Source organism: Heloderma suspectum, chromosome 3 (assembly GCF_057233095.1).
Source record: "Heloderma suspectum isolate Gila_16-S chromosome 3, 16-S_ref, whole genome shotgun sequence".
In the NCBI taxonomy this organism is placed as follows: domain Eukaryota; kingdom Metazoa; phylum Chordata; class Lepidosauria; order Squamata; family Helodermatidae; genus Heloderma; species Heloderma suspectum.
The window spans coordinates 260790423-260933644 of record NC_139460.1 but is presented as its reverse complement, the minus strand read 5'-3'; the positions used below and the strand labels follow the sequence as shown (position 1 = coordinate 260933644).

Below are 143222 nucleotides of genomic sequence, written 5' to 3'. Positions count from 1 at the left end.
TGGGAAAAGGTGCTCTAGGTGATGTTGGACTCCAGCCCCCAGCAGCCCTAGCCACCATGGGCAGCAGTTGGGGATGTTCAGAGTTGTAGTCCAGCCACATTTGGAGAGCCACGTTCCCCATCCTTGCACTATCGAAATGCTGCTTGCTATTATTATTGCTCTGGCACTTTTGTGTGCTTTTTCATCATCTTGCTAAGTCACTTTCTTAGATTCTAGTGCCCCTGTGTGGTAGTTTTGTGTCTTCTCACTCTGTATCTTATATTCCGCACAGAGAGCCTTGGCTATTGGGCAGTATAGAAAAGAAATTAAATAAATAAATTATATTCACCTTAAAAAAAGCTCTGTCCTTTGGGTGATATGTTCTTGCCAAAATTCACTATTTCAGTGCCAGGTAGCCCATCTCAAAGCAGAATTATATAACTTGAAATCCAACTGATCTATGAACTATTTTTTCAATGGATTTAACCAACGGATGGTGCCTTCCTCTGATGGAACAAGCTGCAGTATATACGTGGTGGGTCGGGCTCGCAGGAAATGTTTTGGTTCTTCTTGAGGTCTAGAAGAGGGGCAGGGTATGTGTGTAAACATAAACCCCTTTGAGTTTCACAAAGACATTTTGAAAGCAGCTTCTCATAGCATTGACAAAGGACTGGAGCACAGCTAAACTCTGTCACATCAAGGACTCATTAATTAGCTTCTCATAGCAGCAGTCTCCATAGGGCTAGGACCCCCAATGTTTTTGGACCCATGGAGACATTCAGGAATTTGAGAAACTGCTGTGGGCATCACCACGTAACAAGACGAGACATGCTGGATCAGAGCAAGGATCCATCTAGTCCAGCATTCTGTTCACACAGTGGCCAACCAGCTGTCAACCAGGAACTCACAAGCAGGACACGAGCACAACAGCACCCTCCCACCCATGTTCCCCAGCAACAGGTGTACATAGGCATACTGCCTCTGATCCTGGAGGTAGCACATAGCCAACAGGACAAGTAGCCATTGATAGCATTCTCCTCCATGAATTTCATAGAATCATAGAATAGTAGGGTTGGAAGGGGCCTACAAAGCCATCGAGTCCAACCCCCTGCTCAGTGGAAGAATCCAAATCAGAGGATTTATCTAACCTCCTTTTAAAGCCATCCAAATTGGTGGTCATCACTACATCTTGTGGTAGTGAATTTCATCGTTTAACTATGTGCTGTGTGAAGAAGTCCTTCCTTTTATCTGTCCTAAATCTCCTACCAATCAGCTTAATAGGATGACCCCGAGTACTAATATTATGAGGGAGAAAAATGTCCACATTCTCCACACCATGCATAATTTTGTAGACCTCTATCATGTCTCCCCTTCCTTTCCTTTTTTCTGAGCTAAATAATCCCAGCTGTTGTAACCTTCCCTCGTAGGGGAGATGCTCCAGCCCCTTGATCATTTTAGTTGTCCTTTTCTGTACTTTTTCCAGCCCCACATCTTTTTTTTAGGTGTTGTGACCACAAAATGCCTAATCAGTGTATCACTGCTTTGACATCTATCTGATGCTTCTATGGATCTTAGACTGTGTCTTATTCAGCAAAAACATTGGTTTCGTGTGTATTGGAACTAATAAGGGATTGTCTAATTCAGCTAATTGCTGGTGGTGCAATACAGCAAATGTTTCTTTTAAGCATATATTTTGGCAATGTCCAGTAGTTGCTTGTTTTGGGGTGGGAGGTTATTACACAGATAAATTTTGTACAGGAATGGTCTTTAATATTCACTGATATACAATTTAAATTATTTACCTGCTTCATGGAAATTAACAAATGATCAGAGTAAATGGATTCTCTGCATCCTTTTGACAGCTAAAAGACTGATACTACAACACGGGAAGGACGAACACTCACCCCCTATAATGCAATGGATTGAGGACCTTACAGTGTTTTCAGTATTTGAACGGGTGGCATATGGACGTCACCTTCAAATGGATACTTATTTGGATTGGTCTGCTTTTCTTGAAGCCTATGTATGATTACTAGAAGTTGTATGCATTTTATACAAATCCATGTATGTATATTAAAAGGATGGCTTTTTTTTTTTTTAAAGGTTATTCAGGTGCCTGGAAGCACAACAGTGCAGACCCTTTTGCATGCGCCATTGGAGGTGTCCGTGGGCGCTGTGTTGCCCATGGGCGCTGTGTTGGGCCCCCCTGCCATAGGGCAAGCCATTCGTGCATGCCAGCTTCCCACACATACTGGATGGTTCCACACCACTGCAAACAAATTTGCAGGCAGGGGGGATGGGTACAGAGAGAATCCTCCACTTTACAGGTAAAGCCACTGTGGATGAATGGCTTGCCACATAGCGACACCAGACACAGGAAGTGATGTAGGGCCTATGATGTAATTGGAACGGCATGGCTCTGGCTTCCTGTGACTGGATCCCAGACCAGTCCGGTAATGTTCAGTTGACTGAAATCATGTTGGCGGATGGATGACATGGGAGATTTCTATAGCAGCTCTATGCTTCATTGAGGGCTGGCTGCCAGAGCTGTCTGGGATGAGACATTCTCACATGATCCCTCCCTCTCATGTGATTTCAGCCTTCAAAACATTACTGGAGTAGCACAGGACCCAGACTTGGGGAGCAGCAACTAACATGCCAGCAATATAGCCCTCCCCAAGCTGGTGCCCTCCAGATGTATTGGACTACAACTCCTATCATCCTAATATGACCAATGGCCAGGGATGATGGGAGTTGTGGTTCAAAATGTCGAGCGTACTGGGCTGTGGGAGTCTGCTGTAATCTAAGAGCTGGCCCTTAGAGTAAACTCCTCATGGCCACAGTACCATGTGTACCAAGCTAGAACCATTTCTCTTTCTCTCATAATATGTACCACTGACAAGTGTGAACACTGCTATTGTATGGAGAGGGGCAATTACAACTGTGAATAGCAAGTTAAATCTGTTGTAAAATTTTATTGCAAATGCAGCTTTAGATCCCTTTATATCTAGGAGTAATGGCTTGGGGGCATTGAAATATTAAACCACATACCCAGATGTTTTGCACACAGAATTGGGAATAGTTTATGTTAGATATTTTATCTTTGTAATTAAATAGTAGTTCTACGTATGAGTCAACCGAGGAACTCAAATAGGCTTGAAATGGCCCCCCAACCCTGTACACACTACCTGGGAAGAAGCCCCATTAAAGACAATGGGATTGTTTCATAAATAAACATGCATAGGGTTGTGCTGAGAGATTATAGAAGTGGCAGAACTGTGATACTCTGTCTGGGCCAATAAGGATTAGTAGAACAGGTACTGTGAGAGGGACCAGCCTCAGTGTGGCGTTGGAGAAATTGTACTAGTCATTTGAAATCTGGCGTCTAAGCATGAGAGTGAGCAGGTAGGCTGAGGATTTCTGCAGCAAGGCAGTGCTATCTTAAGGCTGGAAGCAAGGCAGAGCAGTCTTAGGGCTGAGTGTAAGAATTCCTGCAAATATCTGGAAAATCCGTATCTCAACTTTTGGCAGTTCTCATTGCATTGATATGGAGGGGAGAGGACTTGGCATTGGCAGCGCGTAACAGTTATGAGGTCTGAATACGGGGGTAACCAAGTGGCTGCTAGATAGTCTGCATTCCATTCTCCTACCCATACTATTAACCGCACCTGATTTAATCCATTTATTCTTTATCTTAAAAACTTATATCCCATCCTTCAGTATTTCTACTCTCAGGGCAATTAATAATAAATAGTTCAAAGGATAAGACAACATATTAAGACAGCAGACTGGAACATTAGCAGAAACAAGAAAAGCATTGTGGCAATTCAGATTATACTTTAAGGGCGCAATCCTGTGCATGTTTAGACAGAGAAAAGTCCTACAACTCCCAGCATGGCTGGCTGGGGCATGCTGAGAGTTGAGGGCTTTTTTCTTTCTAAACATGCACAGGATTGTACCCTAAACCAGGGATAGGCAGAAGGGAGATCTGGCTCCATTGGAGGTTCTCCTGGTGATTTGCAATAGATCCTTGGCAAGGATTTCTGACTCCCAGTTGTTTAATGATACAAGGAACAAAATGGCTCCCAGGCCCAGCTCTCAATTATACTGCTGACATTAGAGTAAACATTGGAGTAAACGGGAGTTGACTGTAGAGTGGCCATGTGTCCTCTTTCACAGAGGACAGTCCTTTGTTTGAAGGGCTGCCGGAGGACTGTCTCCTCTTTGAAGACGTCCTGTCCAAGGGCATCTCTACACCAGCCTAAAATCCTGCATTTAAAACAGGGCTTTCTGCTTCCGTTTTAAATGCAGGATCACAACGACCCCCTTTTTCACATGCTTCCTTTCCCCCCACCCCCTTCCCCCCGTGTATGTGTCTTCCATTATCTTTCATTGATCTCGCACCTCTTCTTGCCACTTTAACTCTTTTCACGGAGGAAACTGAAGCAGAACAGAATGGGGTAATTTGATAGCTCATTATCTGCGACCTATTAAAAAACAGAACAAAGGTGCAAGGGTAGTGCAAGAGATGCCTTGTATGATCATGGCGTCATGTAAAGAGCCCTCAAACATCCGTGAAGGAGCCATCTCAATCGCAGAATGAAAGCTCAGTGTGGAGGAGCCCCAAGTCCAGTTTAAAGATAATGAACGATAAGGACTGTTTCCCATCAATGATTAGCAACTGAACCGCAGGCTGAGTATGCAGGCATGCAGGTCACCTGGTCACAGCCTTCCACACAATGATGAGATGTACTGTCTTTCTTTTTAACGTATAATAATTATTTCTTCATTTGTGTCTTTACATATAAATGATGCACATTTTATGTAAATCATGTCCTCTCTCGTCCTCTTTTTTGGTTATGCATTTCCTCTTTTGTTTTTATTTTGCACTTCATAAGTGGCCTCTCTGGTCTGTTCAGCTCTGCTACTCAAAACAAGTTCCTGGACTTGGAATTCTTTAATTCTAACTGCATGTCCTTTGCACCAGGCTCCAATTGGTAGATCTTAGGATTCTACTAAAAAAATCAAGGTCGATCGACGTCTGCCTGCCCCTGCTTTTAACAATGCAAATGATATCTTTAAAAGGCCCAGTGAAAAACAAAGGTCTTTGTATTGCACTGAAAAGACATCATAGTAGGTGCCAGATCAGCCTTCATGAGGAGAGAATTTCACCAACATGGTGCCACAACGGATGAGGCCCTCTCTCCATTCTCTCTCTGCCAAACTTCAGAAGGTGGGGGTGCCTAGGTCCAGATGGCCCACAATGTTCTGAAAGGCACCATTTGGAGATCTGTGCCTTGGATAGTATAGTGCCTGGTATGTGATTCAGTTCCTGCCAAGTCAGGGGAGGGGGGGAATGGAGGGAGGGGGCAAGGACTTGGGAGCAAGGCAGGACTTGGCAGTGGTGCATTTGTAATAAGGAACCAAAGAAAGGTCAAAGGGAGAGCTTGAGCAAGAAGCTTTGATTGAGTCCCGGCCTTATCACAGAATCATAGAATTGTAGGGTTGGAAGGGACCTATAGGACCATCGAGTCCATCCCCCTGCTCAGTGCAGGAATCCAAGTCAGAGCATCCCCTATCATAGGACTCCCTCTGTCCAACTGACATTCAAGAGGCTCCTTCTTTAGTATGGGTGGCTCTCTTTGTACCTCTCTTCCTACGTCTTTGGCCTGTGGTTTTGTGTGAGGTTCACACACAGGCTGAGTTCCTGCCTGATGATAAGACCTAAAGAGAAAAGAAATGTGTTCAGGATTTAGGGTGTAAAGAGTAATCCAAGCAAAAGACAAGTAGCATTGCTGGACTCTTATTGAAAGGAGAGTGATTTAAAGGAGATGGGAGCAATTGGGGCCCTTGGGAAGCACTGAGTGCTATACACAGTTGCCTGGGAATTAGTCCCGTTGAACTCAATGGGGCTTAGTTCTGAGTAGACATATATAGGATTGTACTATTAACCTCCCAAGGGAGTCTTTGTAAGCCCTGTTCCTGAATCCTAGCTCTATAGGGAGCTGGCTATGGATATTCAGTAGGGAGGGAGGCTGCAAGACTGAAAGCAACAGGGATAGTCTCACTCAGCCTAACCTACCCTCACAGGGTTGTTGTGAGATAAAACAGGGGTGAGGAAAACCATATATTCTGTCTTGAGTGCCTTGGACAAAAGATGGATATAAGTATAATTAAAAAATAAATCAGTAGGGTATAAATAAACATTCCAATGAGATACTCTGGTCCCATCTGATTCCAGCCATGCTTGTTCACTGAGCTTCCTTGACTCCTGCTTGGATTTCACAAGTTCTGTTTTCTTCCGCAGTAAGCAGCCATCACACAGCTGTAGTCCAGCCAGGAGCTCACCCAACTGGGTGGTTGTGCTTGAGATGCATCTATATCTGCCTTGGTCCAATATTATGGCCACGAGAGCGACGCCTTGGTTAAAGGGCTGTACCAACTTGTTCCACCAGATGTCCTCCTCCTCCAGCGCTTGCTTGACTGGAGGATTGAGGACCCTGTGCCAAGGCCGATTAAAGAGCCCCTTCCTGCACTTTCATGCACCATGTGTTCTAAGCTAAAATCACTCTCCTTACATTTTTTGAGCAAAGTCCTAGTAGCCCACCAAGTGCAAAACATGGAGCAAGACAGTAACTTCTTTTCCGACTAGCAAGTTTTGCTGCCGGTGGGCTTTTGAGTAGCATAGAACTGAGATTTTCAGCAAAAGAAAAAATATGTTGGTGGTTTTGCCAAGTTCTTGTCATTCAGTGAGGCCATCTCATACTTGCTGCCACTGTTCGTCTTGCTGGATACTAGTTGAACAACAAGGTACATAATGACTCAGACGTAAGATTGCATCCTTGTACTCTTTGCATTGCATCCTCTGGAATAACGACCGCCCCATGCTTCAACATTTACAAGCACTGTGATCCATTTCACACAGTCCCATCATGTATATACTCTGCACATGGAGTAGCCTTAGGCTGAGCCTCAGGCTTATATTTGCACATGCACACACACCACTGTGTGTATGGCATCATGTATATGTATTCATGTATATCCCGCCTAACTGATCCATCCACCTCTATTTTTGCATCAAACACTTCACCATTGGGGCATAGGTATGCTGAGATGTGTGTGTGTTGATCAGACATGACGTAATATACATGGTGTGTGTGGATGTGTGTGCACACGTGCGAGCAAGCGAGCCAGAGATTCACTCTCATGCCTCACTGCTTGTGAAGCCTGTGCACTATGGGGAAAGTATGACTGTGAATTGGCCTTAACATAGGTTAGAAGGATCCCCACTTCATCCAATAAGCATGCATTGAAATAGGAAAAGCCACACTTCATTACCACTCTTTGAGGGGGGGGGGAATCATGTGGTTCCCCCCCTTAAAGGGCAGTAATAAAGTGTCAGGGGGACGAGGACATAAAAGCATGCTGTGTTATGACTGCTAGCACATGAAAAGCCAGACATCTCTGGGTTTCACCTATGCTGCAAGCCAACCATTCCCATGCTTGGGAATTCAAGAGAGTGGGGCAGTGGGAAAGATGGTAATGCTTAGCTTATTTGGTGACTGGAGGCTACAGATGGCTGGATCCCTGTGCAGTCAGGGCTGCCAGCTACCTAGTGAGTTTTTAAACATACACTACACAGTATACCAGGGATGTTGAAGGCTTGGGAACAAATCCAGCCAGCCTGGGGTCCCAATCTGTCCCTCTATGATTCCTTAGATGACCATGCCCACTTTCCCTGGCTCCAATGCTCCCCCCCCAACCACCAATTGTTTGGTAGTTTCCTGACTTTTGTGCATTTTTTTCCCCATTCCAAAAGGTTGAAATGCCTTTGCTACAGCTTAGTTACTGGCAGTACACACTTTAGCTAAAATATGCTGGGTTTTTGGCTAGGTTTCTTTTGTCTTTGGCTCTGCCAACCACTGGAATGTGACCCTTGAAAGCTGCTCTGAAATGGAATCCATCTTTCGGGCTGAAAGAAGGGGGAGAGTGGCTTTAACACTTTGCCCCCGCTGTGATCCCAGTTGGAATCGCCCCCTGTGCCTGCTGTTTGCAGTGGGAGGAACGGCATAGCATTAACGCTCCTTCTCCTCATGCCATGGTCCCGATCCCGTTTGGCCATCCTCATGTGAGCTATTTTTTAGAACACCCTACAAGGGCTAAAGACATGGATAACATCACAACTAGTTTGGGCCTAAGTCCCACATGACACCCTCAGATGTGCCCAGGGTACTGGGCCTATTATGCTACTATTCAGGCATAGCATACATCTAGCAATATGCTGTATTAGTTGCTGTCAGGGTTCCCCTTATGATCTGGACCCCCTGAGCAACTCCTTAGATCTCTTGCCTCCTTAAGAGTCCCACCTTCCTTCTTTTAAACTTCCCCTTCCCATTAATGGGGGGTTTAGGCTGTAGACGTGGGGTGATCGATACACCAGACACTTGGGGTTTAACTGCAACAGTTTACTGGTAAATTTAAAACAAGCAATCACAACTATAGGTATTTACATAACAGAGCTGAGCGATACAAAAGGTCTTAAAAGACAAAAGTTGCAAAACGCAAAGTCCTTTACCCTAGCTGTACTTAATTTCCTCTGGGCTGCTTCTTCCTCCTCCCTCTTAGGCTCTGGTCTCCTGACTCTGCTCTCACTGCTCTGATCTTTCTCTCTCTTTTTATACCCTCCCCCCAAAACCAAAAGTACTGCTTCAAATCTAAAGAAATGAAACTTAGCTGGGGAAATGAAACTGAAACTTAGCTGGGGAAATGAAACTACTCCTCTCAGGGATACCCCCTCCCAACAAAAAACCCCCAGGCCTGACCTTTTCCCCTTTTGCCTCTGTAGGCCTGAAATCTTCACAGATGCACTTGATGTTTAGTTCATGCCCCAAGCTATTTCCATCTTGTCTGTCTGCCTCATCTGCTCTGGAAGGTGTCACTGCCTTTTGATCAATGTTCTCTTCAATTCAAGGTTTTCTGGCAGTCAGTGAGAAAGCCCTTCCCTCCAACTGATAACCAAAGCTCTCTACATACAGTATAGCAATTGGAGCACAGCTGCCTTATACTAGGTCATATTTTGTCTATCCAGCCCAGTATTGTCTCTGACTGGTAGTGGGTCTCTAGGGTCTCAGGCAGGGTTTTTTTCCCCTTCACCTGCTAACTGACCCTTCTAACTGGAGATGCTGGGAATTGAACCTGGGACCTTCTGCTTGCAAAGCAAGTACTCAACCACTGAGCTATGGCCTCATCCAAATTTAGTATGTGTTCCCAACATGACGGTACCTGAAACATGTTGTGATTGGCTCTGTGTCATTTGGGTTTCCGATATTCTTCCCAAATTCTCAGGAAGGCTTTTCCATAAAAGAGAACCATGCCTGGGTTTAGGAGGTTCCAATTTATTTGTCTGGGGGAATCTATGCTGTGGAGGAGAGATCTGCTTGCTCTCCCAGGATGTAGTCTTCTTTGGGATTGACCAAAGACTCTTGATGATATAACTACGAAAGTTCACGCTGTTTTTAATGTAGTTTTACATTGGTGATCAGTTGTGTTTTTCTGTTTTGTGTGGACTGCATTTATTTGTATTTGGGGGTTCAAGTGTTGTAAACTGCCTTGTGAATAGTTTTTAGTACTCTGCCTTCTGTAGGTTTCTTTTAACATCTAAACCATGAGTTGGCAACTTCCAGCCAGTGGGCCTACTCCAATCTGTGGAGGTCCCCAATCTTGCCCACAGACAGTTGGGTACCCTCTGTGGGCCCCACCCATTCCCTGGCCTGGAAGCTACCAGGGGCTTGGGGAAGAGGCAAGGAGAAGAATCTCCTTGTTATCTCCAGTGGTAAAGGTAGGCTGTGATCAGCTATCATATATGGTTGCTTTTATGTGGTTTTATCTTGTTTCCTCAACTAAACCCCTTTGCCTTTGTTTTAAGATGTATTTGCCCCAGGTTATTCAAGGAGCACATTTGCCTTTAGCTCATTTATGTCTCTGATCACTTGACTCTAAACCACTGGTTATAATAATCTTTAGGATTAGACTTTGGTAAACTCCAGGGTTAAGTAAGAAAGTGTATGTATAGACTTTTGCTCCAGTTCCAGATACTTTTGTTTTGTGTTTATCCACTCTCTTGCTACCGAGATCTAGACAGATACAGATACAGAGAGAGAGAGAGGTCAGGTAATGGCTGTGAAAGCCTGAGATTAGGTGCCTGTATGAAAGCGGATTAGCCTTCTCTCCAGTTCTTGTGTGTTTAAACCATTATTCTCAGTCTTGTCTCCTTGGTTTGTGACACATGCAATCATCGCTCCCACGCATCATATAACAAATCCCATTTCTATTGCATGTTATCTTCAGAAGCCCTTCACAAGCTTGGCCGAAGCATAAGAAGTGCAGACTTGAGCACCACTATGGGTGTGGCCAGCCCCCCCCCCCCCCCCGGTCTGGGTTGAAATTCTCCTGTCTTGTTAATCCATATCCTTTTCAGATCCAGAGACAGGTGGCTTTGTCATTCACAGCTGCTTCTCCCATCCCTTTATTTTCTCCCAGCTGCATCTTCTCCTTGTCACCCACTGATGTACAATCATGGTAGTCTGAGGGATTGTTTTGCATGTGCTTCTTTCTTGCACAGAGCAGCCAGTTTTGGAGCAATGCCTGGCGTGTGTATGACTGTGCCTATCCTCTCATGCTTTACCCACTGTGGAAGGAACCTCCGTGTTGCCTTCAGGAAAGGAGAAAGGAGGAGGCAGCGCCCCATTGGTCAGTGGGACCTGTGGAGTCAGACCATCGCCATGCCAACCGGCACTGCCTCTGGTTTCCTCGGAGCTGTGCTGTGAAGCGCTGGGTGTGGCAGAGGAAGATGCCAGGCAAAGCAGCAGGGATTCGAGGAGGCATCTGCCGGGCATCACCTGGAAGGGGACACTCCCCCGGAGTAGGGGAGTGCTGGCTGCCCCCTCCAAAGAACTATGTGACTGGCTGGGAGGGCCATTTAGTACTGCCTAATCTGTGGTTCTGGCTTCAGCGTCCATTCCTGGTTGCTTCTCCCAGCAACTTTGCTGCACGAGGGAGTGTCCGAGGAGGGAGCATCCACTGCCTTTCAGCAGAACAGCTCAAGGTGGAGACAGCAGCCAATCCTGCTCTGCCATCCTCCTAAGTTTTCAGAAGCCCTGGGAAGTGCTGGGACTTCCTGGATTTGCTGGGTGAGGGAGACAGCTCCGGGCGTGTTTCTTTGCTGGCAGTCGCTGCTCTCTCAGTGACCCAGGAGCAACTCCGCTCACACATTGCCTCTGCCACCACCAATCCCAGCAGGATTATCTCAGCACAAGCCTCCTCCTCCTCCCACCTAGCCTGCTGCCTATGTGAGATCAGGGGTTCTTTGGGCTTTGCTGGGGTGTCTGGCTTGGATGTCTGGGTGCTCTCAGAGCCAGGAACAGAAGGCACCATCCTCCCTAAGCACGCCTAGTTTTTATCCTACCTTGCAAGCCTAGAAGGGGGGCTGTTTCTCTGCTGGGAGGGGGCTCAGCTAAGAGCCACCCCACCACTGTGTTGTTGGTGACAACATGACTCACTGCCAGCAACGGTGCAAGAAGCAGCTGGGGCGGGCGATCCGGTTCTTCTACCAGTTTGTCACTGGGACCCTGTCTCAAGGTAGGTGTTTCCGGGGTTATAGAGGAGGGATGGGTTGGACACAAGTGGAGTTGGCATGGAAGGCAATCAGGATAGAGGGCTAGGTGGGGACTTTGTGCATTTTGTGGGGTGGGCTTTCTTTCAAGTCCTGGGCTCTGTGGGAAAACACAAGGAAGGAAGTAGCCTGCCCTCTTACCCCTTAGTTGTAGGGGGACAAATTTGTTTTGGGAAGCTTGGAGATGCTGTTTATGCATCACACCTTTTTCAGGCTCTCTGTTGCTTTCAACATGAAGTGTCTGATGTGTTGGCTCCCATGCCCCCACCCTCTACCGGCCTTCTCCCTGTTAGATGGGAGCTCTGGTCTGCAGACAGAATTATATCTCCCCCAATAGAAGCACAGTGAGAGTCAGGCAGGAGACCATGATTTTCGCTGGGAGCTCCTCCCTTCTGATTTGTTACATCCAAACTTTGTGCTGATTCCTGTGATCTGACCCAGAAAAAGCAAGCCTCAGGTGGCTGAGCTACAGCAGATGACAACCAATATGAAAACTCTGGGTTTTCCTGGTCATGAAGTGCGTGCTGAGCCCTTCTCTGTTCTTGCATTTTCCTGTCCCACCCCCCTCCCTGGGCATAGCCTCTGGGGAGAGACCATGCATTAAGGAAGTGTAGTGATAGTGAAATGCACAGTCCAGCCCTATATGTGTCCTCCCTTCCAAGTTATATCTCTAACACTGTGGTTCTCCCCTGACGTCATCCTTCCCTGATCTAGGAGTTCATTCATTTGAAGAAGAATCCCATCCCCACTCTCTCTCCCCTCTGCCTGTTGGTCCCCAGACTGTTCAGTGAATATTCAATGAATCTCTGTTGCAGGATCAAGCTTCCCAATGCTGCCAAAGCACAGCAGAAGGATAGACACCCCTCTTTCAGCTCTCCTGTACAGGGCTGGGCCCAATATTTCACGACTAGTCTCTTCCTGTGTCCATTGTCTATCCCAGCCTAATTCTGGACCAGTGGCAAGGTGTCCTGCAGCATGAAGCTGTCTGTGTCTGGTCCAGATCCAGGCACAATTGCTCTTTGCTGCACTTTCATACGATGCTGGAATTGTTCTTTGAAAAGTTGAGGAGCAGCCTTTTACAAATTTTCTCCTAACGGATGCAAAAACTGTCCATCAGCTGTGTTTGCTGCCTCCCAACTCTACCTTTTAGTGCAGGGGTGCAGAAGCTCAGACCAAGTCCACCCCCTGGCATCCCAATCCAGCCCTCCAGGACTCCCCCAAATGGCCAAGCCCCCTTCCCCCGGCCCCCCTTCCCCCCAACCACTGATTGTTTGGTGGTTTCCTGGCATTTGTGCAGTTTTTCTCCCCCATTCTAAAAGGTTGAAATGCCTCTCCTGAGGCTTCGTTACTGTCAGTAAGAGCTTTAAGCTACAATATGCTGGTATTTGTAGTATTTGGGGGTTCACGCCTTTTGACTTCAGCTCCTGCTGCCACTGGAATGCAGCTCCGAAGAGCATCTATGAAATGGAATTCAACCCTCGGGCTGAAAGAGGTTAAACACCCCTGCTTTAGTGTGCAACGCAGATTCTGTATTGGGCAAGTGTCAGGCTTAGTTTTGCACATTTCACTGTGACGGGGCATCTTCTTGAGCAGGGAACTGAAACAGTCTAGCTTGTTGATATGTTGGAATATGCTTGGAATTTATCTGACCTTTACCCAGGGGAGGTAATGATGATAACTTTGCCTGATCATGAGGACTGCTTGGAATTAAAACCTATGATCTGGAGAGTGAAGTGGAGAGTCTAAGTGATGCTGGAAAGTGTCTGTGCTGTGACACTGACACTGATCCAAGTATTCTTGTACACTGTTAATAAGCATCATATTACAATGTATTATTTACTTGCCTAATCTAGCTGGGACTCATGGCAGAGAAGGTAGGTAGCTCAACCCAAATCTCCCTGTTCCAAGTCCCATACCCTATCAGACATTACTAGGTAAGATAAGGGTGCCATGTGTCCTTCTGTCCTACTTTGCCAGCTTTTCCCTCCATTTGTCAGCAAAGTCCACATCACAGCTTGGCATGAGAATTCAGGTGTCAATATTGCACATTCAAAAGTATGCATTTTATCCTCTGTGGCATAAAATGTGACACCCAGGACATTGAGTCCCTGAGCTCCCAGAAGTGGGCATGTTAGAGTCATACCCATGTTTGCCTGAGGATCAACACTCACCCAAGCAACAAACAAATTCTTATTGGGCCCTGCCTCAGTTTCTCTGGATCAAGCAGTGGACATATTCTGAGCCATTTGAGAATAGCTAGACATATGTAACTTTGCTTACTCTTTGGACTCATTGAAGCACCCTGTGATAGCTGTCTTAACTTAGCTGAACCTGCAAGCAAAAAGGTATGGCCATGGTTTGGGTTGGGAGTAAACAAAGGCAAATAGCATTTCATGTTCTTTTCCAGACTAAAGGCCAATTGACACTTAATGAGGTAAGGGTGTTTAGTGCTGATGCACCAGGGTGGTGAACACCAAAAAGCGAGTTCTACTGTTCTGATTTGGTTTGTTCCAGATGTTCACATGTGAACACTTCTGGTTTAAAGGTGGAGCTTTCAAGCACTGAGATGACCCCTCCAAGCCCGCTTTGTTCACCTCTCGCTCTGCTGTTCACAGCCTTTTTGCTGCCCAATGGCTGATGCTTCCGTGTAATTTGTACAAAAAAAATAAAATAGAGAACATGTAGTCAGCGAGACGATGTCGCACAGCCGAATAAAACTGGACATATGACAGCATCACCAAGCCAGTTCTTAGTAAGGGCAACACTTTCTGCATTGTATTCTTCTCGCTCTGAATGGGCATTGGGTGTGGTAGGGAAGCAACGGTTTAAACATGGGAGTGCTTATCAGGGGAGCAGCATGGCTGTTGTGCTGTGAATACTGTCACCTTAAAAAAAAAAAACCTCAGCAAAAAGTGGGGACACTATTTACAGTGGAAGAAGACCTTTGTGAAAGCCCCCCTCCCAGCATTTTTGGCTCAGTGCCAATTGCATTACTCCAGCCTTCTACAATCTGGTGCCCTCCAGATGTGTTGGACTGCAACTCCGATCATTCCCAGCCAAATGTAGTCCAACACATCTGGAAGGCACTAGGTTGGGGTAGGCTGGAATAATGCACCCCATGAGTCATACACTGGAATGACCTGCATGGGTTGCTGCAGGAACAACAAATATACGTACATCTGCACAAAACTCTAAAACTAGCCAAATGAGCTACATCAAGACTTGATCAAGGGCAGCTAATTAATACTCATATTTTACAGGTGAGGAATTCTGAGGCTGACAAATGTGATTATAAATTTTGTTTTTGAAAGTTTATGAAACAGCAGGCAGTGACAACACTTTAGAACTGGGCAATGCTGATGCTCAGAGATATACAATTTGCCAATGGATCAGGCAAGTAAGTTTGCATAGGATTAGAGCCTTTTTGTGAAAAAAAATTGGGAGACAGAAACACTTGTTGATCTACTGGAAACCACCCAGAGATCTAGCAATAGATCCTGATCTGTGTTCTACCTACCCTTGAGTTAGTGTCATTAGCAAAGATGTCGTCTGGTAAGCCTAGTGATATGATGCTCTTTATTTTATATGCTGAAATTACTTTGCTTCTTTTAAAATAAATTTGTATTTGTTTAAACGTCAAGTTAATCCCTTTTTTGCCTTGGGATTCAGGGGGCTCAGGTCAGGCGCTAGGGGTAGGCCCCTGCCAAAGTCCTCACCCCTGCAGGGGACCCACTGCCACTCTCTGGAGCCTCTTGGTCCTACAGTTCCTTCTCTTTGCTGCCCTTTCCTGTTCTCCCCTCTCCAATCATGCAAGCAATGATAAAAGGGAAGTGATGGGGCAGCAATATCCACTTCCTTTTCACTCTCATTCTGGGCAGCTGTGCAAATTGGGCCCAGAGGAAGAGGTCAAGCAAGAGGAGTGGGTCCCACTGAGCTCCTTGCCCAAAGGCCTCCCCAAACCTGGAACCAGCGGTGATGGGATTGCACCTCATCTTATAATTGGGTCTTATAATTAGGTCTTATAACTGGGTCTTGTAATGCTTTGTTCCTGCTTCCAAGGAGCTTCAGGGATACTAAGGTTCAAGCTTGCTTAGAGCTTGGCTCTTTTTCCAGGAAGGCCATCTCAATTAATCCTAGATGTGTAGGAGCAGATCGTGGTTATTCAGCAGTGAGTGAAAGGCACTCTGCACGTTCCCAAGGGCACTCTCTTCTTTATTAACTGTTCACATGTTACAGAACTGAGCCCCAGTCCAAATGAAGCCCTGGCTCTCCTGCTAAAAGAGCCCTTGTGAGGCTGTAGGCTCCCTGGACTATGTGACCTTGGGCAAAGAGAAATTATTCTCAATCAATTAACCAGACTGGAGCAGTAGCATTGGTGGCTAAAAATAGTCTTTTGCCAATATTTGGCTGTGCTTTATTAACAATCAGCTCCCACTCTGATTAGCAGCACTGTAATAAGATTCAGCTGTGACCTAAATTTAACCGTCCTAATGGACAGATAAAGGGCGGTGGTGGGGAAACAATTAAAAAATTGGAAATATCCATCATTGCGTCAGCTTCGGCAGGCCAGGCCGCTCAGGTGACTGAGCCGCTATGGGGAAGGGGGCTCATGTCAGCAGAGGAGGACACTGCCTGTTTCTGTCACTGGGTAGTATGTGCAGAGCGCCCGATTCTTTCAGCCCCTGCATCCGTGCTTGCCCTGTTGCATTTTAAGGAATCCACTGCTGTTAGATAACTGTCAAATGGTCCATGTGATCCATTGTGCTACTTCAGATAGGATTGCATGAGGTAGCATGCAGACATGCTGCCCTGCCCTGCATGGTGTGGGTCACCTCTTTGGCTGTCTTCCTGGAGGGGGTCCTGCGACAGGCTATGGCGATGCAGGATACCCAGGGCCTTCCGCTGAATCCTTGAGGCATACCTCGCCAGCCTCCCTTGGACTTGCAGAAGAGGGAAGCAATCCCACCGGGCTCTTCTTATGTTGAATGCACATGGCATTTTGGGGAGCAGCCCACCTGAAAGACCTGTGCTGTCCTGTGTGGTGTTTGGGGACATGCGTTACCCCGGGCTCCATGGCCTTGGATCCCTGGGGGGTGCACTGACAGTGGCACGGAAGGCTGTCTGAGCTTGAAGCCTTGTCTATGAGCAGCTCCGGCTGCTATTTATACCCAGGCAGGTGGGTGACTGGTTAATTTTAGCTCTGTGCCAGTGCTGTCTCGCCAGGGAACTGGTGGGTGGCTGTGTGTGTCTCTGCGTGTGCGCGTGCATCTGCAGCTATATTTTAGAGATGCAGTGAGGAAAGTGGGACAACGGCGCCCAGCCTTTGGCCTCTGAGGACTGTGCAAAGGGGCACTTCTGGCCACACATGCTTCAGGGTGCAAGAAGAGGGCAGGGGCTGACCGGCTAGAGATGGCATTGTGGCCACTAGGCTATTGTAGCAGAAAGGGGGTGCTGTGGCTAAGAGGCCCAGCTACAAAATAAAAATAAAATACATACGTTTTTCTTTTTTCTTTGGTTTTGTTATGTTTTCAGTTTGTTTTGTTAACACTCACAATAAAAAATTGGAATATATAAGAGGCCCAGCTGCAAATCAAAGAGTCCCCAGCTGAAATTTCACCACTGGCATGAAGTGGATAGGTGGCCTTGGATGAGCCAGTCCGTCTCAGCCTCAGCCCCACCATCTGTAGTATGCAGGCTAATAATGCTGATTTACTGTGGCTTACAGCAGGGGTGGCAGTGGGGCAGTGAATTCACTCTGAGTTTCAGTCAGAACCAGGTCAGAATTCTAAAGGACCGATCCCAGGTGCTTCGCGAAGCGGGTCAGAGGTTCAACCTCCCTGGCTTACAGGGTTGTTGTAAGGATTACAACTAGATAACAAAAGTGAAGCAATTTGAACTCTTGAAAGCACAATACAAAGTTTAAGGATTATTATTAGGTCAAAGGGTGGTGCAACTGAGCACATAACCCTAGAGAGTGTCCTTATCTACTTCACATATAGATCACAAAAGGGTCGCCGTGAAGGCTTTGGGAGAAGGCTGCTTATGCATCTTGCGTTTTAAGGCATTTCTGCTTGGCTAATTGCCATATGTCCAGATGTTATGCTAAAAGTAGGCTGTAATAAGCTCTTGTGTACCTCTGATTACCTGTAGTTATTGCTTAGAAAGAGACTTACAGCTCCCTAAATACATACAGCAGTTTTGTCCCTGTGCAGCCTCTACAGAACAAAGGAAAGTGTGTGGTCCTCTCTGTCTGTGCCAGATAAATGTTATGACTTTGGGTGAGGGAGGAAGTCTCTCTCTTTCTAAAGTGAAGGGCTGGATGTGACTGATCTCGTCTGATCTCGTAAGCTAAGCAGGGTCAGCCCTGGTTAGCACTTGGATGGGAGACCGCCTGGGAATCAGGCTTCCTGCACTGAGCAGGGGGTTGGACTTGATGGTCTTGCAGACTCCTTCCAACCCTATGATTCTATGTTCTGTGTCTAAGGCAACACTGTTTCACTGTTTACCCACATGGATTGTCCCATGGTGACATGAGGTACCTGCAGGTCCGGTATCACGGGTAGGCATGGTTTGGCACCCACTGGTAAGAGCCCCCTAGAGTTGCTCCTCCTCTTCACCGGTGCAACGCATTTATTCACCTGCCTCTCGCTCTGGCCCAGACAATTGTGGTGGTGAGGAGGAGAAGGAGGAGCAGGAGATGCTGCCGCTGACTTGCTCCCTGGTGCTCTGCCTGCCAAGCAAGCAGAATCAACGATGACCACAGAGGTGAGCAGCAGGAGCCATTGGTGGCAACGTCAGTGAGAGGGTAGCTCGCTGAGGGAGGGGGGCCCATTGAGGGAGTCTTGCCCAAGGGCCCTCCAGAACCAGGCGCCAGCATTCTGTGTCTGCGTTGTTACTCTGAGATGCCCTCTTTGCAGAACAAAGATTGTGGTTAGGCCTGAAACGGGATTCTGCAAAGCACGTGAAGAGCTATCCCCTTTCCTTGTGCTGCTCTTCATCTATATCAGCCACACAGTTTTTATTTTATTTTATTTTTATGCTCTGAACATCTACACTGGAGGAAGAATTCTGTGTGACTTGAAAGCTTACTTCTGTAATTCTAAGCACTAGGCAGGACGTACTGGCTCACTGCTTTCGTGGAACCAATCCTGCTGCAGGAGCCCTCGATGCCTGTGTTCTCTGCCCTGCTGCTCTTTTCCATTGCTTCTACAATTTGAATGCAATGGAGGTAGGTGAAACTTAACTGATGGTGTGCATAAGTGTACTCACACACACACACACACACACACACATCCAGGTCTAACGCATTGCACGAGTTCTGGACGCGGTGGCCTTAATGCATCTCTATGGGCACTTCATGCCCCCAAGAGAGGAGCTGTAAACCAGTGGCAGAGCACCCGTGTGGCATGCGGGAGGCTCCAGGATCAATCCTCAGCATTTCCAGGTAGTGGGGCTGAAGAAGAGTCTTGTCTGAAACTCCAGAGGGCCATTGCCAGTCAGCGTAATGCTGAGCTAGATGGTCTGACTTGGTCTAAGGCGGCTTCCTATGACCTGCTTCTTGGAAGGGGCACAAGCAAACCTCCATACATATACAGTACGCTGACCTGGGCTTCAGGATGATGAACCCAGCTCCTCTGAGCAGTAAGCTGGGTGGGGAAGGGAAAGAATTAAATGTGCAAGTAGAGGAGGCAATGAAGCGATATCGGCGGGGTGAACGGCTTCTGACCTCCATGCCTTACCTCCGGGAGAGCTTTGAGCCGCGGAGAGAGTTATTGTCTCTTAGAGAAAGTACACACACACACACACACACCCTAGCCACTTCTCATTTGCATTAATTCAACGTGCAGTTTAATTAAATGCAATTTCATATCTTCCAGTTCACTATTATTAAAGTTCGGTAAGAAAAAGAGAACGCCTTTAGCGGCTAGGCGGAAACCCTTGCTGTGGGACAGAGAGAGTCTCCCACGTTAGGGATGTGAGACTGGTATCCCATTCACCTAGGAAGCACCAGTGAATCAGGGCCCAGTCCTGGCCCAGTAGCTGATCTTCTTTGTGCTCCATCTCTTCCATTCCCCCCCCACTGGGCTCCCCCCGGGCCAGCCAGTTATTTTTAGACCCGTGCCATGTGTTGGAGAAGAAGAATTAATGTAATTGGTTTGGGGAGCCTGGTTCATGCGCGTGGCCGAGAGCTCGAAATTCACCTTCAACAAAAGGCTAATACCAAGGTAAAATAAGACTGGGGAAGCCAAGGCTGAGTGGGGGGGGAGCACATCTGGCATGGAGAGGGAATCCCCACACAGCGACAGCCTCCTGTATGCCTCCCTTATTGTCCTCCTCCTCCTCACGTCCTACTGGTTCACTACCAAGTGCTTCAAGATCCTCAGCGGCATTGAAGGTGAGTGTGGGCTGGGAACAGCTGGCAGAGAGGGAGCGCTAAAGGCTGGGCCCAGGTGGAACCCCTGGTGCTGGGTGGAAGAGGATTTCTTCCTGCATCTGCATGGCAGGCAGGAAAATATATCAGGAAAGGGTCTCCCACTCCCTTTACAGCCTCGGAATCTTCCCTTTCCCTTTCCACTCCGAAGGATCGGTCAGTTTCTTCTGTAATTGCTTTTCTCTAACTGCATTTTTCTTCCTTTCTCGGGTCCCTGATCTCTAAGAAGTACCCCCTCCATGCAGGCCAGGGGTACACCACCTGTGGCCCAGGGGCCACATGCAGCCACCCAAGGCCTTTACTGCAATCCCCACTGGATATTATGACACTGCCACCGCCAATGAATTCCCCGTTGCCTGCATCCTCCACTGTCCCCGAGAGATCCTCATACAGATCACTCTTTCCTTGCCATTGCTAGAAGCAAGGAAAGAGCCATCTGAATCAGGATTTCTGGTGTGTGTGTGTGTGTGTGTGTGTGTGTGTGCATGTGTGTGTGTGAGAGAGAAAGAGAGGGGGAGAGAGAGAGAGAGAGAGAGAGAGAGAGAGAGAAACCCCCTAAGCCATCATCCGATCTGGCTCTTGGAGCCAAAAAAGTTGTGCACCCCTGTTGTAGACACTGAGCTTCCCATTCCCCTCTCCATTCCCCTTGAAGCTGTTTACCTGGGTTTATAATGACCTCAAATATTTTTTATGGAGGATAAGACTATCAGTGGGCACTAGTCATGTTGGCTATAGCTTACCTCCAGTATCAGACGCAGTATGCTGGGGAGCATGAGCAGGAGGGTGCTCTTGCTTTTATGTCCTATTGTGGGCTTCCCATGGCCATCTGCTTGGGCACAGAATGCTGGGCTAGAAAGGGCTTTGGTCTGATCCAGCATGACTCTTCATATGTTCCTGAGTTGCCCATGCCAGTACACTAATCCATGTTCCAAAACCAACACATCTGATAGCCATCCTCAGTGCTTAAATTCCTCAAATGAGAATTGGGGGGGGCCCCCCTCAGGTCCACATGAAGTCACAACTTCTGACCTGAGTCTTATATCTAATCTCAGTGATATCTGGGTTAGTTGCACTTACTTGATAGTAGAAAAAGCACTGTGCACATGGTCTCAGTTATTCTTAATGTTCATGTTCTTTGGACTCTTAAGCTTAGCTTCTTCAGGCAATGCTTTGTGTGTTCAGCTCAAATTAACTCCTGGCATTGCACAGACGGTATGGGATGCTGCCTGTATGATTGTCACTTTGTTTTGTTCTCTGAGCAATTTTCACATCGGACAGAGGCAGGGAAAGGAGAAGGGAGAGTGAGCCATGATTTTGCTTTCCGCAGTTCTGCTGTAATGTTTGAAGTGGGGCTTGTTATTTGAGAGAAGGGAGCATGGATATTACTGTCTCAGTTTTCCAGGGTTGCTTTAGCAGACATCTTAGGGCTGGATGTCCTATTACACCCTCTCCCATGTTGGAAATTTGGAGTGCTAGCACTGGGGTGGAGAGAGAGAGAGAGAAGAGAACAGAAGAGAAGAGAAATGGCACTTTGCATTGCTTTATCTGGGCACATCTATTGGCCTGGTGCTGCAATTCGAAGAAGCCTTGTCAGGATGTGTTTCCTCCTCCCATATACCAGTTTACAGATGGATGCATACACACACACACATATGCAGCCAACCACACATAAAATATAGTAGCATGGAACAGGTTGTGCAAAGTGATGCAAAAAGAGCTGTTCACAGGCAGGGTGTGGGATGGGCTGCAGCCAACAAGGTCTTTTGCCCTAGAGCAGGGTTGGGCAGCATGTTCAGCCTGGGCACTGAGTTCTCTCCATTGGGGCTGGACCTCAGCGATGACCAGCCTCCATCTCTCTCTCTCTCTCTCTCTCTCTCTCTCTCTCTCTCCCTCCCCCTCTCTCACTCACACACACACATAGACATTGCCCAGGGAAAGTCTTACCTGTGAGCAGTGGAGGCTGGTGGCTGCAATGTCAGTGGGGCAGTGAATCTGCTCCGGTTTTCAGTCAGAACCAGTCAGAACTCTAAAGGAGTTGTTCTAACTGGTTCTGACTGAAACCTGGAGTGGATTTACCACCCTACTGACATTGGAGACACCTGCCTCCACTGCCTGCTAGGCAAGCATTCCCCAAACTGGGCCCTCCAGATGTGTTGGACTACAACTCCCATGCTCCTGAGATTGCCTAGGCAATGTTCATGTTCTAAGGGGCAGGAGAGAGTGCTTGGGCTGTGCCTGAGGCCACCCTCCCTCTCAGCTGATCATCATCCCTGTGATAGCATTGCTCCTATGGCAGTGATGTCATGCTACCAATATGCTTGGATGAGCAGAGAAACAGATTTGGGAGTGGGGGGGGGGCAGGTAGAAGCAAGGCAGGGGGAGAGAGACAGACCTGGGAGGGAGTTGGTATTTTTGAAAGGCAAACATGGCAACCTTGGTTATAATAACAGGTCAACCTTGCATCAGTGGAGACCAGAAATGCATTCCAAAGGAGCAGCTCTGTGTGTTCTTAGGAGCACAGAGCTCAGTTTGTTCTCCCTCCACCCCTGACTCCAAAAGGATCCTCCTAGCATAGAGTCCTAGGGAAGGCTATGGACAAGCAATTCTATGCATCCATAGTCCTTTGCTAATTAACATTTGTTTGTTTGTTTGTTTGTTTATTACATTTATTGTTTATCTCTCCTCCAAGGAGGCATACACGGCTCTCCCCTATTTTGTTCTCACCACAACTCTGTGATGTAGGTTAGGCTAAGAGAAAGGGCCTGGCCCAACCTACATCACGTGGCTGGGTGGGGATTTGAACCTGAGTCCACCCACTCTTCACCCAGTGCCCTAACCTAGCCTTCCCCAACCTGATGCCTTCCAGATATGTTCAGTTCCCTCCCAGGAAGGATGGGAGTTGTAGCCTGCTCTAGTCACTACTCCAGCATGGGTCTCATTAAGAGCCAGTATTTTAATGTCAGATCAATGAATCAAGGTAAGCTGGAGGTGGTCAAACATGAGATGGCAAGATTGAACATTGACATCTTGGGAATCAGCGAACTAAAATGGACAGGCATGGGCGAATTTAATTCAGGTGACCATCATATCTACTATTGTGGGCAAGAATCCCTTAGAAGAAATGGAGTAGCACTCATAGTCAACAAAAGGGTGGGAAAAGCAGTACTGGGGTACAATCTTAAAAATGATAGAATGATCTCAGTACGAATCCAAGGCAAACCATTCAACATCACAGTAATTCAAGTCTATGCCCCAACCACTGAGGCCGAAGAAGCTGAGGTTGATCGGTTCTATGAAGACCTACAACACCTTCTAGAACTAACACCAAAAAAAGATGTACTCTTCATCATAGGGGATTGGAATGCTAAAGTAGGAAGTCAAGAAATCACCGGGATAACAGGCAGGCATGGCCTTGGTGTGAAGGCCAAGTGAATGAAGCAGGACAAAAGCTAATAGAGTTTTGCCAAGAGAACATGCTGATCATAGCAAACACTCTTTTCCAACAGCACAAGAGGCGACTCTACACATGGACGTCACCAGATGGTCAATATCGAAATCAGATTGATTATGTCCTTTGCAGCCAAAGATGGAGAAGCTCCATACAGTCAGTAAAAACAAGACCTGGAGCTGACTGTGGCTCAGATCATGAGCTGCTTCTTGCAAAATTTCGGCTTAAATTGAAGAACGGAGGGAAAACCACTAAACCGTTCAGGTATGACCTAAATCATATCCCTGATGAATATACAGTGGAGGTGAGGAATAGATTTCAGGGATTAGACCTGATAGACAGAGTGCCTGAGGAACTATGGACGGAGGTCCGTAACATTGTTCAGGAGGCAGCAACGAACTCCATCCCAAAGAAAAAGAAATGCAAGAAAGCCAAGTGGCTGTCTGAGGAGGCTTTACAAGTAGCTCACGAAAGAAGGGAAGCGAAAAGCAAAGGAGAAAGGGGAAGATATACCCAACTGAATGCAGAGTTCCAGAGAATAGCAAGGAGTGACAAGAAGGCCTTCTTAAATGAACAATGCAAAGAAATCGAGGAAAACAACAGAATGGGAAAGACTAGAGATCTCTTCAAGAAAATTGGAGATCTCAAGGGAACGTTTTGTGCAAAGACGGGCATGATAAAGGACAAAGAAGGCAGGGACCTAACAGAAGCAGATGAGATTAAGAAGAGGTGGCAAGAATACACAGAAGAACTATACAGGAAAGAACTGAATGTCCCTGATAGCCATGATAGTGCGGTCACTGAAACTGAGCCGGACATCCTGGAGAGTGAAGTCAAGTGGGCCTTAGGAAGCATTAGTAACAACAAAGCTAGCAGAGATGACAGTATTCCAGCCGAGCTATTTAAAATCCTAAAAGATGATGCTGTTAAAGTGCTGCATTCAATATGCCAACAAATCTGGAACACTCAACAGTGGCCACAAGACTGGAAAAGGTCAGTTTACATTCCAATTCCAAAGAAGGGCAACGCCAAAGAGTGTTCAAACTACCGCACAATTGCGCTCATTTCACATGCCAGCAAGGTGATGCTCAAAATCCTACAAGCTAGGCTTCATCAGTATGCGAACCAAGAACTACCAGAAGTACAAGCTGGGTTTTGAAGAGGCAGAGGAACTAGAGATCAAATCGCCAACATTCGCTGCATCATGGAGAAAGCAAGAGAATTCCAGAAAAACGTCTATTTCTGCTTCATTGACTACGCTAAAGCCTTTGATTGTGTGGATCACAACAAACTGTGGCAAATTCTTAAAGTGATGGGAGTACCAGACCACCTTACCTGTCTCCTGAGAAACCTGTACGAGGGTCAAGAAGCAACAGTAAGAACCAGAGATGGAACAACCGATTGGTTCAAAATTGGGAAAGGAGTACGACAAGGCTGCATATTGTCACCCTGCTTATTTAACTTATATGCAGAGTACATCATGAGAAATGCGGGGTTGGATGAATCAGAGGTCGGAATTAAGATTGCCGGGAGAATTATCAACAATCTCCGATATGCAGACGATACCACCCTAATGGCAGAAAGCGAAGAGGATCTCAAGAGCCTCTTGTTGAGGGTGAAAGAGGAGAGTGCAAAAGCTGGTTTGAAACTCAACATTAAAAAAACTAAGATCATGGCATCTGGCCCTATCACTTCCTGGCATATAGAAGGGGAAGAAATGGAAGCAGTGACAGATTTTACTTTCTTGGGCTCCAAGATCACCGCAGGTGGTGACTGTAGCCATGAAATTAAAAGACGCTTGCTCCTTGGGAGGAAAGCTATGGCAAACCTAGACAGCATAGTAAGAAGCAGAGACATCACCTTGCCGACAAGGTCCGTCTAATCAAAGCTATGGTTTTCCCAGTAGTAATGTATGGCTGTGAGAGCTGGACTATAAGGAAGGCTGAGCGCCGAAGAATTGATGCTTTCGAACTGTGGTGCTGGAGAAGACTCTTACGAGTCCCCTGGACTGCAAGGAGGTCCAATCAGTCCATCCTAAAGGAAATCAACCCTGACTGCTCATTGGAAGGACAGATAATGAAGCTGAAGCTCCAATATTTTCGCCACCTAATGCGAAGAGAAAACTCCCTGGAAAAGACCCTGATGCTGGGAAAGACTGAAGGCAAAAGGAGAAGGGGACGGCAGAGGATGAGATGGCTAGATAGCATCACCGATGCAATGAATATGAACTTGAGCACGCTCTGGGAGAGAGCGCAGGACAGGAAGGCCTGGCGTGCTATGGTCCATGGGGTCACGAAGAGTCGGACACGACTGAACGACTGAACAACAATTTTAGTGTGGGAATATTGAGAAAATTTTTGTGAACTGCCCAGAGAGCTTCGGCTATTGGATGTTGTAGAAATGAAATGAATAAATATATCAGCATCCACAGCCAACTGCTGTTGAGCATGAACTAGCTGGGAGTGTAATTTCCAGGCATCATCAGACCAATGGCATCCAATCCCTCCATGAAGATTGAGGTCTCTCCAGGGCTGTTCCTTTTGAACACCTTCAGACTCTGCTTTGTGCCAGTTTATTGGCAGGGACACTAGTTGTGATATCCACTTGGAACAGGAAATGGGGTTTCTGCAGCAGCTGTGTTTCAGACGACAGCAGCGTTTGAATGAAACATAGAATTCAAGTGTAGTTAATAGTACAGCTCTGTTCTCTGCCAGAGAAGGTACAAAGAGGAAGCTGGGGGTTGTGAGACCAAATGCATTAGGAGGGCACAGCCAGCAAAGGGAGTGTGGGAAGAGAAGTGCTGGCACTGTAAAAACCCAGAGCAAAATAAAAGCAGAACATTTAGAGTCTTACTACCCCCCCCACACACACACACCCCATGGCCAGGTTTATGGGGCTTGTATTCCTCGTTGATAGAGTCATTTGTTGGTTATTTATTCATGAATTTGCTATTAATGAATTCAGACTTATGTCACTTATTTGTTATAAATAATTCCTATAGCACTTTCAGTGTGTCAAATGCTTTACTATTCTCACTACTCTCAGAATCCCTGTGAAGTAGGTCATTATTATTTCCATTACAAGGGTGGGAAATTGAGACCGAAGATCAAAAAAGCGTGCTCCAACTGAATTTTCTTCTTCGTGTGATATACTTGCAAATCTAGATCCAGTGCCAACAGTGCACTCTCCTGTTTCCATGTAATGGATCTGAGGGTAACCTTGCTGCCCTTTTTCCTTTGTCCTTTTTGTGATAGTGCTGGTAATTGTGCAGTCCAGCACTAGCAGAGGAAGAGTGCACCGCCTCTAAATGATGAAAAGGAAACTGAAGGCAGCAATGGGAGCAAGTGGGTGGGTGGAATCTTGATGTTTTGCTGCTTGTTTCAGCTTTTTGGAGACAGGGGGTGATTCAGATGAGTTCACCAGTGCTAAGGTTTGTTACATTTCCACCAACACAGGAGCCGATGGGCTTGAAGGCATGGGCTTGTGAGTGAGGCGGAGGACCTGCCAGCAAGGGAAGGAAGACTAACAGCAGAGGCCAAGCTCTAGGTCAGGGGGTGGACAACTTGTGGCCCTCCAGATGTTTTGGCTTACAACTTCCATCAGTGCTAGCTAGAATAGCCAATGATGAGGGGTCATGGGAGTTGTAGGCCCTAGGACCAGTGGAGGCTGGTAGCTTTGATGTCAGTGGGATGGTGAATCTGCTCTCGTTTTCAGTCAGAACTCTAAAGGAGCTGTCCAAGGTGACAAGCTGATGGCTCCACTGTTGTGGGGTGGTGAATCTGCTCCAGGTTTCAGTCAGTTAGAACTCCAAAGGACCTTGCAAAGCACCTTGGATAATTGGAGTTCTGGCTGAAACCCGGAGTGGATGCACTGCCCCACTGACATCAGAGCCACCAGCCTCCACTGGTCCTACGGTCTAGGAAACAGCAGTTGGATCAATGGGAGAGCTGCCCACAAGGTAGATATAGCAAGGAACAAAGAGTTGAGTCATAGGTACAAAGGCTCTGATCTTGAAAGGACTTAAAACTGGGTCTTGGCTTCAGGAGCAGAGCATGAGAAAAGGAAGGGTTTGCTGCCAGGTGAGCACTCCCTCTTGTAATGATGGCTTCTTTCTGGGTGTCAGGAGCACCCTAGCTGCCTCTTACAGTCCCCTCCAATAGCCAACTCAAGACACAGACAATAAGGATTCTTTCCAAGGCTTTATTCCTTTTACAACTTAATGACTCTCAGATGCTAATCACCAATGACTAAGCAAGGAACTGCACTGGGGTAGTTAGCAGAGTAGCCTAAGCTCCAGGTAAGGCAGTTGGTCCCCATTTGAAGGAGGAGGGTGGGAAGACTCTGAACTTATGGGCTATGGAGAGGTCCTCCCTCTTACCCTTGGGTCCTCAGGACGCAACCGTTGTTTTAGCACCAAGCGAGCAGAGTGCCTCCTCTCGGCGCCCTCCATCTGGCGCTGCTCTCTGCGTCTGCGCCAAGCATCCAGCAAGGCTCCCTCCCCCGCTCTCTCATTGCCAGGGTCACTATCTCTCTCAAGAATGCCGGCAGGAGGAATCTCTCCCTGCCGCTGTGCCTGTGAGAGATGAGTGAACTCCTCTCCCACGGGTTGTTGCTCTTCCTCAGAATCAGAACTGTTCTGGGGCTCTATGGGCTCAGTTTCCACCCTGAGATCGGGTTCAGCACCATTTTTGTTTCCAGCACCCAGGGGTTCTTCTGGGAGATGTACTGTGCTTGGGGCGGGCAGGCTAAGATTGGAGCATGTGGAATATGTCACATGCTGTGGATTTGGTTGAATCCAAAGGCAAGGAATGCTCCATAGTGGCTGTCTCAGAGTTTACACCATTTTATTTGATGTTTAGGGGGCAGAGAGGGGGGACTATGCTGCCCTTCTGTGCAAGATTCCCAGGCCTGTGTACATACTAAAAACAGTAAAAATGAGCCAAAGCAACAAATACAAAAACTCAGTAAAAAGGCAAAAAAAAAAAAAATAACAAAGCAACCATCAAACAGATCAGTAAAAGTCAGCAGAGCAGATAAAACCCTGGTTAAAGCCATTTGATGTCACAATGCTGTATCACCCAGGCAATTCTCTTAAAAAGTCTTTGCCTGGAGTCAGGGTGACATCAAGGTGGGTGCCAGTGAGCTCTTCAGGGGTGGGGCGGGGGCAGAGAGGTGCTCTCAGAACTACAGCTGAGACACCATCTGCCTGTCATGGTCCTTTGTCCTTTCCCTTTGCAGTCAACACACTCTAGGAACAAAGCTTCAGGCCAACACTACTTTATTAGTAAACGCCTAGCTTCTATACCCCTTCATGGATCATATATAGGATTTAAAATCCTAAAAGATGATGCTGTTAAAGTGCTGCATTCAATATGCCAACAAATTTGGAACACTCAACAATGGCCGCAAGACTGGAAAAGGTCAGTTTACATTCCAATTCCAAAGAAGGGCAACGCCAAAGAGTGTTCAAACTACCGCACAATTGCGCTCATTTCACATGCCAGCAAGGTGATGCTCAAAATCCTACAAGCTAGGCTTCAGCAGTATGCGAACTGAGAACTACCGGAAGTACAAGCTGGGTTTCAAAGAGGCAGAGGAACTAGAGATCAAATCGCCAACATTCGCTGCATCACGGAGAAAGCAAGAGAATTCCAGAAAAACGTCTATTTCTGCTTCATTGACTACACTAAAGCCTTTGATGGTGTGGATCACAACAAACTGTGGCAAATTCTTAAAGTGATGGGAGTACCAGACCACCTTACCTGTCTCCTGAGAAACCTGTACCAGGGTCAAGAAGCAACAGTAAGAACCAGACATGGAACAACTGAGTGGTTCAAAATTGGGAAAGGAGTACGACAAGGCTGCATATTGTCACCCTGCTTATTTAACTTATATGCAGAGTACATCATGAGAAATGCGGGGTTGGATGAATCAGAGGTCGGAATTAAGATTGCTGGGAGAATTATCAACAACCTCTGATATGCAGACGATACCACCCAAATGGCAGAAAGCGAAGAGGATCTCAAGAGCCTCTTGTTGAGGGTGAAAGAGGAAAGTGCAAAAGCTGGTTTGAAACTCAACATTAAAAAAACTAAGATCATGGCATCTGGCCCTATCACTTCCTGGCATATAGAAGGGGAAGAAATGGAAGCAGTGACAGATTGTACTTTCTTGGGCTCCAAGATCACCGCAGACGGTGACTGTAGCCATGAAATTAAAAGACGCTTGCTCCTTGGGAGGAAAGCTATGGCAAACCTAGACAGCATAGTAAGAAGCAGAGACATCACCTTGCCAACAAAGGTCCGTCTAATCAAAGCTATGGTTTTCCCAGTAGTAATGTATGGCTGTGAGAGCTGGACTATAAGGAAGGCTGAGCGCCGAAGAATTGATGCTTTCGAACTGTGGTGCTGGAGAAGACTCTTACGAGTCCCCTGGACTGCAAGGAGGTCCAATCAGTCCATCCTAAAGGAAATCAACCCTGAGTGCTCATTGAAAGGACAGATACTGAAGCTGAAGCTCAAATATTTTGGCCACCTAATGCGAAGAGAAAACTCTCTGGAAAAGACCCTGATGCTGGGAAAGACTGAATGCAAAAGGAGAAGGGGATGGCAGAGGATGAGATGGCTAGATAGCATCACCGATGCAATGAATATGAACTTGAGCACGCTCCGGGAGAGTGCGCAGGACAGGAAGGCCTGGCATGCTATGGTCCATGGGGTCACGAAGAGTCGGACACAACTGAATGACTGAACAACAACAAAGCTTCTATACAAATGTAGATTCTAGGAAATTCTCAGGCTGCATAGAACCAGCTAATCCACACATCTACAAATATCAATAGAGGATACGAAGTGGAAGTTAGAGCAGTTGCCAGCAGTCTGGCCATGAACTTCACCGCCAGACTAGCTTCTCAGGGATGCCCCTCCTGTAGGGTGGCTCCCTCCTACGTTGGCTTCCATGATTGGCCAACGTGGCGGAGCATCTGAGCCCTGCCCCTAACTTTTCCCACTTCACTCTGTGATGGACCCTAGCATCTCCCAAGTCACATCCCTCCCCCTCCTCCTCCCCCTCCTCTGAAACTTGAGTTCTCATGGTGGAGGAATAGAGGGAGCAGTTCAGCCTGGACCATCTGTGTGTCAAGGTCTTGGGAAGAAAGTCTCACCATATCTAGACTTGCTAGGGAGGCTGCCTCTCTCTGTTCTTGCTGTTCCCATTCTGATTCTGAATCTGAGCTGCCAGACATCTCCACATGCTTAGATTCATTCCTGACACTGCCTCATCTCAGACAGCAGGGCAAGACAGAGACTTCTGACAAAGACCACGAGGTTTGCACAGTCTCATGTGGTAGAAGGTGGTCCTTTGGGAAACTGGATCCTAAGTCTGAGGTGCAGAACCTCTTTCAGCCTGAGGGCCAAATTCCATTCCGGGGGACCTCCCTGAGGCTGCATTCCAGTGCTGGGCATGGCCAAAGGCAAAAGAGGTGGGGACACAATACCAGCATTGCTAAGCTTGAAGTTCTGACTGCCAGTAAGTAAGCATTTACTTAGGAGCAGCATTTCAATAGGAAAAAACTGCACAAAGGACAGGAAACCAACTACATCATTGGTAGTTGGGGGAAAGGGGGTGGAGCAGGAGAAGGTGTATGGCCAACTGCAAGAGGGTGAAGGTCAGTCAAGCAGAGGCGATGAAACCAAGGTGTACAAGAACTAGAAGAGAAGAGTAGTAGTATTGGGAGATGCCTTGCTGCATGGGATCAAAACCCAAGTATGTTGCAAAGACTCATGGACTCGCCAGGTATGTTGTCTCCCAGGAGGACAGATTAGAGACGTGACTAAGGGTTGCCTGCACTCATAAAGCCCACTGACAGGTATCCCTTCTCATCCATGTGGGAACAAATGATACCGCCAAGCGGAGCTATGAAGAAATCACGTCAGACTTTGAAGCTTTGGGAAGGAAACTCAAGAACTTTGGGGCCCAGATAGTTTTCTCATCCATCCTTCCAGTAGTTAGAAGAGGGACAGAAAGGGAAAGAAAAATACTTTGGGTGAATGACTGGCTATGAAGGTGGTGCTGGCATGATAGATTTGGATTCTGGGACCACGGCCTATACTTCCTGAAAGATGGGCTGTTGGCAAGGGACGAGTTGCACCTTACAAAGGCTGGGAAGAATGTGTCTGGCCACAGCATGAAGAACTTCATCAGGAAGACTTTAAACTGAATCCTACAGAGGAGGGAGACATAAAGTTGGGAGTAACAATGGATGAAGGTTCATGCACCAAAATGGAGAGAACAGCTCTAATAGCGCCCAATAATAGTCTTCAGAAACATGTAGAAAGAAAGCCAGACTATAAAGCACATGGTCTTCAATGTCTATACACTAATGCCCAGAGTATGGGAAACAAACAGAATGAACTTGAACTCTTAATACAGGAGGGAAATTATGACTTGATAGATGTAACTGAAACTTGGTGGGATGACTGCCACGACTGGAATACAGCAGTTGAAGGATATAACTTGCTCAAAAAGAACAGGAGGAACAGAAAGGGAGGTGGAGTTGCACTATATGTGAAAAATACATATCTCTGCACAGAAATACAGGAGGATGAGCTTGGTAGCCCCATTGAGAGCATCTGGGTTGAAATAAATGGAGCAAAGAATAAAAGGGACATGGTGGTCGGAGTCTACTACCGGCCACTCGATCAAGAAGAAGACAAGGATGAAACTTTTGAAAAGCAAATTGCCAGGGTTTCAGGGAAGCATGATGCTGTAGTAATGGGGACTTCAATTTCCCCAGTATTTGTTGGGAGACAAATTCTGCAAAACCTGGCCCCTCCAAGAGATTCCTGACTTGTCTTGCTGATAATTTCCTCCTATAGAAAGTAAAGGAAGGAACTAGGGGATCGGCTGTCCTTGACTTGATCCTAACCAACAGAGATGACTTAGTGGATAAAGTAGCAGTTACAGGAATTCTGGGGGAAAGTGACCATGTTATACTTGAGTTCTTAGTTCTAAAGGAAGCAAAAGCCGAGTGTAGCCAAACGCGTATCCTGGATTTTAGGAAAGCTGATTTTAATAAACTCAGAACAATGATCAGTAAGGTCCCAAGGCAAGCGACTCTAACGAGAAAAGGAGTCCAAGATGGGTGGGAGTTTTAAAAGAAGGAAATTCTCAAGGCACAATTACAAACAATTCCAACAAGAAAAAAAGTGGAAGACAACAGAAGAAGCCAATGTGGCTTCACAAAAAGCTTAGAGATGACCTGAAAACAAAAAAGGACACATACAGGAAGTGGAAGGAAGGCCAAGCAGCAAAGGAAGACTACAGGCAGGTAGCACAGAATTACAGGGATGGCATCAGGAAGGCTAAAGCTGAGAATGAGCTGCGGTTAGCGAGGGATGCTAAAAGCAACAAAAAGGCTTTCTTCAGCTATGTACAAAGTAAAAGACAGAGGAAAGAAATGGTGGTTCAATTATTAAATAAGGATGGCAAAATGATAACAGATGACAAGGAAAAGGCAGAAGTGCTCAATTCCTACTTTGGCTCAGTCTTCTCCCAAAAGAGGATCTATGACCCCCCTGACAAAGGCGAAGTGCAGGCTGAAGGGGCAGGATTGCAGCTTGAGATCGATAGGCATATGGTCAAGGAACACCTAATTACTTTGATGAACTGCATCCTAGAGTAATAAAGGAACTGGTAGAAGAACTCTCAGAACCACTTTCTATTGTCTGTGAGAAATCATGGAGGACAGGTGAAGTGCCAGATGATTGGAGGAGGGCTAATGTTGTCCCTATTGTCAAAAAGGGCAAAAAGGAAGAACCTGGGAACTACAGACCAGTCAGTCTGACATCAATCCCTGGGAAAATTCTGGAGCAGATTATCAAGCAAGCCATCTGTAAGCACCTTGAAAACAATGCAGTGATTACTCAAAGCCAACATGGATTAGTCAAGAACAAATCCTGCCAGACGAATCTGATCTCATTTTTTGATCAGGTAACCTCCCTTGTGGACTGTGGGAATGCTGTGGACATAATATACCTCAACTTCAGCAAAGCTTTTCACAAAGTGCCCCATGATATCCTGATGAGCAACCTAGCTCAAAGTGGGCTAGATGAAACGATCAGGTGGATCCACAGTTGGCTACAGGATCGGACTCAAAGAGTGCTTATCAATGGGATCTTCTCAAACTGGGGAGAGGTAACGAGCGGGGTACTGCAGGGCTCAGTCCTGGGCCCAGTGCTCTTCAACATTTTTATTAATGACTTGGATGAGGAGGTGCAGGGAATGTTTATCAAATTTGCAGATGACACCAAATTGGGCAGGATAGCTAATACCTTGGAAGACAGAAACAAAATTCAAAGTGATCTTGATAGGTTGGAGCACTGGGCAGAAAACAACAGAATGAAATTTACTAGGGATAAGTGTCAAGTTCTGCACCTAAGAAAAAGAAACCAAATGCACAGTTACAAGATGGGGAATACTTTGCTCAAAAATACTACAAGCAAGAAGGATCTTGGAATTGTTGTGGATCACAAGCTAAATATGAGCCAACAATGTGATGTGGCTGCAAAAAAGGCCAATGCTCTTTTGGGATGCATTAATAGAAGTATAGCTTCTAAATCCCATGAAGTACTAGTTCCCCTCTACTCAGCACTAGTTAGGCCTCATCTTGAGTACTGTGTCCAGGTCTGGACACCACACTTTAAGAAGGATGCAGACAAGCTGGAGAGGGTTCAGAGGAGGGCAACAAATACAATCAGGGGACTGGAAACAAAGCCCTATGAAGAGAGACTGAAAGAACTGGGCATGTTTAGCTTTGAGAAGAGAAGACTGAGGGGAGAGATGGTAGCACTCTTCAAGTACTTGAAAGGTTGTCCCAGAGAGGAAGGCCAGGATCTCTTCTCAATCATCCCAGAATGTAGGACACGGAATAATGGGCTCAAGTTACAGGAAGCCAGATTCCGGCTGAACATCAGGAAAAACTCCTGACTATTAGAGCAATACGACAATGGAACCAATTACCTAGGGAGGTAGTGGGCTCTCCCACACTGGAGGCAGTCAAAATGAGGCTGGACAGCCACCTGTCAGGGATGCTTTGACTAGATTCCTGCACTGAGCAGGGTGTTGGACTCAATGGTCTTATAGGCCCCCTCCAACCCTACTATTCTATGATTCCATGAACCGGGGAACATCGGCCAGCCATAATTGGCACCTGTGCCTGAGGTTCTGCACTCCTCTCCTAAGCCATTAAAGCTGTAGGGGTAACCACCAGAATGTCAAGTGAAGTGTGCCTAGAAATGGACTGGAGCCAGCGTAGAGCATGCCAGTTCCTCCTGGCTCAGCATGCATTGGGGTCTGTAGTGAGACTTTCCTTCCCTTCCAGTGCCCCCTCCTCTGGTCATGAACTTTTTTTTTTTTTAACAAGGATGGGCAGCTTTGTGGTCCAGAAGCTGGAGCTAGTGCAGAATGCAGCAGCTTGGCTGTTGTCAGGAGCTGCCCCTTTTCAGCATGCCACTCCTTTGCTGAGGGAACTGCACTGTCTGCTCATTCACTACTGGGCCAGGATTAAGGTATTAGTACTAGTGTACAAAGCCCTAAGCAACATGGGACCAGAATAGCTGAGAGAGTGCCTTCTTCTTTACCAACCTGCCCAATCATTGGGGACATCAGAGGGCTTGCTCCTGGTGGTTCCACATGGACCCATGGCCCGGTTGGAGTCCACCAGGAAACGAGCCTTCAGTGTGGTGGCCCCCTTCCTGTGGAATTCCATGCCTTTGGAGGTCAGGCAGGCACCAATGTTGTGTTGCTTTCAGCACCTCCTGAAGACATCGTTATTTCGAGAGGCTTCCCTGAGTGACCAGCTGTGGTTTATTAAGTTCAGAATCTGTTCTTTTAAAATGTTTTAATTGTTTGAATTATGGGGTTTTATTCTTTTATCTTGTTCACTGCTCTGAAATCTTTGATGTGGATCAGTAGATAAATATTGTAAATAAATAAACAAACAGGATGATGTTGCTGCTCCTTAAAACTGCTTTTTAATGGACTGAATGTCCTCTCCTCTCCTGTGCTGCAGTTGCATTTTTGCAGCAGCATGCAGCCTGTGAAAACATATCATTTAAGACTTGTTAAAATAAAAGATTGCACAGACATGGGTGGGTTGTTGTTGCTCCATACTAAGGATAGTGTATACAGTAATAAAATATGTGTCTGTGACATTTCTGCACATAGCACATCTATTGCTATCGAGACTGCTCTCTGTGGGACACATCACATTTGATCAGGTACAAGGTACCAGACATGGGGAAAAAGAGGTATACCCACCACATAAGGACAGCCTCCATGAAAGGCATGCAGAGTGTGCTCAACAACAAACAAGTAATTCTGGAGAAAAGGGGACTATGTATAACTTGTTTATATTAACTCTGGTCATTCCCTTGACCAGAGAGCAGCTATCCTGAAAGCTATATGCATGCATGTGCATGCATGAACATGTGTGCAGCCCATGGATCATAGAATCATACAATCATAGGATTGGAAGGGGCCTATAAGACCATCGAGTCCAACCCCTGCTCAATGCAGGAATCCAAGTCAAAGCATCCCTGACAGATGGCTGTCTAGCCTCATCTTGAATGCCTCCAGTGTGGGAGAGCCCACCACCTCCCTAGGTAATTGGTTCCATTGTTGTATTGATCTAACAGGAAGTTTTTCCTGGTGTTCAGCCCAAATCTGGCTTCCTGTAACTTGAGCCCATTATTCTGTGTCCTCCACTCTGGGATGATCCAGAAGAGATCCTGGCCTTCCTCTCTGTGAGTACCTTTCAAGTACCTGAAGACTCCCCTGAGTCTTCTCTTCTCAAGGCTAAACATGCCCAGTTCTTTCAGTCTCTCTTCATAGGGCTTTGTTTCCAGGCTCTTGATCATCTTTGTTCCCCTCCTCTGAACCCTCTCCAGTTTGTCTGCATCTTTCTTAAAGTGTGGTGCCCAGACCTGGACACAGTACTCAAGATTAGGCCTAGCCAGTGCTGATTAGAGGGGAACTAGTACTTCATGTGATTTGAAAGCTATACTTCTATTAATGCAGCCCAAAATAGCTTTTGCCTTTTTTGCAGCCACATCACATTGTTGGCTCATATTCAGCTTGTGATCTACCACAATTCCAAGATCCTTCTTGCTTGTAGTGTTGTTGAGCCACGTATCCCCCATCTTGTAACTGTGCATTTGGTTTCTTTTTCCTAGGTGCAGAACTTGGCATTTATCCCTGTTAAATTTCATTCTGTTATTTTCTGCCCAGCGCTCCAGGGCAGAAAACAGGGATCCCCCTGGCAAAACTGGATGTGGCTGTTGGGGCCAAAAAGTTTGTGTACCCCTGCATATCAGACATGGCTGTCTTGTTATCTCTGTATATTATAAATTCCACAGCTGTTCAAGTCAATTGTTAGGCTAGACAATTTACGTAGATAGCTCCTGGTAAGTGCTAATCAACTATCCTCCTTCCTTGCATGATGATGACATACACAGTCTCTTGTTCTAATTTGCAGTTCTATCTGAAAGTCTTGATTGGTTTCCAAAGCACCTGGCTCATGAGATTACTAGCTGTACCTGGAAATAGGAGCAGGCAATTTAACCCACATAAACCTCAAACTGCTTGATGTACCTGACTTAAATAATAGTCTTTAGAAGAGTGGGCAATGAGATAATGGTGAGATCCTTTTGTTAAATAAGGGTGTGCATAGAGTTTACATCAGCATGGGTCCTTTGTGTTAATCATGTATATTTATGTGCCTGTGCTTTAATATGGGGTGAGGTGGTGGCAGCAATCTTGAATGGGTTGCCAGCGTGAAAGTTTAAAATTAGTGCTGCACTGAAATCTTTGTGAGTTTAACCTTTGGTATGAAAAGTGAGTTACCCCACAAAAAAATTGCCCTCTTTAGTGGTGTTTTGCACCACTGTGTTTTTTCTTCCTCCCTGTGTGATCTCAGCCAATCAGGGATCATATATTGAACATGATGTCATGGCACTACATAGCCTATCAGATATGGTTAGGTGGCTACATCACTGAGAGCAAACATCCTCCTCCCATTGCCTCCACTCTGAATGGGGGTGGGGGGAGAAAAGGGAATGTGTTCCCATTGTCTAGTCAACCAGTGGATGCTCCCTGTCTTGCCATGCTGCACAGGTGGCTTCATTGTCCACCTTTGCTGAACAGCAAGACTTTTGCCCCGATCCAGCTCTAGTTGAGCATGGCTATGTATGCAAATTCAAAAGCACCAGGCCTGGAGAGGAGGCATCAACCTGGTTGCCCTCATAATGGGGACATGTTCCTCTTCTCTCCAATTCCTGTTCCCATGCAAACAATTTCACAACTTGCACATTTCATAAGGGGTAGGAATGTTTGTGAAACCCCTTTCACACTCAGCACTATTTTAAATTAAGTAAGTGGATTTAAAGTCCCTATTTATTGGAAATCAGCGAGTTCTTGGATCTGGAGCTCAGCCGCTTGCAGTTTCAGCACCCTGGATAGTTCCTTTGCTTCACATTCATGGTAGAACGTCCCATTGTTTTAGGAAACACTGATCCTGTTAGGATGTAATGGCAGTATCCAGCTGCAAATTGTGGGTTAGTTAATTAATTGATTAATTAATGGCTTGTTCTTAGGTTAACTTGGGGTTGTTTAAGCCATGAACAACCCCAAGTTCCCCTGTTTGGATGTCATGGAAACAACCCTCAAATGCTGCATTGCTTTTAAAGCAAATAGGAAGTGGCTTGTGTGTGACTCGGGCACAGTGTGCAATGGGTTAATTAACCCACGATTTGCTGCCAGATATTACCATTATATCCAGACAGGGACATCGTTTATGGTAAGGAGAGGAGCAGCAACACAGGATGTACAGCCACATTCTGAGCATTGACTCATATGAGTTTAAATGTTTTAACTATTCTTAATCCCAACCAATCCAGGACCTTCCTTTGAAGCATCATTTCCCTGCACAGTTTTGTAATTAATATGCTACAGATTTGGGGAATGGAAAGAGTGATCTGGTTTAGGGCTCAGCTACATTCAGAAGCAGGGATTGGCTCAACTGTAAATTCTTTTAACGTGATCTTCCCTGACATCCCAGAGTTTCTTTTCTCATCTACATGGCAAGATAATTTGCTAGATCAAAGAGGAGTTTATAGAAATTGGGGATTAGAGAGAGGAACTGGTACAGTGACCTAGCAAGTTAATATGTCATTTTACATTCTTCTGCAGCTGCAGTATGAACAATTAAGGTACACAGTCAAGATGGATTCATACTCGTTCATATGTAATGACAAACAAACAATGAAACACTTTTTAAAAAATCCTTCACTGATGTTTTTGGGGAGTGAATATCAGGGCTGCTTCAAGGTGGAGGTTGAACAGGGCAGCCTTAGGTGCCAATTGATGCCCTAAAGGTGGCAGTGGCAGCTGTGTGGTGAAAGAGGTGGTGGTAGCACTTTGGCTGCTTCTCTGAGCTCTTGCAGAGTGCTGGGAGGACTGCAGTTGCACATCATTCCATTTGTGCTGCAGGGTATTGAGCACCCTGATGCTCTGGCTCTCCAGAGCAGCAAGCCAATGCATCATTCTGTGGGGTTTTCAGAGTGAGGCATCAGCCTGCCCAGTGCTCCAGAGAACTGCACTGGCTGGTCTCCTGGTGTGGCAAATACCACAGAGGGAGAGGACCCAGCATGGCTTTCCAGAACACCACCCTCTGAGAACCCCTCAGAGTTAGGTATTGGTTGGGTGGGCTCTCTGGTAAGCTGCGCCAGCTGATTCCCTGCTGCAACAAATGCCACAGGAGAAAAGCAGCCGGTGCACCTCTCCAGAGATCCTGCCTGGCCCAAATGCCAGGTTCATGAGAATGAGGCATTCTGAGTGAGGTGGCTTTGAAGATCCTCTGTGCTCCTGTGGCACAGGCAATCTCCAGGGCCACCTCACCCAGAATGGCTCACTTTGAGGAAGGACCCCTCACAGCCAAGTATAGAAGGGGAGGCTGTGCTGTGCTGCCAGGGAGAGGAAGGAGGAGGAGGAGGAGGAGGAGGGTGCTGGTGGTGGGAGATGAAAAAGGGGAGGGTGGTGGCAGCTGCATCTGTTGGGGTGTGAGAAAAGAAGAGGGCATGCCCACCTGTGGGGCACCAAAATACCTAGAGATACAGTTTGAGTCTTTTACATATTCATTAAAGGGAGTTAGTACTTTATGTTGCGGATATAAGAAAACATTAATTAAGCCAGCTGCATGGAGTCTTAGATTTTAGTCAACATGTGTGAGTGCAGTTGCTCCAGGTTCTTGGCCCATGCAGGCAAGCATCATTGTTGATTTTGCCTGAAGCATCTTCCCCCTTTGAGTGATTATCTCTGGCTCTTCCAGACAAGTCGCTGCATCATTTACATTCTAGTCTCATTTCTCATACAACATCCATATGAGGCAGGGCACATAATCAATATCATCTGATGTGGATTACTTTCCCTTTAACAAACTTCCAGAGGGTTAGGAATGTTAGTATGTTGCAGCAAAAATAACAAAGAGTCATGTAACACCTTACTATATGTTCACCTTTGTACAATGGCCATTAATAGTGGCAAAAGGATGCAGGTGAAGATCTTTTTATTTTACCAGCATTTTAGCACTCTAGTCATTTAGCTCCGCTGTTTTAAATCTGTACTGTAAATCCCTGCATTGCTGCTAGGTTTTATTCCGGTTGTACTTTTATACTGTAGCTTTAAGCTTTCATATTTTATATTGTTTTATGTTGTACTTTATGGTTTTAATTTTTGTGAACCACCCAGAGAGCTTCTACTGGGCAGCATAGAAATGAAATAAATAAATACATATTTTTCTCTTTTCTTTTAATTATTTACTTAGAAGATCTTTAACCTGCTTTTCGTGGTGCACTGCACTTACAAGACAACTTACAATATTACAAAAACATGAACATACAGTTAACATACACACACACACACACATATATATATGCAGATGCAGGAGCAGCAGCTAATAATTTTTAAGCACCAGATGCTGGCTGGAATAGATGTGTCTTTTAAGTTGTTGTTTTTTTAAGCCAGCCATGATGAAGCTATATGTATCTCTCTGGGGAGAGAGTTCCAAAGTTGTGAGGCCACCACTGAGAAAGCCCTACCCCTAGTACCTGCCAGTCTAATGCTTCTTGCTTCTGAGCCTGAGCCTGAGAGTACCCAACACCTGGTTCAGACATTTATGGGTGAGTAGGGATTTAATCCACTTTATTGATTGTTATAGAAACATAAGTATTCCAGTTAAATTAATTAACAGAGTGTTTGTGCATTTCATGAAAAAATATTTTGAGTTTGGCAGCCAAAGTTACAGCATTCTGATCCTGTAAGCAGGTTGATGATGGTGATAACTGGCAAAATGGTTTAACTTCTGATGGCTTAGTTGATTTGATCTGCAGAAAGATGAGAAGTGTCAGAGGTGTCTTTAAAAAACAAAACAAAAAAGACCACACGAGATTTCATGCCTGCAGAGTGCATTAAGAAGTGTCTCAAAGGCTATGAAAAACTCAAAAGGTTTTTCTGCCAGAAGCACAAGAAAAGACCTGTTTAGTAATCCTCACATTTTGGGTACAGGCTACTACTTAGACACCTGTACAAGGTAGCTTTCTATTCCAGCAGGATGAAGGAGAGAAAATTCCATTTAATTTATGTCATTTGGCATGGACAAGTTCTGGTCTGCAGCTAGAGATTATCAGAATGTGGTAGCAAGGGATGCTGAAGCCCTCCAGCATGTACTTCTGTTTGTGGTTGTTCAAATAGAATCCAGCCACCAGAGGGTGTAACAGAGCTGCATTTTAGTATAGCACATCTTTCCTAAGGTCAAATGATGCTGTTGTATATCCCACAGGCACAGGCCAAGCTGATTCCATACTTGTTTCTTGAAGCCCCACGTGGTACATTGCCTCCTTCTCTCTTATTCAAGTTTGACCTATGGTGGATTCAAAGTACTCCCCTCATTGTCCTTACAAATTCCCTGATAGTGACAAGAGCCCCTCTTCATTTAAGCCTTGTCCTGGCTTGGGTTGATTCCAGGAAAAGGAGCCTATAGCATGTGCCACTCACAGATGGCTTAGTGCCAGGTCAAGTCTTGTAAAACAGGATCACATCCGGTAAACAGAGTCACATCCAGTTAAGTGCAGTCTGGGCCAGGAGAGCAGGGTCACCACATGGTAAAGATCAGTAAGGACCCTGGACAGCACACTGCAGGGGATACACACTGGAGTGTTTCTCCACAGGGAGAGTTGTCCCAGTAAAGAACTGCAACCAACTGAGGCCTATAGAAGGCTAGCAGGCCCAGAGCTTTCAGAGGCACCACCTCCAATGGACACTAGCTGTAGCCTTTAAAGAGCCCACCATTAATTCTGTAGCGTCATGCTTCTGCATGGCTGAGGAACAGGAGAAGCTGTACAGGAGTCATCCTAGGAGTCTGAAGTTGTGGGGAGGGCTACATCTTCAGGCCTGGAAGTTATGTGAGGGGGAGCTGGGGGTCTATCTCTGAAGTGAGGTGACCACTGAGGTATCTGAATCTTCCTTGGGGTGCTGTTGAGCCTTCAGCCTGGGGACATGATAAGCTCTACTTGGGCATTCAAGTGCATGTTGGCCACTCCAGGGGTGTGCTGGCTAGAGAGAGAGGTGCTCTGGAGGAATAGTTACATGTGACTGTTATTATTCCCCCCTCAATGCACTGCTGCCACTATTTCTAACCTGTTTTGGTCTGTACTGCTGATTATGCAGCATGGAAGTGTCTGTGTGTCACTGTGTTACCTCTTTAACCTTGTACTTTGACCATTTGTTACCTTCTGATTTATTATTTACCATGTAGTAATCTTCCCATGCACACTTCTGAAATAGCACACTAAGCAACCAATATCACAACAACAAACCTTTGGGGTATCAGGCCCCACTACCCATCACCTCCTGTGTTGTGTTTGGCATGTGATCTTGTGTAGGTATTCAGGGATGGCTGTAAGAGGACCTTCGCTTTCTACTCGAGTTCTTTAAGCAGTCTGTCCCTTTCTGAAGTTACTCATCAACTTGGTTCTCATGACATGACAACCCACAGTGGATTGTTGTTGTTTTTTTCAGAGTGTCTTGTCATGATATCCAAACCTGACACAGTGGCTTCAGCGTGGTTTGTTAACCACACACAAGTCGCCCTGAGAACCCATAGCTTGTTATTCGATTGTTTGGGGTGGTTTGTTTTTTGGAGTGGCTTGTTGTGATGTGTGCACCTGGCATGATGTCTTGTGCATGGCTTATGCCAAAAGGCTACAGAGCCGCTTGCCAAGAGAGGAAGAAAACCTGACCATTCCACTTGCTGCCTCACAATCTCATTAGTTGTATGTCAGGCTGGCAACACCAGCATGCCCAGTTCCCATTCGCATTTGAGATTACTGCTCACTCTGTGCAAATGGGAGAATTAGGCAAATCGAGCAGTGATCAACCATGAGATTTGCACAAATTTGCCAATTTGCGGACTATTTATTTTAACTTTCTGGAACTGTACACAAATTTATTCAGGCACGGGGGCGGGGATGCAGAGATCAAAAATACAAATCCCCCCCAGCATGAAAATGCAGATGGGGGGGAATTTGCACTTTTTAAACCCTTTTTTCATTTTTGGGGAGATTTGCACACATTTGCACTAACTGATGTGCATTAGTTAATGCACAAGTGCACAAAATGTGCATTAGTTAATGTGAATGTGCACAAATCTCCCCCAAAGTGAAAAAAACCCCAAAAGGGCACCCCCCTCTACATTTTAACACTTTAGCCTTTGAGGGGACAAAATGCGTAATTTTGGTCTCTGGGTTCCACCCACCCCAACTAAATTTGCATACAATTCTGGAAAGTTTTTTTTTTAAAAAAAGATACCTGACATCCCACAAAACACAGATGGAATGGATTTAACAAGGTTTTACTCTTTTAAAAAAATAGTTGTGCTGCAAAGTGCACTAGGATACATGCCAAGGGTTGGCAGGAGGACCAAGGATGAAAAAAAACCCATGGCAAACCAAGGAGCACCTGATCATCTGATGGCAGCAGCATAGGTTAGCAATGGATCAAACAAGCCACCATGGTTTATTTTCAGGGTGGCTTATCGTGTTGTGCAAAGCTGCCCATTCTCACACAGCACACTTTGAGATACTGAGTTTGTACTTAGATATGCCATATGGCCACTAGAGGCCATTCTGGTAAATGCCTGTCTGTCACTGATCTGTCTATCTGCTCCCCTCAGGAAGGAGCCCACACTGGATATTGACAGCAGAAATAGAGTGGCTGCAGAATGGAGCATGAAGAAGCTTGTTGGTGTTTAGGTCATGGCTTCTGTGTGCAGCAATCAATTTTCATCAATTTACATGTCAAGAAAACAATGATCCTGGAGTATATGAGAAGGACAGGTTGCTAAGGTATCTGCCAAGAAATGCAGGAGGAGGCTTTCCAGCCAAGAGGTTGCCAGTCCTACAGATAAAGTCTGAATCCCTTATGTTTGTGGTGCATTGCTATATGCTACTTTCCAGATCACCCTCCTCCATGACCCATTTCTCTGCCTCAGTCCCCACCAGACTTCCCCTTCTCTTAGATTTCTAGACTAGCTTCAAGGTGAGTTGTCCTTCCTTTCGCCATCTGGGTTTCAGATGTATGGATGGTGGGCTGCTGTGGGAGTGAGGAGACTCTTACGGCAATTTGTGAGTAGGCAAGCAAGATAGGGTGTAACCTGGGATTGAGGAATATTGTCCCAAGGCAGAATGAGGTGGCCACCTCTAGTGGCCGAGGCTGGGAGGTGGCAGCAAGGTGCTGAAGGAGAAAGCTGTGTGCCACGCAACCTGCCCTGTGCCCCCTAAGCTAGCTGGCTGCCTTCAGGTGTGGTGAAGGATGCTATCCCACTGCCAGTATTGAAGAAAGAATGAGCTACCAGTCCAGTGGGCTTCCGTACATGGAATGGGAGGTGGTGCCATCTTGTTCGTCACCGCAGGCAGCAAAATGTCCTGGGCCAGCATTGGAAACCACTGGGTGCTCCCTAATTCTGGATCCGAAGGGGGCAGCCCTGAGAATTACTAAACAGATGCGAGTACCTCAACATCCCCTAGTTCCCACCTAGACACTTGCTCAACCCCTCGCAAGTCCTGCGTCATCTGGGTGAAGAAACCCACAAGCATTTCAGAACCACAAGACACCCAGTGTGAACTAGCCAAGCAGAAATCATACTGAAGTGCGTAGGCCTTCCCCCTTGAAGGAGCCATATGAGCTCAAAGGAAGGGGTGAAGTCAAGGGGAGTTCCCCCTCCCTCTGGTTCATTACTATCTAAGGCATCTGTGGTTGTCAGAACTACTGCTGAGGAATCAATGCTCTTGCTGGGCTCTTGGCTATCTGAGCCTTGAATCCTTGTGTGACTAATTCTGTTGTCTTGGCTCCCAGCGAACTCATCCTCATGTGTCTGTGACCAGTATCACTGTGTTGGCTTTTAGTGACTTTGGTCTTATCCTTTTGTTGGTGGTGGCCCATTCTGGTGCTGCACCTTGGTTATTATCATGCCTATCGGCTTCTGCTGCCCTTTGAACATTGGCCATAGATGGAACAGGACATGCATCAGCATGGGGGGTAAGTTGGATGCATAAGTTGCCACCCTCCTTATTTGGCATTGCCAAAAAAAATGAAAAAAGTGGGCACAGATATATATACAATTTCCATATGCTAATTTATGTGTAGAGATGCACATTTAGAAATTATGGCTATAATTTAAAGAGAGAAATACAGTACATATCACCATCATGGAGAAGTCTGTGACCAGGTGACCTGTGTGCTTGCTGCGCAGTCAGCTGTCCAGGTGCTGCTAACCGTGTGGGTGGGCAAACAAGGCTTCTGCTCTCCCTTCTTATCTTTAAACCTCAAATAGAGGCCTGTCCTCTAACAGCCATTCAAATAGAGGACTGTCCTCTGATAGCCATTCAAATAGAGGACTGTCCTCTGTAAAAGAGGACGTATGGCCACCCTAATGCACAGTGAGGCCAAGAACAGATCAACCTGAGGGATTTTCTCTTTGCTTGTGCCACATTGGCCTGGATCTTACTTAGAGCTTTTGGATAGTTCTATTTCAGAGCTGGACTAGATTGCCTTTTGATATATTCCACCTCCATGAGTTTGTCTTCTATATAATACAGCTTCCACGTAGCTAAGCAATGTGCAAGATGAGAGCACCCCATACTTCAGAGAGTATGAGCTTCAGTAACGTCTGGGTTTGGCTTTGCAATAGGTTTTCATGGAAGGTGATAGATGCTGCCTTCACATCCTCAGTCTGAAGATTGCTGTCGCAGCGCTCCTGTCCCTTAGTTCCATAGCAGGTCTTTCATCAAAAAAAGAAGCAATCAGCCAGTGAGGCAATGTTTTAACTTCTGACTGGACAAGAAGAGACAATTTTTTGTGTCATTGTTTACTGCATATTTGATCTGGGGTCCCATCCGTCCCTAGTCATAAGGGGCAAAATCCAATGTACATCCTACTTAGAGTAAACCCATTGAACTGAATGGGATTTAAGTTAGTCATTACCCAGGGATCATGCAGAGAATTAGAGATTCCCCAGCTCCTCCCATACACATGAACCTTTAGGAGGATCCAGAATGTAATTGTATCCTCAGGTTGCCTTGTGGTGAGTCTATAGCATGTGCCTGTGTGTACAGTCTAGAACAGAGGAGTGCCAGCATGGCTGAGAGGGATCTTCTTCCCTTCTCCATCCTTCTGCCTCAGATTGCACAGGGAGATGCCTGTGCTGAGAAGCCTCAGCAGGGCTCCATGGGTTCAGGGCTGGAATTACTGCGTCTGTCTCCAGAAGTCCTCCTTTCTGCTGAAACTCCTGTAGTTCACTGTTGCAGGAATTGTTGTTGACCTAGCTAATAGCTCAGAGCCAGAGGAAATATCCATTACATGCATTTTGTTTTCCCTTAGGGAGGCCTGCGTGGGTTGGGCATTGTGCCTCAGTCGCCATCTTTTCCTCTCTGTTTGCCAGGCTTCCATCCTCTGTAGAACAGTTTCTCATAGTACCTTCTCCATGCATCAGAATGGTTGTGATGGTCCCCAGGCAGGTAAAATGGTCTCCAGTGTTACTCAGCCCTACTCATATTCTTCAGCAGTATGTAGGGAAGTGGCTGGGAAGGACGTGTGTCCATCTCTGCAATGTGCAGATACTCAGGGGCAAGTCCAAGGTGAGCATCTGGGCAGGCCTGGCTGAAACTGGCCTGCTGATCAACAGATCAACCTGAGGGACTTGCTCTGAGTGCCTCAGATGTGCACCTGACCATTCATTCATTACAAAGATGCACCTTTTTTACTGTCTTCTGGCTGCTTCCCAACCCACCTGTTGAGTAGGAAAAGGGAAATTGAGAAGCAGATTCACACCTGTGTGTGTGACTGTCTTTTTCACAACCCATATAAAATACACTTGTACACACAAATGAGGATAGCTTTCTCCTCTTTGTATGCCCAGACATCGTATTCTATAAGACAGAGTGATTTTAGTCCTTATTTGAATATACAGCTGTTTGCCAAAATTCCCTTGTGTGTCCCAGCCATCAGTTCCATTGTCACTGCTTGCCCCATTACCAGTGTCACAGAATCCTGTGGTATCCCATGTCTGGGTGAGCCCTGCTGCTCCCCAGTGCAGCATGAACAAGTTTCCACTTTGTTTTAACTGCTTTATTCTAAAATGTGTTTACAGTTTTATGAACTTCTTCTATTCATATAGAACTATAGGGAGACTGCAGTCTTGAACGATAGCTAAGAAATGCATTGAAATGCAGGCTTCCCCAACCTGGCACCCTCCAGATGTGTTGGACTGCAACTCCCATTATTCCCAGCCAGCATGGCCATGGGATCTTATTCTCCACACAGAGTGGGGGGCCCCAGAGCTGACGACTCAGTCCTTCATTCTGGAATTGCATCACACTTCAAGTCCAAATACAGTGAATCAAAGGGGGGGGGGGATTGTAAATGCCATTACAAAGGATAAGGAGAAGACAAGCTTTTTGGTTAAACTAAGGGAATGTGGCTACTGCAATTCTAGACTAGTGATTCAAAGTCTCTCCAGGTTCTTCCAGTTTCAGCACCTGTTTAGCACTCAGCTTCCCAGCAAAAAGGCTCGTGGCCTGCAAACTTTTACTTTTATAGCTGCTCAAGCTCCAAGTTCCCTCCCCTGCCAATGACCTACTCCAGCCTTCCCTCACATAGTGCCCTCCAGATGTTTTGGAGTACAACTCCCATCAACCCTGACCAGTGACCATGCGAGCTAGGACTGGTGTTGGTGCGGAATTGTAGTCCAAAATATCTGGAGGGCACCAGATTCAGGAAAGCTTCCATACTTGGTCTCATTCCATGGGGAACCTCTGCTAACTAGTTTGTCCATGCTTCACCTCATGACAGATGCTAGGTTATCAATACTGCTTTGTGAATGGCAACTGTAATTATTTCACACACATTTGAGGCTTTCTTATAATTATCACAATCTGTATATTTTGCATTTCATTCCCCACTAACCTCACCACTTACATTTTTCTCTCTCTGCACCCTTGGGTAAATATATCTGCCAACTTAGAATAACATCCCATGCCTCTGAGGAAGTGGATTCCCGTTGATGAAAGCTTATGCCATAATACATGTGTTAGTCTTTAAGGTAACATAAGGCCCTTTGTTGTTTTAACTGGATTTTTCAGACAGACAGAATGAATCAGATAAGGAGAAAGACTAACTTACTCCAGACTTACTGCAGCGTGGATGTCTCCTGCAACTCCTAGAGTTGGATCCAAACGTGGTCATACTTAGAGAAATCAATGGGACTTAAGTTAGTTGTGACTGACTTAACTCCCATTTAATATAATGGGTCTGCTCTAAGTGACTAAATCCGGATCTGCCCCTTAGCCTGCTAGTGTTGGGGGATGGGTTGGAATTGGGAACTAGGGGAATCCCTCAGATTGTTGCACCCAGTGCCTGTTCTTCCTTTGGACCAGTATTTGGAAAGACCAGAGGGATGGAGGTGCTATGTGCACACTACATCTCTGGCCACTTTCTCATGGCCCTCAGGCATTGTGTCTCTCTCCTCTTTGTTCTATAATGTGTTGGTGGCTGGTGGTGGTGGTGGGGATGCTACGTAAAGGGACACAGACCAACAGATCCTGTAGGTTCAGCAATTCATGCTTGTGATCTCGGAGCAGTGGTCAGGGCAACCCTTGCCCTCTCCCTGCACGACACCATTGGGGCTCTTGTCTTGAGTTTCCTGTATCCGAAGAGCAGGCGCCAATGCCAGGCGGGCAGCCTCCCTTGGGCTCTGCTTGTCTGAGTAATACACAGAGCCTGGGCAGGGCCTCCCCTCCCCTCCCCTGACTGCTGGCACTGGGCCCTGGCATTGTTCTTTGACTCTGGTGCAGGGAGGTCCAGTATGATGCATGAATGGTTTGCCCAGCCAGAACTGGCCTGCAGCTCCCCAGAAAGCTATTAAAACCCTGGCACTCCTGGGTGCATGATGGGGCATAATATAGACTGTGTGGGTGACTGTGGCTAAGGGAGAACTCGACCAGCACTGCAGGGCAGCTGACGTCGAAGGAGTTCAGGGCACGGTCTGGGAAACACCTAGAAGTGGCGTAACTTGGATCCCCCGTTCTCCAGGTTTCTCCCTCCTTATCTAGGGTTATGGGTGGGTTTAAATGCCGGACAGATATTTTTAATGCCAGTCAGGCTAGCAGTAGTAAAACCTTGGAGCTGCCCACACTTAGCAATGTCTTTGCTGGTTCCAATCATTTTCACTGATTTTGTATAATGCAATAGAAATAGTAAATAGATGTACCTGGGAGGTGAACAATTAGGGGACTTGCCAGGTCTTGGGACCATGGCTTTGTGTCCATCTGAGTGATACACTTATACCCTTTGTCAATCCCCTTTCCCCACATTGAAGAAACAACTGCTTTCTGAATATGAGTGCGCACTGTTTTATTTCCTAATGTCTGGATTGAGCCTTGGGTGTCAGTTTACAGCCTTGGGTGTCAGTTTACAGGTAGCAGCTGAAGCAACATCAGTAAATATACCTGCCTGCTGCCAATTGCAAAGTCTGCTTCCTCCTCTGGCAATATAACCCCCCCACACACACACTCCACAGTTCTCCCCTTGGCAACTGTAGTGGGGCATTCTTGGGGAAGAAATCGTGAAGGCTTGGGGTATTGCCTCAGATGGCAGTTCCTTCTGAAGTCAGGTAATGCGGGTTTCATCTCTGCCTGGTGGGTTTTATCATTACCCCCTTGATCTTGAAATACTCAGGATGTTGGAGCTGAATGTGGTGGGATGGGGGGCTAGCTTTGCTCAGCTGGATATTCTGGGGGTGGACTGATGGATGCTGAGGCTGGGCTGAAGGTTGGCAGAGTATTTGGGTGTGCGTGAATGTTGCCCTCCAGACATTGAGCTCGGTTGTTTCCTCTGAACATCCTCAGAGATGAGCAAGGGCAGCACGGAGAGATACAGGTGTCTTTCCACAGCAGTGCTGGGGCTTGACATGCTGAGCTGTCTCACAAGGGTCTCTACATATTGCCCCCTCCCATCTGCACCAGACCTTACTGAGCAGGAGCCAAGATCCTCTTAACTCTCCCATCTCCTTAGCAACTGCATTAAGCAAATCGATTGAGTTGGTGTCATTTGGATGGGATGGGAGGGCAGGGCTCCTTCTGCACACATCTCTCCCCCCACCCCTTGTATTCTTCCCTTAGTGCTGCTGCCACGCTCCCTCTCTCCTCACTTTCATCTCTGCAAGCCAGGCAAGCGCAGCTCAGACTACACTGCCTTAGACCTAACAATAATAAACTCCCTATTCTGTCCGGTGACCCCTTTCTCCCCTTTGCCGGCACAATTTCTGTGCCCCTTAAGTACTTTGTGGGGGAGAGGCGGGCGCCCCAGTGCTGATTCTGATAGAGGGTGATCTTCAACAGCAGGGCTGAAGGCAGCAGCACAGTTCCAAGGGACACAAGGAGCCACGGGGCATGTGCGTGACCCTGGCTGGACTGGGGTGAGTGAGGAGCCAGGAGCACAAATAGGGGTGAGTGTGGGCTTGATGCCATGAGTCCCCCTCATCATGAACCTAGAAGGCCTGGAGATGATCGCCGTGTTGGTGGTTCTAGTCCTCTTCATCAAGGTGCTGGAGCAGTTTGGGCTCTTTGAACCGGTCTCCTTGGAAGGTAATGCACAGGGAAAGTGGGGGTAGGGAGGGAAGCAATTTCTGATTAATCTGTATGGTTGCAGTGTCTGCCCTGATGAGTTAAATCTATCGCTCTTGGCAGGATAGTGAGCAGTTAATTTTAGTTGAGCAGTGGAGATATTTGAAATGCCTCTGCCACAGTCCCGATGGCTTCGTTATCCCCTCTAAAGTAACAATACTTTGATGGGTGCTAAAGGGCAAGGAGATTTGTGGGTAGGAGCACACTCCATTTGGGGTGGATGCTGTCAAAGAGGTATGTTGTCCTACCTAAATCCAGGCAGCAAGCAGCAATTCCTCTCCTGGACGAGAGAAGAGGAAATGCAAAAGTGTTTTCCCTCTGTGCAAAGTGAGAGTTCCACACCAGACAGGTGAGCCTTCAAAGAGAAGGACCCCAAAGCATGCAGGTCCTACAAGCCACTGCTAGACCAAGCGGCACCTGCTGCCAGGGCAATGTCTTCTTAAAGAGGCAGGCCAGGAACCCATTCAACTTTCTGAACCTCATCTTCATCTGCTGCACAAAAACCTGTGCAAAATGGGGATGAGGGTGGTGCCGTTTAATGCTTGTGTTCACCTCTTGTGTGCAAACAGTTTCAGGGGTGGGTGCTGGGGGTATTGGGCTGGTAATCCAGAAGTGTGGATGAATAGAAGTGTGTGGTGAAGGTGATGGTAGTGGGTGCAAGGTGCACTCTCTGCATGGGCCATTGTGACAATAGAGGCAGCAGCTTGCACACTGTTGGCAACAAACTGATGCAAAACAGAAGCACTGATGGACTGGAGGGATGATCTGTCTGTTTATATTAGTGGGAAGCATACATCTATTGAGGAGCTTCATATATGGTCATTGCTCAGTGCGTTGGACTCTCTGCAAATGCTCTTCTGCTTTGGGATGTCTGTCCCCACTCTCCCTTCCCCAGAAGGAGCAGGGTAGAGACTTTTCTGGCCAGAACTTATGGGGCACTGGTGAAGGTCCTGGATTGACTACCATTGCAAGATGAGGACTGTCTGGAATCAGATGGATCCATCAGTCATATCTAGCATAGGGATAATACTCTGAGCAGGAGCAGAGCTGGAACTCTGATCTGCCTTCATGCCATTCTCTTCCTGCCTGTTTTCTCCACTGAGGGTCAGAGAGTTGTCTCAGATGGTTTGCCAGTGGGGCTCAGAATATGACCCATAATCCTTAAGTTCAACCTATAAGAAGCAATTCGGATGCCAGAAACTGGAGCAGGTAAATGTGGAGCAAGAACCAGCTTAGGTTCTGCTTGGGCAAGGATGCCCTGCTCACAGTTTGACCCCTTGAGTCCTTTGTGTACTCCTGCCCCCATCCCCCCATGGCAGGAGGTTGCTCCCAGCACCATTTCTTTTGTATCATTGTTTGAGAAAATTTTGTTTCCAGGCCCTGGGTGCTCTTAAAGGTTTTTTTCTCACATTTCCTCATCCATGGGATGCTGCGTTTCCTCTCAGTCTTTTTCACCTTGAGCACCCGGCCAGTTCTTCATGAGCACAAATAAGGCATTCTGCTTGTCAGTCCCTACTTTCAGCTTGAAACGGCTGCCTCTCTGGGGCAAGTTTAGGAGCCATGAAAGCAGATTACAAGCTTTGCTGGCACTCCGATGTTTTGCCTTTCATGTCTCTTCTGTTCCTCTCTACTTTGTCCACTGAGAGTCAGGCTTAGTTCTGCCCCCTTCATTGTGCTGTGTTATGTCTTTGAGCAGAAATCCTGGCCAGAGATCTGTAGCGATTCTACTTGTTGCTGCTCGAGACTCAGACTTTCCAGAGATTTGTTTGTTGGAGAAGAGCTTCAAAGGACTTTGTGGATGTCTTAGTTTGGGGAAAACAGTGTTGTTGGGGAGTGGACTGTGTCAGCGTTGGGGGGGGGGGGCTTTCTTCAGTATTTGTCACCCAAGTAGCTGCAGATGTTAAATATGTGCCTATGCTGCAGAGGTAGGCAACCTGGTACCCTCCAGACAGTGAATCTGGACTACAACTCCCATATACGTACCCTGACCATTGCACATGCTGGCTGGGGCTGATGGGAGCTGTAGTCTCAAATATCTGGAGGGCACTGGGCTACCTATCCTTGGTATACAGTGTGCACATGCAAATCAGAGTGCCAGATGCAAACGTGCCATCTTCAAGGTTAACAAGTCACCCTGCTTTTCTGATGGACATATTTCTCTGTAGCACAGCAGGAGAGGTGGTAAAACCACAGTAATGGGTGGGAATACAACTGGCCCTACAGGACTCCCTTACTACCTTCATCCACATACCTATGCCAGAACACCATTGTAGTCTGTTCACTTGCTTCCTCTGCATAGGCAGATTGTGAATAGTGGCTGTAAATAGTTTGCAGGGCAAAGAGTTGATGACTGTTGACGATAACAAATAATCCATTCATGGCCTAAAGGTAATATTAATACTTTGCAAGTTCAAGACCACAGAGAACATTTTAGGGGTTAAACAACACCAGGCCAAGAGACCTAATTGTTCTTCAGATTATTTTTAAATTTAAAAAACACACAAGCTTTATTTTTCACAAAATAGAAACATTGCACCAGTATTGCACATTAAAACATTTTAAATACATGATCTAAATGCATGGCTCCTTCAGTCATGTTTTTCCAGTAAATAACAAAAGGCTGACATTTTTCTAAAAGAGCATTAGAGGAGTGTTTTCCTTCTTGAATTTGAATATAATTAGTTTATTTTGCAGATACAGTTAATTTTATTAAGTCTGTTTTCCCATCCTTCAAAATTTTCTGATCTCCAGTGCTACACAAATCATATATAACAGGGACAGCCAGAAGGTAGATCAGAACCTAGTGGTAGGTCTGTGGTAGATCCACTGATCCACAGGATCTACTGGTAGGTCTCTGGGTGATTTGCAGTAGATCAGCACAAATTTCTGACTCCCAATTGTTTAACAATAGCAACAGGCTCACTCACCTCACCCCAATTAGGGTTTGCAGGGAAGCGCATAGTCTTTAGGATTCTCAGCACAGCCATGTGTCTTATTAGTACAGCCATGTATAAATCCTTCTTATATTATGATTCCCATTCTGAGAATAGATTCTGAGGGCAGTCCTGTGAGTTAAAATCCCTACACAGACAAAAGCTCTCAGCTGCCAGTTCTCTCTTCCTTTTTCTTTCTTTTTTGCTTCTACCTGACCTGACTTCTTTGAAGGACAGGCTCTGTCTTATGGATCAATTGACAGGCACTGGAAAACTAATTTGCCTGCGGTGTCTCACAGTGAATGTGTTATCTAAATGTGGCAGACCAAGGGGGAAAGATAAAGGCTACCTTTGGGCATTGTACTGCTGAGACATCCTACTTCCTTGTAGATCCCAGATTAATTCTCCTTCTTGGCTGCTTTGACCACGAGGGGGGAGAGATGCCCGCCTTAGCACCCCAAGACAAGAAGGGAACCAGAAGGGAGCACCTTACATAGTAACTGAGCTGAGAAGGAAGGAAGTGGGATCAGCTGGGAAGGAATCTATGTGGGACTCTAGAGAGGGTGTCAAGAGAATCATAGGGTGCTACATATCAAAAGACATTGCACAGCTATCCTGTCTTTTCTTCCTTAAAGGGTTTTTGGGTAGGAAGAAAAAATATTGAAGATGCTGTGGAAAAACACAGGTGTGTTACAAGGTGACAACAACATTGTCTGCCCTGCCCCCGCCCCTAAAATTCTGTGATTGAGGCAGGATGATTTCACAGAGCATTTGGAAGTGACCCATCAGCTATCTATTCTCATCCCCTGTTATGATACAAGGACTATACCAGCCTCCCACAAGCTGGTGCCCTCCAGATGTCATGGACTAGAACTTTTGTGAGCCCCAGCCAGCATGGCCAGTAATCCAGGGTGATGGGAGGTGTAGTCCGACATCTGATGGGTGCCAAATTGGAGAAAACTGAACTAGGCCATCCCTGTCAAGCTCAGAATTCAAGACTGCAACATGTCACAGGCAGCGAGAAAATGCACTACAGAAAGGAGCTTGCAAAGCAAAAGGGCTCAAATGTGTAGCACAGGGAAGACAAAACCACACAATGCAAGAGAGGATAACAAAAGCAAAAGCAAAAGAACAAGGCCACAATAAACCTTTCCCACCTAGAGGCAAATTTATCTCCAGTCCCCAAAATGTTGATCCATCAGACCCTGAATGTGAACAAAGTTCCTCCACTGAAATACTGCGAGTCGTGACTCAGCACTACCAATATCATGTTTGTTTCTAGATCAGTGAATGTGTTGTTGTAACTGTATGAAACTTGCCATAGCTATTTGATCTTTGGGAGAGAGACTCCTTAACTCAAGGCACAATGTTCCCTAGAATATCCTACCCTGCTCAGGAGTGAAATTGTTGTGATGGGAAGGGAGCCTACAGGTCTTGGAAGAAAGCTTAGGAGTTCCTATGTGCAACTCCCCCTGCCCCAAGAGCTTCTCTGTAATGGAGCTGGGACCTTGGGCTGAAAGAAGTTCAACATGCCTGGTTTACATGAACACCCCTTCTCCCCCACCTGCCCACTCAGCCAGCACATTGCTAGGAACTGCTTAGAAAACATGAGCGAGGATCAGTCCCACCATCCCCAAGCTAATCCTCCTGTCCCTGGCACTCCGCATGGCCTCCACCTCCCTCCGTGTGTTATTTCTGACCGCAAAAGTGTTCCCAGGCACTGCTGTATCAAGCCAGCTGGTGAAATGAAATCCCCTAATGGCTTGGAGACATTAATGGATACAGCCTTCTATCAGCCCCACTGCAATCAATCCTCTTCATCACTGTGTGGTTAGGCCAAGGGGAAGGCCAGCCTTTTCTGGCTGTCGCCCAGCACAACAAAAGGGGGTGATGCTGAATCACGAGACGGTGGCGCAGCAGGGATAAAAGGAGCTGGTCTGAGAAACTTCTGTGCAACTTGCTGTCCAGCAGCAGACTCTCCTGGAAAATCAGTAGATGTTGAGGCACAAGGGCATTGCTAAACCTGGGTCCATGGGGTCCTCGCTCTGAATTGATTTCCCATGCCCTGGATCTATTCCCCAGAGCCCTAAGTGTCCATTGGTGCCAATGGAAGAAGTTTTTTTCTCAGCTTAATTGCCACGCAGGGTGCAATTTTCAAGGAGGGGGGCTGCACCTGCATATAGTTAACCCTCACCTTCCCTGTGCACTGTAGCCCCCTAAAAGCCCTCCTCCACATAGCAATGAAGCTTAGGAAAAAATCTTCCGTTGATGCCAATGGAAAGATTGGGCTCTGACTCGTTTAAGTGCCTAGCAACACTCTTGCTGAAGCACCTGATCTCCACCAAGCCTATGGTGACTCAAGTGTCAGAGCATTTTATGCCAGAGTGAAGCAGCTGCCTCAGGCAGTACATGTTGAAGGACAGGGGGCAGCAGCGGCCGCACCCCCACTTGTTCCCCCTGAGCTCCCCTCCATTCCCACCATCTTGAAATGGAACAGTTAGTGAGCAGTGGTGAGGTATCAGAGGACAGAGCTTGTGTGTGTGTCACACGGCTTGCCCTGCACCCCCTAACTATCCTGCTGCCCTCAGGTGCAGTGGAGGACACTGTCCTGCCACCAGTGTTGACATAATCAATTGCTAGTCTGGTTGCTTCTGTACCTGGAAAGAAGGGTGGGCACCATCTTATCCTTTGCCTCCAGCAGAGAGAAAATAACGATATTGGCAATGCCAGAGTATGGTGCAAAAGAGGCAGCCGGATAAAGGAGGACTACAGTGAATTTGCTGAAGGCTGGGTTGGCTCCATGTTAGGAAAACATCTTGGCTCATGAGAACTGCTGAAAAGCTACATGAGCTCTCAGCGGGCTGGCTGTGAGTGGAAGCTAATCACACAGAAATGCCAACTTTATTCAAATCTCAATAAAAGCTTTGTTAATGGATACAAGGCTTTTGTGCTGCACAGATTCAAACCTACTGAATGGTTGTTGTTTTTTTTAAAAAAAACTTTAATTGTGGAAGAGTGCAAATAAAAGCTTTTGTGGGGATTTCCCCCTTTCCAACCCCAATTTAACAAGTTAGACCCTCTTGCATGGAGTCTGATATGCTGGTTGTTCCCAGTGAGTTCAAGCTGCTGGCTGTAATCTGTGTGAAGAGCCCCACTTCCTGTTTATCTTGTGAACTCTGGCTGAAACAGAGGGTTGATCTGCAGTCAGTGGAGCAATGAACAGGGAGGGAGCTGCATCTCCGTCTTCTCTGCCCATCTGCCACTGAATTGCAGCAGAGTGTTGTGCCCTCTTCTCTTTTGTTGTCCATCCCCACTACCAATGCTTTCTGAGGAAGCACAGGCAGGAGCATATTTCTCTGAAGCTGAGGGGGTGCAGCAGTGCTATTGTAACCTGAGTAGTAACTAGCACTGCCTTAATTTAGGCAGGGCTTTGTGTAGTCCACAGTTCTATGACCACGTCATGCACAAGCAGAAATTGCAGCTAGGCGCACAATGCATCCTCCTAAGAATCCATGCTTTTATTACAAATCCATGTTTCTAGCCCTTATGGCTGCAAAAATGTGATCATAAGAATTGTTTACTGGATTAGGTCACCTTGCTGAAGCTAAGCAGGTCTGGGTCTGGTCAGTGCTTGGAGGGAAGACCACCTTGGAACCACATGTAGCCACCTCCAGGTCCACAGTGGAAGAAAGGTGGGGTATAAATGTAATGAATTAATGAATGAATGAATGAATGAATTAATAACATTAGACTAAAGGTACAACTTGTCTTGTTCTTCCTCTGTTAGTGTCCAACCGGATGCCCCTTGTTGTGATGGAGGTAACAGTCCTTATTGTCCCCAGCTGCTGGTAACCAAATTCTAAATATGGGAGTTCCTTTATCTGATACCAAATACTAATAGTGATCTTACTTCTGCCACCAAAGAAGCACCATCCATGAACAAGTTGGGGGGGGTATTAGGAGGCTTAGGGGAACCCCAAGGTTTGCAGAAGTACCAGAAATCATTTTGAGTAAGAAAAATCCCCTAAGGGAGGAAGCCCCCCCCCCAAGCCTAAGGGGGGCAAAGAAAAAGGACTGTTGGCTAGCCTCTGTCATGAACTTTAGTGTTTTGGCTTCATGGTTGCTCTGGCCCATACTTCATGATGCACATATTTCACACCCTTCATCTGATAAACATAGTACCAGGAGCTGCAGCTGATGCTGACTGCATAGGTATTGGAGGCAAGAAAGCTCAGAAAATGATGGACCCTCCTCTTGTGTTTGAAAATCATAAGAACATAAGAAGAGCCCTGCTGGATCAGACCAAGGGTCCATCTAGTCCAGCATTCTGCTCACAAAGTGGCCAACTAGCTGTTGACAAGAGACCCACAAGCAGGATATGAGTGCAACAGCACTCTCCTGCCCATGTTCCGTACCAACTGGTGTACATAGACATACTGCCTCTGATACTGGAGGTAGCATATAGCCATCAGGACTAGTAGCCATTGATAGCCTTCTCCTCCACGTAAAGGGTAAATCCCTTTACTTTATGATGCACAAAAGAGATATTCAAAAGAGGTGTTGTGTAATGCCTAGGGATTGAGTGACAACTCTGAGCTACAAAGATCCCAGTTCAAATCTCACTTATATCATTGAGTCATAAGGATTGCGTTGGGCTCCACACTCTCTCTTAGTCTCATTCCTCCCTCCCCATTTACAATATGAGAATAATAACACTGGATACCTTTACGTGGCTGTATTACAACAGGATAATGTGCATACAGTGGTCTGAATGCTCCTGAAGTGCTACATAAATGCCATGTATTAGTTGTTTAAAATATTTTAGACTGCCTTCTTGGGGTACAAAGCTCTCTCAAGGCAGCTCTCAAGATAAAAACAATACAACAGTAAACATCCAAATTAATAAAACCCAGTGACAACAATAAAATAGACATCCCACCCTGCAAAATACTAAAATCCAAAAAGGCCATCGCAGTCAAAAACAGCAGCAGCCCAATAAAAATGCAACTCAAAATGAGGCCATGGACAATAAGTGAGTCTCGAGCACTTTCCCAAAGGCCTTTAGCTATGGGTCTTGAGAAATTGGCAATGTATTCCAGAGACCTTTGTTAACATTACAAAAGAATGTGCAAAAGTCATAGAATCATAGAATAGTAGGGTTGGAAGGGGCCTACAAGACCATCGAGTCCAACTCCCTGCTCAATGCAGGAATCCAAGTCAGAGCATCCCCAACAGATGGCTGTCCAGTCTCATCTTGAATGCCTCCAGTCAAGTGTGGAGAGCCCACCACCTCCCTAGGTAATTGGTTCCATTGTCCTATTGCTCTAACAGTCAGGAAGTTTTTCCTGATGTTCAGCCGGAATCTGGCTTCCTGTAACTTGAGCCCATTATTCCGTGTCCTGCACTCTGGGATGATCGAGAAGAGATCCTGGCCTTCCTCTCTGTGACAGCCTTTCAAGCACTTGAAGAGCGCTATCCTATCTCCCCTCAGTCTTCTCTTCTCAAGGCTAAACATGCCCAGTTCTTTCAGTCTCTCTTCATAGGGCTTTGTTTCCAGTCCCCTGATCATCTTCGTTGCCCTCCTCTGAAGTGTTTATTTTCCTACCCCTTTTGAACCCTTCCAGTGCCCCTGGTTGCTGGTCTGTATTGTTTTCAGTTCTTAATCAGACTGGCAACTGCTTAACTTTGGCCTGCTCACCAGTGGCATGTACCCCCTGACAGAGTACCCTTGAGGGAATGTGGCCCTCAACAGAAAAAAGGCCCCCCTAGGGTGACCATGTGTCCTCTTCAACAGAGGACAGTCTTCTGTATGAAGGGCTGCCAGAGGACTGTCCTCTGTTTGAATGGCTGTTAGAGGACAGGCCTCTATTTGAAGGTTTAAAGATAAGAACGGACAGCAGAGGCCTTGTTTGCCCACCCACACAGTTAGCAGCACCTAGACAGCTGACTGCACAGCAAGCTTTGCACTGCAGTTCTGTGGCAGACATGAAGAGGTTCCTCCTCAGCAGATGAGTCATTGTAGAAAGGGTTCCTTGTAGGGACAAGGGTTGCAAGAGAAACGGGAAGTGCCTTAGGAAATGTGCATGAGCAGGTGATGCCATGTGGGGGAATTTCTCTTTGGCCAGGGGTTTAAAGAAATGGCAGAAGTCATGGGGGGGGTAGGGTTATCTGGTTCAAAAGGTGTTGTGTATGTTCAATGGTGCTGAAGGATTTCTTCTCCATTTTCCATACCTCTGTGCATCATAATATGCAATGGAAGAACAGTGACTTGCAGATTTTATGACCAACCAGGGTTTCACAAGGTGGGGGTTGTGCACCATTTGCTTGGGAAGTTAAAACTGAGCCTGTAGGAAACATGAACGTGCTTCTTGGCACTGGGAGTCGGGAAGAATGAAAAGAGTGCTCTCTGTAGATCAGTCTTCCTCAAACTGGGGTTGCATTGAGGGTGTTGTTCCACCAGTGGAAGGGAGATCATTGGCAAAATTGTTTTCCCCTCCTCCCTGCAGCCCTCTGTACACCCTTCAAATATGTTCCAGAGGGTTGAGGAGAGGACGGAGATGTCCTCTTGAAGAAACAGACTTCCACTCCTGAGACATTGGCTCCAAGCCCTGGTGCCCTCCAGATGTGCTGGACCAACTCCCATCATTCCCAGCCAAGGATGGAATTTGTAGTCTAACACATCTGGAGGGCACCAGGTTGGGGAAGGCTGATGTGGATAGAGGTGTTAGAAGAATGGATTATCCAGAAGGGGGGCATAAGAAATGTGGGAGGTGGCAGGTTCCCCATATATTTTAAGCTCAATTATCTCCTTGCTCCTGCTTATATCCCACATTACTTGACAGTCTGCACGTACCCTAGAGCCTGCAGAGATGTTGTTCCCTGCTACTAGTTTGCATGTTACATCAGCCCATTGTGGGTTAATTTACCCATGAGGACCTGTGGCATGTGCCGGTCATCATATCACGAATATGCAAGCCCCAGCCAGGGGTTGCCATGTCATCTGAACCCAGGCAGCGGGAGTTATTTGAGGGTTAAGCAACCCTCGCATAACCCTAAAGCAGACTGTGGATTATGCGAGGGTTGTTTAACCCTAAAATAAAACCCCACCACTGGGTTCGGATGACATGACAAGCCACGGCAACCCCTGGCTGGGGCTTGCATATTCAAAATGGCAGACAGCATGCCATTAATTAACCCACAGTGGGCTGTTGTGTCATCCAAACCAGGTCAAGTGTGTAGTTTTTTATGGCTGCTATGTATATCCCCTGATGCCAGTAATTCCCTCTCTTAACAACCTTAGCATATTCATGGCCTTGCAAAGTGGAATCTTGTGTCCCCAAAAGCTTGGAGAGACACTGCCTTCTGCTTGGAAGCATTGCTCCTTCACCACAGGCGTGCCATGCCAGGGACTAATGGCTTTGTAGAGTCATCCTCGAAACCCACGGGTCCTTTAGAGCACCATCTTTGCTACTGTCCACAAACCCACAAATCTGCTGACTCAATGGTGGCCCAAAGGCTGCTCCTCTTCTGAGCAGTTTAAACTGGGTGGGGGCTATGGAGAGGATGAAAAAGCTGGCTTTATTGATTATGGCTCCTGAAGTGCCAGCATCAATAATTCAGAAGAACAATTGGCAGGAAATGGAGGTTTCAGTGTGTGTGTGTGTGTGTGTGTGTGTGTGTGTGTGTGTGTTGCTGGTAGGGGGGTTGTGACAGTCTTGAGAGGAGGGAGGAGATAAGATAAAAGTCTGGCCAGGGATATTCACACATTCTCAAGCCTGAGATGGATACTAGGCAGGACTGAAATCAACAAACTGATTACCTGCACTGGGCTGGATGGGCCCAGTCGTGGATCCTGAGTGCCAGCTGTGGGATGGAAATGTGAATTGGTGTGGTGACAGGTAATTTCTAATCAGAGACTAAGCCCCCAAAGATATAAATCATCCATTTGCTAGAGTGAGCAGACAAGATGGCAGTTCAGGGCTCTGTCTTGCCCTTCTGGCATAAGATACAGTTTGCCTACTTAGGGCATCTAAGAGAGTAGGAAAACTGTATGTTGCCTATTCCTGGTCAGATCGTTGGTCCATCTAGCTCAGTATTGTTGACACACTGACTGGCAGCAGCTCTCTAGGGGTTCAGGCAGGATTCTTTCCTAGCGCTACCTGCAGATGCTGGGATTGAGCCCGGGGTCTTCTACATGCAAAGCATGGAGTCTCTCATCAAGCCATGGCCACTCCCATATGGATAAAGATGTGTATATTGAAACCTCCTACAACTATAGTCATTGGGAATGCCTTGGTGCATAATAATTGGCTTCCTCTCATGGTGTCTATTGTGAAATCATGGGGTAGAGCAGCCTTCCCCAACCAAGCTGGCTGGGGGTTTATGGGAATTGTAGTCCAACACACCTAGAAGGGACCAGATTGGGGAAGGCTGGGTTAGAAGGGCTATGAGTCCTATCCTATCTAGGCTTCTCCTCTTCTAAAGGAAGCCTGGGTGTGCAAATTTGCCAGAAACAAGCCCCCTTCAACCAATGTACTATGCCTGCTATTCCTCCTTGGTGCTTCCTGCAGGATATGTGTCCCAGAAAATTTTGCAAGAAGAGCATATCATCTCTGAGAACTCTCCATCATGCCCACTCTAAAGGTGGGATTTTCACCTCATTGATGGTATCAGGCCTTTAAAAAAATGCTGAGCCCAGTGCTGAAGAACTGCTGAGAAAGTTAACATAGGACAGTGACATCTGCACATCCCAGATCTGTTGTCTTTCGCTTACTCCAGGATTTAAATCTGTTCTGCCCTTATCAACCTCTCAGCAGCATCTTTGTCTCCCTTGACCTCTGCACTGACCATGGGAGAAATAGTAGCAAGATGCCTTCATGCCAGGTGCTAATACGGGTGATCCATAGGCTGCCATGTAACCTGATATCCCATCCTTATAGCAATGATGGCTCCCTTTGTAAGAGCACTGTCTAGTGTTGTCAGTGGTACCATTCTCCTTTAGAATATGAAATTGTCCCCTTCTGTCCTTGCACATATGGTCCAACATTGGAAAAAATGTACAGAGCATTATACTTTCCACCTCTGCCAGGTGTACCAGTCACAGGAAAAGACAAGCACAAATGGCTGGAGTGGAAGCCAGTGCAAGGGAAGATATATAGGTTCAACTGGGAGGAGAAGAAGAAGAAGGAACCCAAATTTGAGGTGGGGAAGAGAAGTTTATGCACAGGAGGAGGTAAACATCATCACTTCGAAACCTGTCTCAGGGGAAAATGTCACAGAAGTGGGGAGACTTCGGGAAGCATCTATTCTTTTTATTGCAGGATGGCATCTGATTGGTAATTTGGAATAAAACTGGATTAGTTACTCCAGCTCCCCTACAGCTCCTGCAAATGGGCTGATTCTTCCCAGCATGACTGAAGGCTCAGTTGCCCATTCTCCCCTCTCTAACTAAAAATCCAGGAAACTGGGAGGCATCTCTGCACCTTACTGGCCAGGGAGTAATTGCATAGTGATGGCAGGATATAAGGGTGGAGACTGCATGGCTGACAGCCCCACTTCATATTAATGTTGCACACAAATGGCCTCCATGCCAATACTCCTACTTTGTATTCCCAGAGTCCTCTGATATGAATTAACAGGTGATGGCAGCTCAAAGGTCTTTCCTCCATTGTCTCCTCGAAGCAATATACATCACTGAATGTCTGTAGCATAACACAAGCATTTAGGCAAATGGGGGAACTACCTAAGGGGCTGGGGTGGGCAGAAGGTAGATCTCCAGATGTTTTGGACTTCAGTTCCCAGGAGCCCCTGTCAGCATGGCCAATGGTCTGGAATTCTGGAGACCTACTTTCTGCCCACCCCTGCCTTAGGGTGTTTCCAAGTAAGCAGCCAACCTTCAGCACCCAAATTAGGAAGGTTTTTTGTTTTAAAATGAGGACAAAAGGGGTATGAAATAAATAGGCAGTGTATAGAGGGAAATAAATGCAAAAATAACATCAGGCTGGACTAAAGCTAAAATCAAGCTAAAATCCCAGCTTCCATGCTATTCTGCATGGACCTCCATGATGTTCAGATGATGAGAAAACATATTTTCTTGGGTGTCAGGAGAGTGAATGATTGATAGCTCAAGGAAGTCCTACCAATAAGAAGATGGCATGGGATAGTAAGAGTAAACATCACTTACTCAGGGCACCTTTAGAGATGGGTGATTATGGGCAATTACCACTTTGCCTAGGCAGGAAGGAGAGCTGAGAAGCGATACTGTTTCCCCTTTACTAGGGCGAGACAGATTTAGCATCCAAGCCTTGTCTTGTGGATTCTGGGAAATATGTGCTTTGCCCACTTCCCTATAATGGGGCAGGCAGAGGGAGATTTTCTTAAAGGGATCAACAGTTGTGTCTTAGGCTGCCCATTGCAGTAGGTATTCTTGCTGTATGCCTTCGGTACTGAATTACAGTTCTCAGTATTCCAGTCCCTCTAAGCTTTGTTCATGAAACATTATAGTAAATATTCTTGAATCCAACCAAAGCAGTAGAAACACAAATATAGCTTTTCCCAAATAGTCAGTGTCTTATTATAGAGAGGGGTTAATAATGGGATGCTGCTAGGATCTAGCTTGCAACCTTTGCAAATAAATTCATTAATGACTTTCAAAAGTGTGTGAAAATTCCAGAATCATTCTCAACAAAGTTAGAAAATTAATAGTTTAGACTGTTGGTTCTACAAAAAAATTCTCTCTATTTTCTCATTGTTTTTTTGAATATTTGTTCATCTTGGTCTAAAGACCACTGTGTGAAATTTGAAGTGGATGTTTGTTTTGGAATTCTGTGTCCTAGAGATCCAAGGCATACAGCCATAACCCATTCCTGGCAAGGTGGCAATCAGTTCAGTAAAAGGTATATCTTCTTTAGTCCTTTTCCAGTTCCTGGGATCAGTCAAACATATTTTCCCAATGACAAAGGATTAAGGAAAGGAATCCTTGAATCTGAGAGATTGGCACATACACATTTATCTGTCTTTGCTTTGCTTTGATGTTTTATTTACTTTATATACTTAAAAAATCTATCTTGACTTCCAACAAGACTTTCAAACAAAAAGGAAGTTTAAATGCAACCTTTTAGCATTAGAACAATACAATATTAACAAAATATTTAAAAGTCAAAACAGCAATAAACACAACACTAAAAGCAACAATAAAAAGTATGACCATAAACACAGAGAAATGATCCATTAAAAGCATGCGAGAATAAAATAATCTTCATCAGGCACCAAAAATATAATAACATCAGTGCCAGGTGAGTCCCAGTCTCACCTGGGATTCCATATCTGAATATCTGGATTCCATATTCTGAACCAACTGAAGTTTCTGAGGAGCTTTCAAGGGCAGCACCATGAACAATACATAGTAGTAGTCACTTTTGAATGTTACTAGGCATGAATATTACCAGCTGTGACGGTATTAGAGTTCAGATTATTCTTTATTCCTCATGCGTCTAGGTCTCCAGATATATATTTAGTAAGACTGTGTAGCTCTGTACTTTTCTGTTTTCTCTTTTTTTTCCTGTTATCTCAGTTTTATTCCCTCCCGCTGCCCCCCAATTCCTTCCACCTACTTTGAATTATATATTATCCCTACCTGGGAGCTAGAGGAAGAGCTTATACACCACATAGAAAAGTTTCTTTCTTTATCTTTCAATAAAAAATAATTAGTTAATAACCAAAAAAAACCCCAACATACACATGTTATGTATCATGCCTGATTTTACAATAGATTTCTTTATGCAAAGGACTGTGTATAAGTTGCTGCTTTATTACTGTTTTATTAAACTTTTGGTTTTGGTTGTTTCTGTGAGGAGGGAAAATTCTGTAGGTCGGTTTGATTTGGCTTCCTTGGATGTTTTAAATAGGAAAATTAAATTAAATTACAATGATTTGTCATCACAAAGGACAGCTCCAGCATTTATTCTGTGTATTTCCCCTGCAAGTCTGGAAATCTGTATCCTTCTTTCCTTCTCAGCAGACAGGCACACATCATCATTTAAAGTACAGCAGCATCCTTCTTTTTGTCCTTCAGCAGAGGACTCTTGAGCTAACTGTCCTTCTTCTCTGGTTTATTTCAGCTGTGCATGAAATATTGCCAATGCAGCATTTAATTTGTTCACCTCTTTGAAGAGCTTTTTTCTGGGGTGAGTTGCATTTTGGGGAGTGACCTTAATGGGACTTCAACAGTGTGCTGACTTTTCATTGGAACCAATAAATGCTGACTGGTATGTGATCCTGAACGTAGCTACTTGCAACACACCTGGCCCCTTTTGGTCTCTTGTAGTGAATTCTGGCATTTTCACCCCAGCTTGTTCAGGGAGCTGCAGGTTTGTTTGTTTTTTATCTGATCCAATGGACATCATATGATTACTTTGTGTTCATCCTAAGAGAGTGGGCAGGGGGTAGCACCAGGGCCAAATTCAAACCTGTGAAGCAAGGGTCTTAGCAGGAAATTGCAGCATGTACCAGAAGGCAGACTGGGGTTGGGGTTGGGAGGTGGGGAGAAGTAAATAGAAGGATGACACATCATCAAAATCCAAGAGGAACCAAAGGTCCACTGCAGAGAGAACAGCACAAGGGGGTGGATGGAGCTGGCAGGGAGACAGAAACAGCTGAATCAGGAAGCTTCTGCATAGATTAAACCTGTGGATCAAGTTAGAACTGAAGACTAGGATGAGGTGGAAGTATTTATACTAAGGGTAGACAATCTGCTACCCTCCAGATATTTTGGACTACAACTCCCACCATCCCTGATAATTGCCATTGGTGGTTGGGGTTGATGGGAATTGTAGTCCTACACATCTGGAGAACACCAGGTTGCCTGCTCCTTATTTATGCAGTCCAGGCTCAGCCATGACCAATGAGTGGTGGCGGGGGGCAGAATGGACCTCTAGTCAAGAAGATAGCAAAGGGAGAATATACCTCTTTTAGCCCTTTATGAAAAAATAAAGATGTGTTGTACTGGTAAGAAAGATGGCTATTCAAGCCCAAGACTGGTGGTTCCTCTGAACACTCTAGGTGTGTGTTAAAGAACTAACTAGAGCTGTGAGCAAATGAGCCATGGTGTGTGTGGGGAAGATGGAACAGGTTTGTTTCTCATGCAGTGCATTTGACCTGGATCACATTGACCAGGATGAAGCTATATTTGCTTCCTGGGCTTATTTATTATTTATTGTGCATTCAGAGGCAATTTTCTGTGGAGTATGGTCATAAATCTATGTGGTCAGCAGCTGGAGCAAATGCTGCCCAGTGTCCCAGGTGTATGTTTGTGACAGGGTATGGAGCAAGTGTATATCTTCCATTCTGTGTAGGGATCATCTGCTCCTTACTAATTACTACTGACTGGTTTGATATGTTCAATGGATCACACAGAGGAGGGGGAAACATGTGTGTGTCTCTCTCTGTGTGTAGAAAGTGAGAGCAACTAGCTATTATTTCAAGTGCAATTACTATCTATGGCACTACTCAAAGCAGCCCAGAGAATAAATGCTGAAATGCCCAAAGCCAGGACAGCAAAAAATTAAAAGAAAAAGAGAAAAGGGGGGGGGGGAGTTGCTTCCCCGAACAATTTATCTCTTTTAAGTGCATGTTCAACTGTTATATTCATTGCTGTTGCTCAAACCTGGTGCTATGGAGTTGTTTTCAAGCTGTTAAGGATGTTGTTTGTGGCTTTAGTTCCCCATCCTTATTGGAAGTGGCTTTGCACCTGGTCTGTCCTTGTACACATGGGCCCCTCGCTGTGAGAGTCATACAGTCTCTCAGTTTCCCCCATCTTGCTTGTCTCTCTAGTTATTCCTGTTTGTCTGCATCTGCTGGCCTTTGAAATAATGTTCTGCTTTGCTCGGTTCAGCTTTGAACCAACTATGTTGAAACTGAGACATGCATACGCATGGACACACATGCACACGTACACACCAGCTTAGTGACAACAGCACTTCAATTGAGAAGAAGTAAATAGAAAATAATCTTACAATTGTGCTGCAAATTTCACTCCTGGGCAGAAAATGGGTGAAGGACTCCCACCATGCTAACCTCCGGATCTCAGTAGCTTCCTAGGAACAGTGAGGCTAGAGGAAACAGTACAACTTCAAGCATCAGTCTCATGATCCCATAAATGCATTGGTGGGATGTTCTCATAGATTTTTTGGTATAAAGTTATTCCCATGCATTCATGACATCACTGTGTGCTCAGTCAGCTGACTTGAGAAAGCATGGAGGGGTGTCATGGACATATATGGCTTTTGGGCAATCAGGTCAGCCCCACTAATCCACAAAAGCACTATATATTGTATTTTATTTAAAATATTTTAGGCTGCTTTTCAACCAAAGCATCCAAGTGAAAGAATAATAAAATAAATTAAAATCAGACATAACAACTCAGCAAATAAAGGTAGCAATAAATCCAGCCATAAAATGGGGGAAAGCAGAAATGAAGCTATCAATTAAAAGCCCAGGGGAGCAGGAATTGACTTCATTTGGCATCAGAGCTGGTGCCATCTAAGTGTCCCTGGGGAAAATATTCCATGGCAGGAGTGCCATCACTGAAAAAGCCCTGTATCTGGTCACCACTCACCTCACCTCTGGAGGTGGCAGCACTCAAGAGCAGGGCCTTTGATATGGATCTTAAAGACCAAGCAGGTTCGTATGGGAATCAGCATTATCTTTCACCAACTGTGGTCTCAAGCCATGTAGAGCTTTGTAGGCCATGAATTGTACCATGTGGGCTTCAATTGCTTGTTGAGATTTAATTTGCACAGCTCAGTTTTATACTTTATTTGTCTGAAATTGCCTGACACACATGACTAAGAGGAACCAGGTCATTCCTATAGGAACTTCCTTCTCCACTCAGCCTCTCCCTTGAGGCAGGGAGAGGAAATGCACATGTCCTTACTCTCAGTCATTTTCTTTGAAGAGCTGAGAATAGAAGCCTTTGCATATCTCCTCTGAGCAACTAGACCCCGCTCTCACTTCCACATCATGATACAGCTCTCCAGGGTATCACACTGGAAAATCCACTCATCCAGTGGAGCAGCAGAATCCTTGCAAGAAAGGATGCTCATTAACATCTGGGTGGTGTTCCTTTGTCCCTTCCCCTCGCAATGTAATTTCCTTTATGTCATTACTGTGATTGTTGTTGGGAGGGGCCATGTTTGCGCTTTAGAAGAGTTTGGGCCATTGTTGGATGTGCTGTCATTGCGCTTGATCTATTTTTCTGCCTGACCCCTCTAGTTAATTTTCCTGCCATGCATGCCTATCTCCTCTAGTCTATAGCATGTGTGTTGTGGCTGTTGCTGAGCAATCGGGTGAGGGTGGAATGAGAGATGCTACAGTATGTTAACTCTTCCTGGTTGGCGATTGTTGTTTCTTTGCAGGCAACCCACCTGGCCACGCAAAAAAAGCCCTGAAGCAGCGGTTCCTCAAGCTGCTGCCCTGCTGCCGTCAGCCCAAATCCATCCCCTCAGTCAGCGAAAGCAAGTGACACTTCGTGCCTCTCTGTGTGTCTTCTCTGTGCCGTCACATCATAGCTCCCAGGAGTGGGAGAAGTAGGAAAAGGGGTTCCCTTCTCCTGGCCATGCTGGCTAGGAATGATGGGAGGTGCAGTCTAACACATCTGGAGGGCCCCAGGTTGGGGAGGGTTGGTGTGGAATATATATAAAATATTCATATGCCACATTTCTCAAAGCAGACTTCAGCTCAAAAGAATAAAAGGACTGTGTTGACAAAGGCAAGGAAAATAAGGAATAGAAGAGACTAAATGCAGACCCTCCAGCTTAAGCCACTAATTCCACACAGCTGCTTTGTGGATGAACTTGGGTCTGGGGCAGCTATGATCTGCAGCAGCACTCTGCAGATGTGTTAGGCTGCAACTCCCATCATTCCCAGCCAGCAAGCTGGCTATGCTGGCTGGGAATGATGGGAGGTGCAGTCAAACACATCTGGAGGGCATGGCTGTTCTGCAGCCTTTTACTCCAATTGACACTGCTCAGAACCAGCAGGAACAGAAAAGTTTGTAAGATGCAGACTTCAGGCTAAGACACTGGCCAATCAGTGCAGTCAGATGGAAGCTTCAGATCCTTGCATTTCCCTCTTGCTAAGCCAGATTTTGTAAACTTGGGAGAGGCAGAAAGTAGATCTCCAGTTATTTTGGACTTCAACTCCCAGTATTCCTGACCACTGGCCATCCTGGCAGGGACTTCTGGGAGTTGAAGTCCAAAACATCTGGAGATCTACCTTCTGCCCACTCCTGCTGTAGGCCAATCCAGTATATCACAATGCTATGTCTGATACAGGATAGGAACTTTCTTAAGATCTGCAACTACCAATATTGCTCATTCCATGGCTCTGCCAAAGGTCACACTCTCCTACAGACATTTCTGGTGATCTGTGCCCTCAAGGAGATTTAGTTGCCTGGCTGTGCTATGTGTGAAATCCACCCTGGCAGCTTCCCTATGTGTGCATACCACAGCAGTGCACTCTGGGAGCAGGCTTGCTCTACAAAGCCATGGAGAACCATGCCCTTAAGGGAAAAAAGTTAGTGTATGTTGCCTTTGCTGAATTAGGGAATAAGACCTGGTCTTCACACTTACAGAGAAATGGTGTTAGAATCTCGAGGTGATACAAGGGATTGTATCACTTCTGATATCGGCGGGGGGAAAGTTGAATGCTCCCCCCATAAATAAAATAAATGCAAGTAATAAAGTAATTTGCAGATGAATGCAGATAAAAAGTAGCACCTCACAGAGAGAGGTTCTAGTCCAGCCTGTTTCCTGCTATGCTTTCTGCTTGCAGGGGAACTTGTTGCGTAGGTGAGCTTTCAAAAATGCGATCCTCCCCGCCAGCTGCCTGAAGTGGAATAGTCCATTCTATCACCTCAAGGCTCTGCCACGCATTATCAGCAGATTCTGTTGTTGGGTAGAGGAGGCTTGAGCTATGTAGCAACCAGAAGACAGCCTAGAAGAGCAGGAAGAGCAATGGGCAGCAGTCACAAAACTGGCAGGTTTTGAGAACAGAAGATAAGGGTCCTGGGTTGCTGAGGATCTCTACGTTTATTACACACACAGTGAGGATAAAATGGTAGATAGGAAGAACCACTCACACTGCTTTTTCCTGAGCTCCTTGGAGGAAAGGTGGGAAATAAATATAATAAATGAATGCACACATACACACACCTCTAGCCCTTATGGTTCCAGAGATATGACTGGGAAGTGTGTGGACCGTTACTGGGGAAAGTAGTCAGAGAGGTTGCTACATAAGATTTCTAGTGAGAAGGCTTGAGTCTTCTCATTGTCCTGCATAGATCCATGTGCACCCCATCCCCCGTAAGCATGACTAGCAAAAGCAAAATAAGCTGTGCAAAACAGTAAAGGCTGTCAAATAAATTATGCCAAATAAGAGAAATTGTGCACATTTGCATGATTTATACAGGCTGCCAAGTTCTTGATGCAGAATTTGTCTTAGCACGGAGTACACACTCCCTTGTCTCTTGGTATTTCTACTGCTGGTCAACATGGCAGCTGAGAAAAATCAGAGCATTAGCTCATCATCAATGTGCGGTATCAGTCAGTGGGCCATTAGGTCCAAAATCTCTACATTTAAACAGATTCTAGGATTTTCCACCTGGGAAGTCTGTATAATCTGTATGGCAGAAAACTTGCTTCATATCATAGAATCATAGAATAGTAGGGTTGGAAGGGGCCTACAAGACGATCGAGTCCAACCCCCTGCTCAACGCAGGAATCCAAGTCAGAGCATCCCCGACAGATGGCTGTCCAGCCTCATCTGGAAGGCCTCCATTGTGGGAGAGCCCACTACTTCCCTAGGTAATTGGTTCCATTGTCATATGCTCTAACAGTCAGGAAGTTTTTTCTGATGTTCAGCTGGAATCTGGCTTCCTGTAACTTGAGCCCATTTTATTCTGTGTCCTGCATTCTGGGATGATCCTGGCCTTCCTCTCTGGGACAACCTTTCAAGTACTTGAACAGCGCTATCCTATCTCCCCTCAGTCTTCTCTTCTCAAGGCTAAACATGCCCAGTTCTTTCAGTCTCTCTTCATAGGGCTTTGTTTCCAGTCCCCTGATCATCTTTGTTGCCCTCCTCTGAACCCTCTCCAGCTTGTCTGCATCCTTCTTAAAGTGTGGTGTCCAGACCTGGACACAGTACTCAAGATAAAGCCTAAGCAGTGCTGAGTAGAGGGGAACTAGTACTTCCTGGGATTTGGAAACTATGCTTCTATTAATGCATCCCAAAATAGCATGGGCCTTTGTTGCAGCCACATCACATTGTTGGCTCATATTCAGCTTGTGATTGACAACAATTCCAAGATCCTTCTCGCTTGCAGTGTTGTTGAGCCACGCATCCCCCATCTTGTAACTGTGCATTTGATTTCTTTTTCCTAGGTGCAGAACTTGGCATTCATCCCTATTAAATTTCATTCTGTGGTTTTCTGCCCAGTGCTCCAGTAACCTCTCCCCAGTTTGAGAAGATCTCATTGAGAAGCACTCTTTGAGTCCAATTCTGTAGCCAACTGTGGATCCACCTGTTTCATCTAGCCCACTTTGAGCTAGTTTAGACTGCCTTCCTTTCTGCTGTGGCTCCTTCTTTCCAATTTGATTTTCAAGGCATTCATCTTCAGGTCCCAGTCCATATTTCTTTTAAACACACATAGTGAAGAGTACTCACTCCAGACAGGAAGGAAGGCATATGTGGGGATGTACAATGGGAACTGTACATCAGAGATGTGGGGGTTCATCTCATTTTGCCTATTGGCCTTTGCTGGCAGGGCCAGGGGGGATGCCCACTAATCCAGCAAGCTCTTCTATCAGAGTGTTGCTAGTAGAGCTGTGCATGGACCCCCTGATCCGACTTGGAGGCCGCTTTGGGGCTTCTGAGGCAGGACCGATTCGGCTTGGGCTAATTTTGGGCCCCCCAACTCACTTCGGCCTATGAAGCCGAAGCGAGATTCAGATATCTGAATCCCGCTTTGCCCCCCGCAACACACTGCCCAGCCCCTAGCTTCTTTCCTGGGCCCTTGTTCTCGGGGGGGGGGGGGGAGCCACCATTGCCGCTGCTGGGGGAAGCCACTGCCGCCACCAGGGGAGCCGCCAGCACTGCTGCCCCTGGAGGAGCTGCGGCCACCGCCAGCTCCTAGACCCTCTGGGCGTATGCCAGCAGCTGTCGTCATGTTTCGGGGGATGGGGGGAGCCATTTTTAAAATGGTGACTCTGTCTTTACGGAAATACGGGGAGTTGCCATTTTAAAAATGGCTCCCCCCATCTAGAACAACAAGATAGCTGTTGGCACGCATCCATAGGCTCTAGGTAAGGAGCTGGATGGCAGCAGTGGCAGCGGCATGGCAGCTGGGCTTCTGGATTGCACCAAAGTGCACCAGGGCACTTTGGAGCACCCCGCTTTGCTTTGGACTGCCTCGTGTCCCCTCCACCTCACCTTGGAGGTGGGCCGAAGTGCCCTGCTTCGACTCAGAGCTCAGGCTTTGGGCTAAAGCTGTGCACAGCCCTAGTTGCTAGATTCAGAGCCCAGGCCCACAGGACACAAATCTGCATAAAGCTTTGGCTATTGGGTGTTATAGAAATAAATAAATAAATAAAATGTACATTATATATATGATGCAAATATAGAAATAATTACTGGGATTTATTTCAATTTCACAGGAGGCAAAGCCAGCCAATTAATTTCTCATTCAAATAATCTCAAATAAAATAATTCCTTCAATTAATTTGTACTCTACCCCAGAGTACAAACTAATAGAAAAGCTTTTTCTAAGCTTAATTGCCATGCAAGGAGATATTTGGTGGTATCCAGGTGATGGGTAGGGGTGGTTTGCAGCATGTGGGGAGGGGGAAGGTAACCCTTCCCTCTCCAGCTGTAATCCCTCTGGAAAATTGCCACCAGAATGGCAGTTAAGCTTCAGGAAAAAAAGACACCATCCATTGGCACTAATGGACACTCAGGGCTCTGGGGAATAGATCCAGAGCCCTGGGAAATAGATTCGGGGCCAAGATCCCATCGGCTTAGACCAAGCAATGTCCATCTCCTATAGATACTGGGCCATTATGTCCAACATCTCTGGGAAGCCTACAGAGCATGAAGTGAAGGCAATAGCCATGCCCTCCAGTTACCCCCTCCCCCAAGCAGTAGCATACTGCTGTTTAACATGGAGGCTCCATTTAGTGATCACGGCTACCTGTCCTCCACGAATTTATCTGCTCTGTCTTCAAAGCCATCACCACATCTTGTAGCAATGAATTCCATAAGTGTTAATTATGCAGTCACCAAAGGGATCTGGGGGAAAGGGTATGCATTCCACAGATTCAGATTATTCAAATGTGTATGTCTGGACTTAAGTGCATATGACTGGTGGGGAGGCGGGGTGTCATTCTAATCAAAACTGCCTCTGCCTTAGTCAGTGCCTCTGTCACATTCTTTCGTGGTGTTGCGAGTTTGGCTTTCTTGATTGTTGTGAATGGGCTTACCACTAGCTGGCTTTGGCTACTTAGCCACTAATAGGTGATCAGGGACTTAATAAAAAGGGCTGCATGTTCTTTGATGCCTGAAACACTCGGAAGCATTTTGAATCTGATCACCCAGACAGAGAGCCGAGTTCAGTTTTAGCCGAGAGTTGGCTAAAACTGAAGCATCCTTGGGGTGCAGTTAGGCTTTCAGAATCTGAAGGAGTATCAACGGTTGTGTTGCCTGCTATAAGAATCTCTCTGCTTCCATTGTCTGCTTGTATATCCGCAAGTCAACAGATATTACAAATGTACTGTGAGCGTCAAGTGAGCTCTCTCACCCAAAGGAATCTAAACCCTGCAGCTGAACTTCTCACTGCTCAGGGAAATGGGGAGTGCATAAGCAGCATAACATGATTCACCCACTGTGTTCATGGAAAACTGGACAAGTCAGTCTTTGTCTCCAGCTCCTATCCAAACCTGGCTGGACTTTAATGTTTATCACTGCTTTCCTGCACCCTTGATACAATATGGGAGTGTGGTTAACAAGCATTCCAAAAGCAGGGCCCTATCCTGAATGGAGCAAGGGTCTAGCCCTCATCTAGGACAGGAAGAAGCCATTGAGGCACTGGATTTCTGGCTGCAATATAGGTTTGAGGACCCACAGCTCCAGATGTACATACATATGCACTGTGTTCTTGTACCAGGAAAAGAACAGGGAGTGGGGTGTGTTTCACATGTAAGCCATGTGCAATGAGTCTATTTGTGTCAATGCAGGGGTGGGAAGGAATTTCCCTATCTCACTTTGAGGGAAAAGAGATGGAAGTCAGGAAATGGAGGTGGGGTCTCTCCATGCTATACTTCTGAAGCTCTTCCTTTTCTTGCAGACAGTGTAGAGGATGAGTTTGAGCTCTCTACTGTTTGTCACCGGCCTGAGGGCCTGGATCAGCTACAGGAGCAAACCAAGTTCACCCGCAAGGAGCTGCAGGTCTTGTACCGGGGCTTCAAGAATGTGAGTTGGGAAGAATCTTCCCTTCCTGTTGGCACACTTACACATTTGTGTGGCTTTATTGCTTCTCTTCTCTCTGGAGCTTTTTAAAAATGAGAAATACAGCTTGGGCCAAGGAAGAAGGGAGGAAGAGACCATCTTTTTCCATTGTTGGAGAGAGCACATTTATAAGCATCCACTCACTACACACTCATTTTTACTAGAGCCTTTCCCATCAGTGACCTACCCACTCACAGCCTCAAAAACTGTAACCATTGTGCAAGCCTCTTTTGTGACTACAGAGAGACATTACCAACAAGACAGTGCCCAGTCTAAGGCCAAATTCTGGAAGTTCCTTCCTCTCCCTCAGGACCAAAAATGGAGTACCACACTGCTCATGTGGGTAGCTGTCTCTCTCCAGATACTGCTCTTTCACGCACTCATCCTCTGAGTCTTTACACAACAGTATGGACCACTAATTATCATGGAAATGGATCTGTATCAGTTTCCACCTGGGGCTGCAGTGATACTGTCTCCCTTTGATCTACTTCATAGCACAGGAGTACTTCAAAGGGAACTATTGTAGGAAGAGTGAACAGCTCCATAGCACAGGGGTATCCTCTTTGAGCAGTTTGAGTGGCAGGCAGGCACTATGGCTTCCTCTGCTCCAGAGGAGGCGCCTCACCAAATGAGTCCCTGCTTCTTCTTGCTGGCTATGTTCTGCAGCCAGAGACTGGAAGTTCTCTTATGTTAATTCAAGTGTAACCACCAGTAGATAAGAGGAAAGGTGGTGGTGCTCTCTGTGCTATCAGAGGCAAAGTTTTCATACACAGACATGGCTCTGTACTGCAGCCTCACCCCCAGCGTGGGACCGAGCCAGTGTCTCAAGTTTTCCTCAGGGTGATCTGCTTCTGCCATTGGTTAGATGGGGAACTGTGAGAGCCTGCTCCTCACAGCCCTCCTTGACTACACACCACACTGCTACTAACTTAGGATATTGTCTGGATTAGCTCTTCCAAGGTGAACTTGTGTACATTTTTCCATTTGACAGGAATGCCCCAGCGGCATTGTTAATGAAGACAGCTTCAAGCAGATCTACTCACAGTTCTTCCCACAGGGAGGTGAGTGCCACTCCCAGTTGAGAAGGGCAGATGGTTGGGAAAGACAGGGAGGCCAGTAGCTTGGCTGCAGCTAGATATATGTGAGATATATCCCTGAGGGACTTGGCATGGTCCTCCTCAACTGCCCATAGTTCCCCTGCCCACTGTGTAAAGCACACCTCCTTGCCCAAGCGAACTGTCCATCTTGCATCCTTGCAGTTAAATGCAGCTTCCCCTTTGCCTAGTTTTAAATGTATTAAGACTGTTTTATTCCAGTGGCCTTTTTAAAGTCCGTCTGTGATTTTATGTTCGACAGAGCAACCTACGGAGGGTGAGGGTGGGAAATCAGTGGTGGTTGCTCCACCACATCCAAAGTCCTGCTGGCTTTTTGCAGCCATGGTGGAAGGCTTTATTTTTTTCTCCTTTTAATTTTCCCCAGCCCCACCCATTGAGGGAATTTACTATGCCACTCCAGGCCTGGTATAGCACCAGACCTGTTTCAGGGGAACGAGGGGATGTAGGACCATGTGGATCCAAGGCTGCCCCTGGAATGCCTGCATCTAGCCCCAACACCAGCAGTACAGCATTTTGCACTGGAGAGTCCTCCAGCAGCAGACTGCCTTCTCCACTGGAGGTGGAGAGGGAGGTCCACAACACCCTAGGGCCCCTTAGGGATGGTTCCCTTAGTTCACTGGTTGCTTATGTGGTTTATATGCTGTTTTATTATTGTGGTTCATTTGTTTTTATTGTTAGGATTGTTCTCTATTTGTTGTGATATATATTCTTATTGGCAAGCTACTGTGAGCATAATTTATCATAGGAAAGTAGGGTATAAATATCACAATAAATATGTCCTCTGTACCCAAGAGCAGTTATTTCATGGCACCTAGAAACGTCTTTCCAAAAGCTGCAGTAGTAGTCACTTTCCCTTGCTGTTCCCTGCCTGCGACCCAGTTAATCTGCTGAAATCTGGTGAACAGTGCAGAGTCTGAGGCCTCCTGATCACTTGGTTTGATGCCCCTCTCTTAGATTCCAGTACATATGCAACATTCCTTTTCAACGCATTTGACACTGACCATGACGGCTCTGTCAGCTTTGAGGTAAGGTTCCATGAATACTTATTTATGTTATTTATTGGCTGTCCCCCAGCAAAACATTTCCAAGCCAACTCACAAAATAAAAATAAAAATACTTTTTTGGTTAATTTAACCGTTTCCTGGGGCAGGATGTCTAATACTGCAGAGTCATCAGAACCCATGAGGAAACCCCATTTCTATTTAGACATATAGCCAGGGCACCTACAGACAACAAGCTGAAGCGTCAAATTAAAGCACAGACCATGTAGGAAAGAAGCAGTTTATTATAAGTGGCCCCCAAACTCCGCAACCTGGAGTGCAACATTAATTATACACCCAAGCTGCTGACAGAAGCAGCTTTGGCTTTAAAGAACTATACACCACATGGATGTATATGCTGTCTTGCAGTGTGTGCAAACAGCTTGTCCTACAGCTCTGTCATCCATAAAAATGTATAAAAATTCTATTTTTGTGCTTGCGTCCAGGCAGGCGCTGCCTGCAGCCTGAGCCTTGCCACTCAGCTGGTCAGTGGGGCCACCTGCTGGAAGTGCTTGGATCTACATTTCTAGGCTGTCGCCACTTCCAAAATAAGACTGACACTTCGCTGAATACAGGGAACAACCACAGAGGCTCTCCCTCTTGCTCATTAATCTTCTAAAAAGTTTTGTGCACTTCCATGGCATGTACTTATTATAGTTCTCTCCTCCCAAATACAATCCATCCTTTATTTTATTTCAGAGTTTATATCCTGCCCCAGGATGCTCAGGGTGGGTAGCAAAATAAAACATTAATTACATACTAGATATTTAAAGCTTCATCCTCCTACGTGCTTAATCCTAGCCACCAAATGGCTGCCCTAATGAGAAAATGTAACACTGCGTCAAAAACGTGTTGGAGCTCTGGAAGGGAGTTCCACAAAAAAGTGGAATGGCACCTGAGAATCCTTTGTTGCTTGCTCTCGATGTTCCAACTTTATATACTGTTGTCAAAAAGGGGTCATGAAAGGGCTAATGGAAAGACGGTCAGAGGGACGTCTCTAAGGGTGCAATCCTATGCATGTTTAGATTGAAAATGTCCTACAACCAGCATTCCCCAGCTAGCTGGGGAATGCTGGTTGTAGGATTTTTTTCAGTCTAAGCATGCATAGGATTGCACCCTAAGGATATTAAACTCTTGAATACTGAGTAATTCTGTCCATGGGAGGGTTCTTCACTCTTGTAGCTGTGAATGGGACTTGGCAGTTTGCAGTCATTGGCTCTGCTCCATGTTCTTGTAGCTGCAGTGCTTAAGTCACAGACTTGGTGGTGCTTGGGCTGTACTTGATTGTTTCTTCACCCCATCTTTCTCCTTTATTCTCCTGCAGGATTTTGTGGCTGGCTTGTCCATTATTCTACGTGGCACTATAGACGATCGGCTCAATTGGGCCTTCAACCTCTATGACCTGAACAAAGATGGCTGCATCACCAAAGAGGTACATATAGAGTAGCCTCCCCAACTTGGGGCTTGCTTGTTATTTTAGTTTACAGCTCCCAGAATTCCTAATGATTTGCCATGCTTGCTGGGGCAGATGGGAACTGACATCCAAAACATCTGGATGGCTCCAGGTTGGGGAAGGCTGATATAGAGAGAGATGGATCAAGTGATACCAGAAGAGGATAGACTCTCCTGGTGCTATCCACTTTCATGAGTCTCCTTCGGTGCTCTGACTTGCAGGAAATGCTGGACATAATGAAATCCATTTATGACATGATGGGCAAGTACACCTACCCAGCCATGCATGAAGAGGCACCTCAGGAACATGTGGAAAGCTTCTTCCAGGTAAGCCTAAAATCAGGAAATTTCCATGTCGGTATCCTGTACCTCGCTCACAAAAATTTTCCCACTGCTGGGGGTTAAGAGTGTGGGTTATTTTGGTCCATATATTTGGGTTTATCTTCTTCCTAGAAGCCTCAAAACAGGGTTTTGTCAGAGCTTTAGCCTTCCCACATGGCACCCTTCTTTCCTCTCTTGTCCTCTTTACTATATGCACTATCCCTCATTTTTTGTAAGTCTTACAATTGTGTTCATGATTTTGAACCTATTTGCAACACCAGGCCATTGATGTCCCCTTGGGTACTTGCAAGGTAGTATTAGGGAGGCAGGGAGGGAACCATTTTCTGTCAGCAGTGCCTTAAAGTGGAGAGAGGTAGCTAGACCAGCTCTGTCTTGGGGCTCAAGATGGGCTTGTTGACGCTGGGTGTTGCAGTGGGCTTCTGTGTACTGGAAGCTGGTCCTAGGCAAGCCCCTCCTTCAATTCACAATTCTCTGTGCTTACATTTCAGAAAATGGATCGGAACAAGGATGGCGTGGTGACTATTGAAGAATTCATTGAGTCCTGCCAGAAGGTAATATACAGTTGTCCCTGGGTAGCCATTTGCCCATTGTAATCCTTTGTAGCAGCAGATAACAAAAAGACACAGCCAGCCTTACTACCTCACTCTAGAGCAGGGGTGGGCAATTTGTGATCCTCCAGATGTTTTGGCCTATAACTCCCATGATCCCTCACCATTGACTATGCTGGCCAAGGCTGATGGGAGCTGTACGCCAAAACAACTGGAAAGGCACAAGTTGCCCACCCTGCCATAGAGATTACAATGAAGACCCTCAGGGGCAGAGTAAAAAAGGGAGAATGAATTTCCTAGTAAATGTGTCACCACTATATATTAGAGAGGGACTGGATATTGCACAGGATCCAGACTTCTCCTACCTGAATGCTAAGCAAAAAAATGGGGGGAGTGGTTTGTGGTTGCTCTTGCTGTAGAAAAGGTCACTTTTGTCCAAGTTACAGTTGGTAGGGAAATAGACAATACTGAAACATCCTCTTGCACTGAGCACGGGGTTGGACTTGATGGTCTTATAGGCCCCTTCCAACCCTACTATTCTGTTTCTTCCTTCACAGTAACTCAGTTCTAGACGTTCTTCTTAACCCCCCCCCCCAATAACTCTAGACTTCTTAATTTTCACCCTCCACAACCAAAACCTTGACACCATTTTTCTCTCTGGTAGGATGAAAACATCATGAATTCCATGAAGCTTTTTGACAACGTGATCTAGCTGGCCACTCTGGAGCCCAGACCTTCACACCCACCCCAGGACTTCTTTCCTTGGCATATTCCTCTGAGGCAGTCTTCTCTTGGCTGCATGAACAAAGCAGCCCCTTGTCCACACCGGACTAGGCAACTTTTGTGGAGACAATCTTCATATATTCAAGATGCAACTGGGGGGAACTCCCTGCAATGGGAACCAAGTGGGAGGCGGTGACTGGGTTGGGCCAAGCCCAGCAAAGGGAGTGGCCTGGCATTTGCAAGCACTTTCTCTGGGCATTGAAGACAAAATGGATGAATCTGCTGCCTCCCCCAGAAAGCTGCACTGTCTTGTCACCAAGTAGTGTGCCCCCCCTTTAGGGCCTTCCAAATCACAGCACCCCCCTGACCCCTTACCAGGGCTCCAAGGTTCCACACCATCAAATGGCAATGCAAACCCTGATTGCCAAGGACTCACAAAGGATTTGGTGTATGTGCAATCTTACCCATTCCCTACAGGGAGGGGAGTCCACTTGATCTGTACCAAGGCTCTCATTGCACATGTGCTTATACCCTGATGCTTCCAGCAGGGGAGACATTTCCCAGTGTCAACGTATCTTGCAGTTTTGGCACACTAAATGCCGTTCTCTCTGCAGAAGAGCTGCAGCAAAGGAGACGAGGGGTGGGTGGGATTTTGCTTTGTGATTTCTTTTCTTTCCCACAGCAGAAAGTGGAAACTTTGTGCCATTCATGGGAGGCAGGGGCAACAGAAACTTTTTGCTTGCATTTAGAAATCAGGAGTGAATCGTGTTGGGATTTCTGCGAGAAAGAGCCCTTAGCCCAATAACTGAGTCAGAGATTTTCCCTGCCCTCCACCCCCAGGGTAACTATAGTGCGACCGAGATAGAGATGGAGAGGACATCTCACTGGAAACATTTAGGTCAGAATGGAATCAGCCAGGGGCAGTGTTCCACCATGTGCCTTGTGCTAGGTGTATTGACAGACAGAAATGTGAGTTTCATAAAGGGCCTTAACTTACTGTGATCATGTGTATGATAGGGGTGGAAGGGGGCATGTGTGAGAGGAGTAGATAAAGAAAGGCCCAGGAGAATCATGGGTGGATGGGGGATTTTGCTGCTGCTTCCTCTGTCCAGGAGCCTAATGGCTTTCCCTTAGCAGCAGCCCATCTCTCTGTGATGCTACACCTTTTCTATCCCTATCCTCATGGCAAGGAGCCCTTGGACCCTTCAGGAGCATTGTGGGCAGCCAGCAATTCAGAGCCTGATTATGAAGCTCCAAGGGAGAACCAGGTGCTGTACAGAATAGAGCAGCAACACTGTCCCTGTAGAGGGGGCTTACAGTCCATACTACCTAGGCAAGATAGGGATGTGGTAAGAGGGTCAGGGAAAAGTTAGGTGGCAGTAGAGTAGTAAATGGGTGAAATGTGAATTCAGGAAGTGCTTTGCTGAAAAAGTAAGTCTTATGGAGGGGCTTAAATGAAGATAAGGAAGCTATTCAATCCACGGAGGCAGTAGTGGCAGGGCAGAACCAGAGAAGGAAACTGATGGTTGTGGAAACTGGAGAGGCCATCATGGAACATAAGCAAAGGCAAAGGAAGAGAAGCAGTATGGAGCAGAGATATGAAGAGCGTGAACTTTATTTTTGTGATGGGAGAGACGGCTAGCAATGAAGAGATGACAGTAAGTCAAGATAGGAGGTGACCAGAGAATAGACAAGGGTTTCGTTAGGAAGTACAAAGAGAAAGAAGTAGCAAGATGACAACTCTGATGTAGACAAAGGAAGAGACAACTATTATGCCAACATTTTTTGCCATACGAACAGGTGAGATTACTGTATCCCAGCCTTTCCTAATGTGGTGCCCTCCAGATGTGCTGGACTATGAAGATTATGGGAGTTGTAGTCCAGCATATCTGGAAGACACCAGGCTGGGAAAGACTTCTGTATCCCAATGAAGATGCAACTGTGGAAATGGTAGCCAGCATGTATTAGCAAGCTAGAGGCTGAGGTGCTAGACACCAGGCAATATCTAGATAGCAGAGATGGATCCTTATTCCTAGCCCTGCCTCGCAGTACAGAAGTTAGTTCTACCAATACCCTTAAATCCTATTCACAGACCTTATTTTATCCCAGCATTGAGCTGCTCTCAGCCGTCATGGCCCCTTTTATCCCAACAATCAACCTTGATAACTTTTGATCCCTCTGCCTCAGCCTATAGTTTCAAAGTTGAGTAAGCACTGAGGTACTGTGGAATGTACAGCAAGCTTCCAGGCTCTACCGAAGTGAGGATCTCTGTTCTGGGGGCTGGATTGGATTGCATAATTCAGGAGGGACTCCCATGGGTGTGCGTGAAGGATTGGATTGAGGCTGAAATTGGAAGTGGCTGGCTCAGGATTTATTAGCTATGCAAACAGACTTCCATGTGCACTGGAGCCCAGGTCTGGCTCTTCCCCTTCTTGAGACTGCCATTTCCCATCTTGCCAATCCATTACGCCAGCACTTAAGGATCCCTTCTTATGCTGGGCAGATTATGCTATTAAGGGTCACAGCTGGAATCAAGGCCTGGAGAATGGGGGCAGTTCTGCGTCTACCCAGTAATTATTTTTATTTAGATGTGTACATCATCTAGATCCACAGCCTCAAGGATCTTCATGCCATTTTAAAAGGTTCCTTTATACTAGCTTATATCCCCCCCCCACACACACACACACACACTGCCCACCTCCTCCTCCAAATGATCCTAACTGGTCACATCCTCATTAACCCTCCCAAAGCCCATTCTTACCGCAAATGTATTTTCTTCATGAAGCAATTTGTAATCAAACACTCTCCTATCCTCTTGCACTCCCCTGACTTCCATCCAAGAAAGCCAGTTTCTGTATACAACACAAACATTTTCTTAGCTCCCACACTTCATCTCTGCTAGCCTTATTCCTCAGCCTTCACCAAGATCATCCAGTGTCCAGCTGATCTCTAACTTCCATCCCCAAACTACTCCCAGTGGCCACTCAGATCAGCCAGAATCTTTTGGCATTTTCCTACTAGCATGCAATTGCTAATGGGAGAGCTTCAAGTATAATAGTTGCCCAACCTTGCCAATGGCTATGCTGGCTGGGAATTATAGGAGTTGCAGTCCAACACATCTGGATAGTGCCAGGCTGGGGAAGGCTGCAATTGCCTAATGAGATAGTGTGTGTATGATGTCAGAGCATGTTACAATTGCCATATTGGAGCCATCTGAAATAGCATCCAACATAAGAGTTTCAATGCTGCCATTGCCAGGAATGTCTTGTGGTGGTGTGGAAACTCACCACATGGGGGAAATTCACAGTTTATGCTCCAGACTTTACAGCCACTGCATGGAGCAGACACCATGCGGAGACCATAATATCTAAACCAGCCCTGTCAGCCATGGCTGAGTCACAGCCAAATGAGTGCAGTTCCTGGCTGCTTCCAGAGCGCAGCATCAGCGCGATCGCTGACCACATGTGCGGGAGGGATGAGGGGGCCAAATGGAGCTGGCCATCAGCCAAGGCTGCTTCCAGACAGGGCGCTCCAAGCATCAGCAGTCAAAAGACACTGTGCAGCTACTCTGTCCTTTTTTCTTAATGGATTTTTTTCTGGTAAGAAAAAAGTTGGAAGAAGTGGTGAGAAAACACAGGGGGGCTACAAATGGAAGACATCACTGTCTGGGCCTTCTGTAAAATTCCATGAATGAGGCTGTGAGATTCCACCCCAAGATTAGTAGATACCTCACTGCTATGCAAGGTTAGCACTCCCCTTGTAAGATCACCACTTCGAAGTGTGTATAAAACTGAGCTTTTCCTGACAGGTCTTTATGCTGGAACAGTCTGGAAGGAATTAGTGTCTCCCTACCACTCTTACTAAGAACTTTGAATTGTTCCTTAGGAATAGGGAGGACAAGTCTAGGGCATTCCTGGTTATTGGCATAGGAGGCAAAGCAGCAGGAGGAGGACTGGGCAGAAGTGCTATAAACAGAACTGGAAATTCTAGTTCATTCAGAATCAAGGATGTCCTGTCCTCAGATACAGGCTAGTCATCTCTAGGCTATGTTTTCTGGAAGGGTCAAGGCATGCCTTCTTATATTTACACTTGCCAAGTTGAGATGGGGTGCTGGTAGGTCCAAGGAGCACCTTTGTACTGCGTTAGGCCAATTGTCCATCCAGCCCAGTACTGTCTGCCTTCTTCAGGGTCTTAGACAGAGGTTTTTCTGAGCCCTGTTATTGGAGCTCCTTTAATTAAAATGAACTTTGGACCCTCAAAATGCATAGACCACTCCCCTGAAATGCCAATGGCTTTTTTTTTTTCTCTTTTCCCTGTATCTATGGTCAAATGCAGACTTAGATCCACTGGAAACTACCCTTGGGAAGCAGAGAATGACCACTAAGTAGTTTTCATCACAACAGTGAGCTCTCCCACCAGCCTAGGCATCCTCACATTAAAACAAGGGCTTCTATCCCCTTTCTGAGGAGGTAATTCTCCACCCCAGGGGATTCTGCATTTGAGAAGTGTGTCTTAGGTTGCATACTGAACATCACTTTTAATGCAGATTGTCCTCCTGACACCCTTTAACTAAACTGTCACATTTGCAATCAGGGTGGTCAGAGTGATAACTGTGAATTTACCTACCATCACTCTTTTCATGCATGTTTATGGGTAAACTGGGAATTTCTTACTATGTAGTCCCACTACATTAGAGATTATGAGTACAGGAATCAGATTACTCTAAAATAATGAACATAAATTAGGAGGGTGTGATCTCTTCATTTGGTGTTACATTCTCTTTATTCCAATTACATTGGTTCCATTTAGTTCATTTCCATGACTGTGCAAAGCTTGTATCCTAACCTATCTCTCACAACCTTGCAAGTTGTTCTTTTGTTTGAATATGTCTCCATCCTGTTTATTGATGCCCCCTAATCTAATGGCAATTCCAATGTGGCTGGGGCTATCTTCAGTTTGAGAAGTTGGAGATTCATGATGCTGTCTATTCTATTATTCCCTTCCTCGCCCATATGCCAGCTGCATCTTTTTACCTGTGCTCTCATTGCAATCACTAGGTGAGAGACAGACAGCCCAGTGCTAGCGCACTAGTGGAGCATATCAAGCTCTGCTACCAGCTTTGCATTTTCAACTCTGTATATTTTGTATAATAATGAAGATCAAATATGACAATAAAATGCAACCACAATGGCTATGCACAAACACGACAACCTCTCCTGCTGTTTGCTTTCCCATGTTCCTCTCACATTGAGGTACAGGTCACTCCACTGAATTGGATTGCGTGTGCTTCCCTTCTATTCTTCATATATGCAACTCCCACTGAAACAAAGGAATGTCTACCTTGGTTCATCTCTATCAAGATGAGGCCATCAGATTCTCCAGTGCAAATGGGATCTGAAGCTACCTTCAAAAGTGCAGAACCATATCTTCTGGACAACTTTAAACTAAACATGAACCCTCATAAACTTAACCCTCCTTAAAAGTTGATAGACATACTGTCTGCCCAAAAATAGAATAGAAATAAGGCAGCAATCAGTTAGAGCAATATCACTAGTTCAGGTAGGGAGTTGGCCCTGATTTTATGTCTAGTGAAGCATCAGATTCTCCAAGTTAGGTGCTGCATTATTGTCCTCCAGACCAGTCCTGGATATCTTTCCCATACCTTAGTGAAGTCAGCTATACCCGTAATTATGAGGCACCAAATACCTAATGAAACCCAGCTGTTCTAGACCTTCTTAACACTATGAACGAAGGTAGAACTGTTAACTGGTCTTCCATAACTCCTCTCACAACCTGCCTCTGAAAATGGCAACAGCACCAAAACATCCAAGCAGTATCTCAATTTATCTCTTCTCAGCTGCATGCATTACATTTGTTTCATATTATGTAAATTTATGCTAATTTGCATCTACCACATTCCTTTCTTAAGCTGGCTGGGAGCTAGCTATAACCATTTGCTCAGCTGATCAATTATGAATCATTTCACAAATAAACTGGAAAGGAGAATGCAAGGTTTCAGAATCCCCAAAATGGTGACTGTCCCATAGGTTTCCTCTGGGAGCCTACCTGGAAACTAGGTACTCATAATGGCTGAGTTAAGCAGAAGCCAGATAGTAAAACTTTATAAAGCCAGTCCATTGGACAAGAGATTAAAAAAAAGTATAAGAATTGTAATGACCTGGATGCAGATAGATTGTTCTATTAATGTAAAAAAATAGAACTCATTAAATCAGCTTGAACTTGATAGAAATATTGGGTGTATTATTTTACAGATGAGAAAACCAGCTGTAGTATCATTTCACAGATTGCAACAATATCTAACTAATGACAAAAACTGGCGATTCCTAACAAAACTGTGCAAGCTATGCAACCATAGCCAACCCCTTTCCCTTGTCATCTCTGCGATTGCTGCTTGAAGGATGTGAATACTTTTTTTCAATCACACAGTTTGGTGTTCTCTCTCTTCATATCCTGTGTCATATCTCCTTCTACCATCCCTTCAAGTGCCAAAGCTTTAACGATTCTCTCCCTCTCATGAATCCCTCTTAGTTTATTTATTTAGTACATTTATATCCCACCTTTCTTCCATCATGGAACTCAAGGCAGTATACACAGGGTTCCCAGGCAGATCTGCCTACCCCCTTCTGCCATACTTGCACTGACGATTCTTAAAGTTAATAATAAAGTCTCAGAACAGGAGTTTATAAGCAAACTGCCCTCTGCTAAACAATATATGGAACAGCAGCTCCCTGCAGCAATCCTCCTTGCTCATTGAGAACTCAGCAGAAAGCTGAAATTTTGTTATACTGTTACACTTTTTGAAAGGCTGTGCAGAGTCATTATCCAAAAGAGACAGACAACAGATAATAAAAAGGCCCAACATTATATATCAATAAAAGGCACTAGAGTAGGGGCAGTAAATATGTTGGCAATTCTATGCTTAATGGTAGAATCCTATGCATGTTTGGACAGGATGAAGGCCACATGGTTTACCTAACTCCAGGGTACCAAGCCAAGCCAATTTTCAACATACCTGGTTATTTTTAATTTTGGGGAGCCAACCTCCCCCTGCTTTTTTTTACTACCTCATCACTATCCGCACTTGGCACTGGATAATATAAAACTACCACAAACACAAAGAAAGAAAAGACAATTTTATTGAGAAGCGGCAATCCTTCCTAAGCAGGGTTGCCAAATGACCATATTTTACAAGTCCAGGTGTAAAACTGTGTTCTGTCAAGTAACCAGTATTGGGGGCTGAAAAGCCAGTAAAATCTAGATCAGTGTGCCTCTGCTCATCTCATTCCAGATTCTGTCTTGGCTCCTCCCCGCACTTAGTAGTTTCCATCCTGCTCTACCCAGCTCACCAAGTAAAGCTTCGTCTTCACTGGCATTGGCTGCACTCTTCCCTGCCGAAGAACATGCCAGTATTTTTTAAATAAAAACTGTTACCTAGAACAAGAATATATCCAGGAAAATTTTCCTGAGTTTGGAGACTATGGTTCCACCACAGGAACTCGGAAACACGTCAGAACCAGCCAACCAAGTCAGGCCAATGGTCTGTCCAGTTCAGTTTTGCCCGTTCTGACGGGCAGCGTCTTTCCCAGCCCAACCTGGCAATGCTGAGGACGGAACCTGGTACCCTTTGCACGTAAAGCAGGCCTCTGCCACTGAGCTACGGCCTGTTCCCTGTTCATTATTTCATTTTTCTCCAACCATCCCTTCAAGGGCCTCGGACACTTTACACCCCTCATTTTATTCTCAGAAGAGCCCTGTGAGGCAGGTTAGGTTGAATGTGACTGGCACGGTATCACCGAGTGAGCTTCATCATGTCTGAATGGGAATTTGAGCCCGGGTGTCCCTAGTCCAAAGCCGACGCTTTCATGGTAGCCGCTACACTGCATCAGCCCACCGTACCTGTCGCGGAGTTCTTCCTTGTCCTGAAATACAGCGCAGAAAAGCTAGTGGCCTAAGCGTGACTACACCTAGTTAGTTAGTGCCCGCCTTCGGCCTCCAACGTTGCCCAGCAACCTGGGAAAGTAGGTCAAACAGCACAATAGCTGACCCCAAGCTCCTCCTCCTGCTCATCCATACATGCGCAACAAAGCGGAAAGTAAGCCGGGAGGAAGCCCGCTGCTCTCTTTCGCATGCGCAAAACTCCACACGCGTCCCTCGCGACTTAGTTCTGCACTTGCGCTTTAGCACTCACTACTTTGTTTATTTTCCCTCCTCGCGTGCGCAGAACCCGCCTCCGGCACCTGCGCGCCAACTGCGCGTGCGCCCGAACTCCCACGGTTCGAAACGATCGCCGCCCGCATGCGCAGTAGGCTGTGGCTTCATTCCCGCGCTTGCGTATTAGCACGCCCCACCTCCTCCGACCCGGGAGGACATGCGCAGTTAATAGTATGCAGTCCTTGACGCCTGCGCAGTAGAGCTTTTCCGTCACCCTCCCCCCCTTTCAGTCAGTCGCTCAATTCGTTCCCTCAAGCTTTGTTGGGCGGCTCGCTCCCGCTCGGTGTTTGTGGCTGGCTGGCGCGCGGAGGGAAGGAGGTGGAGCTGCACGTGATCAGCAGCCGCGGTCCCGGTTGGCAGTCGAGCGAGCAGAGCGGTTGGTTCTGGCTCGGACCGGTTGGGGCTGGTTTTCCCCGCGCAAGCGCAGCCTGCCCCGGTTAGAGAGTAGGGAAGGGCGATGGCGGCCGACGGGAGTCCTGCAGCGGGCCTGGCCGGGATGGTCGAGGAGACGCGCGGGGAGCCTCAGGGCACGCCCGGCCCGAGCCCTGTGCTCGCCGCCGCCGCCGCCGCCGCCGCCCCGATTGAGTCGCCCCCTGCGAGACCCGACCCGACAGTCCCGGAAACTGATCCCGGGAGCGGAGCCGGAGCTGTGGGCAATGGGGGTGCGCGGCGGTTCCTCTGCGGCGTCGTAGAAGGTAATGGGGAGCAAGGGAAAGGGAGAAGTGTGGGGCTGTTGGAAGCACGGCAAAAAACGAGAAGGGAGAGAGCCTGCGTAGTTCAGCCTTCCCCAGCTCGGCCTCCTCCAGAAATGTTGGACTACAGCCTCCAGCATCCCCCAGCCAGCTCTTGGGGGATGCTGGGAACTGTACTCCCAACACATCTGGAGGGGCCCGAGTCGGGGAAGGCTGCTGTAGCTAAACAAAGCTTCGCCTTCTCCCTCTCTTGCTCGTTCGCTACCACCGACTTTTCTTCCCCGCTCCCTTTTCCTCTTTGTGTAGCGTCAGGCTCCGCCCTGGCCATGAAACCTGGAGGCGGAGGCTTAACTCGGTTTACCTTTTTCTTCAACAGAAGCACAGCTGTCCTTTTAATGTATATCTCTTTAAACTTCAAGCCCGCTGAACTTAAGACCTGCAAGCGTCTGAGCCACACATTTTGTTCTTCTTTTCGCATGGATGCCCGGAGCAAAATAATGTTATGAAACTGCAATATGTGCAACGAAAACAACCGAGAGGCCCTGGCACCTTTAAAGGCTAATCATTTGGCTGTGCCATGAGTTTTCCGTGTATAGCCTGTTGTCTAGTTGCTGCTTGGATGACTGTTCCGTTAGTTCTGCCTAGTAGTTTAAGAAGATGGTTTATTTATTTATTCTATACAGCCCAATAGCTGAAGCTGCCTGGGCGGTTGATAAAGTTAGTAGGCTCATCTTGCTTTGATCCTATGCTTTTTTGATGCTTATAATTTGGAGCATAATTTATGCACTTTTACTGTTCAGTAAACAACCATATGCTGGTGGTCCTCTTAGTACTGAGTGCCCATGTTATGTGGTGATTGGAGTTGCTGTTGCCTAGTAGAATAGTCCTACAGGGCTAAGAAAGATTTTTTCTTTCGACCCTGTACAGTCTAGTAAAGGTGTGCGTGTATGTGTATGTGTTGCTTTGGCTTCAAGGTATAATCTTCTTCAGAGTTGCTAAAGAAACATGGATGTATCCAGATCTAGCCTGGACTAAGTTGTAAATACTGTTAGCTGTAGAAATATAATTCAAAACCAGGATTAGGGTTTAATTTTTTACTCACACAGTAACCAGTATTGGCCCATCCTATTACAAACTGCACATGTCTTGTTTTGTACAGGGAGGCTTGATGGAGTCGGTATTTGGGAGATGAGGTTTATTTCCAGAGTTTTGCATTTGTAGCTAGGCTTGGGGTGTAAGACCTCTTTCAGCTTGAGGGCTCCATTTCATTTTGGAGAAGCTCGGGGCAGGGGGACATTCCAGTGGTGGGTGGAGAAAAAGGCAAAAGTGGGTTGAAAACACCAGCATGTTGTAGTTTAATGCTCTTACTACCCGTAATGGAGGAAAAACTGCACGTAAGCCATTGATGCTGGGGAGAAAAGGGGTGAGGCCTTCTGAGAAACCACAGGAGGGCTGAATTGTGATCTTGGGCCTGAGGTTCTGCACCCCTGGCCTAATTTGTGTGAATTTCTTCTGGGGAGAGAAGAGAACCTAGTGATTAGCAAATGCTGTCAGGAGTGAAATTGTTTTTAATAATAATCAAAATTATGGCTTGCATCATCTGCAAAATGCCTCTTGTGTGTATTCTTTAAAAAAACACACACAACTGTAGCTGCAGTATAACTTATGGCAATCATATTGGCACTTGTGCTAAAACACAGCCAGGCTGGAATGCAGTGCTGAGACTTAACCTCTCCCAAACCTTTGTTTCTGGAATGAGAGGCTTGCAGTGAAAAATGTCATATTAATGTTTTGGGCTACCAGAGATGAGCATAACAGCTTCCCAACTGTTAGTTTCCGTACAGTTTTAAATATTCAGTTAATCTCCACTTGATTGAATTATCTATTTTAGGATTTATGTATCTAAGGCTGCAATCCTATACCCACTTCGCTGGGAGTAAGCGTCACTTAACACAGTGGGATTTACTTCTGAGTAAACATGCATAAGATTGTGCTGTAAGTTTTAGGTTAAGTTCTGCTCAGACTCCACAGTTTTTGGCTGGCCTAGCTATCCATGTAAAAAATTGCTAGGACCTTGCCCCTCTTCTCCCTGACCTTACACTGCATCTCTTCTCTCTCCCAACCCCAAATCCAACTTTGGAGCAGGAAATGGTGGTGGGTTTTTTTGACCCTGCACTACCAAAGTGCTCTGGGCACCTCTGCAGTGGGCAAACAACCTCCAGCTGGAGAGAGGGTGGGGATTGCTATTCAGTGATGAGGATGGTCATTGCCCATCTCTGCAGCTCCAAGGCTGGCAGAGAGTCTGGGGCTTGTCACATTCACCAGAGAATAGCAGCACACCTCCCATGTAAACCAAAATTGTGGAACTCTGGTACATAAGCAGACAGAAGTAGTACAGGGTAAAAAAAATAATAACCTGAATGAATGATTAGAATACTAAACTATTTGCTATATAACTTAGTTATTTAGTGTAATATAGTACACTGGAGTATCAAAGAATAATATAGAATAGAATATTCTTTAGATATTCTTTTCTATAGAATAGAAAGTGAAAATGATTTCAAATAGGATGGTTTTTGTACTATTATCATGTATTGATGATGCCAGATTTTGGAATGGGGGGTTGAGAATGAAATTGAATTCCGAAGCACATTATGAGCTAAGACCATTCCTAACTGAGCACAACCCCCCACTCCTTGAAGTTTGGCTTCAGTGCCAACTCTCACCTCAGCTGTCCCATCCTGCTCCCATTCAACCTTGCATAGCAGTGTTGGCAACTGGGAGGGCCTGTGCAAGGGCCTCCAGTATGTCCAAGCATGCTGTCACAGCAACATCACAGGTACCAATACCCCTCCCCCAGGTAAGGTAGCATCCCATGTGTCCTTCTGGGATGCGGCTGTGACTGTTCTCCAGCATAGTGGAGGCACCGCACAAGCCTTCCTCATCATGAGGCTCCACCCTACTCCTTTTGTTACTGCCATCACCAGGTAAGTTTGGGGAAAGTGAAGATGGCAGGAGGGTTGGCCACAGATGTTTTGGCCCTGTTGTACTCCTTATTATGTTGTTGGGAGAGCAGTAAGGCACTAACTTACAAATGGGCTTGAATGAATCAACATTATGCTTTATACCATAAAGCACCATAAGGAGCCTGCCCCAAGGAAATGACATTTTAAAGTTTTCCGGATGGAAGAGGGAAAAATAACATTTTCCTCTAATATTTATTTATTTATTTACAATATTTATATACCACTCCATATCTAGAACAGTTTTCGGAGCAGTGAACACAAGAAATAAAACAGTAAAAGAATAAAAAGATGAAAACACCACATTAAAATTGTTTAAAAACACACAATGCCAATAAAAACTGTTACTGGTCAGTTAAGGAGTGCCTCCTGGAACAGTGCTGTTTTCAGGAGGCACCAGAAACAACACGGTGTTGGTGTCTGCCTGACCTCCAGGGGCAGGGAATTCTAAAGAAGGAGGCCGCTACACTTGGAGGCTCTTCTCCTGGTGGACTGCAATTGGGCCATATAACAACCTGCAGTATGGCATCATGCACTGCATCATGACATCATGCAATATTTTGTTATGTTCTCCCTCTGGCTGTTTTTAGGTGCCCTAGAGTTTATGATCAGTATGGTGCTGCTGGAACTTGGAAAACATGAGGGCATTACAAGCACAGTAGAGTTTTGGTGGCATCGCTAGTTATCACCATGCCTCATAATGGGTGTGTGACTTGTGTAGAGGTCTAGGGCAATGTGATCAGAGCACCAGACTTCAAGCATATATTACATCCTGCCAGTGGAAAGCAATCCTGTATACAAGTTGTTGTGACTTTATGCCCCATTGAGGATTGTTGTTATGCATTCCTTTGCGCACTGGTTGTTTATCATATTAGATAGCATTGCAAAATATTGTATCACCTTGAAGATTGACTAGTTTCCCTAAATATATCCTCTTGTATTCCTACAAGCTTTCCTGAGACAGCCAAACATTAAAACCAAACTATGGAGCTTTTCCACAATTTTGTGGGCGGGGGGGAATATGGAGATGAGAGGAGCCGTGGCTTTAAAAATCAACCTGAGGGTTTCAGAGGCAGCCTTGATGGAAGAGAGCTCTCCTCCCCCTGCCAAACCCCCAAAATCTTGGAATGACATCTGCACCTGGTCCAGGATTGGATGTCACGCTCCACAACCTACAGAGGGGTCGATTGTGGATTATAGAGTAAAAGCGGAAGGGTGTAGCCACTTATCCCTGACAGCCCATGGTTTATTTAACCCATGGGCTGTTATGTGTGAACAGGCCTCTGTCTTGTTACATATATTTTGCATGCTTTCCTTTTTATCTATACGAGGAATGACTTTAAAATATTTCCATATAGGGTCTTTCTTATAACCAGCATCCATAATAGTTTGAGGTTAACAATACAATCCTATACATGTCACCTCAGAAATAAGTTCCACTGAGTTCAATGGGGCTTACTCTCAGGTAAGTGGGTATAGGATAGCACTGTTAGTATGAGGGATACCGGAAAATGCATACTGGACAATTTTGTCTTCTCTTTTTCTTTCCAGTGTTGCTCCTTTCTGATTCACTCTGTCTCTTGACCCAGCCTTGCCCTCATAAAAAATGAAAGTAGCAAACAAAAATAAGCTGTTGGTGACTGATAGGTAAAAGCAAGGGGCAGAATTCAGTGGGGTGTTTATGCCTCTGCTGATTCTCTTATGCCCTCCCAATTCCTGTCCTCAAGTAGCTCCCACTGCTTGCTGAATGAAGATTTAGCACTTCCAGGGCAACCAGAAATGAGTGAAACGCTCACATAAGGGTGCTCCTGTCCCGATCAAGAAACGATCATTTCCGCTTGTTGCAGGGCTTCCTCCAGCTTGCCCTCCGTCACACCCTGCATGTTGCCCAAACATGCAGGGGTGCAGGCAGGGAGAGCGGGTACCCAGTCCCTGTTGCGATTGCTGTCTCCCCAGGGTGCAACAATTTTTTTAATGTCTTCATTCGATTCTTGTGCTTCATTCCATTCTTCACACACCCCTGAAACACCCACTTACCAGTCAGTTCACTGTTTGTGCCAGGGTGGGGACACCCCAGCCCCCCCCCTGGGGCCCTCACTCCTGCCCTGGCCCCAGTCCTCCCCCCAAAAAAGCCTTTTCCCACCAGTCAGGGGAAAGGTTTTTGCTCGTGGCTTGCTTTTTATAACTCAGGGGAGGTGTGGGGCAAAGGGAAGGAGGTGCCCACCTTGGGGTGTCCCCCACCCCAGCACAAAGGGGGATCCTACTTAGAAGTGGGTGTTTGCCTTCTCCCCTGCTCCTAAACTCCCACTTCCTAATGGGATCTCCCTTTGTGCCTGAGTGGGGGGCACCCCCTCCCCCCTGCCCCACACCTCTTTCCCTCCAAAAAAGGATTGAATCCAATGCAGATCTTTCCACATTGAATTCAGTTGGATTTTAAAAGTGCCCTTCTTGGAAAATCAGATTCTCACCACTACCACCATGACTCCCATTGCCTCAGCTCAAGGCAATGATTTTTCCCATGTGTGCACATAGGAAAAATTACAGGGACATGGGGAAAATTTACGAACATAGGAAAAATTATAGGGATGTGTGGGCAGCATTGCCTGTCCCATTTTTGCACAAATCGGAGCCAAGAAAGGGGATTTGGCGGCAGACAAGATGGGTCCGCTGCTAGGTCCCCTGGGATGCAGGCTGGAGGACTGAGAGGGAGGGAGCATCGAGGTGGGGGGAGATGTAGGCTATCATAAAAATCTACTTTATATAGCTTATAAGACACCATGGCTTAAAGTGATGTGCGAACCCAGCCTGAAAGTGTAGGTTTAGCATGTTTATTATGAGATTTCATTTCAGCTATGTTATTTTTTAAGTGAGAAAAGTTTACTGTGTGTGTGACTTTAAAAAAAAGATTAAAGATTTTAAAAATCCAATTTAATTTTTTGAAACCATTTTTTAAATTTGTTTTTCAAAAATGATCCATTTTTATCCACCCTGCAAGAGGCTTTGGTGGTTCAGAATGCATTTTATCAGCTCAGGCTAATATACCAATTCTGACCCTACCTGGGCAAACAGAGCCTCGCAACAATTACTTGCACTTGGGTAATCTCTTAGGTTTTAATGTGTGGTGTTGTTTTAATATACTATGTATATCGTCTTGAGTGACCATTGGGCAGAGGGGAAATTTATGTCTAATAAATAAAAATATTTCTCCTCTGCTACATTAAAATATTTTTGAGGCAATTTAGAAATAGCAGTTACGTTGTCCTGCAAATTAAAAATTGATTCCAAGCTTTGCTCTGGAGTTAAGCTGAATATTTCTTTTAAGCTGAAGCATAATATTTGAGACTGTCTACCTTCAATATTTCCTACAGGATTTTATGGAAGGCCTTGGGTTATGGAACAGAGGAAGGAACTTTTTAGAAGGTATGTGATATCATGTTACTTCTCCTTCATAATTATTTTGTTGTAAAAAAAAAATCTAAGCACAGAGTTAAGGCATGTTAAAAACAAGTGGCAAAAAATTCCAAAAGGTCATTAAAAAACAGCAGTTCCTGCCTTCAATGACTAGCATAATAACTTAACTTCGGATTGCAAGATGTGGTAGTAAAAGCAACAGGTTTCTGCAGCCATTCCCAAAAACTACTCATAGGTGGATCCAATTTTTAGGATTTATAAGTTATTTTATTACGGTCCAGAAATATACAACTGCTTTTAACTTTTCTCCCCGGTAAATATTCTGGAGAGCACACTCCAGGAAGTTGTGCTGGGAGACCTGATCCTACCCATGGGAATTGTCTAATGTGGGGTTCCTCGCCTAAATGAAACTGCTGTGAGAGATCATCAGGAGATTCGGTATCATCAATAAGCTGATGACACCTTGCTCTGTTTCTGCTTTTTGTCAAATCCAGGTGAGGCAGTGTAAACCTTTGAATGTATCCCTACATTCCATGATGGACTGGAGGAAAATGAATAAACTTAACTTTAATCCAGATAAGATAAAAGTTGATCATAGTGGGAGTCAGTGGACTGGTGGGCTGTCCAGAACAGGCTGTAAAAGTCACACTCCCCTCAAAAGATCAGGTTTGTAGGCTTGTGGTACTGCTGGACCTGGTTCAGATGGTAACTGTGGTCTGGAGGGCCAGCTTATACACTTACAATGTCTACTGCTGGAAGATAGAGATGTAGTCGCTGTCATTCATGTTTTGGTGACTTCCAGATTAGTCTGTTTTAATGTACTCTCTGTGGGCTGCCTTTGAAGATTATTCAGAAACTTCAGCAAATGCAAAATATGGTAGCCATCCTATTAATCTTTAAGCAGTGCGGGCCAATATTTGTGCACATCACCTGTTTTGAAACTGCTGCAGTGGCTACCGGTTTTAAGGTGCTGGTTCTTTAAAGCCCTAAGCAGCGTGGATCCTGTTTATCTCAAGGTACATGTCCACCTGTATGACCCTTCCTGGCACATAGGTCTTCTGATGAAGCCTGTTCCAAATTATATTTTATGAGGTGTGGGGCTAGGCTATGTCCACTAGGAGAAGGGCCTTTTCTGTTGTAGTGCAGATGCTATGAAACTCGCTTCTGAAGTGTTTGTACATAGCTTTCTCCTTCCTGGCCTTCCAAAGGCAGGTGAAAACTTGATTTCAGTTAGACTTTGAGAATTTACTGTTGTATTGCTTGGTTTTAATTGTTTCCATGCTGTTTTTATTGTTTTGTTGAGCTTTTTTTGTATTGTGTTTTTGATGTGTTTTAATTTAGTTTTGTAAGCGATTGTGATGAACAGTGGTATATAAATATTCTTAAAATAGTGTGGAATTTACAGATTATTATTTATTACATTTCTCTACTGCCCCATAGCCAAAGCTCTCTGGGTGGTTTACAGAAGTTTTATGCACATCTGTGGTCTTACCTTTGCTTATTGATGAGCAATTGTCTTCTCTGTTCTCATAGAAGATTTTATTTGTTTTTGCTACCTCATAGAGTTGCTTTGTGAAAGGAAATTGCCCAATAGCAATTTCTGTCAGATTTTCTCTACTTTTTTCCTAGCTGTCCTTACTTCATTTCTATTGCCCACCAGGAAAACCCTTTATTGTTTGCCTTTTTAAAGGTTAGGAGTCTTGGTGACAGCATTTGTCTCCAATCCTTACATGTAGACCCAGCTCATAATGACTGATCACATCCTCCTCTGTCCAAATAGAATAGAGACTCTAAGGGTAAGTTTATACAAAAGACCCAGGTGATGCAAAGACCCAGGTGATTTTGTTTCAGATATCTGAGCTTCATGCTGGTCTTTCATAAAATCCTGTGTTTAGAACTTTGTTTACTGTACTCTGAAGCATTTCTTTCTGGGAATGTTTCCTCACATGGTTGCTCGTCTGCCCCCCTCTCCCCATGGTTGCTTATGTGTATGGGAAATGTTTATTCCCATCAGAAAAGAAAGCATGCTTAAAAAGAGAACCCGCAGGTGTCTGCTTCCAAACCCAGACACGTGTCTATATTGTAGAAACTAATGCATTCTGAAAAAAAGGAAAGCCGGCATGCACAGAAAAATAATGAATGAAAGTAAGTAGCTTTAAAAGTATTAGGTCTACCCTAAGACCTTGATTTGTATAATTAGGGCACAATCCTATGGCTGCTAGACAATAGCTAGTCGGCCATAGGATTGTTCAGTTTTGGGGAACTGACCTTGGAGCCTACGGTCCAAGATTGGTTCCCAGAAAACTGCCTCCCTGCCCCCTCCTTCGCTCCCTCATAGGTGCTCGTAAGAGCAGTGTGGAGCAGGGCAAAATGGGGCGTACCCAGGGCAGGGAGCACAGAAGTGCTGGTGTGACACTTCCTGTGCATCATCCGCCTCCCCCGCTCTGAAGTCCTGCAGCTGGACAGCTGAAATCAGCCATCTAGCCACAATTGCAGGGCGGCAAGAGCACAGTGGAGAAGATCCCCTCCGCGCACAGCCCACCCTGCATTGGATAGGTAGTCGCCTCCAAGTTCAGAGGCAACCGCCTATCCCCATAGGATTGTTCCCTCCATCATCTTATCTATCTTCCTGGTAACAATTACTTGTCTAGGTTTGCCATTCTTGGTTTTTCTAGATGGTCAGTCTCCTTGTAGGGTTTCATAACTTACTTGGGTATGCTTGGCTATGCAATTGTGGGAAAAGTGAGTTAAATTTGTACAATGTTTTTCTAATGGTCTTTTTGTTCTGCTCTTTACTTTACAGACTTCAAAAATGGGGACTAAATACATACCTATATGCACCAAAAGATGATTACAAGCACAGGATGTTTTGGCGAGAAATGTATTCTGTGGAGGAAGCTGGTAACTAGCCTTATTTTATTTTCAAGTAATGATTCAGTGAGTATGAGGAATTAACCATTGAGTAGGGATGATCAATGTTGGATTAAAGCAAATTAGGGTTATTTATTTATTTCATTATATTTATATTTATTTCCCCCATTGTTCCATCATTGAACTCAAGATAGCAAACATAGGGTTCCCAGGTGGTGGTCCCATCCACACTGGCATGACACAGATCTGTGTAGCTTCAGTAAGGTTGCTGTGTCATGTGCCCTCAGGTGATGGCTTGGGACCATCACCTGAGTGATGCAAGGGAGAAAGAAAACATGTGCAGCCATCTCAACTCCATAGTGTTTCTCAAGTAGGTGAGCGGAGAAAACAATGCTGTGGCACCTGTACACTCCAGTTGACTTCCTTTTTGACTTTAAAGGCCTGGTGTGGATATGCTACTGTCTGATCTCCTAACCATGATCCACGAGTTTTCATGCTCTGCACTCCTCCCAGCTTGCACATACATTCCCCATGTTCTTTGATTTTTCAGACCAAACTGTGGAGCAGCATTACATTTGCACCAGACCACAGGATGAGTATCCACTTGTAACCATGTGGATTGTAGTGAATTATGGCAGTGTAACATTGGACATATTCCTGCAAATTGTTCCACAAAAGTTATCCAGGCCAGAACCATGTGGATTAAGAATGCTTTCATTTTCTACTGTTAAAAGTAATTGTATTAAAAGCACTTGTTCTGGGATAAAAGTTTAAGAAAGAACAGAAAAGGAAAGAAATATTTAGTATTCCTACCTTCGGGTAACTTCAAACAAGCCGGTTCTCCCTGTCTTCCTCTTGGAAAGGTCAAAGACAAATTCACTAGGTTCACACAACTTGACAACCCACACTCAAGCTTGAGTCTGGGGGGTTGTTGAACTGTGGCTTGTTGTTGGAATGTGGGTTGTTGTGTTGTGTGAACCCAGCTGCAATAACAAACTATGGTTTATTAGCATAAATAACCCAACAACAAACCATGGGTTCTCTCATTTAAGCCACAGTGGGCTGCAGCATGCATAGGTGGCCATTTTAAATATTTTCCATCCAGCCATGGCTTGTCGTGTCGTGCAAACTCAGGAGGTGGGGGTTTTGTGAAGGTTAAACAATCCTCGCATAACCCATGGCCTGTTCTGGGATTATGCAAGGGTTGTTTAACCCTCACACAACTCCTGCCGCCCAGGTTCACATGACACAACAAGCTGTGGTCAGTTGGTGAATATTCAAATCCCATGTGGCACACTCTGCAGCCACCATGGCTGGAATAAGCCACAGGGGACTATTTTGATCATGCAAACTGTTTCATTGTGTGAACCCAGCCAACAGCAAACCATAGGTTCTTTTTGTGGGTTGTTCGTGGTTAACAAACCATGGTTTGTTAGCATGGCTGGGTTAACACAACACGACAACCCATGGTTCAACAACAGCCCACAGTTCTATGACAACCCACACCCAACCCAGTGTGGGTTGTCGTGTTGTGTCAACCCAGGTCATGGCTAGTAGGGTGGGTACAAAGTCGCCTGCACCATGCGCTGGGTTCGGACGACACAGCAACCCGCGCTGCATTGCAGGTAATTATGTAAAACATGGTCATGCAACTGACGTGTGGGGGTGAGGAAAGAACCAATGATGGGTTCCTTCACCCCCATGATTGTGTGAACCCAGCCATTGAATCCTTTGGTACAAATTGACCTGTGCAGCCTGATCCTCCTATGCATGTTTATTTGAAAGTAAGGTTTTGTGCTTACTCGTGTATAAGATTTGCAGCCAGGTTGCATTACTTTACTTACATGTGAGCTCCATTGATTATGCAATTTATACTCTTCCCCAAATGACCACAGGAGTTGTAATTTGCAAACCTGATTAGGCAAGCATCTTCTCCCAATTTGGAGTCATTTGCATTTTAGGAATACCATTTAAACCTTTTGCAGGGAGCATCTTAACCATTTTATAACCCTCTGTCAATTGTCTTAATCTTCTGAATGAAACTGCACAAATTCCACTAGACCAGTACAACTTGTTTACTAGTATGTGGTCTTTGAAAAAAACATCAGATTACAGGCATATAACAGAGCTCTGTGGATAGCTGTATACATGGACATCGTATAGAAGGTTGGAGCAGTTCTGACAAGAAATGTTAACTCTTCCTTCCCTGTTTCCTTCAAAAATGTATTTTGCCTATAGATATTCAGAAATATTTTAAATGTATTTAAATGATGAAATTCATTAATTTTCTTATTGTTGATTCTGGCTAAAATTGTTGGCTTTGATTTCTAGAGCAGCTCATGACTCTGATCGCAGCTGCTCAAGAATATGAAATAGAATTTATCTATGCCATCTCTCCTGGGCTCGATATTACTTTCTCAAACCCCAAGGAAGTGTCTACATTGAAACGCAAGCTGGACCAGGTATCTTTCATTTATGTACATTACAATTTTTGAAATGTAAATCAGAAACAGCAAAAAATTTGGATCAAGAAAATAATCCCACAGATGTTCATTTAATTAAAGACCAGATGTCAAGTTAGAATTGTGTTTCCTCTGCATGTGTACATTACTGCACAGCTGTAGATCTAGTTAGCCTGATCCTATGGTTGTGCTAAGATGACCTATTGTGCTTCTGCTTGCCCTAGTGCAAGCGAGTTAACAAGCAACCTCACACGCTCCCACCTCTGCTGACTCTTCCCATGGGAAACTTCTCTAGCAAGTGCACACCAGAACTTCTAAGCAGCAAGTGGGAGTATCACAGCACTAGGGCTGACAACACTTGTTTCTTTCCCTTCCCTTTAAACTGTGCACAAGGAAGGTTGCAGTAAGAGAACAGCAGATTCCTCTTGACTCCCTTATCCCTGATGATGTAATTGTTGGAAATTGGCGTCTCTGCACCTCTTCCCCACCCCCCAATCAAAAGTAACTGTCACTTGCAGAGGCAGCTCTTCAACTCCATGCCATTATTTGGAAATAGTTGACAAGGCCAGTTAACTATCCTTCCTCTCTTTTTCTCCCACATGTGCGCATGTACACACACACCACGTACTCAGAGATAGTCTTCCTTTTACTAAAAATTATTTCTAACTTTGCATTTTACACTGGGAAATAGAAACATTTAATCATTAGATGCCCTGGGGTTGATTTGTACATAAACTTCCACATGAATAGTGAAGAATGTATTTATTCGGACATAGGGGTTCATTCATTAAACAGAAATAGCCTGACAAAGCGCTTGGTCTCCTATGTTTATTTAAGTGAGATATTGCCATATAGTCATGAACAAATTTTTGCATTTTATTACTCTTAGTTCTAGTAAGTCTTCATGTTTTCCCTTCTCTTCCTCTCTCTGCTAGGTTTCTCAGTTTGGTTGTAGATCTTTTGCACTCTTGTTTGATGATATTGATCATAATATGTGTGCAGCAGACAAAGAAGTGTTCAGCTCCTTTGCCCATGCCCAAGTTTCAATCACAAATGAAATCTATCAGTATCTTGGAGAGCCAGAAACATTCCTTTTTTGTCCCACAGGTAAGAGGATAATGCGGATACCAAAGTTTAACAGGAGTATAGTTGAAAAGCCTTCTAGTTCTTGTTAAAGCGTTACTACTTTCACTACCTCAGTTCTCCTGAAAGCAGGAATAAGGTAGCCTGTTATGCAACCAAAATCATACAGAAACATTTTGTGAGCCAAAGTGTTAGAGCCAGCCTCTCCCCTAATTTTTTTTCCTCACACACAAAATGTTAAATGGAAATTTTAAAACACCTCTAGATGATGCTGTTGATAAATGGGCACTTTCTTTTTTCCTTGTAGGAGGTATATTTTGGTCCAGCAAATGGTCTTTAGCTATTGTTGCCATCAGGGATCTATAATTTTTGGCTGGCCTTGCTGGCCAAGCCAAAAGTAATAGTTCCCAGTCCCCTTCTTCTGTGGGCAAGTCCCCATCTATGGCCTTTCCCAAGGGGAGAGCTGGTGGAGAATATAGTTGAGCACCCCTGCTTGAAGGCACCTGAGCACCTTGAAGTATTTACTTACAAGATTTATATCCTGCCTTTTGATCAAATACTCCTCAAGGCAACTTACAATAATTGTAGTAATGCACGTGTACCAAACCTGTACAACCCAGCAGCCTGTTCCCTGGACCAATGGATGGGGCCAGGGTTTGCAGATTCCAGTTGGAGTTGAGGGTTCCCTCTGGCAAGGAAGTGGAGGAGTAAGTGTCATACAGCTGCTCCTTCTTTGGATATTGTATGGGGCCAAGCTGGCCTCTCCCTTGCCGTGATGTTCTTCCTGGGAGGTAGGGTGTGCAGTCTCCCAGGGGCCCATGGCAGAGACCAGCGTGTGTTGCCCTTCAGCTTTGCAGGCCAAGTAGTAACATCCACCCCCTCATCCCCCACCACTTTTCCTGAGGAAAGGGCCAGTGGAGAAAGCAGCTGGTTGGGCGCCTCTGCTTAAAGATGCCCTGGGCACCTTCAGGCGGCAGCATCCAACCCTCCCCCACCTGCCTTCCCTGCTCTAGAGCAAAAAAGGCTGGGAGTTTCCCCCCCTCTTTTTGCCAATTTGGCCCTGTGTGGCCAACACTCTCCAGGCACTTTGACCACACAGCTGCCAAACAACTCCCAGCCTTTCTCACAACTTCGAGACTAGGGAGTTGGCAAGGATCCCTGGGTCACTGCTGGGATAATCTCTGCCCGCTTCTCTAGGTTCAGAGTTGGGAGGGAGGCTTGGCCACTCATAATGCTTAGAAGACAGCAGTGCCACACTCACCATGGTCAGTGGAATTTTTGAAGTTTGATTACCATGAAAAACTGTGAAGTAAAATTACACACTATATATTTTTGTATCTCATTTTTATTCATTCAGCTATTTCACAGATAGAAGATCTGCTAGTCTTGTAGACTTTGGCTTCATTTTTCAGATCAATTTGTTAATTCCTTGTTCGTGGCTGCCACTGTAGTCTGTGATGTACAAATGTCACGCTTTTCTTGAACTTGTGACAAATCTAGCAGAATCTGTTGCCAGTTGGATATATGTTATTGCTAGTTGTGGGAATATGATGTACTTTATCACACTTTCTGTAGATTTTTTGTCTTGGAAAGTTCGGACAAACCTACTTGCAAGCTTAACCTTCATTCACCAAAGTACTTGTGACATCCTTTAAAGTGAGTTCAGTGGCTGTTCTCCAACTATGCTGTTGAGCTAATCGTATGTCCACTGGGTATATGCTGTCTTTAGTTTTACCGCATTGTATGTAGGCATGATGTTAAGGTGCTTACTTGAGATGCACAGATCTGTTCAGGGCTTAAATGTAATCATGCACACTGTAGACATGTAGAAAAATAAGAGTTACAAACTTGCCCCTGCATTCCAGAAAAGGCCAGATACGCCCTCCTAAGAGTAAAAGTCTCACAGCTGTGAATTCAGCTTACTGAGCCTACCTAGTTAAAACAAACCTACAAAGTGAAGGAGGAGGGAGAACCTATGCATCACAGGAAGGGGGGAGAACTGAGCAGAACTGGCTCCCAGCTAAGTTTTATAGGAAAAGGTCTGGAGAAGAGAGCAGGCTCGAAGAACTGTCAGCCCTCTGCATACTTGTTATCTTAAAAAGAGCTACCAATAATCTGATCATTGAGTCCCAGCGGCCTCTTAACTCCCTAAGCCATTTTGCTTTGGAGGAGCACAGAGGGGAGGAACCATTTAGAATCTAGGAAGGCATTAGCACTGTTTGTCAAGGAAGTTTATGGATTCCTGTGGGAGGCCCAACCCCTAAAGTAGTTGTGATATTTTAGTTTTTGGGCCCTGTATTTGTGCACTGTCTCAATCATTGAGGAAAGAGTAAACATCATAAATAAATGCAAAGCTATCAGAAATGACATGGCAGGCTATCATTAGCTTGCTTATTAGCAACATTTATATGCCGCTTCTCATTTGAAACATCCTGTAGTGGTTTACGAAAGAATAAAAAAAACCACACACACACACATCATTAGGTTGGTTCAAACATAGCTGCAGTAATCCTCTAGGAATGCCATCCACCCACACCTAAAAATGTTCTGATTATTTTTGAGTTTCAACTTATAAATATTGTTCTGTTCTAGAATACTGTGGCACTTTCTGTTATCCAAATGTCGCTCAGTCTCCTTATTTACGAACTGTGGGAGAGAAGCTGTTACCTGGAATTGATGTGCTGTGGACTGGTGAGTGTTCTGCTTTTCCCCCAGGTTGATTTGAGCCAAGATCACCAACTTAATTCAGCCTTTTTATTAAGTATTTTAGCACACTAGATAAACTTTATCATCTTGATCTATGAATAAGCTCATTCTGAGTCCTTCATAATCCATCTATTTTTAGGTCCCAAAGTGGTATCTAAAGACATTCCAGTGGAGTCTATTGAAGAGGTTTCAAAGATAATTCGCAGAGCTCCAGTCATCTGGGACAACATTCATGCTAATGACTATGATCAGAAAAGGCTATTTCTTGGGCCATATAAAGGTCGATCAACAGAACTCATCCCACGCTTAAAGGGTGTCCTGACCAATCCAAACTGTGAATTTGAAGCCAATTTTGTTGCTATTCACACCCTTGCAACCTGGTACAAGTCCAACATGAATGGAGTAAGGAAAGATGTTGTGATGAGTAAGTTGATCAGATAATGCACACGTGTCTTGTGAAACAATGCCTGTAGAAAGTCCTATGTCCATAACTCAGATTTTCACTTCAAGTCAAATGGCTTACTTCAGGAAATGTGACTTTGTTCCAAATTCACATATGAGGTGTCTGCACTGATATCAAGAGGAGGCAATTCGCTGTTCCATGTTTTGAGAAGCAACGGTAATAGCCAAAATGTCTGCAGCATAGGAGCCTCTTTACATTGTAGTGGCATCAGAGCAACAGGTGTCAGGGAGGATGTTGCAGCAAAGCTAAATATCTTTAAAAACCTTGCTAAACCTAAAATGCCCAAGTAGGGCAAAAGATACAGATAATGTAGATAGAGCTTTTAAAACAAAGGTATCGAGAGGATAACATAGAATGCAAAAGGAATAACAAAACAAAATACATGAAATTCACTTTCCCATAACTAATTAGAACAATCACTTGGAGGACAGGAATGCATTTTGGAACTTTCTTAGCCTTCAAATGTCTGACTGGGTTTTGTAACCACTTTATGTGCAAAATTACTGAAGTGATCAAGAAATTTGCATATTTGGTCTGGGATCTTTAACTTTGAGAAGCCCCGTTACCTGGTTGCTTTTAGGATGGGCTTGCATGGCCTGTCTTTAGTAATTTCATTTCAGTAGCCAGGCCAACCACAGAACTTGACTAAACTTATAATAAAATTTCCAGTTTATATAATTCAACGACATAATTCTCTTCCCTTGTTGCAATATGTAATGATGTTAACAATTCTGCCGCTCTCTTTAAATGCAAATACATGGCAATCTTGAACCTTGCTTGCCAATTGATATACTGCTTTCTTCACTTTCTGTGCAGCTGACACTGAAGACAGTACAGTTTCAATTCAGATTAAACTGGAGAATGAAGGGAGTGATGAAGATATTGAAACAGATGTTCTCTATAGCCCTCAGATGGCCTTGAAATTGTCATTAACAGAGTGGCTACAGGAATTTGCAGTACCTCATCAGTACAGCAGTGAGTGAGATTTATGGTTTTGTCACAACTGAAGCACTGGAGTGAATGAAGAATGGTCTTCAAATGAAAAGTGGTTTTTAAGCCCTGAGGAGGAACTGCTAAAGAGAACTCTTCAAAGGAGTGCTGCTGATTTGGTTCCGTAATGTGTAGAAAACATTATTTTAGTTCTCTCAAAATTATGTTTGGGTTTATATCACACGGAAAATAGAATTTATGGAATTGGTGCCACAAATGCAGGCAGAAATTATTTTTAGAACTTCGTGTTTATACTAGTATCCAGATGGGGGGAAATATATTCTGATACCTTCTGCCAAATAGACTCCTTCTTGATAGCCATGTTCTTTAATAACATTTTGTCATTATTGCTTACAGCTTGCATCTTAGACAATTTAGATGTAGCTTGCATATCTAAAAGAATAATTATGGGTATTGATTCACACATCACATTTTCCTACTTGGGGAGAACCTCTTTTTAGGAAAAATGCATCATGAAAATTGCACATCATGACAATTCCACAAGTGTTTTATCAGGTATTTTCAAAATATGTCTTAATTGTGACAAAATAGACATTTGTGTGATTTTATACATTCTGGTATGCATATTTTTGTACGCAGGTTATTTTCATGTAGAAAAAAGATTCTGTGAAATAATTTAGTGGGTAGAATTGAAGCCACATGTCTGTTCTGTGTTCTCAGGTAGGCAAGTGGCCCACAGTGGGGCTAAAACAAGTGTTGTGGATGTACCCCTGGTTGCACCATCCTCTTTAAATTCTACCACCGTGGTTACTACAGTTTACCAAGAGCCCATAATGAGTCAAGGAACTGCACTGAGCAGCGAGTCTCAAGCTCTGGTGAAAGAGGAAGAGGAGGAGGAGGTGGAGGAGGAGAAGAAGCAATTGGATGAGGAACCAATGGACATGGTGGTAGAAAAGCAAGAGGATGCTGATAAGAATATCAATCAAATATTGACTGACATTGCTGAAGCAAAAATGTCAGAGGAGTTAAAACCAATGGATACTGATAAAGAGAGCATTGCTGAATCAAAATCTCCAGAGATGTCAATGCAGGATGATTGTGGTAGTGATATTGCGCCTATGCAGACAGATGAGCAAACTAACAAGGAGCAGTTTGTGCCTGGCCCCCACGAGAAGCCCTTGTATGCAGTAGAGCCTGTGGCTCTAGAAGATCTACAGTTACTTGCAGACTTGTTCTACCTCCCATATGAACATGGGCCCAAAGGGGCGCAAATGTTACGAGAATTCCAGTGGCTCAGAGCAAATAGCAGTGTTGTCAGTGTGAATTGTAAAGGAAAGGACTCTGAAAAGGTGAGTGGCTGTTTATTTTTCCTTTGGTAGGTGTGCACATTTTTATATAAAAATGCAATAACAAAGGAAATTTATCTGGAAAGTTAACTTCATAGGAAGACCCTGAGCCTAGCTTGTAGAGAGAATTATGTTGATCATGCATGTGGGCAAACTGGTGTTCAGGTGTTGATTTTCATGCTTTGTATGGGTGAGCCACTCCTTGGTAACCCTGGCTGTAGATGTGGAAGTGATGGATGTTATGGTGATGGCAAACTAGATCCAGCCTCTCTGTGAATCCTGGAGGAAAATACAGTGTGGAATTTGGTGTTCATCTGTAGCTGTTTTATGAAGACTTTTGCCTTGAAAAGTGAGATATAAATGCTTGATGGATAAATAAAAATCTTGTTCATTAGATTGAAGAATGGCGTGCTCGAGCCACCAAGTTTGAAGAGATGTGTAGCTTGGTGATGGGCATGTTCACTCGTCTTTCCAATTGTGCCAACCGGACAATCCTCTATGACATGTATTCGTACGTCTGGGACATCAAGAGCATCATGTCAATGGTGAAATCTTTTGTGCAGTGGCTAGGTATGTTCTTTAGGAACCAATTATAGTGGCAACTAGCATATATGATTGTCTTTAATTAGCCCACGGAAAAAAATAATTGAATGTTTTGATGTTGTGGTCAATTTGACCTTAAATCTTTTTCCTACTTCATTCTTGCTCACTATTCATGCTTCACTATAAGACTGGCAATAAAAGTAACAGTTGGCCATACAGTGAATATCTGTTGGTCTTGAAACATTTTTCTTGGGCTAATGAACCTAAAATATGATATCTGAAACACGAGTGTTGACTAGGACTGAATGCACACTGGATTATATCTTGCAGTATTTCCTGGCCTTGTTGCAAAATTGGAAATGACACTATGAAATGTGACCATACCTCAGCCATCTGCTGCTTGCTCTGTCTCAATAACGTTATTGCCGTCTTTAACAGAACAATTGCAGATGTGACCTTTCAGTGGGCCTGGCCAAGAGGGAGCCGAGCCTCCTAGCCCTTTCTCTGCGCATGCGAGCTTTAGCATAAGGCTATTCTGGTGCAAAAGTGATTTGCTTTAACATTTGCAAGATGCCTGATTTGGGGCAAGGGTAAGAAATTCCAGAGTTCTGGAGTCTGTTTTCATGCCAGACTGATGATCTCTGAAGAGAAATTGAGAGCCTTTTTTTGTCTGCAGCCTTTTTTAAATTATGCGGGGGGTTTGGAATAGCACCAGCATGGCCTGGGATCCTCTAGTGACCTCATTTCACTTTCAGGTTTCAATCCAGCTGTAAAGGAATCTGCTGTGGACTTGCTTGATGTACACAGCAGGCAGCAAAGCTGATGGTTTCCTCTCACAATTTCTGTAGCTGTCACAAACCTCATAATAAACCTCAGTACCTGGATCAGCCTACAGTTCCTGGATCACTTAAAGTCATGATAACTTGTATTTAGTCATAGCTAAGTATATATGTTGAACTAAAGAGTCTTGGGTTAGCTGCCAAGGTTGTATTTAGTCATAACTCAGCACAAGACCTTATGTTCTAGCAAAAATTTGAGGGCTTGGTGTGTAGAGCTTTGGGGAGGGGGGTGGGGTAGTGGAAGCTTCCCTCCCCCCCAGATAAAGGGGGAAAAAACCCAAAATCTGGGCCTTAGAATACAGTTTCTGTCATTTAGCATTGTAATGGGACTGATCTTGAGGTCTTTCTCCCTTCCTCAGACTCAGTTCAGGGGTCATGGGTTACTTAGAGAATAGGAATAGGAAAATCGTGTCAGCCAATCCTTACCAGATGGCAACCAGCCCCCTATTTTAAAGTCAGGAAGGGAGACACCACTTATAAGTGGTGTAATTACTCTGGTTACAGTGTTGAATTCTTCTAGTTCCTAGAATCTCAACACTATTCTCTGACTACTCGTTAAAAATTGTACAGCTATCTGCCAGGGCATGAGCAGCAACATTTCAAAGTTTAGGAAAGTATAGGGCATATTTAGAATCACCAGAAAAAACATCAGGAACACTTTAAGCCATTTGTATTACCAGAAATATACCTAGAATTAAGCATAACATTCACAAAAGAGAAATTAACTTGCATTTTACATGCAAGTTAGGTAAACTAAGAGTTAACATTGCTACTTGCTAAAGGCACAGACTTGGTGCAGTTTCTATCAGTTCTATCAGGTTTCAGCAATTAACAAAAGAGACTTTTATCTTGGTTCCAAGGCAACAGCATAGATGCATTTGATAAATGACAAACCAACAGAGTCAAAAAATGTCTCATCTTAGACAAAAGATGTGCATCAAATTTGTTGTATAAAGTTAGCAAAGGCCCAGACAAAGGACTGGAGACATTTGTAATCCATCTCAGACCTCCTTCCTCTGAATTTCCAGAAGTATAAACTACTTTCCTATAATACCTTACACACAAGAGATTTTGATAAAGAAACAGGAAACTAATAACTACATTTACATAACAGTGTGAGTTTCTAAACTTGATGTGCCACTGAATTGAGCTTCAAGGCTGATTTGATCTTGGAACAAAAACTGTTTTAACATTTAGCAAATGCTTCAGGTTAACTTGTTTCTAAATTTACATTTTTTTTCTGCAGCAATCTGGTGTTTCCTGGCACCCTGACTCACCCTGGCACTAAATAAATCTGTGCTGCTCACAGCATATCAGACCAATGCATAGGAATTTAGAAATGTAAGCATATTGCTGTGACTCCTTCACAAGCATGTCAAGGTATCCCCATTTCATATGGAAACATTGGTACCATCATGGCAGGACTTGAGGGCAGAAGTCCAGGGCCCCACTCAGCAGAATGAGCAGGTGGGCCCTGAGTCATAGCAGGGTTGGCTCACCACATCTTGAAGTAATACATATTACTATCTGAAGAGGGACCATTACATCCAGAATCTGAAATTACCTAACTGCACCACTGTATGGAAAATGTGATTATTTCACTTGATGGACAAAGTATTTTTTAAATATTTGTGTTATACTCTTACATGGGGCCTCCAGTGGTCTCCCTTCTAAGGCATTGGCCTGGTCCATAGCTGTTACAAGTTTCAGCAGTGCTGCAGCATCATTTGGTTCCCAAATCATTCACGGGGCCCAAAATAATTGTTTTTAATCTTATATCCAAAGTTTTAGAGCAGGTAGCAAAGCATATCCAAAAAAACACATACCACAGAATAGAATCCCCACTAACATGTAAGTGTTATGTGCATTATGAGTAAACAGAGATGCTTAGCATTGCTGCTGAGTTTGTTAAACACTAATCTTTTGATGACCTAGCCAGATGTTGCTGGTGTCCTGTCCCCCAGTGTTTAGAACAGACTACTGCTTATGGCTGTCATAGGGGTACTTGGTACCCCTCTGACACTGAATGGTAATAAATTCAGTGCATTTTATATTCCATTTGATACATTCACTCAACATCTCTCCTTAGATCTCTGAGTTCTGCTGGCTGAGATCCTATTGTTGATGGTTCGGACCATAATCTTTAGTTGATAACCTTAATTGTATAGTCAAATCTTGTGTATCATTTGATATGAGTACATATAAAACTAAATCAGAATGGTCTAGCCTTGTGCTCAGTGGTCCACTGAAGGCTGATCTCCTTTCCCTTTCTTTCAATCCAGCTAGCATTCAGTTTATAATTGGTGTGGATAATACTACTATGGATTACTAATGCCTTCTACTGTCTTCTTCCCCAATGTGTGCAGATGGGAGAATCTTCAGCACAAGTATCTACTGCTATTGGATGGACCACGCCAGATGCTTTCAGCGTGTCGTGATTAATAAATTTAAGATGGGAAGGTTCTGTCTGCGAGGCAGCTCAGATTAGGGGCAGTAGGCATGGGCTGAAGTCACATTTGCGCAGCGACTCAGGCATTAACTCTTGATTTTCATTCATACAGCTCTTCATTCATGCAGCTCTATAAAGTGTATAATAATTGGAGTGCTAGTTACAGTGTAGTCTCAAAGGAGAAGTACTCCAAGTTACAAGTGAAAGGGTACTATATGATCTCTCTTTACATGAGAGGCTCTGATATGGAAACAGTTGAAACTCAAACTGGCATGTTTGGGGTCATCTCAAACTTGCTTATATCAAAAGGCTCACTTTCATAATTTGATGCTAAGCATCAACATCCAACTTGGTTCGCTTTGAGACTGCCTGGCTAGCATGACACATCTGACTATACTGATCTGAGATTGTTACTTGAACAGGAAGTAGATCGCTGTCCACAAGAAGAAACAGACTTGCGCAGCTTATCTTATCAGAAGACTAGGCAGGTCACTTAATCCCCATATCAGTTATTCACCTGCCTGTCCCCTCTCAAAGATGTTGGCTATGCTTAATTGGATTTATAGCTTGGAAAGCAGAACTGTCACCAAAGCCGAGCCAGCGTTAAAAAAAATTACAGCCCAATTCTGAATAAACTTTGCAGAGGGCTTTAAAGTCCTTGGCAATGCTGACTGGCTGTCAGGAATTGTGACATCTCTGATACAGTTGAGGGTGGGGGTGGGGGGGAATGCTGTAACTGCAACAGGCCATCGTTGCCTCTATTGGTAACACAGTGTATACTGTGTTGTGTGATTGCAGTTGTATAAGCAGAGCCACGGAAGTGGACAGAGATGGTTTCAGTCTCTTATAAGAAGCCTCTGTTTCACATAGCTGTTTGGGCTATTTTATTCCATACCAAACCTAGTTTTCTGGCAAGATTCAAACAGTATGAAAATGTGACTTCAGACAGGTCCAAGTATTTTCAAGGGGCTGTGATAATGGTTAATTACTACAATCCCTTATTGGGTGGAACTGAGCAGCTGTTTCCTTGTTCCATAGAACTTCTAAATGTTCTTAGTGAAGAAAAAACAGGACTGGCAACTTAATGTTTGTATATCTCATGTAGCTGTATGGAACAGGGCATATTAGCTACTTTTAACAGTATTGGATTGTCTGCTCTGGAAGAGCAGACAATAATCTAACATTATTTTGGTTTTATTAATAAAGAGCACAAACACCTAGTAAATAAGGATCTTTGCCAACCATACAACATTATTACAGCCCTGCAAGTTCTTGGATTATAGCTCAGTTAGAGAACTTTTCCCACCAAGTGTGTGTTAGCTTGTTGGACATTTTAGTATCTCAGGACAATCCCCCTTCTCGTAACGTTCTCCGCTTGGATCTGATCTCCACAGGGTGTCGTAGTCAATCTTCAGCACAGTTCTTAAGTGGAGACCAAGAACCCTGGGCCTTTAGAGGTGGTCTAGCAGGAGAGTTCCAGGTATCAATATGAATTCACAACTGAATGACATTGTCTTTGTTTGAGAAAACGTTTATTGCGCATCGGAGGGCTGGAAGGCTTGGTCTGGCGAAGGCTTCTGGTCCAAAACCCAAATAGCCTGACAGCTTTGTTTTAAAATAATTTTCCTCCCATTTCTACAGTAATATCCCAAGGAGATGCTGCCATTCCCACGCGCCTGCGAAGCGCAGCGGCTTTAGTTGTACATTTCACATTGTTTCTTTGCAGGTCGCACAGCGTTTTTATCTGCGCCCGCAATTGCACAATGCGCGCCAGCTTGTCTGCCGAGGAGAACTCCATGAGCAAAGAGACTATGATGATGTGTACTCTAGGCTTTTCCCAAAGCAAAACTTCTAGCTTGTGTTCCTGGTAACCCAATTGGCAATCAGTCTTAAATACTTATTTATTTTGTGCTTGAATTTGCTCATGGATTTTTCAGGGGCTTACTTTCTTCCCCCTCACAGGTGCTCTCTGCGCACAGCCAATTGAATCAGCACGTTGTTTTGGGGTTAGTGTCTCCTCTGGCCAGTTAACCCTCTTCAGACCAAACCTTTCCTCCTGACATGGCTATGTTATGCTGAGAGCATAGATGAGATTTGGCGAAATTAAGCTAAAGCAGAAATGAGTTTAATGTAAACTCTGTTAAGTGCTATAACAGTTGTGTATCTTAAACATCTATTCAGATAAAATGGCAAAATGGTCCTTACATTTGTAAAGCCTGCAAAACCCTACCTTCCTCTGGGGTACCTGCATTAGCAAAAATTAACTTGGGAGTCTGCAGTGCACGCCCAAGAATGTATTGCATCTTGCTTCTCCAAAACTTACACTAACTCTTTATTTTCACAGCGTTTGCTGCCTATTGAAGGAGCAAATGACCTCTTTTTTCAGCCACCTCCTCTGACTCCTACTTCCAAAGTCTACACCATCAGACCCTATTTTCCTAAAGATGAGGTAACCCAAATTCATTGGCCATTCTTGTACACAGTTCTCTAGTTTTGGAGGAGCACATTGATAGAGCCAGCTGCTGCTTTTTCTTTCTCAAGTTTATTCAGTGAGTCTCCTAAATGCCTACAAGAAGTGTGACTCAAATGGGAAAAGTTGCTGCGGAAACAAGGTTGAATGGCTCACTGAGTTAACTGCAAATCACTGGTAGCCCCAGCAATAATATAAAGTATATTTGTTCTAGTTGCTGTTTATGTTATTTGGCCTCATTTCTGGAAGAGAATGTACATAGAAGTGCATTGTGCTCCCAGCTCCATTGGCTGCCTTCATTATATTTGAAGTTAAACAGGTTCAGACAGCAAATAATGCAATTAATAATGTTTATAACATGCCTAATTTATGGAGTGAATGGACTCCTTAATGGTGTCCATCTTATGTGAGAATTTGCCACCTCCATTTTATATTTGGGGAACTAAGGCTATAATCCTCTACAGATTTAAGATTGAGCTCCTTTAAGGTGCATACTTATGTATGTTTTGATAAGAAGTCCTACAGCTCCCGGCATGGCTGGCTGGGAGTTTCTGGGGGGTTTTCTGTCTAAAGATGCATAGGATGTCACCCTGCGTAAACATGAATAGGATGAGCTGTAGGTCACATTATTTTTCCAACTCTACTCAGCTTTTTCAAGGCACCATCTAAAGTCCTGGGTTAAATGTCTTTTTTGGTGTGGGAGACCTGAATTAATGTCTCAGGAGGAATATGACATATTTTATTAACTTAGTAAATTAATCTCCTGCTCCCCTGCCAGAAATATAGAGTTGTATCCCTTTTTTCAAGTATCTTAATATTGCAAATTTACCAAAGCAAAAGATGTTCTTTCTGCTGCTGCTGCTGCTGCTGCTGCTCCAGTCAAAAAACTATAGATTGTGTCTGTAACTGATCACAGGAAAAATACTATATTTTGTACAACATGGTTACTAAGAGTCTGTGTTCTATAACAGCTTCCTATTTATCTGCCATATTGGTACCCCATTCTTCCTCCAAGGAGCTCAGAGAGACTAACATGAGGTTATTTTAGTGTTCTCCCAAGGTCACCGAGTGAGTTCATGTTTGAGTGGGGATTTGAACCCACATTTCCCCACTATAAATCCAACATCCTATCCATTACATCACATGGTCAATATTTGCAGCACCTGTCAAATGTAAGCATATATAGTGCCTTGTAATCTATAGAATGAGCATGCCAGTTTTAGTGGAACAGCATGGCTTCCAAAGTAACATTAGAATGTCAATGCTGGGGGTGAACATGTATATTGTGTATGTCCTTTTTGTGTATGTCCTTAGGCATCTGTATACAAGATCTGCAGAGAAATGTATGATGATGGAACTGAACAGCCTTTCCATAGTCAGCCAGACCTAATTGGAGACAAGTATGTATACTCCTGAGAGAAGCTTGGATATATTGACCATATACTCTTTTGTGTAGTAATGGTGCATCTCTTGCTGTCCAGAAATGTAAATACAATATTCGAAGCACCTGGGAAAAGCAGGAAACCTCAATGCCTTGCCAACTGAATATAGCACAAATTCATAATTTAGTTTTGTAGGCTTCTGGTTTGCACTTAACCATATTCAGCTAGAAACCTGGCTTGGCACAGAGTTTTGCTGATTTCATTAATGGTTGGCTACTCTCAATAAATACTTGAGAAAGGAATCAAAGCTTGAGGAGCAGAACCAAATGGGCACCAGGGTATGGTTACAGAAAAATAAAACCAAGCTGGATCACCCTTTGTGAAAGACAGCAACCATGCTTCTGAATCAGGCATGAACCCCTCATGATTTAGCAGCTAGTTCCAGTTGCTGTATGCATGTCAGGGTTTGGAAATAAGAATTTATTAACTACCTGGATACTAGGTACTGCCTCTCCTTTCTCACTCAGCTAGCACAATGCAGTACTGCCAAGAAATCACACATGCATTTTCCCATCCTCTTTCAGCAGATCAACAGAAATGTTCCAGCAAAAGTCCCTCATTTTCCAGCCTCTAAGTTGGAGTGGGCAACTTGTAACCCTCCGGATGTTTTGTCCTCAACTCCTGTCAGCCCTCACCATTGGCTATGCTGGCTAGGGCTGATGGGAGTTGTAGGCCAAACACAAGTAGCCCACCCTTTGTGAGTGGTGCAAATCCAAGAGAAGCTCAGGTCCAGGGGCCAAATCTAGCCATTGTGGGGTCCCAGTCTGGTCCTCCAGGATTCCCCACATGGCTATCCTCAGAGATATACTTCATTTCTTCAGTGAAACTCACCTTGCATATAAGCAAGAACACCAGCAAGGGAACATCACCCTCGCCCAAAGTGCATTTAAATGCCCACTATAGATCACTACCTCATTCTGTCTTTGAAGAACTGATATCTTTCCTCTTCCTTTTCCCTCCACTGCCCTGCCCTTGTGTGTCTTGCATTTAAGTTTGTAAGCCTGATGGCAGGGCTGGTTTCTCTTTATTGATGTGAGCTGCTTTGGGAGAAAGTTGTCTGAAAAGTGGGAGAAAAATTCAGCAAATAAATTTCTTTGCTGCTTCATTGGTTAAATTGCAACATTAAGTGATGTGTTGCATTGGTGAAACAACCACCCCAGAAAAAAGGCTTCGTATGACCTAATAACATTTTACTTTCCAGTGGAGGTAGTACAACTGCAAATAATTGAAGGATATACATATGCGTATGGATTGGCCCTCAAATGTAATGATATTTGGATTGTCGTTGTTTTTCTCCCTTTCACTCCCATTCAGGGCTTGCCAATTCTACCTGATCAGCATCTCTAGATTCGCTTTGTTTAAACATGTTTTTAATTTTTAAAAGAAACAATCATATCCACAAATTCCAGGATAACAATAAAAAAAACCTATCTCCTGTCACTGTGATTTTACCAGTTGCTCCCTGTTGCGTCTCACATTAACCTCAAGCTCTTAATCCTTTTCCACTTCACACTCTATCTAGGGCACAAGTTCAGCTGTTGACTTCTCCCACTGCTGCCAGAAGTAGCCTTCTTTGCTGTTTGCCAAGCTGCTTATCCAAATCCGTCTTAAAAACTCACTTTTGCACAACCTTTTCTGAAATCCACATCTGCACAATTTTTTTCTGAACCACCATAGCCTCCCCTTTTTATGTTTTCTGCCAGACATTTACTGTTCCCTGAACATTTCTTACTACTTCGCTATCAAACATTGCCAGATCCTTTTAGATCTAATGTAATTTTGAAGGAAACCCCTTTAGATGGGTGCTTTGCTACTTGTGTGCTCTGCATATGGCCTGACCCACTGGCATTTAATAAGTATTAAATCATAGTAACACTCTTAGACTGAAGCATTTTTGCTTAAATGTGCACAACTATGTGGTTCTTTAATGATCTCTTACTGACTTCTTGTTCTCATGAAACTTCACTGCTGTAACAGTTCTAGAGATATATTCTTTGGCTGTTGCATTAATTATCTAATGTGACTTTGATTATTTCTGCTTTCTGTCGGCTCTGGACTCAACTGACCATTCCTTTCCTCTCAGGCTGGTAGGTGGCTTGCTCTCCCTTAGCCCAGATTACTGTTTTGTCCTGGAAGATGAAGATGGCATCTGTGGCTATGCACTGGGCACTGTTGATGTAACTCCTTTCATTAAGAAATGCAAAATTGCCTGGATTCCTTTCATGCAGGAGAAATATAGCAAGCCAAGCAGTGATAAGGAGCTATCAGAGGCAGAGGTTAGTCATGCCAGTGTTTGCTTGAGTTGCATAACTACTATACATCTATATGTCCATGCTTTTGTTCCTTGTCTTTAGACTCCTGAAAAAGAGTGGGAACAATTTGCCCTGGACCTTTCCAAATATCATGTCCTCAAATGTATATTATTTATGTTCAGGCTAAGGAATCCCTAGAATTAGTTTTGCTCTGTCCCTCCAGACATCCCCATCTACAATTATCTGAATAATTTTGAATTAAAAGAAGTTTCTTCGTTACAAAATTAAATAGAGCAGTTGCATCTGATAGCATTCCATTATTACAGTCATGGGCACTATTTTATAGTGTAGTTATGGTTAGCTATAATTCTGAATTATAGAATTTTGCTTCCAGTAGACAATGTAGTGAGATTATTAGATCTTACAGACTCCCTCGTTATAATATGCATGCATGCACACACCCAGGGGTGGAAGTGGCTTCAGAAAGTTGTCGATATATGTAAAAGGCTCTGGGAGCAGTGTCTGGGAGAAACTAGATAAAAAGCCTCATCTCTCTTCACTTCTCTGGGTCCCAAGCCCAAATAATCTGCCTCCAATCTGTCACGAGTCTCAGTCCTGTTATTACATAATTTTTGTTTTGCTCACTGAACTGCAAAATTTGGCTTATTGGCCTGGAATAAACTAAGATCTCTATTAGCAATTTAAGGTCTGCGGTATTAAAATGGCATTACTTTGAGGGGCTTAGACTGCAATCTCATGCACATTTACCTGGGAGTAAACCCTGTTGAACTCAGTGGGGCTTACTTCTGAGTAGACGTACCTAAGATTGCACTGTTAGACCAGCAAGAGACAATAGTTTTCAAATAGGAGATCCTGGTACTTGCTCCAAGCGCCCAATCTAAAACTCATATACTTGTCTCATATCTGAAAGGAAAGGAATTGCTCGAAATCCACTGCATTTAGCTTCTTTAGCTTTTATGCTTGGGGATTAATGTAGAGTTTAAGTGGTTAGTGGTTAAGTGGAAAGCGGTTAGACTTCTAGTCCAAGTCCATACAGAGACTCCTCTTTGGCAAGTGCATACATTGTTTCCGACATAGATCACTGAACAATTCTGAAAGGCCATTTCTATTGTGTATATTATAGAAAATCATGCTGAGCTTCCATGAGGAGCAAGAAGTTCTGCCAGAAACATTCCTTGCCAACTTCCCATCACTGATCAAGATTGACATCCATAAAAAGGTGACTGATCCAAGTGTGGCCAAAAGCATGATGGCTTGCCTGCTCTCCTCTCTCAAGGCAAATGGTAAGCTCCTGATGCTGACTGTTCTAACTATTGGGATCTGAAGGCAACCACAGTAATGAGCCACAGTTTTAGGCAATCGGGAAGGTTATTGCTTTGAGGACCTCAGATCCTCCTCTGATGTTGGTGGGGAATTTGAATCATTAGGGATGTGCAAAACCATGCCTCCTTCATTACCTTCTCTCAAAGTAGACATGCTGTATTTGCAATACAGATCCAGAACATTGATATGTGCATTATTATGCTTCACTAGATTGTTGTAATGCACTCTATTGGGGCTGCCTTTCATGAGTGTTCAGAAATAGCAATTTGTCATTATCTCAAAGAGCACTTTTCCCTAGGCGACATCTAATGTTATATGAGTGGATTTCTGCTCACACAATGGACCGTTCCCATTCTCTCCTCCCTCTATAGCTCCTCTGTATCCCAGTCTTTACAATAGGCTTATTTGCACATGTTCTTCATTTATAAGCACAAGCATCTCTTTAATCAGCAGTAATACAGAGCTAAATCGTTGCACATTGCAAGCACAGTTGGCTCAATTGTGTGTCATGACTGGGTTGCTACTTTTTGGCATATCTAAATAATAATCCTGTGGGTGCTGACAGGGACACATAGACGATAGCAAATATGAGGGTTTTGGAAAATTAGCAATACTTGTGGCATTCTGCTGGTTATTGTGTTGCGCTACAGGGGTGGCACATTGGTGATTGGAATGTGGGCAATAATGTACCACTTTGGGTTGCTCACATCAAACGTGCAAGTCCTAGGCAGTCATATATTTTGCAAGGATAGCTGTATTGGTCCATGAGAAACAACTTTCCAAATCTACAGTTGGGCGATACCTTTATTAGTCCTGATAAAAATGTCACAAAACAGTATGCAGTCTTGGTCCTAATAAAGGTATTGCCCATATATATTTTGAACAATTATATGGGTATCAAGCTTCTCTAGAGGGCTGGTGAATTCTCCATGACTGAGATCCAGAAAACGATGCACTGGCTCCATGTGTCCAAGCAGGCTTTGGGTTTCCCAAACAGCCCTCAGGAGAGTTGCAGAGCAGATTGCAATGTAGCATGACAGTCTAATTTTCAAACAAATAATTAAAATTCTAATGGACAGCCTAAAGTATCTTTTTGGATCCCAGCCAGCATGAGCAGTGCCTTTCCTTTAATGTCTGAAGTGCTGGGCCTTCTGCAGCATAATGAGCTTGGGGATTGACTGATAGGATGGAGCACATAAGGAAGTAGGATGAAGTATGGAAAGGTACCCGTACTGTTGTTGGTCTGGTTCCTGACCTTGGCCATGAGTCAGAAACCACTAATGGGATCTGGAGTGATGAGAGAAATCTAGTAATGTTTGCTAAGTTTCCGTTTTATTAGAGTAACTCCTCTGCTTCCACAAATATCTCCCCGCTCTCTTCTTCAGGCTCCCGTGGGGCTTTCTGTGAAGTGCGACCAGATGATAAAAGGATCCTGGAATTTTACAGCAAGCTGGGATGCTTTGAAATAGCTAAAATGGAAGGATTTCCTAAGGATGTTGTTATCCTTGGAAGAAGCTTGTAAGAAAATTGTCAGTGAACTTTTGATACTGTAGTCACCTAACTGTTGGAGAGTGGTGAGCCGGAGGTTTATCTATTGTCTGTCCATACAAAGGCAGCAGTCAGCTGGCCTGACAGGAGTTATGAGAACATTCACCCATTACCCTCTCTAAGATGCTGCTCAAAACACTGTTTGGAAAATGGATACTGGTCATCCTCATTTCCTGGTCTTAAGTGAAGTGCCAAGGAATACTGCATATGATGTAGCCTCGGGAAGAGATTCGCATGAATTCCCAGAGGTAATGGTGGCAGTTCCATGCATCCACCTCTGTACTCAACAGAATGGCTGTCTTCTCCATGAAATACTTCTCCCCTGTGTCATGAAGTGGGTTGAGAGAGATGAAAGTGGGATTTCCTTTACAGATGAAAGCAGGGTGTCTTTGTTGGTCAATTACTGAAAGACTAACACTGACAACTCTGGGTTTTGTTGGCTGTTGTGCTTACTGATAGGGAAATGAATGGCCATCACCTCTTAAGAATATTGGTTAAGCTTTGTGCTTCGTAGGGATAAACTGTGCATTTGTCTGTGGCAAAGTCACTCAGTGGCGGAAGTGTAAATTTCATTGTGTAAATATATATAAACTCGCTGTATGCTAACACTTTGTGTTTAATCGTTTTATAATTCTTTTGCTTTCCAAAGCAAAGCGGTATTGTTCTAAGACAGCACTTTTGAATAATGTCTAACCACAAGAGAGGCTGGAGCCAACTTCACTGCAGGCCTTTTTAGCCTTGCCTCATGCCCTTCACTAGAAATGCAGGTTTGGGAAAAGGTAGAGTGCTGATTTAGAAAGGTAATTTAGGGGACAAATTCTCAAAAAGTGGACGCTGCTTCATACTGGGGGAAAGCCGCTCAGAGGGGCAATCCAGTGAGATGATTATCACCACTGACAGCCAGCCAATTTGCCTACCAGACTGGGTGGATGAAGAGGGAATACTGTGCCTCACAGCCCTTCCCCAGGTCAGTCAGTCTGATTAAATCAGGATCTTCAAGTCACACCCATTTGTGACAGACTTCTTTGTGGTCAAAAATAAGCACATTTTACAACTTATTTGGGTGGTTACCTACTTCTATTATTACTGCCTTTTCCAAACATTTAAGGTTTTTACTGAAATCTTACAAATGGAATCTGCATGGCTAGGAGTTGTAGTAAGAAGTAGGTGTGTTAGTTGGGAGGAGGTATTACTGTTCCATTTGAGGCCTTGTTCCCATGAAGCAATCAGCCAACAACACACCTCATTTCTCACACCTGCTACAATCAACTATTTTGGTTCCTTTGAAAATATTTCCTTTGAGGGAGGATTTAAATTTAGTTGATCTTTTTTAAAGACCTCTCCATCTGTGTAGATTTTGAAGAAGTTTTATACACTTTTTCAAATGGCAATTTACTGCCAAAGTAGTTTGCAGCCTCTACTGAGGAGCTGCTGTTTGGCCTTGGTTATAGTTACACTCACAAGTATTTGATTTTCACTATGTGAACAGTTTTAATAGCAAAGTATTTAAGCTGCAACAAGTACATTTCACTTGGGGAGGGAGGCACTGAACTATTATGGTAGATCTTGTGTAATTCCAAGCTGGCTTTCATGAGTTTTCTATGGCTTTGAGTGTATGCAAAGCATCTAGCCACTTGGTTTAGTTTTAATTAGATGCCAGGAAAAAAACTATCTGGATTTATGGCATTATACATAGGGCGGGGGGATCTTTGATTTTTATACAGTTAACACAAATTCTGTTATCACTGTTTTAAGTTAGTTGTGTGATAGTCTTGAAAGTCTGGGTCAGTCCCTTGTTCTGGGTCTATAAACCAATGCATTGACACAGCTTTCGTGATTATCAGTTTTCATTGCATACAGTTGGAATGCCACTTTCATGACTGTCTTTAGACCTACTGTATCTGTAGCAGAACAACAGGCTGTGTAAAATTGTATTTGGAGACAATGTGAGAAATAGAATAAATTTCAAAGTGAATGTAAAAACATGTCTCTGTATATTGTTGCAAAACAAAGGGAGTGGGTAGAGGAGAATATTCTTCATGCTGCACTTTAGAACTCTCTACTGATTAATTATGTGGCAGGTATGGGCAGTTCATTATGGCCTCAGATCCATCGCTTGGCCTCAGGTATAACAAATCTGCCTCTGAGCTGTGTTCATTCCCCCTAGTCCTAAACATGGTGTTTTGTAAATATATTTAACACAAATAAATTGTGGGGCAGCTCTGAAGGCTTATTTGGGGTGTGTCTATTAATTTAAAGTTATGTTTGGAAATCACAACTAACATCTTTTGAAATAAGTGGGTTAGAGCTATTAAAATCCTGCAAAGCTAGTGGTGGGCCCTTACCACAGTTTGTGATTAAGACTGATCATGGCCCACAGTTTTGAAGGGTGGTAGAAGGAGATGGAGGGAGCAGTCTTATGGCCGCTAGACAGCGGCTAGATGGCCATACAATATCGTGTTATCCAGGAACCAACCTCAGAGCCTGCACTCGGAGGTCAGCTCCCGGAGAACCCACCTCCCCCCACTTCTGCGCTACATGGAACAGCCCCATCCACATTCGCGAGAGGAGTGCGGAGCAGCCAAAGGGGGGCGTGGCTAGGGGTGTTCCGGGGCAGGGAGGGTGGAAATGCCTGTATGACACACCCTATGTGTCTTACAGCAGCCTCCTTCCCTGCTCCGTCTAGCCAAAAATGCAGGGCAGGAGGAGTGCAGATGGAACGATCCCCTCTGTGCTTCTGCCCTACTTTGGATAGGCGGTCGCCTCAGAGTTCGGAGGCGGACGCCTATCTGGATAGGATTGCACCCTAAGGAACTCTGTAGAGTACTGAACGAAGGTATCAGTCAATCTGCAGGTGATACACATGCTACAACACTACAAAACAAAACAAATGACCACCAGTAGCGCATCCAGTTTATAAATACATAGGTTGAAAAATTAAAATTTATAGACTTACAAAAATTCTCTCTAGATAGATAGATATGACACATTTTAAAATGTGAAACATTTTGGTATAAAACACCAGTTTCAGTCATGAAGGTATCTTTTCAAGCCCTTTTTAGTTTTTTTTAGTTGACACTGCATATTTTCAAAGTCTTGGAATACACAAGTCCTAGGCATTATATCCATATATATAAGTAAGTTGGGTTTGTGTCTATCCTCCCCACCTCAATTTGCTCTAGGATTTTATTTTATATTTTGTTGTGGGGTTACTGGTGGTGTACTCAGGTTTCCATGTATACACTGATAAATGTATGGCGTATGGGTAAACGTGGTCAATGGAGCCAGAATATGGGTGGGGTCTGAGCTTCTAATGGCCTTTTAGGCCAGCATTTCTCTGTGCTGTTGCAATGCACAGCATGATGAACATCAATATATTAGCAGTTCTATACTGGTCACTAGTTAACCCATTGTGTCAGAGTAACTGAACATGATTTGGACAAGATTGTGAAGAAAACAGCTTAGGAGGTTCTCCCTGTGAGAGCCATTGCTTACCTATCCAGACGGCTTAGCTCCCAGTTACACACAAGGACCTACCCCTTACATAGAAATCATCTGACATCAAGCTGGCCAGGGAAAGCTCCTTAATTGCTCCATCTAGCAGGAAAGGAGAGGCGCGTCCATCACATTCTTGCTTCAGTCCCAAGAATGTCAGTTGCACGCCTTCCTAGGTGTTGCTGGTGGATGCAACAAACATGACCTCACCTTCCTCCCCACCCACACCTGATCCCACAGCATTTAAATTGGGAACCATTCTGTATATAAAACTAACTTTTCCTGAACACCATTAGGGATCACTGCTAATAGCTTGTAAACTGACCTGTTAGGATATGTAAAATTTAAACTGTTTTGTTGGTGCTTTTGCTTGTCTGTGTTTTCCTTTTTATATGTTTTACTCCCTATTCATAACCTTAATAAAGTGTTTCACTTGAAACTTGGGGGTGAGTGTGTACTTTTGATAAGTCCAAATCAAATCCCTTACATGTCTTCCTGCTGCGCTACAGGTCTAGACCAGAGAAAGTGAAAAGGAGACCAGGCTCGGCCTATGGTGAAAGCGGAGTCAACTAGTGGTTGCCTCTCCCTGGCTAGAAGTCAACACAAGCCTTTTGGGATGCTGCTCAACCAAGAGTAGAGAAAATTGAGAAGTGGCAGTTTAAAGGGGTTGGACAGCTGATGGACGGATGGTGGGTTAACAGCAGTTCTGGTCTAACTTCTGCTCCAGAATGATGTCCTGGTGAAGTAGGTGACTTGATCACTGGGATTTACTCTGAAGAGAACTGCAGCTGCCCCTTCTGCATAGCTTTGGGTATCATGCCTAATCTGCTGTAGTAGTATTTCAGCTTCCTTTGCTAAGTGTTGCATGTTTACAGACCTTGGCTGCAGTGACTTGCCATGTATACCCATAGTCTCATATCAGTAGCAAAATTCCAGCTTTGAGAGTAACCTAAGTGCGGACTTCTCCAAGCCAAAAATAATCTTAGGTTGCTGGGTTCTGGAAGAAGAGGGTGGTCTGAAAAAGTTACTCATTTGTTTCTGGCCTTGGAGAATAATTCATTATATTTTGAGTCTCTCACTGACCAGCAAAGGAATTGTCGTTCATAGTGCAATGTGGTCAAAAGTGAAAAACAGGCTTTTCTGTGAGAACCTGGGTTAGTTTATGGTCCAAAGAATGTGTATGGGGAAGGGCTAGCCTCCTGTCAGAGGCCTGCAGAGTAAGTTATCATGGGAAGCAGTCACATATGCTTGAGTGAAATGATATGGAAATGTAATATAACTCTGTTCTTTGTGGTATCTTCCCCCAGAATTTTCAGAGTAGAGTGAAAGGGAGATGGGTTCATTGGACGTAGCATAATTATTCCAGATGTCAAGGAGCTGGACAGGAGAAGGTTCATTACTCGAAAAGGGATAGGCCAGGCTGAGGGAGAAGGTACCTGAGAGTAGAAGGACCTTTTCTTTCCAGCTCTGAGTAGATTTGCAGTTCATGCTAATTTATTAAGCTTTGAGGCCTTTCAGCTCTAAAGTAATACTTTGTGGAACTGCTGTGCTGAGGACTACTAATTTAAATCATTAGACTCCCAATGAATGAATGGGGTCCTCAGCTTAGTAACTGTTCTCTTTGGAGTTTGTGGTCTAGAACTCCACACTAAGCCTCCAAATTCTGGAACTGAAATGTCATTAAGTCAGGCAAATTGATATAACTTGCTTAGATGTAACTAGTTTTGGAGTTGTGAATGAGATTTGGCACCATCTTTGCTATTTCAGGCATAGGCTGTGGTGGATGAGGAAGGTATGTATGGAACCATAGCATGTGAAGAAGGGGTAAGTAAGATGAGAGTAACAGTGCAGGCAGAACAACTTGAAACACTCAGTTTTCTTATCCTTTGGCAGAAACTGGTTGCTGGCTTTCAGTTTGTCTCCATAATCATGAAGGCTAGAAATAACTTTGCAGCATACCTTGTGAGGATTGTTGGTTTTTATCCCACAATCTTGGCAAGGGGGGAACTTTCTGAACCCAGCAAAATTTAAAAAAAAACAACACCCAATGCTGTGACACCAAATACTTGGCTGGAGGATTTACCATGCCTTGGGTCCCTTAGAGCCCATAAAACAGGGATGGGGGATGAGTTGGGGGAGGCAAACTGCTCTGCAAGCTGCATGGTCTGTTGTTGTTCAGTTGTTCAGTCGTGTCCGACTCTTCGTGACCCCATGGACCATAGCACACCAGGCCTTCCTGTCCTGCGCACTCTCCCGGAGCGTGCTCAAGTTCATATTCATTGCATCGGTGATGCTATCTAGCCATCTCATCCTCTGCCGTCCCCTTCTCCTTTTGCCTTCAGTCTTTCCCAGCATCAGGGTCTTTTCCAGAGAGTTTTCTCTTCACATTAGGTGGCCAAAATATTTCAGCTTCAGCTTCAGTATCTCTCCTTCCAATGAGCACTCAGGGTTGATTTCCTTTAGGATTGACTGATTTGACCTCCTTGCAGTCCAGGGGACTCGTAAGAGTCTTCTCCAGCACCACAGTTCGAAAGCATCAATTCTTCGGCGCTCAGCCTTCCTTATAGTCCAGCTCTCACAGCCATACATTACTACTGGGAAAACCATAGCTTTGATTAGACGGACTTTTGTCGGCAAGGTGATGTCTCTGCTTCTTACTATGCTGTCTAGGTTTGCCATAGCTTTCCTCCCAAGGAACAAGCGTCTTTTAAGTTCATGGCTACAGTCACCGTCTGCGGTGATCTTGGAGCCCAAGAAAGTAAAATCTGTCACTGCTCCCATTTCTTCCCCTTCTATATGCCAGGAAGTGATAGGGCCAGATGCCATGATCTTTGTTTTCTTAATGTTGAGTTTCAAACCAGCTTTTGCACTCTCCTTTTTCACCCTCAACAAGAGGCTCTTGAGATCCTCTTCGCTTTCTGCCATTAGGGTGGTATCGTCTGCATATCGGAGGTTGTTGATAATTCTCCCAGCAATCTTAATTCCGACCTCTGATTCATCCAACCCGGCATTTCTCATGATGTACTCTGCATATAAGTTAAATAAGCAGGGTGACAATATGCAGCCTTGTCGTACTCCTTTCCCAATTTTGAACCACTCAGTTGTTCCATGTCTGGTTCTTGACCCTCGTACAGGTTTCTCAGGAGACAGGTAAGGTGGTCTGGTACTCCCATCACTTTAAGAATTTGCCAGAGTTTGTTGTGATCCACACAATCAAAGGCTTTAGCGTAGTCAATGAAGCAGAAATAGACATTTTTCTGGAATTCTCTTGCTTTCTCCATGATGCAGCGAATGTTGGCAATTTGATCTCTAGTTCCTCTGCCTCTTCGAAACCCAGCTTGTACTTCCGGTAGTTCTCGGTTCGCATACTGCTAAAGCCTAGCTTGTAGGATTTGGAGCATCACCTTGCTGGCATGTGAAATGAGCGCAATTGTGCAGTAGTTTGAACACTCTTTGGCATTGCCCTTCTTTGGAATTGGAATGTAAACTGACCTTTTCCAGTCTTGCGGCCATTGTTGAGTGTTCCAAATTTGTTGGCATATTGAATGCAGCACTTTAACAGCATCATCTTTTAGGATTTTAAATAGCTCAGCTGGAATACTGTCATCTCTGCTAGCTTTGTTGTTACTAATGCTTCCTAAGGCCCACTTGACTTCACTCTCGAGGATGTCCGGCTCAAGTTCAGTGACCGCACTATCATGGCTATCAGGGACATTCAGATCTTTCCTGTATAGTTCTTCTGTGTATTCTTGCCACCTCTTCTTAATCTCCTCTGCTTCTGTTAGGTCCCTGCCTTCTTTGTCCTTTATCATGCCCGTTTTTGCACAAAACGTTCCCTTGAGATCTCCAATTTTCTTGAAGAGATCTCTAATCTTTCCCATTCTGTTGTTTTCTGCATGGTCTGTAGGTATGGCCATGTCTACTGATGTTATCACCACGCCCATTTTGCCTTTTTCAGTGCTGAGAGAGGCACAGAGAAGGGGACTCAGCTGCAGCGGTTCCCAGTGCTGGCTCAGTCCCAGGTTTCTTGCAGCATCTCCACGTGGGCAGCATGCACTGCATGAATGGACTTAGCCAGCACTGGGAAGAGCAGCTACTCCTCCCAGCACCAGCTGAGTTCTTTGTTGCCAGCATCCCTGCTGATACCTCCAATCTTGGGAAGCAAGCCCCCACCGCCCCGGGAGGAATCGAAGCACACTCCACAGGCTGGGTCCTGTGCCATAAAATCAAGCATTTCTGTATTCATCTCCTGAATCTAGGAAACATTGAGGGATTGTGGTATACCCAAGGAAGTTGGGTAGTTAGCTGGGAAGGGTTTATGTATGAACTAGTAATGATGGCAAAAGACTTTGAAAGCCCCAAGACAGCCCTCAGTGCCGAGTGGACGCTAGAACACTTTGGCTTACTTTGAGCAAACTGCAAACTTATTTATTACACCAATTATTATACCTCCCAATTACATTTCCAGGGTGATTTACAAAAAGAATAAAACAATTAAAATGTGATATAGAAAAATATTAGCTAAAAACCACAATCATAAAAGCAGCATAAAATAATCAGCAGGATTAAAATGTATCTTAAAAGCCTGGGAATTTTTTTAAAAGGTTATAATTTGAGTGACCAGTGTTTCTTAGAGCTTACTAAGCCTTATGGGAAATTACAAGGTGCAAGTCATTAGTATGGTCTTGGGAAGCAGCCTAATGTGCCTGCTCCCACTCTATGGAAACAGACTGCTTCTTTTCACCTTAAAGGAACCAAAGCCTTGCAGTCCTATGTACACTGAGCTGGGAGTGAGTCCTGTTGAGTTCAGTGGGACATACTCTTGAGTAAACAAATAGGATGATGCTCTGGCTTGCTGAACGCTTCTGCAGCCATTTGGGGTCCTGCAGCAACTTTTGTTCATGTGCACTGATGAGGATTGGGCACAGAACCTCAAAGGCAATTAAGCTCAAGCTATAGTTTCGGGTAGGTAAGCCATAGGCCTAACTTTGAATGTTCATTTTTCCAGTGCTGGAAGTAGCACAACTTTCCTGACTTGTCTGTGGTTAATCTATATATTAGCAACACATTGTGGCTCCCTTAACACAGAAAGCAGCTCGTTGCAGTGATCACCTCCCTCACTTGGAGGATCTCCACATTAACGTTAGTCTATCAGATTCCACTGATGTCCAATACGTAAGGAGTTTCTCTGTCCAGGCTGATAGAAGGTGAAGATGGAGAGGGACAAGCATGCTAACATAGATCAACTGGCGGTGCAAAAGCACCAGGCTTTGTTCTTCAGAACTAGCAGGTCTTTTTCTCTGACAGAACAGGAAGGAAACTGCCTTACTGTGAGGAGTGTTATGATGATTGCTTCTCTCTGTGGTAGCTTTGGGATTGCTCCATCCCCAGCACGTGTGAGTTCCCCTTCCATCTTTTAACATCTGACAGCAGAAACCAGCTACCAGGAAAACTAATCAGTATCCCACTGGGATAATAAGCCTTTTGTCTTTACTGCACAGAAATAAAGTACTATAAATATGACATTCAACAAACTACCCCCGCCTTCAACGACAGCTGGGAAATCGACCAGGCCTTTCCAAAAAGTGCCTTTCTATGTGAGGCCAGCTGATGTTCCAGTGAGCAGCGATAAGCTATACCACTGGGTGTGATTGGTTGTTAAATCTCTCCTAAGCAGCAAACCTTAGAATCATCCTAAGAATGTCTTTGCCTCTGCAGGAAGACTTCTGAATGGTGCTGGTTTTCAAAACCATACACTGGCAAAACAAAGGCTCCTAGATACTCCTACAGAGCTATGACAGGTGAGTGAATAATCATCACCTCAAGTTCCTAATTCTGAGGAGGGGGGCCTTGATTGCCTAAGCAGATGGTTGCAAGCAAGGTACAATCACAAATAGGAGAAGGTAGGCCAGGATATTAATTACTACCCATTTGAAACCACTGTGTGGGTCTGCACAGCCCCAAAGTTCGTTAGGACATGTAACCTGAAACTCAACCAGTAGTGACCATTGTGATCTGCTCTTGCAGCTAGCCTCTTAAGATTAAACTGGTGCTCTAGGTCAGGCCATCTGTGTGCCAACCATGAACATCCAAGTCTTGTAACCAAATGTTTTCAGATATGCAACTCCCTTTGCCCAGAGAAAGTGTAGGGGTGCATTTTCAATATGGCTTAAAGCAACTAAATTACTCCAAACTATCCTCCTATATGCACAATATTTAAAGTGTGAAGCCACCCTAACATTTCAATGTACACCAACTGATGAAGTGGGGATTCTAACCAAAGTTCATGATGGTTTGTTTTAAGGGTGGTAGTAATTCCACATGTGTGAAGAAGCGAATGATGGGGGTGTCGCAGGCTACCTGTCACCTTGTGGGTAGGTTAATCCTAGCCATTTAAAAAATCCCTCATTAAGTAGCAAAAAACTTTTCAAGTCTCCCTTTTCTGCTTCTTTCGAATTCAAAACTAGCAGTGGTTGCCATACTTGTTTTCGCCACAACTTCTGCTATAGCTGTTGCAGGGGAATCCACTATTCATTTTGACATGTTGTAAAAGAAAGAACTCAATGTATTCTTTAGTAGCAGACAATACTTTTGTGATCCTCATTAGGCTGAGGGGGAATCATTTTCCAGTCTACATTGCTGTTGCTTCAAGTTTCTGTTGTTTGGGGGGAAGGGCAAACCATGACTTACACGAGTAATTCAACATGGAAACTACCTTAGCTTGACTCAGGCCACTGGGCCATCTAAGCTCAGTAGTGACTGCAGCCTTCCCCAACTTGCTGGCCTCTAGATGTGCTGGACTACAACTCCCATCAACCTCATACAGGGCACCTTGTTGGGGAAGGCTGGGATATAGCCGCTTCACCTATTTGTATGGCAAAAAACTCTGGGATCTTCTTTTGTCTCTTCCATCATCAGCAGCATCATGATGCTGGGCGTTGCAGTCCAACAGAACTGGAGGGCCCCGGGTCGGGGAAGCCTGGTCAGGCGACACAGTGGTTCTCTAGGGTTTCAGGCAGGAGTCTTTTCCTCGCCTACCCGCAGAGATCTGGGATGTAACCAGGGCCCTTCCACTGAACGATGACCCCTCTCTTACAGAGGCCAGAGCTTCGGGGCCACTTACCCACCCACCGACCCCCTGCCAACAGACCGGGGCCAATTCACGTGCTCTCGAAGCTACAGTGGGAATGGGGCAGGAAAATTACCCAGATTTCCTGGCCGGGTGGCCGGCCAGATGGGCTATTCAGAAATTTAATAAATAGTCTCCTCCTGAAATCTTCCATCCCAGATTGCTTCAGAGTCCTCAGTGTTTAAACAGTGCCCTTTCCCCCCCATAAGGAAAACCATGCCACGCAAACTGAGCGGGATTGTTTGACAAGGCTTCCAGCGCAGACCCTCCCAAAGCCGAAGGCAACCCCCGCGTGCCCTGCTGGGCGGGGCGGTCGGCGTCTCCTCCCACCTGGTCCAGGCAAGAAGGATCGGCGTTGCCGGTCGGGGCGGGCCGGCGGAGCCGGGCCGGAGGTGGCACCGCGGCGCAACGAACTCCTCTTCCTGTCCCCTCCTCCTCCGCCTCGCTCTTTCGGTGCCGGCATGGCCGCCTTCTTGGATCTGCAGAGTTTCGTGGATGCAGTCAAACCGTCGATTTGCACCAGCCGCTTCGTGTTCGGTGGGTAAGGAGGGGCTGGGATTTTGCTGTCTGGAAACAGGGACGATTTGGCGATCGTGTTTGGGGAGTAGGGCGATTGGCGATCGTGTTTGGGCGAGCAGAGTAGGGCAATCGGTGGCCCTTGCGGGGCGGAAAAGCACTGTGGCGTGTGTAGAGGTACGTGCTGCTGGAGGGAAGGACTGGATTGGAAGGGGGTTACTTGGACGGGGCTTTTGATGCTGGGTTTCGGGCCCAAAGGCTGGAACGCCGGAAAGCACGCGCGGTGCCTCGCCGCCTTCCAAGCTATCCTGGTTCCGCATATGCGCCCTCCAGCCACCAATGTTTCCACGTGGCTTGGCTCTTTGGATTGGCGGGGCAGAGACTGGTTTCCACCGAAGGTTTGGTCGCTCTGTCGTACTATAAGATCGGATTTGTTTCAAAATAGACACGTGGCGAAGTGCTTCTTGATCCTTGTGTACACGTGTTCGGGTGTAAGCTTCATTGAATATACCATGGAACCTAATCCGACGAAAGGTACGAAGAATCAGACTGCAAATAATATTTTCGGCCCTTCCCCTTCATGTCGGAATGCACATTATACCCATCTTTGTTGGTCAACAAAATAAAACGATTGGAATGTATGTATGTATGTATGTATTTGGAATTACTATATATTGTGCCTTCTCGGTACATTCTGGGATCCTGAAGTGAATGTGTGCTAGAGATAGGAAGTCGTAGCATGTGTGCGTGGGGGGGGGGGGGGGTGTCTTTAAGATGTCAAAACAGTGTTGGCAGATTTAGGTCAAAATATAACTGTGGCTTTTGCTATTTCATTTTGTTAATCAAAAGCACTATGACTCCTCTGGCTTTACAAGAACATTCTAATCTGGTGTTCCCATCTTTCCGAACAGGGGTGAAGATTAAACTTCCCACAAGGCTTTTTCTCTGACCAAAGCCCCCTACTTAAGCTGTTGACCACACTGGATTTGTATAGGATTTTTCATTTGTGGCTCCTGCAAGAGTGAAGAATATCGTATAGTGTAGGGGTCCCCAACCCCCGGGCCGTGGACCGGTACCGGTCCGTGGCCTGTTAGCACAGTAGGGGTGTGCGAAACCCCTTACCTTGGGTCCACGGGGGGGGGGGGGAGGCGACCCGTCCCTCTCCCCCCCCAGAATCCTTGCCAGCCCTGGCCGGCTCTGCAGCAAGTCCACAGAGCTGCCGGCCGGCTGCAGCCGCTGGCAGACTTCTGGCTGCTGGGACGCAAATGGTGTCCGCATAGCAGACGCCATTTGCATCCCTGTTCTTCAAGTAATAGGCTATGTAAATCTTTACGTAGCCGATTACTGCAAAGAATAGGGGCGCAAATGGCGTCTGCTGTGCGGACACTATTTGCATCCCAGCGGCCAGAAGTCTGCCAGTGAAACCATCCCCCCCCCCCCCCCATCCATGGAAAAATTGTCTTCCACGAGACCGGTCCCTGGTGCCAAAAAGGTTGGGGACCGCTGACATAATGCCAGTTTTAGAAGAAAGTTGTTCAGCTTCTTGTAAACATGCTGCAGCCCTGCTTTTGTGATTTACTTATCGGTTGCAATGTATTTTGGTTTTTTTCTCCAGGATGTGAGCTGAACAGTAGTGCCCGATCCTACACTTTTAAAGTGTCTGAAGAGGATGACTCTGATCACTTCCTAGCTTTGCATATGGTAAGAGAGGCTCTATCCTCAAATGGGATGCCTGCACCCAGGCCCCTTTAACACAGTCTTGTATTTAACAACTCACCTGGTAGCCACAGGCGAATGAGAGGGCTGGTGGGGAGGAGGGAGGATCGCTCCATCCCTCTGACAGCCCGCTTGGTTTCTGTGGTAGTTGTAGAGGAAGGATGGTCCTTTCTCCTCAACCAGCAAGGAACTGCAGAGAGCTGGCGATGGATTGCTCTGTCCCTCTTCTGCCAAGACTGCTTGGTAGAAGCTTTTTTCAACTAGCCTGCCAGGAGGCTAGAAGCCTGTGTTGCCTTGTGGGCCACAGAGGAATCTCCTCTTCTGTGGCCAACATGGAAATGCGGGCTACTAGCCTCGTAACAAGGCACTAAATTTTCTTTGTTAATAAGCCAACTTTTGTTGGCTTATTAGCAAGGCTACCTTAATATTCCACATCTTCCTCCAGGGAACCGGGTGCTTGTTGACCCTGGGTGGAATTTTATTTCCTCTTTCTCTGTGTTTTTGGGCCGTGTGATGCAGCACAAAGAAATCAGAAGTTTTGCCTGCCAAGGTGTTGCCTGGCTGGAAAATCAAGGACAGTAATTTTGGAGCGGAATCTCCAGGAAGACCTGCGGTTCTGTTCTGTGCCTTACTTTTAAGTAGCCGTGGCTGGCTACTGCACCAGGGCTGAAGTGGATGTTGCTGTCTTGATTTTTGTCGTTTATTCGGTCGGTCGCTTCCGACTCTTCGTGACTTCATGAACCAGCCCACGCCAGAGCTTCCTGTTGGCTGTTGCCACCCCCAGCTCCCCCAAAGTCGAGTCCGTCACCTCCAGAATATCATCCATATCATCTGTCAGATGAATATCATCTGTCTTGATACTCCTAAGCAACTGGAGACTGTTTTGTCTAGAAAAGAAAAGTAAAAGGCATCTTGCAGCATCAGCTCAGCAGCTGTCCAGGAGAGAGAGAGGAGAGCTTTGGGGCTCTGAGACAGGATCTTTGTAGGATCCAGAGCAGCTGGGTATATGGGGGACATAGCTGCTGGTGGAATGTAATGACTTCAAGCAGCTGAATTGCTGGGTTGGGTCAACTTAGTGCTGGATTCTATTTCTCTGAGAGGGACTCTTAGCAACTGCGGCTTCAGAGAAAAGTGAAAGGCATGACACTCGTGTGTTATGTACACCTTGTGTACAGTTTTGGAGTGGCTGGGTGAGGAGGGGGAGCGGAGTCTTTCCCATCCCAGGGGAAAGGGTTCAGAATTCCCTCTTAGCAATAAATGGGATTGTGCTCTTCAACTTTTGGGGGAGTCAGTTACAGTGTAGGCTGGCTAGCCGATGTAGCCCAACACATCTGGAGGGCACTGGGTTGGGAAAGGCTGCCATACAGACAGGAGGAGCAAGCGATGAGTTCTTTCCCCAGGAATGAGCTTAAGCCAGGAGCTGGCGAATCTAAGGGCGAAATCCAGTGCTAGGCGAGGGGAATCTCTCCTCCCACCTGTGCACCCCAAATCTGCTACAGAGAGTCCCCCAGCCCTCCCACAACAGATTTTGAGGGCATGCAGGGGGATCACCCCTCCCCCATGCCATTGATGGAAGCAGTTCCTCTGGCAGGAAAACTTAATTGGATGGCACCCTAAACCTGTCCAGCCTCAGGCTGTGAGTTGGCTAAGGGACCCCTGTGTCGCTGGCTTAAAACAAAGGGATGTTGATGTTGAGCCTGTTCCTTTATCCTCTGCTTCAGCCTTCCCCAGCCTGGTGCTCTCCAGAAGTTTTGGACTACAACTCCCGGCATTCCTGACCACTGGTGATGCTGTCTGGGGCTGATGGGAGCTGTACTTCAGAACATCTGGAGGGCACCAAGTTGGAGAAGGCTGCATCTAGCTGTGCCTGTTACTTGGGCAGTCTTTCACTTTTCTTCTTCCTGCTCCCACCTGCTGTCTTGAGGGGCGCAGCACCGGTGCTCAGGGGAGAACCCGGCTTCCTACTTGAGCATGGCTGAGAAGGCCCACTTTTTTCTTTCCTTTTTACGATACTGTCTCCTTCCTTTTCCTGCCATCAAGGTTTGCTTGTCAGAAGCAGCCAAGGATGAATGCAACATCGTGGAGGTTGTGGGGCGCGACTATCGGAACAAGGAGATTGTCGTGCCAGTGGCCCACCTGAAGCTGTCATGCCAGCCCTGGGTAAAAGGATCTCTTGGGGTCTCAGGCTTGGGTAGCTGGGAGGAAACATGGGTGCGGTGGCTTCTGGGTAAGGGTGCAGCACCGTCGACCCATGGGCGAAAGCCAGCCCTCTGGGCTTCCCCCTTCCCGTAGCCTCACCCCCTTTCCTCCAATCACTGGCTACTAGTTAAAGGCTGCTAGTCTTGATGGCTATGTGCTTCCTCCAGTACAGGAGGCAGTGAGCCTATGTACACTAGGGGCTGGGGAACATGGGGGGGTGCTGTTGCACTCATGCCATGCTTGTGGGTGCCTCAACAACAGCTGGTGGGCCACTGTGTGAACAGAATGCTGGACTAGATGGACCCTTGGTCTGATCCAGCAGGGCTCTTCTGATGTTCCCTGACCGGTGGTTTTCCCGGCTTTTGTGAATTTCCCCCCCATTCTACAAGGTTGGAATGCCTCTCCTAAGGCTCAGTTATCGGCAGTAGGAGATTTAAGCTAAAATATGCAGGTATTTTTGGCCTTGCCCCTTTTGCCCCACCCACCACTGGAATGCAGCCCCTGAAAGCCTCTCTGAGGTGGAATGCGGCCCTCAGGCAGAAGAGGGTCAACACAGCTGCTATAGGGTGTTGATCTGTGAGAGCTGACAAGAAGAGGAAGCTGCTTTGCTTTAGCAGCCTGAGTTTGCAAGGCCTGGGGTTGCCCCTCAAGCTATTTCCCAGCCTTTGTAATAGCTGCATTAGAATTTTGTGCAAGTTTTCTGGAGTATTGAGTTTTTCCCTTCAGTGTGTCCTCTCTAGTCTAGCTAGCCAGGAAGGCTTTGTTTACATGTGCAAGTAGGTTTCTTTCAGCCTAAAGCAGACCTCTTTAAATAATACGTTCAAATGTATGGTTTGATGCAGTAATTGTACTACAGGAGGGGTGACTGTGGATGTATTTGTCTGGGCTGAAACGCATTACCAAGGACCAAGTTTGCAGCTTGGAAATAATATTTGCCCGTTGAGCTGTGCATGAGAATTTCATGGTTTGGATAAGAGAGAATAGAGAGCCCAAGTACTTGCAAGCCCATCTGAATTATGGGAAGGAAGAAGCAAGCCACCAGTCCTGTTGATCCAAACAGGATCCGGAGAGAGTCCTTCCTCCGTCAGAGTTGCCCTGACCCTTCTCTCTCTTCATCTCTCCACAGTTGTGTTTGGATAATTTTGAGCTCCATCCCCCAGTGACCTTTCGCCTACGTTCAGGATCTGGCCCTGTCCACCTTGCAGGGCAGCACCGAATCTGTAAGAAGTTCTGACTGGGATTTGGGGAGCTCTTGAGAGCAAAATGGGCACCTTTAGACATTAAGGGATGGGAAGACTTGGGTCTTCACTCTTAAGGAGGGCGGTGCCATAAGACACGGTCCTTAAAGTAGCTTTTCTACATAATCCTTGGAGTCTGAGGTGTGACCTTCCATTACTCTGGGGCACGTTCTCTCTGTGGTTTGTGCATAAGTTGGTCATATGTATGATCCTCCCAAGTTGGAAGGAAGACCTGACCATGCATCAGGTGCAGCTGAATGACAGGGTGGCCATCTGCACGCACTGGTTCACTGGTGCAAGGCGGAGGGGTTGGAGAACATTGTGCTGGACACTAAGCATGGGCAGTCCAGCACCCGAGAGGTGGCTTCACTCTTAGGGATGAGGTGAGGTTGCCTGATAAAGCAAGGAAAGGGGGATGTGGAGGTACTTTCCAGATCACGCTATCAGATAACAGGCCTGGCTGTTTCCCAGTTCACAGAAGGGATCTTTCAGAAGATGATGATGAGCATCGTGAAGAGGCGGAGGAGGATTTTAGTGAGGATGATGAGTCCATAGAAGAGGAGGAAGAGCTGTCCCCTATCAAGCCAGCCAAGAAGCAACGGAAGTCTTAGCCTGGCTTCCAAGGAGGTGGGTGTTGGTGGGAAGTCTGGGCCGCTTATGATGCCAGAGAATACCTGCAGGAGAAGCACCCTTCCATCCTCGGGTTTCCGGAAATACAATTGTTGCAGCCTCATAGACCAGCCTTCGCCAATCTGCTGTCCTTCAGATGTGTCAAACTACAACCCCTATCAACCCCTGCTGGGTGGGGATGGCGGGAATTGTAGTCTGACACATCGGGAGGGTGCTGGCTTGGGGAAGGCTGTCATGGACCATGACATAGCACCACAGTAAGTGGGTCTGAGGCTTCCCAATATGATGCTCCCTTTTCAAATAAAGCCCCAGGGCAGAGAGACATTCGACAGCGGCCCTGCTTCTGCCCTGCCCCCTCCCCCAGGCCGCAAAATCCAGAGTGTTCACCCACCTCTTTGCTTGCAGCAGAGTTTGGGTTGTGCTTGGTACGTCAGGTGGAAAGAGAGCTGGGCCGCTGCAGTGCTAAAGCTGGGGATCTGGTGCCTGTGACTCTTTTTGTCCTGTCTTAGTGCTGTTACAGCTGGGGGATAGGCTGGTGCCTCTGATGTCAGTGGGTTGGTGAATCCGCTCCAGGTTTCAGTCAGAAACCCTTGGATAGCTCCTTCACACCTTGGACAGCTCCTTTAGAGTTCTGACTGAAACCCGGAGCGGATTCACCACCCTACTGACATTGGAGCCAGCAGCCTCCACTGGGATAGGCAGCCCCAGCGCCCTCCGGATGTTTTGGATCACAGCTCTCTAGCATCCCCAACCATTGGCCATGCTGGCTGAGGCTGATGGAGGTTCTAGTGCAAACCATCGGGGGGGGGGGGGGCAGGCACCAGGTTGCCTGCTCCTGTGTTGCAGTCACAGGAGCTGCCTTTGAGGGTGACAGCTATGTCTCCGGAATCACCCTCTGATACAGTTGGTCTGGCAGCCCTGCTCTGCTGCTGGTTCTCAAGCCTTGGGCAGAGGCAGACCCATCTGTGTGGGGCTCGCTTTGGAGATGAGAGATGGGTAGCTCACTTCCTTGGTGTGTATATTGGCCTGTGATGCCATGCTAAACTGCACTTTTCTTCTTGCCAGGTGCTGCAGATTTTATTCTTCCTGAAATGCAGCGTCGCTCTTCTCCAGCTGAATTTCTTGAAAGCGTTTTCTTGTGTTGGGACTGATGGCTGATGGAAGTAACTGGTGCTACTGACTCTGGGGTGGGGGGAAAGCTGCTGTGTCTGAGGAACCGCCAGAGAGTTACTAGTACATCTCAGGAACATGTTTTCCTTGGGGAAACTGGTAGCTGCTTTGTGCCCTTCTGATCAGATTTTACTGGTGCTCAGAAAGGGGTCCAAACATCAGCCGGCTGCTCCTGTCGATGTGTGTTGAGCTGTTTTCTCCAGGTGTAGAAGTCAAGAGATTGGAGTAAATCTCAGTTTTTCCTATGCATTTTCTTTCTTTCTTTCTTTCTTTCTTTCTTTCTTTCTTTCTTTCTTTCTTTAGGACGTTCCTTCAAAAATGGGTAATGCCACTAGGTTTATTCCTTGGAGCTTGTTTTTCCATGAGTCATTTTGACTCTGTGCAGCAGTCTTCCCCAACCTGGTGCCTTACATATGTGTTGGACCACAGCTCCCATTATCCCCAGGGCATCAGGTTGGGGAAGGCTGCCCTTAACTGGACAGATATCTCTCCCCCAGTTACCATCAAGATGCTTGCAAGATTCACTTTTTGAAAAGTAGAGATCTATATTTTCTTATCGTTTTAACCAAATTTTATGTAGGGTATTTTTAAAAGGGTTGTGTGCTACTTCAGCTTGCACCAGTGATAGTGAAACAATTTGTACCTCTCCCCACTGCAGCTTAGTCCTGTTGTTGTTAAATGCAAAGAGGTTAACTTGTCATAGGGCTTACCAATGTCCATGCTTTATTTGAATCTTGTGGCCATTGTTGTTTCACACTCTTGTGCCTCCTCTTTTTAACAAATAAACATGTTTGTAATATGTGGGCTGCTCTGAAGTGTTTTCTTGGCAGGAACTGGAGCATGGGGGGATCGGGAGCCTTGGAGTAACTTTACTCCACTTTCCATGTACCAGGTTTTATCCTCTTTTCTGTCTTCGCTCTCCCCCTTCCCAAATATGTAACTGGTTTGGAGGGTGCTCTTACTGGTTTTCAGAAGAGCTTACACATGTGATCTCCCTTCCTCCTCCCCAACCCCGCCCTGCTACCTCACTTGTCTGGAGAAGTGGGAGCATTGATCCCATCACTACCAGTTTGCCTGATTTAAAGGGCTACAAGAAACTCCATCTGATTTTTAACTTCCTTTTCTTTGTTTTAAATAATGAAATCCTTTCTCTTCTCCTTTGTTGTTATTCCTTATTTATATAGACTTGATAAAGAATTCATAGAACAAAGTTACTAAGGGCGCAGTCCTGTTGGGATGCCCGTCAGACTCTGAACTTGGAGGCTGACGGGCCTGCTATGCAGGGCGTATTCGCCAGAGGATTCTTTGTAAGCCAGCCTCACCAGTCCCCTCCCCACCCACAGAACCGCCCCCTTTCCCTCCTGTCCAGGGCGGCATTTGAGAGCTCAGCTCATATTCGGTTTGCTCCGCACAAGGGGGGAGGGGAGCTCAGGCTCCTGGGTCTGAGGTCGGAGCACTGTCTCTGACCTTGGACCTAGGAATCCAAACTATCCTATGCCCCCCCCCCCCCCGGATGCTGTCTAGGTGCCATAGTATTGCTGTCTTAGTTAATAAAATTAATGAAGTAATAGACAGGTTAGTTTTATATATAGAATTATACTAAGAAATGTACAGTGAGTATAGGAGTTTTAAGCCAATGGAATTAGTTATTAAGGGTACAGACCTGTGATCCTTGGGAGGGTGTCCTGAACTGAAGATAAGAAATAAATAGTTTCAACATAGACTTCCAATACTATCCATACTTATAAAATCAAATATCATATGAGCAATATTTTGACATTTTTTCCCAATACTTAAAAAATGGGCACCAATTAAAAAAAAAAACGATTAACCTTATGGATTCCTCTTTGGGCATTTGCTGAAGAGAGCTTTCCTGGGAACAGGGAGGGAGCCAGGGATGTGTGCTCCAACCCCCCCCCCCTCCACTCCCAGCCACCCCATGTAGACGGAGAAGGTCTGCAAAGAGCAGTTTAACAGGGCCCTGTGCAATTGGGCTTTCCAGTACTACACATACCTCCTGAGTGCATGGAGTGGCATAAGTGTGTCCAGCTGAAGGTGCTTATGCTGCCCATGCAGACCTTTCCCGTCCACACGGGGAAGTTGGGCGTGGAGAGGGCTAGATAGCTCCCTGGAAGAACCCAGGCTCTCCTTGTCCCTGTTGCATAGCTCAGTGGCAGAGCACCTGCTTTGCATGCACAAGATCCCAGGTTCGATCCCGGGTGCCTGCAGGTAGGGCAGAAAAAACTCCTGCCTGAAATCCTAGAGAATTGCTGTCAGTCAGTGTTGACAGTCCCGGGCTAGGTGGACCCATGGTCTGACTTGGTATAAGGCAGCTTCCTAGGCTCCCCTGGGTGGGGGTGGAGTGTGTGTCCCCGGCTCCTCCCATGCTTACAGGAAAGTCCTGTTTGGCAAACACGGCTATTGAAAATCTCTCTTGAATATTTGTTTACAAGAGGGACTGCTGCGTTCTCTCAGTTTACACATGTGTGGCCTTTAAGAAAGAGCAGGTTCTGTACACAGCCACAAGATGGCAGACTTGTCGGTATGATGGAGACCCAAGCCCTTCTTTGGAGGGCTTTATTTGTGGCAGTAGGGAAAGGGACTTTGTTTCATGCCTTCCTTGGAAGTCTTGGGAGAGAGCCCTAGATCAGTATGTACGTTAGAAAAGGCATATTCCACAGTTCCGCCAGTCATAATAACACTAGTGCAGTAGGACCAAGAGCAGAAGTGGCCTTTGCTGACTATTCCAGGACCTTCATTGGCCTACCACAGGCATCATGGCTGGATGGGAGATGATAGGCGTTGTAGTCCAACACATCTGGAGGGTATCCGGTTGCGGGGAAAGCTGACCTGATGTATTGCCATGCAGGGAGATTTGGCAAACGTTGCTGCTAGATGTCTTTAGAAGAAATGCATGGATTTGAACGTCAACACCGTCACCTGCCCACCTGCTTTCCCAGCACGTTTGATATCTTTTAAAGCTGCTTCCAGCATCTCCACTTGGAAGCATCATTTAGTATTATCCTGCAGGCCTGGATGGATGGGACTACAGGATCTTGTAGTATCAACTTGTATCAGTGGATTCCTACAGTAAAACCAGAGAACGGCCTTACAAAGGTCATGCCAATGAGACCCATCACCTCTTTTCAACATTATCAGCATCCCGAAAGTTTAAAGGAGGGTCTCTCTAAGATTGCAATGCACCAGACAGAATGCTAGAATCCCTCTTTGTCTTGTTTTTGAGCAGTGATTTCCTCAGCAAGAGGATGGATGCCTATGCCATTATGGCTTCCTAATGGCTTGTCAGTTCAGAGGGAAGCTACATCTACCGTGGGAGGAGCAAGCGCTGTCACTTCTCTCCTGCTGTCCGGCTGCTTCCCAGAAACTTCTCCAATAATCTTTTCCTATCCTATTTCAGCTGTCTTCCCATATTTCCCCTGTCTCAATGGATGAGCTCTTCTCATTGCCCCGGGTATTCTCTACTTGATGCCCCGGGAATTCTTTACTTGATGCCCCAAGAATTCTCTACTTGATGCCCCGGGAATTCTCTACTTGATGCCCCGGGAATTCTCTACTTGATGCCCCGGGAATTCTCTACTTGATGCCCCGGGAATTCTCTACTTGATGCCCCTGTGGGTTGCATCTGGACCTAACAGCCATTTTCTATGTCCACCCTGCTTCTCCTCTTCCTCCATCTGACTTGCAACTTCCCATTCTCATCCGGCATGCCGTACGGTTGCCAACTCTTGAAATCAAACATTCTGGAACCTTGGCAGAGCCCACAAAAATGCTCTGTTCAGCTAAGGCAGCCTTCCCCAACCTGGGGCCGTCATGGGCAATGGTTGTGGCTGATGGGTGCTTTTGTCCCAAACACCTTGAGGAGACCAGGCTGGGGAAGGCAAGGGGTGGGTGAAGCCCGCTCAGCTGATGTCTTCAGAGTCAGCTTCCAGTTGAGGAAAGGCAAGATGGAGCAGAGCACAATGAGCAGCTTTTCCACAGATGCACGAGCAGGGTTTTGGGGAGGGACCTCACCTGCAGCCTTTGGAGGCCAGATGGGGAAGCTTGCTGGGCCATATTTAGCCCATCCATGATCTAAGGTGTACAGCAGGAATGCACCACCTGTGGCCCAGGAGGTGGGGGGAGCATGCAGCATTACTGTGGCCCACCAAGGATGCCCTGATCTCCACCACTGCCACATTCTCCCCCCTCCCCATAATCTGCTCCTTCCCACAGAGATCCTCATATAGATCACTCTTCTGTTGCTGCTAGCAACAAAGAAAGCGCAGCCTGTATCAGGATCGCTGGAGAGGGGGCAGAGAGAAGCCTCTGTCCTCCCTCTCCCAGAGATCTGCAAACAGGTTGTTCATGTATGTCTGTGCATATGACCCCTGATGCCCCAGCCAGCCTCACAGGTGGCCCTTGGGCTGAAAAGCTTGTGCACTCCTGGTGCACAGCTAAGGCATAGCTGTACAAAT

At 45.5% G+C, this 143222-nt stretch overlaps 3 protein-coding genes across 8 annotated transcripts; all 3 read left to right on the top strand.

The window, feature by feature from the left end:
* The first annotated feature begins 50677 nt into the window (after window positions 1–50677).
* KCNIP2 (potassium voltage-gated channel interacting protein 2) lies at window positions 50678–86023 on the top strand. The gene is made up of 10 exons (XM_084845673.1): window positions 50678–50780; window positions 62841–62984; window positions 69166–69264; window positions 75147–75271; window positions 76299–76368; window positions 77377–77447; window positions 78787–78894; window positions 79137–79241; window positions 79745–79807; window positions 80469–86023. The coding sequence occupies exons 1-10, from the start codon at window positions 50678–50680 to the stop codon at window positions 80514–80516; spliced, it is 936 nt and encodes a 311-aa protein (XP_084701799.1). The 3' UTR covers window positions 80517–86023.
* A 2925-nt stretch (window positions 86024–88948) lies between these two features.
* Window positions 88949–121260, top strand: OGA (O-GlcNAcase). 2 transcript variants are annotated; one of them, XM_084846506.1, is made up of 16 exons: window positions 88949–89454; window positions 95843–95894; window positions 98689–98786; window positions 101088–101218; window positions 102154–102325; window positions 104894–104992; window positions 105147–105431; window positions 106287–106445; window positions 107142–107770; window positions 108163–108337; window positions 112993–113078; window positions 113943–114047; window positions 115383–115468; window positions 117594–117786; window positions 118907–119066; window positions 120492–121260. In XM_084846506.1, exons 1-16 carry the CDS (start codon window positions 89217–89219, stop codon window positions 120626–120628), a joined length of 2805 nt encoding a protein of 934 aa, XP_084702632.1. In that variant the 5' UTR covers window positions 88949–89216; the 3' UTR covers window positions 120629–121260. The 2 variants fall into 2 exon arrangements, with proteins under 2 accessions (XP_084702632.1, XP_084702633.1); XM_084846507.1 differs by lacking the exons at window positions 88949–89454; window positions 95843–95894 and adding an exon at window positions 95901–96379.
* NPM3 (nucleophosmin/nucleoplasmin 3) lies at window positions 120820–142211 on the top strand. 5 transcript variants are annotated; one of them, XM_084846508.1, is made up of 7 exons: window positions 120820–120902; window positions 129868–129950; window positions 133410–133495; window positions 135551–135670; window positions 136836–136929; window positions 137419–137574; window positions 138643–142211. In XM_084846508.1, exons 1-6 carry the CDS (start codon window positions 120889–120891, stop codon window positions 137556–137558), a joined length of 537 nt encoding a protein of 178 aa, XP_084702634.1. In that variant the 5' UTR covers window positions 120820–120888; the 3' UTR covers window positions 137559–137574; window positions 138643–142211. The 5 variants fall into 5 exon arrangements, 3 of the variants coding, with proteins under 3 accessions (XP_084702634.1, XP_084702635.1, XP_084702636.1); XR_014789517.1 differs by lacking the exons at window positions 120820–120902; window positions 129868–129950 and adding an exon at window positions 131611–131815 and having other exon boundaries at window positions 138643–138764; window positions 139201–140542; XR_014789516.1 differs by lacking the exons at window positions 120820–120902; window positions 129868–129950 and adding an exon at window positions 131611–132328 and having other exon boundaries at window positions 138643–138764; window positions 139201–140542.
* Window positions 142212–143222: the final 1011 nt, after the last annotated feature.

Coding starts and splice junctions, on each gene's coding strand:
- NPM3 (XM_084846508.1), top strand. Junction 129,951..133,409: donor CTCCTACAGAGCTATGACAG/GTGAGTGAATAA, acceptor TTTTTTCTCCAG/GATGTGAGCTGAACAGTAGT. Junction 133,496..135,550: donor ACTTCCTAGCTTTGCATATG/GTAAGAGAGGCT, acceptor CCTGCCATCAAG/GTTTGCTTGTCAGAAGCAGC.
- OGA (XM_084846506.1), top strand. CDS start 89,217: ATGGCGGCCGACGGGAGTCCTGCAGCGGGCCTGGCCGGGATGGTCGAG. Junction 114,048..115,382: donor CCTATTTTCCTAAAGATGAG/GTAACCCAAATT, acceptor GTATGTCCTTAG/GCATCTGTATACAAGATCTG. Junction 117,787..118,906: donor AGGAGCTATCAGAGGCAGAG/GTTAGTCATGCC, acceptor TGTATATTATAG/AAAATCATGCTGAGCTTCCA.
- KCNIP2 (XM_084845673.1), top strand. CDS start 50,678: ATGAACCTAGAAGGCCTGGAGATGATCGCCGTGTTGGTGGTTCTAGTC. Junction 62,985..69,165: donor AAGTTTATGCACAGGAGGAG/GTAAACATCATC, acceptor GTTTCTTTGCAG/GCAACCCACCTGGCCACGCA. Junction 77,448..78,786: donor ACGGCTCTGTCAGCTTTGAG/GTAAGGTTCCAT, acceptor ATTCTCCTGCAG/GATTTTGTGGCTGGCTTGTC.